Genomic DNA, 144,179 nt, shown 5'->3' on the forward strand with positions numbered 1-144,179 from the left:
ACCTTTGAATGGACTGTGATGATGGCAGCTTCAAACTTTGTTGAGCGAGGAGACTTGTGGTGTCTGACCCTGTCAGTGGGGAATGTTCCCGCCTTCATGACAGAGACCTCCTCTTCTGGCCCTTTCAGTCGGGCCCAGACCCATTGAAGTCTTCGGAACTATGGAGCAGAGGGCCTAGCGAGCAGGCCACTTGCTCTAGGCCAAGGATAATTGAACGCATAGTTTATCTGGAACCGCAACAGCTGTGGAACACAAGAGATCTGAGCGGATTAGGGACAAGCTGTGACGGGGTCTCCCCCGAGACCCCCGGGACCTTCATCTCCAAACCTATTAAGAGCGGAACACATGTTGAGCAGCCCTGCCTCTTTAAATTCACTTTCTCTCTTTAGTGCTGCGGAGATCTACAAGAATTTGAAACGGGAAATACACTGGGAGCAGTAATGGCTCCGCAGGGGCGCGCCAGTAATTCAGAGTTGTTTGTTCTCTTTTCCTTAGACTTTTTACTTCAGACACAGTGAGTTATTCTGTCTCTTACGCTGCACGGGGAAATACATATCTTTTAATATTTCGTTAGTTTATTAAGGTTTATGTTTTGCTCAGGCTGTCCTTCCTTCATTGCTTTTAGGAACTCTTTTCATCTTAAAATAAACTCCATTTTGTCACTGGGTAGAGAATATCTTTCTATTTCAAAACAAACCTAGGCGAGATGTTGCTCATTAAACATTTTGCAAAAAGGAGAGCTGTCAATATGTCACTCAAATGCATAATAATCTTGTTTAGTAGGGTTTCATTTGGGAGCGAATTTCTAGATTAAGACGATCTGCACATATTGGTTTACATACAGTTGATAAGTAAGAGTGGACTGGGGTGACCTTGAAGCCCCATGTACTACTCACAGCTCCTCGCATCCCCTTCCACGTTCTTTTGGCCTCTCCCTCCAGGTCTGGTGATACCTTGAGGCAGTCAGGCTGCACTCAAGGGGTTACCGGTCTTTGGGGCATATTATCAAGGGATTTATCTCCGCTTTTTGGCTTTAAAAGCCAAGAAAGCGGAGATAAAATTATCTCCCTATTAGCAACAGGGTGCTACCATGCAAATTCGCATGTTAGCACCCTTTTTCTCTACGCTTCCCCTTGCATCTCTAATGAGATGCAAAGGGGGCGTTCCAGAAAAAAATAATAGGAGAAATGTTGTTAAGCGACATTTCTCCTATTATCAAGGATTTCGCTAACCCTGTTAGTGATAAAAAAAAGCAGCGCTAACCGCGGTTAGCACTGCTTTTTTTACACCTGATATTTTCCTGACTTAGCCAAGATATCCTATGGAAGGTGGATATCATGGCTAAGTTTGTGAGCCCCTATCATCAAGCTAACGCCAAACTTCGAGAGATTATGGTTGATTTTCCAGCGATAATCTCTCATTTGGCAGTTAGCGCGAGGATTTTTATCACTTCTGAGATAAACCTTGCTAATAGCAAGTTATCTCTGCGATAATTTCCGGCAATGCTTAGCGTTAAAAAATTTGTTGCTAAGCATCGTTAGCGATAAATATCGCTAATCGGTGGTAATATGCCCCTCTGTTTCTCTAGCATCTGGATCAAATGTCTGGTTACTAGTTAGAAACACACGAAAGAGACAATCACGACGCAACCAACACATTGGCGAACAGGGGGTAGCTATTCATTTATGTCTGCTTGCATCTTAGCATGCACGTGGGGATTGCCAATTGTAGGAAGGCCTTGGATGAGATTGACCCCCTATCCATCGAAAGGGAAAGTTCATCCTGAAGGTCTTGGCTCTTTCTTGTATGAACTGGGAGGGGGCTGGGAGGGCAGATACAGCAGACATGCTTTACCCTTGGATGTGGGATCGGGCCTAGTAGGCAGGTGACGGGATAGGCAAGTTGGAGTTTGAGTCCATTTAGCTGTCCAGTTCAGACCCACATTGACACTTCAGGCGTCTCACAAAAGGAAGGCTTTACCTGGTTATTTGGAGTTGCCACGCTGGCAATGATCTTCAGACCTTTAGGTATAAGTTGCTTATATAGTTACTTAGTATAAGAGAACGGTCAGCTGCTTTTTTTGGTGCAGTGTCCATAATATGATGTTTTACGTGGCAATTGTGTGCCAGAGAGAGAGCGAGAGCAATAGTGAACATAAAATATAATAGTGGCACAGGGTGTTTCTTTAATACAACAATACCGACTTTAGGAGTGATATGAAGATAATAGGATAAGTATTCATAACTGCTGCACGTGCTGTCTGTCAAAAAAAAATATAGCCAGCTTAAAAATGGCGTTAGACTTGATCTGGTAAATGTGTGCTGCAGCAAAGGACTGTTCTCTCTTATTAAGCCTTGTCTCCGGCTGCAAGAGCGGCCTTCTTCCCTCGATCAGCAGGCCTTCCACGGTACCACTGCAGAGTTGCACTGCCGAAGCAAGCGATTGCAGCCCTCTTGCTTACAAGCTCCTCCCAAGCCCATCCAGCCAAGAAGCAGCCGCAGTTCAGGTGGGACATGGCAACGAGCATCCTTGACGTGTTCAGCACCTGCAGCACTAGGTTCAAGTTCAAGGTTGGGGAGCTTGGGCAAGGCATGCGTGTAACATAAGGGGCGTGTCGGAGGCAGTTGATTTATTTAACAATGAGTGCTGCAGCCCCTGCCGCAGCACAGGAGGCATGACAGGGTCCAGCTCCTTGCAGATGATGCGAGGCATCCACCCATCTGTGCTGAGTGCCCAATGCAACCTACCATCACCAGCAGAGAGGTGCCTGCTGCTGCCTCCTAGTCTGTGTGTAAAGATGCTCACAACACCAGCCAGGCACCTCCACAAATTCCCACACATTGACTTGGCAGAGCAGGTTACTGACACTGCCAAATTTCCTTAGGGGCAAGGACAGCCCTGCTCAAGGGTTCATGCTTTTTTCACAAACATAAACTAGCCAATCGCGAGCGCAGCAGTGCAAAGTGGAAGATCGCAATGCTCCCACTAAAAGTGCGGTGCGTTATATTGAGTTCATAAATTCTACCAATAAATGATCCCATTGATCACGATTACCAAAAAAGAACCCGAAACCAAAAATCTAAGAGGCAACCAGTAATGCAATGTGTCAATAGCCTCCAGGACAAAGGGACAGTGTTGAGAGTTTTAGAAAGTAAGTTATTGTAGCAAGAAAGACAAGGCCACCTCCTGGTTCATGGTTAGATGGTGTATCAGGAGGGCAGGCCAGTTCAGTTCCAGCAGAGCTTTGAAGCTTGTTTCTGGTCAGGAGAAAATAGACTGCAACAGGGTCAATGCAGGTATGGTTCCAGATAGAACTATCAAAAGCTAAAGGAATATTGTTCAAATGTCCAAGTATTTGCATTTGAACAGCATCCTAGTTCCAAGTCTTGGTTTCATTACTGCATGGAGTTGCAGTACAAATTTATTGCGCATTGTGGTTTGTGTACCACTATTTGTTTCCTCTTTGTACTGTGAATGCATTTATACATTACATTTACATTTACATTTACATTTACATTTACATTTACATTCTGTAATATTATTAGAGTGCTTTTTATTCTCTTCTTTGCACATTGCATCTTTATTTCAGGTGTAATAATTAGGTCCCAGCCTATTTCACATTCGGAAGGCTGGACTGGTGACTTAGTTCACTGAGTTGGCACACCCATACTTGTCTAGTGAGAATGAAACATCCTGGTGACATTTTTGCCCACACAAAGCTGACAGGCTAACTGGTGGACATCTTGAAACCTGGTAAACCCTTGTGTGTGGGGTTCCACCTCGCCCTGGGCAGGGTAGGAGGCTTTTCCTGCTGCTTGGCCCCCCTGGCTTTCAGGGACCAGGCCCCCAAAGGGTGATTTATGGAAGCTGTTCAGACTGCAGGAGTTCCAGACCCCTCCCCGAATTGATGTCACCCTGGCCCGGGTAGGGATGGTGGCCCTGCCGAGTGCTTGAAGTCATGTCTTCCCAGGTGAAAGTAATTTCTTCACCCGCCTCTCACAGGAGATCACATGAGCTGTTCATCACACAGGACACCTAGGCTCCTCCCCAGTCTGACACCGCCCTGGGTAGGGATGATGGCCCTGGCTGGTTCCTGGAGCCCTGGAAAAGCCATCGCTTTGCCCACCTCTCACTTGGGATTAAGGGAGCTGTTACACCTGACAGAGCCCTAAACGCCACCCAGTCTGATGCCTCTTGGTACGGGTAGAAAAAGTGGCCCTTCGAGCCATTAATAACGGCTTTGCCAGCCTCTCATAGGAGAGTACAGTAGAGCTGCTCAGCCCACAGGAGAACCAGAGTTCTTCTCTGTTCTGATGCCACCCTACCCCTGTTTCGGCCTGGGCCTTCATGTTGGGTCCGGTCTCCACTCTAGACCTTGGAAGAGCACAATAGTTCTTCCCATTCTGCAGCCTCCATGCCTTGGGTAGGGACATCCCCAGTCCATCAGCTAAGTATACCCTGAGTTGGTGCCTTCCACCTTCCTGGTGCCTGAACCTGTGGAGGTAAGGAGGGTTAAGCCCCAAACTAACCTCCTCCCCCCTTAGGCTTGCCTGGAAAGCCATTTTTCCTTGAATATGAGGCTCACACAAAGTGGGGGCTTATTGATCCTGGGGTAAGTCACAAGTCAGAGTTAGCTGCTCTGGCTGGCCCTCCTGTAAATCTGATTGGCCAGCCACCGAGCGGTCATCTGGTCAGGCAGTCACCGGCTGGTCATCTCATCGCTCCGCCTAGCAATCAGAAGGCTTGGCCCCACCTAGTGACTGGAATACCTGGGCAGCAGCCAAGGCCAGCACTCAGGAGACTCTTCTTGAGCCACTAACCAGTTTCTTGCCTCCAGGCTTCTCCTGCTTCAGCCACCTGGTCACCCTGCTGACCCGTGAAGGATTGTGCCCCCACCTCTGCATTGAGTGGTGCAGGGCGGGGAGGGGTAGGCATCTGTGCTTCACTACCAGTGGTAGAGACAGCCCCCCATGAACCCGCACCCTGTCCCTCCCAGTGGCCTGGTGGCAGAGGGACCGCTGGTGGGCACGGGCACCCACGGATGGGGACAAAAGCTTGGCTCAGACGACTTTTGGTAGATTGCAGTGAGGTAACTGCTCTGTTACTTACAAAACCCTGACCCAGAAACAGGTCTTCAACAAATCATTCAGCACCAGGTGCCCCATGAACATGCTGTGCGCTAAGGGCAATGGAAGAATATGCACTCCAGTACCTGAGCAAGGAGATCTATGCACCCGCCTAGGGGCTGGCTATCCCAGGCCAAGCGAGGCTCCATGACACTACTGTGCCATTACTGTTATGGGGGATTCTGACTAAGAGGAGTTGAGTCATAGTCCCACACATGGTAGCTTTGCCCTATTGGATCCTCAGCAAGCACACACACCAAATGACTCAACTTGTGGTTCCTCTCATACGGAGCAGGACTATTCTTGCAACAACCAGATAGGTTGCTCCCCCCCCTGCTGCAGCTCACCTGCCTTTGCCTTCTGTTCCCCTTGTGTGCCCCTTTTGCTTCTTCTGAGCCCCGCTGCCCATTTTGCCTTCTCCACCCCATGCCCCCTGTTGTCCCTGCTCGCCCCCCTCATGGTTTCGCGGTGATGAGAGCGACCCTTGACCTTGCCAGGTAGGTCGCTCCCCCCCTGCTGCAGCTCCAACTGCCTTTGCCTTCTGTTGCCCTTGTGAGCACTTTTTGCTTCTTCTGTGCCCCGCTGCCCGTTTTGCCTTCTCCACCCCGTGCCCCCTGTTGTCCCTGCTCGCCCCTCACTGCTCCCGCTCCTGCTGCATCCCCTGCGACCCGCCCCCGCCTTGCCTATCCGCTGCCCCCTGCCACCGGCCTCCCACCTCCCAGCTGCTCCTCCCTCCCACCTCCCCTCAAATGGCAGCCCCTGCGGGGCCGTGCCGCTGGTGCGCTGAAGGTGTGCCTAAGGCAAGCCTGTCTGCGCCCGTCCGCACCTTGACTGAGCCCAGTGCCAGAACCCCTTGCCCCTGCACCAGCCATGAAGACCGCCTCCGATACGACGCCAGCACCCTCAATGCTTTAACCCAGGACGGACCCTCACCTGCTGCAGGGCCGCCCAAAGCGCACCCACGGTCCCTTCACCTGCCGGAACTGCAGCTTCTCCTCCATCAAAGACGCCGAGACACCCTCCATGACAGAACACAACCAGCTCCGATGCATCCTGATCAACACCCGCTCCGCACGCAAACACGCCGTGGAGCTCTGGGACCTACTCGACACCGCATCACCAGACGTCACCTTCCTGACTCAGACCTGATGAACGAAGCCTCCTCTCCAGACATCGCCATAGCCATCCCCGACGGATACAAGATTGCCCGCAGAGACCGCACCAACGGAGTCGGAGGAGGAATCGCCATCGTCCACAAGAAGGCCTTCAGGGTCTCTACAAACACCGACGACACTCTCAGCACCGCCGAACAAATGCGCTTCCAGATCCTCACGGACCCCAAGACCTCCCTAAGAGGCACCCTCATCTACAGACCACCCGAACCCTGACCACAATTCTGCAACACCATCGCCGACTTCATTAGCACGCACGCACTGACCTCCACCGACTATATCCTCCTCGGAGACCTGAACTTCCATCTGGAGAACAAGAACAACAGCAACTCCTCCCTCCTTGATAGACAACCTCGCCAACCTCGGACTGGAACAGCTTGTCACGACGCTCGACGCCATCTTCTCCTCAAGCCCCCACGTCTCCTTCAGCCACGTCTCCGAACCCACCTGGACCGACCACCACTGCATCCACTTCACCTTCCGGAAACCCGTCGCACATCGCCGCACCATACAGACCGCTCGTCACTGCTGGGGCAAAATCACCGAAGCACAACTACAGACAAACCTTGCACTCAACCCACTGACCAACCCCTCCAACCCTGACAATGGTGGGCGCTCCCTCAGGTGATGGATGGACGACTGCACCAACACCCTAGCCCCACTGAAAAAGCAAACCCTCAAAGACACCACAAGAGAGCCAACTGGTTCACTGCGGAACTCCAAGCGTCAAAGCACACCTGCTGTAAGTTGGAGAACATATGGCACAGCGAGAAGTCACCGGGTAGCCGCGCAGCCCACAAAGACGCCATCCTCAACCACCACCACCTCATCAGGACCGCCAAGAGGAGCTCTTCACAGTCGTGAAGGAACTCTCCAACCCCAGCTCCAACGCCAATGACATCCCGCCATCGCAAACCCTGTGCGACTCCCTCGCCACCTTCTTCCACCGCAAGATCGCCGTCATCCATGACAGTTTCAACCCCCATGACGACCCTAATAGGCTCCAACACGCCGGACCCATCACACCCCACTGACCACGACCCCCTGACAACCTGGGCCAACGTGAGCATCGAAGACACAATCAAAACCATGGGCACAATCCACTCCGGCTCGCCGTCTGACCCTCTTCCACACCACATCTTCAACAAAGCCGGCAGCTCCATCGCACCCCACCTGCGCAAAATCATCAACCTCTCCTTCGAGACCGCGACCTTCCCTGAGAGCAGGAAGCACGCCGAGATCAAAGCCCTACTGAAGAAACCCAAAGCGGACCCAAGTGAACTTAAAAACTTCCGGCCCATCTCCCTACTGCCGTTCCCAGCTAAGGTCATCAAAAAGATAGTCAACATCCAGCTCACTCGCTACCTTGAAGAAAACAGCATCCTGGACCCCTCCTAGTCAGGATTCCGCAGCAATTACAGCACCGAGACCGCCCTCATCGCCGTCACAGACGACATCAGGATCCTACTGGACAATGGCGAGACAGCGGCCCTCATCCTTCTGGAACTCTCCGCCACCTTCGATACCGTCTGCCACCGCACACTACGCACACAACTCCACGACGCAGAGATCTGAGACAAGGCCCTGGACTGGAGCTCCTCCTTTCTCTCCGGCAGAACCCAGAGAGTCCGCCTCCCCCCGTTCCGATCCGAAGCCTGTGAGATCATCTGCGGCGTCCCGCAAGGATCCTCCCTCAGCCGGATGCTGTTCAACGTCTACATGGGGCCTCTCACATGCATCGCCCGACATTACGACCTCAACATAATCTCCTACTCCGACGACACGCATATGCTCCTCACCCTCACCAAGGACACCCTCACCGCCAAATCCAACCTCCACCTGGGAATGAAGGCCGTCGCCGACTGGATGGAGGATAGCCGCCTTAAGTTGAACACAGACAAGACGGAGATTATCATCCTCGGGCCCAACCCCTCAGCATGGGACGACTACTGGTGGCCCGCATCGCTGGGGACACCCCCCGCACCTACCAACCACGCCCGCAACCTGGGAGTCATCTTCGACCCGAAACTCACCATGACCAAACACGTCAATGCTGTCTGCTCCACCTGCTTCAACACCCTCCTTATGCTCCGCAAGATCTACAGATGGATCCCGACAGACACAAGGAGAACAGTCACCCAGGCCATAGTCAGCAGCAGACTCAACTACGGAAACGCCCTCTACGCCGGAGCCCTGACCAAGCTCATCAACAGACTGCCAAGAATACAGAATGCCTCTGCACGCCTGATCCTCGACCTCTCGTGCCGCAACCACATCACCCCCCACCTGAGGAACCTGCACTGGCTCCCCGTCGACAAAAGAATCTCCTTCAAGCTCCTGATCCACGCACACAAGGCACTCCACAAGTCCGGCCCAGCCTATCTCAACAGTCGACTCTCCTTCTACGTACCCAACAGAAATCTCCGCTCCGCAGACCTCTCCATGGCCACAGTCCCATGCATCGGTAGAACCACAGCAGAGGCAAATCCTTCTCCCACCGCGCCGCCAAGACCTGGAACACCTTCCCCCTCAACCTATGACAAACCGAAGACCTTCTAACCTTCAGGAGACGACTCAAGACTTGGCTGTTCGAGCAGTAGCAACAGCACCCCCCCTCTCCCAACCCTCAGCGCCTTGAAACCCTTGCTGGTAAGTAGTGCGCTTTACAAATTATTTGATTGATTGAGGGTAAAACTAACAAGTCTCACTACGGTCAATCGTCGAAATATCTTTATTTGGTTTTACATAGAAACCAGAAAAGTACACATTAAAACATACGAATATTATCTTGCGTACATTTTTTTTTACAATTTGGTACTTAAAATAAAAAATCATGTGTCTCAATGCCCTACCCTGGTGGCTAATCAGAGTTAGCTTGCGTATTGGAGCACAGGCAGTATTGTTCCATTGGTAGAGGCCTACTTTGGCCTCAATGAATGAGATACTTGTTGCTACTTTTGGTTATTCTGGACGTTTCATACCTAGGCATTTGATGATACCATGGAGGTTAAAAAGATAAAACATTAAGAACAATTCATCCTTTATATAAGTATTATAAAATTACCTTTTTTAATGGTAGTCCCTACTAGTAGTCACGATCTCACTTCTTTTAAATAAAATTCATGGTTCTGCGGGATCAGACAGCAGTGCAAAGAAAGCACATTAAAGCAGCGTATATTTAATCAGCTGAGAGACCTTGTAATACGAGAATGGCTTTGGCACTACGTCTTATATTTCTTGCTCTCATTAGTGAGGCCAGAAACATTTTAGTATATAACGTGTAAAATTCACAAAAGAAAAGAAAGTGTATCATGGACTGGATGGCCCCGTTGCTACACGGGCATCCTATTGCATCTATATTGTACTGATATTCTGTTGAAAGACAGAGTAGGTATTTTACTGTGTCTGCCCTAAACCTAAATAATCGGGAATGCTCCCAGATCCTCTTGGGTTTCTGTATGTAACTAACTAGTATAACCTCATAGTTCCAGGAGAGATATTTCTCATTTATTACTTTCCGCGGCTCCTCCGCGACCCTTTTGTTATGTAATTGTGCTAATAGCATTATTGACACTTCAAAGGTACTAATGGATGCGCATTTAGGGGCTCATTAGGATCGCGGATTTCCCGCATCCTCCGGGCCGGCGGAAGCCACCGCCGGCCCGGAGGATGCGGGAAAACCGCAGCGGATGCTTTAAAGACCCACCGCCAAATTAGGATGGCTGGTGGGTCTTTGAATCTGTCCACCGCTTTTCCGCCGCGGTCGCCTTCCGACCGCGGCAGAAAAGCATTAACATGGCTGGCGGTGTCTATCAGACACTGCCAGCCATATTATGATAGAGTAAAAAGTATGCTTTTCCACGGCGGCTTTTCCGCCGTGGAAAAGCATACGGACCTTCACTTCAGGGGCCCGTTGCGGGCCCCGAGGGTGAAGGAGGGGTGGGGGGTGCACATGGGGGGTACCTATGGTACCCCCCTGCATTTGCGTGAACAAAGCGGCAGGCACCGCGCGGTGCCTGCCGCTTTGTGCACGCAAATGCCGTGCATGCATTTTTAACATTGCGGCGGGTGCAGCTTGAAGCTGCACCTGCCGCAATGTTAAAAATAGAGGATGTGACCGCCACCCTGGTGGTCACATCCTAATCTGTATGGAGGGACCGCCGCTGCCCCTGCGGACGGTCTCTCCTACTCTATGGTGGCGGATGGGCTCAGGTACGTCCGCCATCACAATCGGCCCCATAGTGTGGTTGGAAAAAGCGTGTGGGAAAACAATCTGATCGAGGGAACCTTTCACATATGCCAGCCATGAGATTGACATGCCTTTGTCACGTTTCAGGCAATCACTAATTATGGCCCTAGTTAATGGAGCATCTTCATTCCACCAGATAGAAAGCCATAACAAAGGTGGTTTGGTTCATATGAGGTCGCTCAAGTAGGAAAGCCCAAGTTCACTGTGGCATATGAGATTTGAAGAGGATCCTGGTATGGCCAGCAGTCTCTTACAAAAGTTATTCCCTCCCTCTGTATTGGTGAACCCTAGACACCAGCCCCATAAGAAGCTGAGGGGGAGTATGGCACAGTGTACATTTGTAGTACTGGGGCCAGAGGCCAACCCCTGAGTGGCGGTGATAGGATAAGGAGTGAACCCGAAGATCTAGCTAATTTCGCCCCACTTTGCTTGGTGTTTGCTGCCCAGGATCCCGTTTTTCTAAAAGTTACCCCCATGTTCGAGAACATTTTTGTGTTTACCAGAACAGTCTGCTATTTTACAATGTGTGCATCTTTTAGTCCCACAAGCCATTATGTAAGATTTACCAAAGTTCGTTAGGAGGGCCAAATTTGACATTAACTCCACAAAAGTGTTCTTTGTGTTATTGGGGTATGGGCCACTAAAACTGCATAATCTGCATACAGAAGTGCAGGGAGTGGTATGCCATTTACCCTTGGGATGGCTAGGGTATTAGCTACTAACTTAGTGCTCAGATTGTTTATATAAAGAATAAATAGTAACGGTGCGAGCACACAGCCTTGCCGCACTCCACGATGTGTCTGGATGATGTCTCACAATGCCGCGTTTTGTCCATAATGTACCCTGGCGGAGGTATTGGCATAAAGCGTGGCAAGTATGTGGACAAGGTTCCCTTCCATTCGATACCAAGGAGATGCTACCAAAGCTTTTTTCGATTTACACAATCGAAGGCAATGGCTAAATCCATGAATCCCAGGTAAAGGTTGGACCCTTTGGCCACCATGTACTTGCTGATTAAATCAGATTTAGATTGAAGAATTGCTCCCGCGTGCCAATACTGGCCCAAAAGCCATATTAGCAAGCATCCAGAATTTTGTTTTCATGCACCCAATCTGAAATCCTATTATATATAACACAGGCACATATTTTGGACTGGTATATCGAATTAAGAGATTGGGCAATAGCAATCAGACTTAGCCCGGCACCATTTTTTTAAAATAGGAACTATGGTGGAGTCCACTCAAGAGCTTGATATGGTGGAAAATGTCATGCCACTAAAAACATTTGTCATCAGAAGAGCCCATAGTGATTTGCTACTGGCGCTCTCTGCGATTGCTGTGGTTACTTCGTCAATAGTAAAATTAAAAATGTTAAATAAAATATGGAGTCGACTGATGAAAAAAAGGATTTTCACAGGGGTATCTGAATATATTTTCATGAAGTTATCCACCCACAAGCCACTCTCTATGTGACAGCTGATGGTGGCCATCGGGTGATCAAAAGCACGCATACTTGCAACTGTTTTCCAAAATGAATTTCTTCATTAGTGTGGGTCTTGTCAGATAGAACCCTCCACTGCTGGAAGATCATCTTGTTTCTTCTACGAGAGACCACGTTTTTGTAGTTTCTCCCCATATGGTCCACCTCTTGATGATCTCTAGGGTTCCTCCACAGGGCTCTAAGTAGTGATCGGTTGGCAAGTGAGCATGCGTGATCAAACCACAGGGAACTTTGTACCATTGGCCTAAGAGGCTTGCTAAGAGTTGTTTTAATCTTATCTCACAGGTCTACAAAGGCACTGACTACCTTGCCCTGTTTATTGTGCACTGCTAAACAGGTCAATGCGAGGGCAGTGTTCTCTATGATTACCTTTTCCAGGAAATGTTTAGGGTCAGCCAATTTCCAGCATACATATTATTGGAGGATGGGCATATTTGACTACAGCCTGTTGCACATACAGTGCTTTTTCTGAGTAAAATATAAAATTCTACCACAATAGGATTGTGATCGCCGAATCGGGTCAGTATAATCCCAGTCCAAGCGAGGCTCCACTGCACTGTTGTGCCATTACTGTTTAGCTGTTTAGGGGGGATTTTGACTTAGAGGCGCTCAGTTTGTGTCCCACAGAGGGTAGCTTTGCCCGATTGGCTCCTCAGCAAAGCACATACACCAAATGTTTTGACTTGCGGGTTCTCTCGTACTGAGCAGGACTATTCTTGCAAAAACATATTATCAGTAGGGTAAAACTATCCGGTCTCACCAGGGTTTAAACCAAGCTCACATTCACTGTTAGTGGGTGAACAATCCAACACTTGGCGAATTCTACTTCACAATAATGGGAAGAGCGAACATTGAAGGATCAAAAAGCGACGTTTCTATGAACTCTTAGTTTTCACAAGCAAGTATTCCCTGTGCTAACTTTTATTACACCTCCTGCTTGAAATCCAAAAAGTCAGACGGATCATGAGGCCCTGCTTTAACGGTTTATATTTACAGCTGTTATCGGAACAGGAGGTGATGTTGGCGGTTATTAAGCATTTTAAAAGGTGTCTCACACTGGAATTAAATAATGTGTGCCTAGTTGACAAGGTTAAGCTGGGTTGCAAAGGTTAAAGATTTTAACATGACTTTTATGATTTGTGTTTATCTTCTATGATTATGATATATATATATATATATATATATGTAAAGGAGGTGTAATGTTAAGCCTTGTATGATGGATTTTACAAGGAGCAATTTATGAGAACAGTGTAATATATTGTATTCATGCAGTTATATATTTTTTCATTCCCTTTCCCCTGTCATTAAGTTTGTGGATGGTGGGTGCGGTGAAGTATTTTATTTATGTTCATGCACCATGTGACTCACTTTGGAGGTGGAGCACTGCAAAGAAAAAAATGTATTTAAATGTGTGCTGACCAGGTGTATGGTGTGTGATCAAGAGCACGTGTTGCTCGAAACGCGTTACCTGAGAGGAGAATAAAACCTACCTTACTGCAGCCTGGGGTCCGTGTCTTCTATTGCAGGAGTGTTTTGCAGTGTTTGGAGACTTGGTTTATATATATATATATATATATATATATATATATATATATATATATATATATATATATATATATATATATATATATATGTATATGTATATGTATATATATATATATTCACTGAAAAAAACATAGGTTTGACACCAGTTATAGTTAGCTGGAAATTTTACTGATATAAAACCAATGAAATTCCACGTTATAGTTAGTTGGACTCACTATAACTTGCGCGTGTAATGTACTGCTGATGACGTCACATATTACATCACTCATGACATCACTGATGATACCATCCAGTGAATGTGTGTCTTTCTGAAAAATAAATATGTGTTATATATGTATATATTATTGAATATCTTAGTGAATACATATATTACTGAGTAATGCTTAAATATTTAAATATATGTATTAGTGTTTCACTTTGTGTATAAGTGGCTGCATGGGTTGATGAGTAGGTACATGTGTATGTATATAGGTCATTAGATGTTTTTCTTAGTATCAGTATGAGTGTTTGCATGGTTTGGTGGAGGTATTACTTAGTACATAGATGCAAGAATGACTGAGTCTCTGTTTGTATGTGTTTTGAAGACAGCATATGTGAAGGACTGTATGGGTGGATTAGTGTGTATATGTCTGTGTTAGTGAGTGAATGGCTGTCTTATTAGTGTCTTTATCAGTAACTACATATGTTTTAATGTAGTATATGTGAATATTGATGTATATAAGTGACTATATGTGAGAGTGAGGGATTGTAAGAGTTCCTGTTTAAATTAGTATGTGTTTCTATAAGTGATTTTTTAAGAGAGTAAGTATGTGTAAGTTTCCTTAGAAGTAAAGTGGTAGTGTGTGTATAGCTGTTTATGCAAATAAATGGATGTTCAATAGTTTATTTGCATGTGTGAGTATGTGTGTGAATAACTTTTGGATGACTGTCGGTGTGTAACAGGATGTGTAGGTGTATCACTACATATGATTAGTGAATATATGTATGAGTGACTATATAGAACTGTTGGTGAATTAGTGCATGTGTATATAGATGGTGGAATTATTGAATTGGTTGTTGTAACTGGTATGGGTATCTCCATTTTTTTGAACATTTTTGTTTCTATTTTTGAATATGTGTTTCAAGGGTTAGATTACAGTGAAAGGAGGTCTGTCACTGTGTCACAAGGATGGTGTCATCAGTGATGTCATGAGTGATGTAATATGTGACGTCATCAGCAGTGCATTACACGCGCAAGTTATAGTGAGTCCAACTAACTATAACGTGGAATTTCATTGGTTTTATATCAGTAAAATTTCCAGCTAACTATAACTGGTGTCAAACCTATGGTTTTTTCAGTGAATTTCATAGGTTTTGTAAATGCTACTTCCTAACTATAACGTGTGTAAAACCTATGGTTTTTTCAGTGAATTTCATTGGTTTTTAAAATGCTAATTCAGAAATATCTCGTGTATACAACCTATACTTTTGTCAATAAAGTTCTGGCAATATTTTTTTCGGAAACAAGCCGTTTTCTTCACTGTTCAAGTTGCATAGAGACTCCTTGTAAAGCGATACAGAATTAGAAAGTCTGTACCTTGCCTTTTTTTCAACGCATTAAAATTTGCCTGTAAATAAAAATAGCCTTTCTAAACTTTCGTGCATGACCCGGTGTGCGCACTCTCGGCAACAGTTCTCAATAAAATGGATAGCGCATTTCCAGGCTTTCGTGCGCGACCGACTGCGCGCACCCGCCTATATATTTCGTGAAAACTTTGCAATCTGAACTTATTGAATTTCTTCATAGACCCATCAAAGAACTTATACTACGTCAAAGAGACTAAACCTAGGCTTCTTTTTTAATATTATGAAAATTTTCATTAAATGGAGCCGAATGTCTTTTTAAACTTTCGTGTGTGACCGAATGTACACACCTTGGTATTTTAAAAAAAAATATAAAAGGTTTTATACTTTAACAATTGTATGCTTGAATCGAGCTCAGAAGATATATTAAATCCGGATATGTTTGGATTTACTCCTTTTCACGTTTTGAAACTTTGCTGAATTAGACCGCTACTTCCAAATGGCGTACGTGACCAGATACTATCACCGCGTACACGTCCTGAGACGCGCATGTGAAGTCATGTGACTTGAAAACAACACTTCCAATTGGTTCTTAGTAGTTTCTATTCTGCAATTTACAAGAAGCACTCCACCCACTTCTCTCACTATCTTTTCTACTCTCAAAAGAGAACGACGTTCAACACCCTTCGGAAGACTTTGCTGAAATGGCTGCCGCCCCGCATTCATCTTCCGAATCTGAAGGAAATGAGCGACTACCTTTAAAAAGAAAAAAGGAATCTTTTATTTGGCAATTTTTCACTTATCCTGAAGAACAAAAGAAAGTGAATGCGCCAAAAGTTACCTGCACGATATGCAATTTGGTTCTCTCAAGAGGAAATCCAAGAAAAAAATATTCCTTTTCCATACATACCATGGTGCGGCATGTCAAACAAGTGCACCCTGTGGAATTCGCACAGGCATCGACAAGAGCCCTGGCCACGCTATTACCATCAGAGGTGGCCAGCACATCTTCTGATCGACGACCTGTATCTCCATCGAGTGCTGTGATGGACTTGAGACCATATCTTGCAAAGGTGCACATGAAATGCAACGAGTGTGGAGAAATTCTTCTGTACGGAGAGTAGAGCCTCATTCTTACTAAACTAAAAATTGAGAGTCATAAATGCCCCAAGAAAAGATACATTTCTTCATTTCATTTTGATCCTGTGTCACACATGAAAATGTTGTTGCAAGTTTAAAAAATCAAAAACAACATAACACTTGTTTAAAAAAAAAAAAAAAAAAGTTATTTTCAGAACTAACTCATTCTACCAAAAAGAGCTCCAGGAGCATATTATAAAGGGGGTTTATCTCCGCTTTTTTGGCTTTCGTTCGTGCGCGACCGTGTGCGCGCACCCGCCTATATATTTCGTGAAAACTTTTCAATTGCAACTTATTAAATTTCTTCATAGACCCATCAAAGAACTTATACTACGTCAAAGACACTAAACCTAGGCTTCTTTTTTATTATTATGAACATTTTCATTAAATGGAGCCGAATGTCTTTTTAAACTTTCGTGCGTGACCGAATGTACACACCTTGGTATTTTAAAAAAAAATTATAAAATGTTTTATACTTTAACAATTGTATGCTTGAATCGAGCTCAGAAGATATATTAAATCCGGATGTGTTTGGATTTACTCCTTTTCACGTTTTGAAACTTCGCTGAATTAGACCGCTACTTCCAATTGGCGTACGTGACCAGATACTATCACCGCGTACACGTCCTGAGACGCGCATGTGAAGTCATGTGACTTGAAAACAACACTTCCAATTGGTTCTTAGTAGTTTCTATTCTGCAATTTACACGGAGCACTCCACCCACTTATCTCACTATCTTTTCTACTCTCAAAAGAGAACAACGTTCAACATCTTTCGAAAGACTTTCTTTTCACGCGATAATGTGAAATACTGAGATTGTTACAGGATTTTCTATCAGATATGTGTTCCCATTTCTGTTGAAGCACTAACACCGTGGAAAATTCCACCGATAGCAGTGATATTTTTAACGCCGAGCACCGGCGATTTTTATCACTTAGAAGCCTTCCTATTATGAAGGTTTATCTCCTAAGTCTCTGATTCTCAAACTGTGCAACGCGGCTCCCCTGTGTGCCGTAATGAAGTGCTAGGGGCGCCGCCCACACTCTAGTGTGACTAACCATCTATAAATTCCACAGACATCTCTACCCTGTTATCTGCAATTGTGAGCATCAAAAGGAGCTGCGCTACGCCCCTGTGAGAGGCCTCACTCCCACTGCTGCAACGGCTTGGCAGTCCTCCAGATGCACAGGAACAGCCCCTCTGATCCATTGAAGTTCTCTGTCGTGAGAGGCCTCACTCCCACTGCTGCAACGGCTTGGCAGTCCTCCAGATGCACAGGAACAGCCCCTCCGATCCATTGAAGTTCTGTGTCGGTCTCAATACCACTTACGAAATGAAAATAAGCACTGAAGAATATTCAAGCATGTAGTACTCCTCCTGCTACAGCATACAGAATGCATTGTATTACCTATAAACAAGTGAAACACCCATGCTACAATCATATAGAATACTTCCTCTAAAGAAGCCTGTGAATAACTTTAAAACATCAGGTTAACCTTTTTTTACTCTCTCATCATTGTTAAAGATAAGTATTTACAATACTATATTAAACAATGCCATGGTTGTTGCTTTTTAATTTTAAAAATCTTGCAATCTTTCACAAACCCAATACTCATGGCTTATTTTTCGTGACAAAAATATTGCAATATTACATACCTACATAGAATAACAGAAAAAACATAAAACTACAAAGGCCAAACAGTCTACTAAACGCGGATTTGTAACCTATGGGGCAGATTTATGTTAACTACTTCATACCCAGATATGCACCAGTTAATGTGCACCACAGTATGCTAGTGCTCCGTTACCCATGGTGTGCCACATTTGAAATGTGGCGCACCATGGTACAAAAACACCATACATGCGTAACACATCTGTGCTGAAAAAGTAATACATTGCTAGAGTTGCATCGCAACTGTGATGCAGCTCCAGCAAGGCTCACCAATGCACTATATTCACAATCCTGCGTCAATACCTACGCCTGCTTCAAGCACATGCACAGTTTTGAAACAGCATGGGCCTGAAAGTCACTGAGTGAAATATCATACATTACAGTTAGCCAATTTCAAGACGCATTCCTTCAGAGGAACACTTACCGTTTATTAGAGGTAGATCGTCCGACTCCACCGGAGGACACCCCTAATAAAAAAGACATATATATAAAATGCGGACTAGCCGCTGTATCGTGCTAGCAAACTTTAACTTAAAAATCGTTAGAAAAAACAAAAGGAATCGAGCAAAATCAGTAGGCCACTGATAGGATCTCTTTTTGACCTCGCTAAAATAGAAACATTAGGAACAACCCCTCATGAGAAATATGAAACTAGTAAGAGAAACCGAGCTTGACGCCATGATGGCTGCAACATAGCTCGGCTCCGCCGCCCACCCCGCCCAAAATAACGACAAACCCTATGCAAATATTATAAATAAATACAACACACCAGCAAAGTAACAGGGTAAAACGTTTTATTAACTAACTATTTACATGGCAGCCTGCTGCAACATGAAAACAACACTTCCAATTGGTTCTTACTAGTTTCTATTCTGGAATTTACACGCAGCACTCCACCCACTTTTCTCACTATCTTTTCTACTCTCAAGAGAGAACAACGTCCTACATTTTTCGGAAGACTTTGGTGAAATGGCTACCGTATCTCATTCATCTTCCGAATCTGAACAAAATGATCGACTACCTTTAAGAAGAAAAAAAGAATCTTTCATCTGGCAATTTTTCACTTATCCTGAAGATCAAAAGAAAGTAAATGCACCAAAAGTAACCTGCACGATATGTGACTCGTTTCTCTCAAGAGGAAATCCAACAAAAAAATATTCCTTTTCCATACATACCATGGTGCGGCATGTCAAACAAGTGCACCCTGTGCAATTTGCAGAGGCATCGACAAAAGCCCTGGCCACGCTATTACCATTAGAGGTGGCCAGCACATTTTCTGATCGACGACCTGTATCTCCATCGAGTGCACAGATGGACTTGAGATATTAAACTATATATGGTCTATAACCTATGGTTTTTTCAGTGAATTTTCAAGGTTTTGTAAATGCTAATTCCTAACTATATATGGTCTATAACCTATGGTTTTTTCAGTGAATTTGCTCCGCCGCCCACCCCGCCCAAAATAACGACAAACCCTATGCAAATATTATAAATATATACAACACACCAACAAAGTAACAGGGTAAAATGTTCAATTAAATAACTATTTACATGGCAGCCTGCTGCAACATCGATCCAAATGCATGACACTGTTCCTGTCAAGGTAGCATAGCTGGCGGCCTAGGGGTAGAGGACCGTTGTGCAAATACCCCGGGGAGGACTCTGGATATGCTTGGTCCCTGAGATTCTTCGATGTCACTGCCTTCCACAAATGGCATAAGTCCTGGATGTTCGGTGCCATACTTGAGGGTTTGACCTAAAGACACGTCCTGCGGTGCCCTGGTCCAACCATCACATATACCTGCGCCAGGAGACGGCGTGGGGTGCACTGGAAGGGAGAGGCGGCGCGAACGAGCCTCCCCCACCTCCCCAGGTGAAGGTTTCTCAGCTACACCCCTAAAGACACGTCCTGCGGTGCCCTGGTCCAACCATCACATATACCTGCGCCAGGAGACGGCAACATCCACGACTTATGCCATTTGTGGAAGGCAGTGACATCGAAGAATTTCAGGGACCAAGCATATCCAGAGTCGTGGATGTTGGGTGCCATAGTTGAGCGTTTGACCTACAGACACGTCCTGCGGTGCCCTGGTCCAACCATCACATATACCTGCGCCAGGAGACGGCGTGGGGTGCACTGGAAGGGAGAGGCGGCGCGAACGAGCCTCCCCCACCTCCCCAGGTGGAGGTTTCTCAGCTACACCCCTAAAGACACGTCCTGCGGTGCCCTGGTCCAACCATCACATATACCTGCGCCAGGAGACGGCGTGGGGTGCACTGGAAGGGAGAGGCGGCGCGAACGAGCCTCCCCCACCTCCCCAGGTGGAGGTTTCTCAGCTACACCCCAGCGCTTCACTGATCTCCTTGTCCTCAGTCAAGCATCAATAGTAAGATTTTCATAGGTGAGTGTAGGTTCATAGTTTGCCATCCACAGACTAAAAGCCTGGAGTGGGAGTGAAAAAACCATAACTAGGTAAGAAGGTACGCAGAGGCTGTAGGAAGGACTCTGGATATGCTTGGTCCCTGAGATGCTTCGATGTCACTACCTTCAACAAATGGCATAAGTCCTGGATGTTGGGTGCCATAGTTGAGGGTTTCACCTAAAGACACGTCCTGCGGTGCCCTGGTCCAACCATCACATATACCTGCGCCAGGAGACGGCGTGGGGTGCACTGGAAGGGGGAGGCGGCGCGAACGAGCCTCCCCCACCTCCCCAGGTGGAGGTTTCTCAGCTGCACCCCAGCACTTCACTCGACATAGGCGGCCGGCTCCCGGGGTCCGGCGGAACTTTTAGCCTTTTGGTGACTCTTCCATTCTGGACCTTGTCCCACAATCCGTTTGACCTGAAGACACGTCCTGCGGTGCCCTGGTCCAACCATCACATATACCTGCGCCAGGAGATGGCGTGGGGTGCACTGGAAGGGAGAGGCGGCGCGAACGAGCCTCCCCCACCTCCCCAGGTGGAGGTTTCTCAGCTGCACCCCAGCACTTCACTCGACATAGGCGGCCGGCTCCCGGGGTCCGGCGGAACTTTTAGCCTTTTGGTGACTCTTCCATTCTGGACCTTGTCCCACAATCCGTTTGACCTGAAGACACGTCCTGCGGTGCCCTGGTCCAACCATCACATATACCTGCGCCAGGAGACGGCGTGGGGTGCACTGGAAGGGAGAGGCGGCGCGAACGAGCCTCCCCCACCTCCCCAGGTGGAGGTTTCTCAGCTGCACCCCAGTGCTTCACTCGACAAGATGAGTTGCGCCCGCTCCTGCGGCACATTGCCTCGCTCGGCCAGCTGAATTACGCCTGCTCTTGCTATTACAGCGTCTCACCCGCCATCCGGCTGAATTGCACCCACTCTTGCGGTACAGCGACAGGCGGCTGCCACGGAGCTCAGGAAATGGTGGTCGGCTCCACAGACTTGGGCCTGGCCTTCAAGGATGGCTCTGGACAACCCTGGAACTCGGACGCTTGACTGCTACGGCATGGGCCCCATTCCCAAAAGCGTCCCATCAGCCTTGAAGATTCTACAAGAGTCACCGGGGCCCCCGACTCCCGCAGAGTTCCGGTGGGGAGCTTCTGCCATGATTGCTCGCAGAATGGCCACGACGTAGCCACGGGGTGCTCTCATGCTGACGCCAGCTTCAGTCTGAAACTTCCAGAAACACTGTAGACTACCAATTCAATCAGTTCCGGTGGAGCCCCAACGACGTATCGCGTTGTTGCATAATGCGTCATATGACACGCCGCGTTAGCGCACCCGGAAGTGCTCCGGTGCGCGAGGCGCGAAGCGCAGCTTCCCGGAAGCAATCCGGGGCGCGGCGCGGAGCGCGTAACGTAAGCATAACAGGTCATGTGACTTGTTAATAAAACTTTTCATTGGTTTAGAAATATTTTTTGTCCCAAATGATGAAAACCCCTCCTTGTTTCCTCTTGGCTCCTGCCCCCTCCCCAAGTCTTGCTCGGCCAGCTGAGTTTCGCCCACTCTTGCGGCCTACGACATGGATACGCCGGGGCGTTATGGATCAGTATGAGCAAATATACACTTGGGGATTCACAAGCAACAACATGCCTTTGTATTTGGGGCTCTAAATCAACAACAGTGACAGAGAACAGAACCGAACTGAGCACTCAGGGGCTACGTTTAAACGTAACATCATCTCCCCAGAGTTACATCACCTTACACACACATCCACTCTGATCTCCTTGGCCTCAGTCAAGCATCAATAGTATGATTTTCATAGGTGAGTCTAGGTTCATGGATTTCCATCCACAGACTAAAAGCCTGGAGTGGGAGTGAAAAAACCATAACTAAGTAAGAAGGAAGGCAGAAACAGAATCTTCCTCTGCAACATCCGGCTCTGCATCGCTACTTACTTATAAATGCAGAAAAAACTCAATTAACACAAGGGCTCTTTTCAGAGCCACCTTATATCAAAGCACTGAAACTTCTGATTTATCTCCATTTTCACACTCTTGTAAATAGGTGTGCGCCACCGAGTGCGCGCACCCCGCAACTTTAAAAAAAAAATATATATATATTTTCGCTTTAAGGACCTTACTGCACACCCTGAGAAAACCTACGCAGCAAAACAATCTCTACCTTCTCCCCTTTCCAAGTTCCAACGCTTTGAAATGAACAATATATTTACTCGCAGTGACAAAATGGCGGTCAACACTTCCTGATTTCCTCCGAATCTAACGTTAACAGACGTCACGCAGCAAAAAAACATTCCGCTCGCGCGCAGCCGCTTGAGTGCGCGCACCCGTGCGCGCTTATAGATATATAATTGACTTTGACTTTAATTTCCTCAGCAACTACTGACCAGATTTACACCATTCCAAAAAATGCGTAATCTGCGAGCCGGACTCTACAGTTTTGCCAAATTTCTTATAAATCCATTCAGCCGTTCGACCTGTAGCCGTGTCTAAACATCCTATGGAAAATAACATGGAGAAAACACGTTTTGGGACCCCCTTTTATCTCAGCCCCCACTTCACCATTCCCCCCCCAAACTTTCAGGGAAGGAGCGCAGCGGACCGAGCCATCTTCTTTGAGAAATTCGCAAAGATTCATCCACCAGGGCCAAAGTTAATCCAAATAGAATGTTGAGGATTTCCTATGGAAACTAGGTCCTAACTATAACTACCTACTGGCGACCGCCAGTAGGTAATATATATATATATATATTCACTGAAAAAACCATAGGTTATAGACCATATATAGTTAGGAATTAGCATTTACAAAACCTTATTTTACTCACACAAAACCATTGAAATTCGCATATATAGTTAGTTGTACTAACTATATATCGCGCACCCGCAATCCACTGCTGATCATGTCACATATTACATCATTCATGACATGGTCAGTGACATCACTGATGACATCTCAAATGACATCACTGATGACATCACTGATGACATCTCAAATGACATCACTGATGACATCTCATTTGACATTACTGATCACATCACTGATGACATCATTCATGTGATAATACGATGAACCTCTTCAGACTCTAATATAACCTTAGATACACTCAGTGTAAACAGACACTCACAGACTGTCACTCATCCATGAAGTTACACACACACCTAGTCAGTCATGCAAAGAATCAATCACACCTCCATTTTCTCAACTATACAGTTATACACACCTTACTTATTCAAACATATACTAACACATATTTACTCTCTTATACAATCCCGGATACAAGTTCACAATGATCCATACAGCCACTCACACATTCACTGGCTCTTATGCACAGTTATTTATATATGTTAACTCTCACATGTACTGTGTTTTACATATGTACTTACTTTGACATGTAGCACTGAGATATCCATTCACTCACCAATAAACTCATGCACACAGTCAACCGCCCATACAGCTCTTTCCACATGCACTTTTGAACTCATACATCTAGTGAATCAACTGCTCACACATCTATGCACAGAGTCATACACCTCCCAGCCACCCACACACACACTCAGTCTCCCATACAAATACATGGGCAACCAATCAATAACCCATATAGTTACTCATATAGCTACTGATCAACACATGCAGCAGTTTACAGAACAACAGACATAATGATGCACAAATCAAGACAGTTTAGTCACTAACCCATGCACTCAGTGAGACACATTTAATCACTCACTCATACAGTCAGTCATGCACCTACTAAATCCTTCATCCAGACACTTATACATCCACTCATTCTTCAATATGTAAGACATATTTTAACTTTACAGAAATACACAGTCACTGGATGTTGTCATTTGAGATGTCATCAGTGATGTCTTTTGAGATGTCATCAGTGATGTCATCAGTGATGTCACTGACCATGTCATGAATGATGTAATATGTGACATGATCAGCAGTGGATTGCGGGTGCACGATATATAGTTAGTACAACTAACTATATATGCGAATTTCAATGGTTTTGTATGAGTAAAATAAGGTTTTGTAAATGCTACTTCCTAACTATATATGGTCTATAACCTATGGTTTTTTCAGTGAATTTTCAAGGTTTTGTAAATGCTAATTCCTAACTATATATGGTCTATAACCTATGGTTTTTTCAGTGAATTTCAATGGTTTTTTAATAGCAAATATCAAAAGCTTTAAAATGTATTCTTCTTTAATTCGAAAAATATATTTTATATGTTTTTAATACAATTTTTTTATGTATTTTTTTTAATTATTTTTTTTTGTTTCGCTCCCAGTCTGCGAACCGGGTAGCTTCCCGTTAGCTCAATTTGGTGCCGCGACCCGGTCCGCGAACCGGTAAACGTTCCGTTTGCGCAACTGCCGCGTTAGAAAACAACATCGTGACGCGTCGCGTAAGCGCGACGTATGGCGTTCTCGCGTAATGCGTCTTATGACGGGCCGCGTTAGCGCACCCGGAAGTGCTCCGGAGCGCGAACCGAGGAGCGAAGCGCAGCTCTCCGGAAGCGATCCGGGGCGCGGCGCGCAGCACGTAACGTAAGTGTAACAGGTCATGTGACTTGTTATTAAAACTTTTCATTGGTTCATTTCACTTTTGGTTTCCTAACGATGTAAGGCTAGGTCATGTCACCTAAAAATAACACTTTTCATTGGTTTAGAACTATTTTTTTTCCAAAATGATGAAAGCCCACACCTTTTTTCTCACTCTGACTTTCAACTTTGCGAGAGGAAGACCTATTTTGCTTACTAAGAAATGGCTTCAGTAGTAGCTGCAGCTGGTGCACCCCCACCACCACCACCACCTCCTAGGAAGAGAGGACCACCTCCTCAGGTTATCCTTCAGCAAGAGGAGGAAGAAGAGGAAGAAGAGGAAGAGGAGCAAGGGGAGAGGCAGTTTTTGCCTGAGGAGCCAAGAAGGTCCCATGTAAAGGAAGATTTCATCTGGCAATTTTATTCATTTACCCGGGGCCAAAAGAAAGTAAATGCCCGCTATGTAACTTGTCTCATCTGCAAAAAAGATTTGTCCAGAGGGACTGATAAGAAATACAGCTATGGCAATTTCACCATGCATCGCCACATGGAGAGGTGGCACCCTATTAATTATAGTGCTGCGCAGGTACGTCACCTGCAGGATAACCCCCCTCCTGTGGCCGGAACATCAAATGAAGAGGCAGTGACGGGCCCAGAGGCAAGGGAGACGGTCTCAAATATCCAGCTGAAGTTTGGGAATGCGAAACAAGTGTGCGTTTATTGCGGCCAATTGATTTGCTACAGGGAGAGTAGCATAAATTTAATCAACGTTGCTATTGACAATCATAATTGTCCAAAACGCCCCAGAAAATAAATTATCTTTTTTTTTGTTGCTCCTGTTGAGCCCTTTATAATGAATCATTTTCGTTTCCCCCCCAAAAAAACCAATAAAAATATAAAACCGTTAAAAAAATACAAAAAAAGTAAAAAAAATGTTCAGAAAAATAATTAAAAAATATAAAACAACAAAAACAATAAAAAAAAAGTTCTTTTCAGAACTACCTCCCCTTTATAAAAAAAATTGCTAGAATGTTTAGCACTCTGGCAACCTCTATTTCTTTTGTTTCGCTTCCCGGTTCGCGCCCCGGTACGCGAACCGGAAGCGAAACACATTTTTTTTTTTTTAAAAAGAAGAGTAAGTATAAGGGAAGGAAACAGAGAGTAATGTTAAAAGAAAGACAGCTAGAGGGAGTAACAGAGAGATACTGTTTAATAGATCTATTTACCAAAGAAAAGATGTAAAAGGGTATAATTGAGAAAAACAAAATAGATAAGGAAGTGAAAGAAAAAAAGGAGAGTAGAATAATAATAAACAAGAGTTTCTTAGAGAATGTGAGTGAATGTTCAAATTAAGAAGAAAAACAGTAAAGGATGTGGAATGAGAGGTAGGGATAGAACCGGACTAAAAGAACAATCCTGAGGGAAAGTGTTAAGAAAACAGTGAGCGAAAGTAAATAGGAATAAAACAAGATGTATGACAGGGACTAAGGTTAAAACATGTGGAATAACAGAGAAAAAAAACAGAAAGCAGAAAAGAAGAAGTGACAGAAAAGGAATGATTGAAACAGCAAAGAAATGTAAATAACATAGGGGCATATTATCAACACAGGCGATAAAATTATCGCTGCTTTTATCGGCAGAAAACTGCCGCTAAAGCCGCTTTTGCGGCAGTTTTCTGCCGATAAAAGCAGCGATAATTTTATCGCCTGTGTTGATAATATGCCCCTTAGTGTGCTTGAACTACAGGGAGAAAGCATAATGAACAATTAGTGAAAGAGTGATGAGTCAGAGATAGTGAGAGTAATAGAGACGGAGTGAGTGAACAGGAGTGAGGAACTATGAGAACAGAGGGACTGAGAAAAGGAGTGGAAGGAGTAGAGTAAGTAAGTAATAGAAAAAGGAATGAGGGAAGTAGCAAAGACAGGAAACTGAGGGTTAAAGAAATGAAGCAGTGGAACTAATAGAAGTTAAATGTGATAGAAATGTAACGAAAAGAGTACAAAACACTTACCTTATAATTGTCGTTAACTTAGTCACTTGTTATTTTTATACTTTCAATCTGTGAAAGAAAGAACAAAAATTTGAAAAATATTAAAACATGTATTTAAAAATTAGAAAAGACAAGGGAAAAGATTGAAAATCATCCAATTTTACAAAGAAATAAAGTTAGAGATAAACATGCAGAAAAAAAGAGAAAGAAACGGTGATAGACAGTCAGAGACAAAAAGAAATTGTAATTGAGTAAATTACTAAGAGAAAAAAAAGGAAGATACTTTCAGTGACAGAAAAGAAGGATAGAAGAGAAAACTAAATTGAAGTTGTGTAAGCTACTAAAAGAAAGTGAGTAAGGTAAACTATATAAGGAAAGGGTGAATAAGGAAAAGAGAGTGAGGGAGAGAGGAGACAGAGGAAGTGAAGGAAAGAGTGTCAGATACAGACTGAGTGAGGCAACAAAGAAAGATAAATGAGTGAGGGTGAGTTATACTAACTGATTGCACCAAAAAAGGAGAACCCAAAAATATTTAATTTAGAAAACAAAGGGAGGAAAGATGGAAAAGACAAGCGAAGCAGAAGGTCTAAAAGCTGGAAAATGGTGCAAGGGAGAAAAGAAAAAAGCAGAGTTGGATTAGGGAAACAAAGGTTGAAAGATAAGTGGAGTTAGAGAGCAAGGGTGAAAGAGAATAAAACAAAAGGCAATGTGAGTATGTAAGGAGGATTGATAGAAGGTAGTAAAAGATGAGTGAGCATGGGATAAGACGAGTACAAATTAAAATTAACTATACAAAGTACAGAATTAATTATACATGTTAAATGGTTTATTTTTGCTGTTCTCAGAATATATCAAATTTCACTAAAAACAGTGAGTTGAAGGTATTCATCATATAACAGCGGGGAAAAAAAAACACAATCAAAATGATTGTGTTTAAAAAACCCATATAACATAACCAATCAGAAATCAGAACTCCTTAAAAAGTAACTTACTTTCCATGACGTCGAAGGATGTCCTATGAACAGCTTATACTCTGTTGTGCTGTTATTATTTTCAGCCCGCCACTTTCTGAAAGAAAAGCTCCATCGTTTTGACAAATATGTTACATACAATAAATGACTTCTCGCTCTCTACCGCACTTCTCCTCAAGGCCAAATCGTGTAAGAGCCATTTATAACTCTTGGAATTCTTCTAAGCAAATCCCGTCATTTTCTTTTTCCGCAACTTTCATAAAGAAAACGTCCAAGATCACTTTCACAATCCTGTACTAGTAATATCTCACCCTTCTTGCTCACTCATGTTCCACATTTCCTATGACACTGATACTGCTTACTATGAGGCACACTTACACTACCTCTATGACTACTACAATTATTTATTTCTCTACATCACTTTTAATCACAAAGCAATTTAAAACAGTACATAACATTATATCAACTCCTAGAATCATTATAGGCCAGTTACCTACCCTAAATTCTCTCTTCTGAAAACAGAAAGTAAGAATATTTTTAAGTCAAAAGGCAACATTGTTTCAAAGTCAAATGTGAATCATTTCCGAAACATCAGCTTTTTTTAAATTTTCAATAAGCTGTGTAATAAGCGGATGTTGTCAAAGGACCATCATGTCATATAATAGCTGCCGTTAGAAATGTTCTTCCTAAAATCAACGACTGTGTAGCCACAACATTTGTAATTAAAGTTGAAAACTTACTTTCATCAGGTTTATATAGTTGGAATTTTAAAATGACAATATAACCAAAAGTTTGTACAAATAATGTGTACAGCATTGCAGACTTACATTACCTCTACTCCATGTTTTGATTGGCTGCTTGAATTAGCTTATTAAAAGAAACAGTTTTTCTGAACTCATTCAAAGTGCAGTTATTTTTCCATGATGTCAAGTGTTATGGTAAGAACACCGTTTGCTTTGGGAAATACTCTGTTGTCCTTTAACTAATCCGTGCCCACCACTTTCTGTAAAAAAACCTTCTTTTTTTTCAGGAACTACTTAAAACTCAAAAATAACTTTTTACTCTGTACTACACTTATCCTCAAGGGCAAATAGTGTAGGAGCCATTAGAACCTCTTGAAATTCCTCAGAGCAAATCCCGAGATTCTTTCCCTAAAGTTTTGGTTGTAAAAACACCAGGTAAGAATTTTTAAGGTCAAAAGGCAATTTTTTTTTTAAGTTAAAACAGAATCATTGCAGAATGACCAGCCGTTTCTAGACTTCAAATAAGCTGTGTAATGTCCTGATGTTGTTGAAGGACCGTCATGATATATAATTGCTGTAGTTACAAAAGTCCTTCCTGATATTGACAACTGCGAAGCCACAACATTTTTAATTAAAGTTGTCAATTTTGTTCCATCAGGCCTACATCGTTGGAACATTAAAATGACATACTGACCATATGTTCGTATAAATAATGTGGACAGCATTGCAGACTTACATTGGCTACACTCCATGTTGTGATTGGCTGCTTTTACTAGCTTATTAAAGGACACTGATTTACTGTCTGGCAAAGTTAAATATATAAATCTTTCTGAGTCTACACTAGTAGTACTTGATACCCTACAGTTCTCACAGTCATGCTGCCATTGATAGGAAAGGCCAAACAGATGATCTACATCTACACCTTCATCTTGCAATACATCAAGAATATACATTAAAAACTCCTGACAATCTTGCAGAATATTTTGAGAGAATTGCGTTTGACCTGAACATTTGTCTAACAGATTTCGAATTTCAGGCACACTTTCTATTTTTGTTCTATCAGTGCTACATTTCTCTAACACAGAGTTCAGTAAACAGCAAAAACTTTGATCCGAATTGATCACAATCTGTTCTTTTAAAGTTTCTAGAGAAAAGACAACATTAACCACTACATTAGCATAGCAGTTGACACCAGAACTATTTTCAAATTGAAAACCAACAACATCTTCAACAGAATCCATTTTCTTTCTGCCTATAATTTCGGGTTCATCGACTTTTCGTCTTTTTGCTACAACCTCCCTACTATTGGTCACATTTCTTCGTTTCCGGCCTACCACACGTTTCTCAAACAAAGGATATTGAGGCAAATGTGGCGCATACTCTCTTCTTAACCTATTGTATTCCTTAACACAATCTAGATCCGCACAAATGTTTGTGATATCACAGTCAATCAAGTATAATCCCGATAAAGTTCTGACTCGTGACAATGCCACATATGCCATTCCCTCCTTGAACACAGAACTGCCAATATTCACCAATGCACTGTCTACACTTAAACCTTGCGATTTATGGATTGTCACCGCATATGCCAAGCAAACAGGAAACTGCTTACGGCGAACATATAAGTCTTTTACAAGCAAAAATCTAGCAGAGCAACGACCAATTAACTGTACTTCCTCAATGCCATCAAATTTAATTTTAAAAAATTCAATTCCATCTCTATTTCTGTATTTCTCAAAATCAACAACATTACCCATTGATCCATTTACCAGACCTCTTTCAACATGTAAATTCCTTCTCAAAATGATACGGCAATTTAAGCACACATTCAGAGTTTTTTCAAAACCAGCAGTTTTAGATATAGTCTTCTCTAATGAATCCAATTTTGATTTCAAATTCTCAGACAAAATAATTGTTGCTCCCATATGATCTATTCTGTCAATAGCTTCCAGTTTCACAATCTCTTGGTTTTCTAAATTCAACATTTTGTTGTTGAAGATGGCACATTCTGCAAGAGTTGGCATCAAACATATTCCAGATTTCTTCTCAGTAATTTTCCGAAAAATATTCTCTGGCACAACGTCTTCTTCTGGATACAAATTTGACAGTAATCGTGCATGTAAAGCTTCTTTCCCATGCTCGGTCACTTTTCCGATTCTAACATCTTGTAGAATATTCTTATAATCTTCATCCTTCGCTTGACGCATATTTTCACGCAGTTCAGCATAATTGAAGTTTAACCATATATTAACGTTGCCAATGCTCCCTAGGCACTTCCTGGTATCTTCATGTGTAAGTAGTTTAAACACTGGTTGTCCTTTCACTGGTGTCAGCTGCAGAAGATCACCGAAAACAATGATGTGTTTGCCACCAAATAACACATCATACTCTGTTTTAAGAACTTCTTGCATTCTCAAATGCACAAAGGCAAGCATGACATTGGAAACCATGCTTACTTCGTCAATGATAAGAAGTTTCATTTTCCTCAAGACTCTTGAAACTTCACAACAAGCATCTCCAGATAACTTGTGGTATTGTAATTTGTTATCATGCTCCACTGGCAGCATCAGTAGACGATGCAAAGTAATACCTTTAATGTTATGTGCTGCCAGTCCAGTTGGAGCGGTGACAACACAAGACAGCGATGACTCAGTCCTTTTCTGCAAATAACATGAAATTGCTTTAATGAGGAAACTTTTTCCAGTTCCTGCTTCTCCACTCACGTAAAGTCGGACAGGCTTCAACGACATACATGAGCACTCTTTCTTCTCATGACTTAATCCATGATCAATTTGGTTGGTAACTTCGTCATATATTTTCCTTTGCTCAACATTGAGTTGTCTTTCCAAATCTTCTAAGTTAACCGCGTCCTCCTGAGCATGTGCCATGGCTCTTTCCACTTCAATCATGGCAGTGGCAGCTTCATTTTCGATAACTGGTCCTCCTAGTGGATCCTGACTCAATGAAACAGAACTCTGACTGTCCTGAGAACTGTCTCTAGCAATCCCGGCTGCAATCGTTGTTTTCTGCTCGATTTCCGCATTCAACATTTCTAGATATTTGGGAAAAACAGGACATTCTATGGTCTCCTTGGCGGCATTGAAAGAGTCTTCGTAATAGAGGAAATCTCCAAGCAGTTCCTCTTCTGCACGCCAAGGCTTGAAAAGTTGCAAAAGAGCTAAATAGAAAAACTCTTTTCTTTCAGGAGATTAGCCACTCAATTTTCGATGATTTACCAATTGGCATTTTCTTTGCTTGACCAGACATTCCTCACTTCCAATTACAGCATACACTCCTTTATAAATATCTTCTTTGATGTTCCTCTTGAATATGTAATTTTGTAGAACCTCATACAGACAAACATTCTCGAGGTGACTGCTTCTATTTGGATAATATGTATCCAACATGTTGGTCTTCAAAATATCTGTACTGTTTGGCTCCTTTTCCGCCAAATACTCAATTTCCCGTACAGGTTTCAGAACTCGATTACGTGTTGCAGCAAGACCAAGACTCGCCCAAATGATACTCCTAGATTTGGCATAGAGACTTGCTGAAGATAACCGGTCAGAACATTTGTAAGCTCCGATTTCTCGATGCGACAACATCTTCAGACTGAAACTGTACAACTTCTTACTGAGGCTCTTTTCATGGGAAATGTCCTCCCACATATCCTTCAATTCTGTCTTTTCTTTTTTTGTGATGTAAGATGTCACATACCGAGCCACAGCCATACAGTTATCAGCCACAAACTGTATATCCATGTTAGCATTCCACATGGACAAAATCACTGGGTTGTAGTCGTGGATGTACTTGGACTCTTCGTTTCTTTTCAAATTGTATGTATTTTTGGGTGATTTCCTCGTCACATTATGTCGCAGCGAAGACTTCAAACTGTTCACTCTTCCTTTAGAAATCACCGGTCGTGGAAAGACGAAACGACATTTTGTGTAGAACTTGTCCTTGTTTCTGAATTTACGACGACAGTACTTTCCACAACGATGGCTTTGAAAGCGTAAAACTTGTTCTCTTAGGCTTTTGTCTTCCTTTGTCTTTGGAACAGCACATGTAGAATACTGTTCTATGAAACTCATCACTAAGTCATCCAGATCTGTTCCAAATTTGGGTGCATCTTTGATCCATAGTAGCATATGTATATGAGGAGCACCTCTTGCTTGATACTCCTTTCTCCAGAAGAAATCCAACACCTCTCCAAGAGGTGGATTTTTCCTGTTCATGATGAAAGACATCATAGCTTCAAATCTATGATTGAAGTACCTGCATACATTCACTGGATCCAAAGAGCACAGTTCTACGGGTGTCTTGAATTCGATATTTTCAATGTTTCCATTTGCCTCTGGTAGAAATTCAAGTAAGTCTTCCCAGCCATACTCGGCACAGCTGAGAGTGAGGAACCATGTGGGAGTTCCTAAGTTCCTCAGCATACATTTGAAATCTCCATGTCGACGGTACCAGTACTCATTAGTACCACGCTGACATGCCATGAGATTAATCAGGTGACAATCCAAAATACTGTCTTGCACATTGACTTTATCCATAAAGTCCCTTGCTGAGATATTTTGCATCTGTATACCACTTTTCAAGATGTGGTTCACTGCATATGACAGTCCAGACAGATCGCTTTCAAACAGTAGATGAAACAAATAGGGAATGCATTGACGAAACCTAGAATCTTCTGCATACAATCGTAAAGTTCGTTATTCAGAAGCAGGAATTTGATCAGTTCGCTCATCATATCTTCCTCCTTGACCTGTTGGAAATAGTTGTGGGAAACACCGAGCTTCCAAACTTTCCTCCCAAACACTAATGGGACTCCCTTTGGCTTGTTTCATTTGAAACAACTCAATAGCATTCCCCATGACTTCCTTGGAATGCAAAGGATGAACACTATAATGTTCATATATTTCTTCATTTTTAGAAGCTTCTACTTTTTCAATTTGTCCAGTACACAAATCGCTGTCCTCTTTTTCACTTACTTCCTCTTCTGCAACATATACATTCTTGTAGTACTTATTGTTTTTCTTCAAATACAATGTTGCCTTTTTGACTTTCCTAACATCCACTAAATCTTGCCAGATTTTCTTACTCTTTGTCGGAACCCCATTAACTAAGATAACCAGAGGTTCCTCTTCCACTTTCTTTACTCCAATTGTATTAATGTTTTTCTTCAAATCTAGAGGCAAATAAACAACTCTTCCCTTTAATCCTCTCTGTAAATCTGATGGAGGCAATTTCCCTGTCTTTGGCTCCATTCGTACAATAGCCTGAAAGGGATGGACACTTTGAATCAAAATAGATTCATAAGTATTTAAATCCTTCAATTCAGAAGGAATGTCAACCAATTCCAGATTATTATGAACCGCTCTAGCAGGCATCTGGTTTTGATTTAATTTGTTACAACAATAAGTACACACACGTTGATCCGATCCCAAATCAAAACAATTTTCTACCATCAAGTATGTTGCGAAATCCTTCCATTCACTATTATTTTCCCTTTCACTTTTTGCATATAAATCCACTAACTTAGTCTGATTCTTATAATAAGTGCGTCGACAACACACACAAGTGAAATTAGGCCTCTCACTTGATTTCACCTGAAACGTGGCAATTTCCTTCTGAAAATTATCTGTACTGGAAACCTGTACACTCTCTTCCACATTACCTTCTTCTTCTGGGTCAATTTCAACATTCTTCTCTTTACTTGCAAAGTAACAAAAGTCAATTTCCTCACAAATATTTTTCACATCTACTTCAGAACCATGCAAAAGAGCAGTGCATAATTGTTTAAGCATAATTGCTGGACTCTTAGCATAATACAACATTCTAACTAATTTCCTCACTTTATTATGATGCACTGCTAGCATCCTGAAATGATGAAAAACACTCTGGCATATTCTTCTGGTTAGACAAGTCAGTGAATGACCATGCAAACCTGTCACTTCTCTCACTCTGCAAGGATCTAATTCTTGCAACAACATCATTTTCTGTTTTAAACTTTTTTTATTAAATGTCCGTAAAAAATCACAAAGCAAATTGATGGAATCCTGTCGCACACTGCAAATACTACTACACTTCCAGGTGTACACTGGTCCCTTAGGACGTCTTCCTAAAACCTCATTACCTAACACCTCTTCTGCCTCTGTTGACACAAGTTTTTCTTTTTCAACCGGACAGCCATCTTTCACCTCATATGCTCGACCACTGGTGTCAACTGCATGCACCAAATCATTATCCTGGAAATAACTCTCCTCATTAAAAAATGCCTCACAACTTGAACTATGCATCCATTCTCCTGAAAAAACTTCACAAAAATTACTACGATTAACTGTTCTCTTCCATCTACTATTTGTTTTGAAATCATAAATTAACTTGTTTAGTTTCCTAATTCTATTGATTATCAAAATAAATAACTTTCGCTTAATTTCGAATGCCTGATCAATAATTTTCTCAATGTTTCTCTTTCTCTTATAAAAAGCCACTTTCTGTTGACCTTTCTTAATATTTTTTAACAAATTGCCAATTATCCTGTTGCGGAACATTCGTCTACGAATGTCCCTAAACTGATTTTTCCTTCTACTACCATGCACAGAGTTATCTCCTGCTCTAGCAGTAACATTTTTGAGTGGCCTTTCCTTTCCGTTTCAATTGGCTCTCTTTTTCTGAACTAAAACATGTCCTGTATTGATACTTTTTTTTCTGTAAATGTTTCTTAGGAAAGATTTCGTTCTCTTACCCGGAGCTTTTTTGGTGACTTGACAAGTTTTTATTGTAGAGGACTGCTGCAAGCATGTAGTAAGCTGCTGTGTTTGACGTTTTGTAGCCTTTCTCCTTCTTTGCTTCGATGGCATTGTGTAATTTCGAAATGATCTGCAGTTGAATCTGTGGTAAAATATAATAAAAATGTTATTAACCACTATTACCAAACAGTAAATCAATAACAGTCGTCAAAAAATTAACACACTACTTGTCAATTCTACATACAATAATTTTTAGTGCATTGGCAAATTTAAAACTCACAAAAAGTAGCAAAGAAATGGAATGCTTCTACATTTGACCTGTGCTCTTTTATATGTGAATCTGAACTCATTTTATTAGCATATTTCACTATTTTATTAAAGACACTTCACACAAGCTGTTTTTGAAAGTTGTATTTAATTTTAAATAAAACGGTTAACATGGTTACTTTTCATTTCCAGTAACTTTTAAAAATAAGTCTTTATAGTTCCATAGGCTCGAGCAGGTCAGCTTCCCATCCTATGTCATACAATTCTGACAAATCGGCATCCTCATCATATTCTTCATCATCCACAGGATATAAATCATCCAAGGGATCTACTTCCACTGACGTTTCAATGACAAGTTCAATGATAAGATCGAGATCAACAGATTGCTCATTATCACTCATGCTTGATGTTGTCGTTATCTTTAAAGAAAGAGAACAACAATGAGATGTTGCAAAGTAAGAGACAAATCTCAGAGACTATAATAGAAAAATTGTTTAACAAGAGTAACATTTTGCAGATATTATTTAACCATGTCCAGCGATGCTGAGGAGGTGAGGCCTATGTCCAAGTTTTCAGTGAACAGGACTCATCTCTTCTTAACATTGGATAAGCCTCACCGACTCTGTGTCCCCTGCTCATACTTAAATGTAAAGGGGCAGATTTATGTTAACTGGCGCATCCCCAGGGATGCACCAGTCAACATGCGCCGCTGCTCTGCCACCCATGATGTGCCGCATTTACAATGCGGTGCACCATTGAGGAAAAACAGCACAGATGCGTCACGTATCTGTGCCACAAAAGCGGCGCATTGCAGGAATCACGTCGTAAGCGCGACATGTCTACTGCAATGCACAGGGGCAAGCCACACATTGCATGGCGCGTCACTCCTTATGCCTGTTTCAAACAGGCGTAAGGATTTGATTCAGCAATGCCATAAAGCTGACTCAGTGAAATCTTGTAAATTTCACTGTGTTAGTTTTACAGGGCTTTCATGCAAGTGAATGCCCACCCTGCAACAAAACGCCCACATGAAACCTGACACAGGTTTCATGTGGCACAGGACTTTACAGCGTGACACATCTGCCTAGATACATCAAGTTGTAAATATGTCGCAACATAGCGCATCTTTTGCGCCGCTGTGCGTCACAAAAGTGACGCACAGCGGCGCAAAAGAGGCGCGCGGCCATCATAAATCTGCCCCTAACATTTTAAATGATTGATTCAGGATGCCGATAAGGTGTGGCCTATCCAGAGGTTTGTTTGAGGTGAGGCCTACTCAGGGTTACAGATGAAATTTAGGCTTGTTGAAGAGTACAGAGGAGATAGTACATGTGCAGGCCTACCAATTAAGTGAGTCATGTCCACTGCACTCTTGAACAAAGGCCAGACCTCCTCTGTGTCCCTGGACAGGCCTAAACCTCATCTGCACAATGTGATTCGTAATGTTAGGAAACACAGGTGATGTAATTGAAAAACGTGCAATTTCTTTTGTTCATTTCACAATCACATCACCTGTGTTTCCTTTGCTTAGGTATCTCATTGTGCAGATGTAGTCTAGCATATGAAAGAGTACGTAGAAGGTGAGCACTGTATGCAACCACTTTGACACTGACAGAAACCTCAGCTTCTCCATGCCCCCTACACTGTCCTAAATGTATACAGTTTAAACTGACGGTATCTTGTTGCAGATGAAGTGAGGCCTATCTTGCAACATGGTGCATCTTTTCCACCACTGCTGCGTCACAAAAGTGACGCAACAGCGGCGCAAAAGAGGCACACGGCCATCATAAAGCTGCCCCTAACATTTTAAATAAATGATTCAGGATGCCGATAAGGTGTGGCCTATCCAGAGGCTTGTTTGAGGTGAGGCCTACTCAGGGTTACAGATGAAATTTAGGCTTGTTGAAGAGTACAGAGGAGATAATACATGTGCAGGCCTACAAATGAAGTAAGTCATGTCCACTGCACTCTTGAACAAAGGCCAGACCTCCTCTGTCTCCCTGGACAGGCCTAAACCTCATCTGCACAATGTGATTCGTAATGTTAGGAAACACAGGTGATATAATTGAAAAACGTGCAAATATTTTTGCTCATTTCACAATCACATCACCTGTATTTCCTCAGCTTAGGTATCTCATTGTGCAGATGTAGTCTAGCATATCCAAGAGTACGCAGAAGATGAGGACTGTATGCAACAGAGCAATGTACATTACTCACCTCCCTTGACACTTACAGAAGCTTCAGTTTCTCCATGCCTTCTACACAGTTCTAAATGTATATCATTATCATCATAGTGACTATGAAACTCTTTCAGAACATATTGTGAAACCTTAATAACTTCAAGAACCGTGTTTTTAAACCAGCAAACAAGGAAAATTATTCTCACATATTCATGGTGGGAAGTGAAATATTTATTTAAAGAAGCAGACACCAATATGACCTTGTCATAAATGTGAAAAGCATTTCTTTTTTAAAAAAAACGATTTTCTGGTCATAATTTGAAAACACAACACAGGTCCTATGTAGAAGCACACCCTGTCAGTACTTAAATTTGCCAAGCACACATGGGGGCGTATTTACAAGGACCTTGCACCACGGGGAAATGACTTAAATTAAAATGGGGAAAATAACATCAAAGTGCCTCAAAGGCCTTGTAAATATGCCCCAAGCAGCCTATGAAACTCTAGCAGTATATATCAAGAAACCTAAATGACTTCAAGAAACGTTTTTAAACACAACAAGTAAACCAATTATTCAACTACATTCATGGGGAAGTGACTTAAAATGCCCTAACACACATGAAAGCGTATTTTTAAGGCCCTTGCACCATTTTTGCGTCACTTTTAACATGGCTATGTAACTCAAAGAAACAAAATCTAAATTTGCCAAGGACACATGGGGGCGTATTTACAAGGACCTTGCACCACGGGAAAATGACTTAAATTAAAATGGGGAAAATAACGTCAAAGTGACTCAAAGGCCTTGTAAATATGCCCCAAGCAGCCTATGGAACTCTAGCAGTACATTTCAAGAAACCTAATTGACTTCAAGAAACGTTTTTAAACACATGAAGTAAACTAATTATTCACCCACATTCATGGGGAAGTGACTTAAAATGCCCTAACACACATGAAAGCGTATTTTTAAGGGCCTTGCACCATTTTTGCGTCACTTTTAACATGGCTATGTAACTCAAAGAAACAAAATCTAAATTTGCCAAGGACACATGGGGGCGTATTTACAAGGACCTTGCACCACGGGAAAATGACTTAAATTAAAATGGGGAAAATAACATCAAAGTGACTCAAACGCCTTGTAAATATGCCCCAAGCAGCCTATGAAACTCTAGAAGTACATATCAAGAAACTTAAATGACTTCAAGAAACGTTTTTAAACACATCAAGTAAACCAATTATTCAACCACATTCATGGGGAAGTGACTTAAAATGCCCTAACACACATGAAAGCGTATTTTTAAGGCCCTTGCACCATTTTTGCGTCACTTTTAACATGGCTATGTAACTCAAAGAAACAAAATCTAAATTTGCCAAGCACACATGGGGGTGTATTTACAAGGACCTTGCACCACGGGGAAATGTCTTAAATTAAAATGGGAAAAATAACATCAAAGTGACTCAAAGTCCTTCTAAATATGCCCCAGGCAGCCTATGAAACTCTAGCAGTACATATCAAGAAACCTAATTGACTTCAACAAACGTTTTTAAACACATCAAATAAACCAATTATTTTCCCACATTCATGAGGAAGTGACTTAAAAAAACCTAACACACATGAAAGCGTATTTTTAAGGCCCTTGCACCATTTTTGCGTCACTTTTAACATGGCTATGTAACTCAAAGAAACAAAGTCTAAATTTGCCAAGCACACATGGGGGCGTATTTGCAAGGACTTTGCACCACGGGGAAATGTCTTAAATTAAAATGGGGAAAATAACATCAAAGTGACTCAAAGGCCTTGTAAATATGCTTCAAGCAGCCTATGAAACTCTAGCAGTACATATCAAGAAACCTAATTGATTTCAAAAAACGTTTTTAAACACATCAAGTAAATCACTTATTTACCCACATTCATGGGGAAGTGACTTAAAATGCCCTAACACACATGAAAGTGTATTTTTAAGGCCCTTCCACCCGTTTTGCGTCACTTTTAACATGGCTATGAAACTCAAAGAAACTAAATCTATTTGTAAAACACTTGACACAAAGCAACATTTTAAATACACAACTTTCGCCATAAATTTATCCCTAAAGCATACTATTCTCTATCTAAATTAAATGAATCTTTTCTCACCTTAGCAAATACTTTTTGAGTTTCAAAACAGTCTCAGACACACACCAATTTTTCTTTAGCAGAGCAAAGGGTATGCACTCCAGAGGCTGCAACCAACAATGGCACAGAAATGCTGTAATTCATCTCACATATCTCTCATGTCACCCAATCAAAACTCTTCCCTCACTTTTTTCAAATCAACACCCTTCCCCCCTCTGCCCTTTCTGCCTTTTTTCCATAGCAACCACCTCCTGAAAGACCTCTCATGTTTACAAGTTCACACAACAATGTTTCAATTGAACTCTGAACTCTCAGTACACCTGCGTATCCAGTGCAATCTTTCATAAAATGATTTTGTCTTGACCATTCAAATTACATCTTTCAAAGAACTCATCCATGCACCCTAACTTTCTGTTTTCAGCAATCAAAATCCACCAATCACTGCTACTGATTCATTAGCACAGAAACTCCACAGTTTTTTTCATTACATACTCCTACTGTTTCAACTGCCATTTCATTACTACACTTCATCTGACTGCAGAAGAACCTCCTCTCACCATGTTTTCTGTCTGGATTGTTGGACATAGTTACATCCACTGGGCTCAAAGGTATGCTGATAACAGAAATTTACACAACCTCAATTTACAAAATGTGGAAATCAACTGGATTGGCCACAGAGGATTAAGATGTCACCAATTGATACCATTGGTGAAAACCTTTTTGCATTTGCCAAAACCTGACCTGTTAATTGTGCACTGTGGAGGAAATGACTTCGGCACTTTGACTGGGGTAGGTCTGGAAATGCTTTTAAAGGACACCTTTGAGCAATTGATGGCACTTTTTCCTCAAACTGCCTTGGTATATTCAAATATATGCCAAAGACAGAAATGGAGGTGGTCAAACGAATTTTGTCCACAAATTGAGAAATCGAGGAAGCATGTAAATAAGTCTGTTTCAGCTTACATGAGAGACCATGGAATGGGCTCCATCTACAACAATAACTTGCGTTACTACATGCAAGATATTTACAGAGAAGATGGAGTTCACTTCTCAGATGAGGGGAACAGAGTTTTCATCCTGAATTTAAGACTATGTATTGGTACCTACTTATAAGTACCTAAATCTACCACAGACCCAAAAGCTCGTCTCAGAGCTACCCTAACTATGATCACTATAAACAAATTTTAAATGTAACTTTTTTTTTACTAATTTTCACAATTTACGCTTTCCAGAGCGCTACCTGGTACGCGCACCGGACGCTAACCGCGCAAAAATTTGAAAAAAAAAATGTTTTTTTTCCGCACATATGGGCCTCCTCAGCCACCCTCAGAAAACCTATGGGGTAAAGGATACGTCTGCCGTGCCCCCTTCTACCCATTCTGAACATTATTTGCCCTCCATCTTGTATCTCAATTCTACCGAAACACAAAATGGAGGACTCCCGTAATGCTGCCGGTTCGCGTACCGGGGCGCGCACCGGGAAGCGCTCGCTTAAAAAAGGTGGGAAAGTAATTCACAGAAAAACCACTGGAGACACTTTCACCAAATATAGATTAGCTCATACTACATACCAATCCCTACCATTTTCACAAATTTGATTGGAATTCCATTTAGCCATTTAGCCTGTAGACCTCTCTAAATACCCTGAGGTAAATTACTTCACAAAACACATCTGAAGTGTTGGAATTGACAACCAATTAAAATGTTACTTTCATTTTCTACTTTTTTTACCTGACATTTGATTGGTTATGTACCTGAATATATATAAAGAAAGAGAGAGAAACACAGCCATTTTGACTACTACTTCCTGAAGTACATTGCAAGAGCATTTTCACTGACAACTTAAACTTGTTTTTAAAAGGTAAGATGTTATTTTGAAAACTGAAGTATATTGTGCACTTTAAGTTAATATGGAAAACTTTTTCTGATAGTTATATACTATCCCTCTGTAATAGTTATAGATTTAGATAGACTTCCCTGTTATAGTTATGGATGTATTTAGGCTTCTCTTGTATAATTATGAATTTACTTAGGTTTCATCACATACACTTTTTTATATTTCTACTTCCAGTCTGATACCATACACTGCCCAAAGATAAATTCACTGTTAAAAACTACCTATCTAAAACTAATCCCAACAGTGCCCTATCCCTACTGATATATATATTTTTTATGCAAATTTCAGGCAAAATGGAAGGAGAACAAAAAGTGGCATTTGAAATTGTCCTTGCAGAGACCAATCAAGAAAACATTGAACCAAATGACATTGAATTCATGGATGTATCACGGGACCATGAACTACTACAATGTGTACAATCTGTAGATTTCCTCCTTCAAAATGAGGACATTTCAGACACTCAAATGTTGCAAGTTATGTTCACTCAAAATAAGGACATTTCCGACACTCAAATGTTGGAAGTTATGTTCACTGAAAATGACAACATTTCGGACAGTCAAATGTTAGACGTTCTATTAAATTTTGAAAAACAATCACAAAAATAGATTTATATTTAATAATCAAAAATTGTTCGAGACTTTAATCATTTTTATATGTAATTCATAAACTAGTACCAAATTGATAATAATGTAAAGTCAGACTTATAGTATACTGTGCAACTTTTTTATGTTACATAGTAATTTTGCTCATAGTTACTTCCTTTCTCCAACTATATTATCTCCAATGTGTATTTAACATCTCTTTATCATCTCCTGCCTCCATATTGTTTCTGCTTTCCTGACACACTATGGTATGAATTCCATATTCCACAATAACTTCTGAAACAACATGCAAGATATATACAAAGGAGACGGTGTATATTAATTTTTTAACTCTGCATTGGTACCTACATATTGCTACTTAAATAAAAAAAAACAACAAAAAAAACAACAAAACGAACAATCAATAAACATACAATATTTGAAAAGTCTATCATTCTTTTTTCCTCATAGTACGCTCCCCGGACAGCTTCCCGGTGCGCGTACCGGGCGCTCCCCACGCAAAAAAAAGGATTTTTTTTTTTTTGCCCCGCGGGGCCCTTTTAAAGCCTCCACATCAAACCTAGGGGGTCAGGGAGGATCTACTATGCCCCCTTATGGTCATTTTCCCCTTTGTTTTGGCCTCCTCTTGTCTACCGAGAGACAAGATGGCGGTCGCTCCGGACTGTTTAGAATGTTGACAGACACCGGAGAGCCAATCAGCTTCGCTTCGCGAAGTTCCGTTACGCGTCAGGTACGCGAACCGGGGCGCTAACCGGAGCGCTGTTACAGATATATATATTTTTTTGAACGTTAATTTATCAAAATCCACTGGAGCACATATATTGAGACCAAGCAAAGGCACATCGGGCAAACAATATCTACAATGTTGCCAAGTTTCGTGGAAATCCATTCAGCCGTTCGAGCTAAAAGTGAGTCCAACCGCCCTATGGAAAAATGAATGGGAAAAACGCGTTTTGGGACCCCCCTTTTTTCTCAGCCCCCCCTTGCCGAAACCCCCCCAAATTTTTAGGGGCTGCTCAGAAACAAAATGTGCCATTTCCCTGAAAATTTCAGCCAATTCCGTCCTCAAACGCCAAAGTTATTCGACATAGAATTTTCAGAAATCCCATAGAGAAAAAATCCTAACTATATATACCTACTGGCGAGCGCCAGTAGGTAATATATATATATATATATATATATATATATATATATATATATATATATATATATATATATATATATATATATATATATATATGTATATATATGCGAATACAGAATAATTGATTGAACGGTCTATATTCATACTGAATATCGAAATCAAGCAAGCTTTTGTCTTTCTGCCCTGTAGGAGATTTCTGAGCTCACCTTAGGACACCTGCTTTATTGTTTGACAGGTGAATCACCCCAGTCAAACTCCCTACCTGCCACTATCCCTGGACTGGCGCATCCCTGCCTCACCAGGTAAGTGAAAAAACAATAAGAGTAGTAGTATTTCACCAGCGACCTGAGGGCCTCCCACATATCCTACACCTATCATGTCTCTTCACAGTATCAGAATAAAGTCAAGTTCAAATAAGTTATCTCGCCCTGTTGATTCTACCAAGCCTGTTCCCTTGGCTGTGGTTTGGCTAGATAATAAGTAGGGGCAGTGGGAATCTCTTTCATCCATTTACGCCGGTCACTAATTAGATGACAAGGCATGTGGCTATTCTTGTACCACCTCACAGTGGTTTATACTGGGTTATTGCTCTCAATCAGCATCAAATCAGGCTTGTGTCCAACAGCACAGCAATTGTTCTGGAGTACAAGTATGCTGAAGTTGTCCTCACAGGAACATGAATCACATATTGGATAGTCACAGTACACCCTCCAGTACCTCGCCAACAATTTACATTCTCTCTGTCTTACCGCACTTCTGGATCATCCGTATACAATTGTCCTGTGAAAAGTAGGAAATGATTAGCACATGATTAACAAGCATTGGTGTGAGCTGTAATACTTATGTGTATAGTAAGCATGAGAAATCTAGCCTACATTTACCCACACATCTAAGTATCAACATATGTGCATGTATATAAATATATCAACATCTACTTCAACCAAATTCACACACACAACTATTGTAATAATAAATATAAGAAATAAATATTTAACTATTGTAACTACAAAATAAATTAAGTGTCATACAACCAAAATTCTCTTAAAACAGAATTCTAATTGAGAAGAAAATGTGGTATGCAATATATTTCAGTGTTAAGCTAATTAAGTAGTCATCCATGAATGTTTGCAACATTTTTAAAGTTTCCAATAAAGTAGTCAGGGAAACATTCGTCTTGAACGGGAAAGACCAGTTAGAGCAATGTCATTACATTGAGGCTAAATACCCTGACATCCTACAATTAAACCATGAATTTTTACAGTGGAACAATTTGTGAGATTTTGGATTTCTAGTTATAAATCCTGGTATTGGTTTACTCTCCTTATGAATGCTTGTTCAAGGGAATTTTGTGAGTTTTCATATCGGATTGAGACAACAATCACTGCAGTGGCACCATCTTTGTTGAACACCACATCAGATTTTTTTAATTGACCTAGACTATTATTGATATGGTGTTCCCTAAATGTCATCCAACCACATCTTTTCACTCTATCAAGTAGAAGTTCTTGAATTTTGGTGTATTTTTATTCTTATGTCTTTTGTTTTAAGACATGTGTGCGATGCATGAGCAGTTGTTTTGCATACATCTTTGCAGTATCTGCAATGAGGAAATGTTCAATCTCTTTGTGTGGCTTTCTGGTGTATCAGTTGTTCACTCTCAGCATCAACGCGGCAATGCATTGGTTTTCCTTTAGTTTAATGCATTTACTAATCCAGATATTTTAGGTTGGATTATTTTCTAGATATTTAATATCATCTCCTTGTACAGGGAGATTTGTGAATTTCTAAAATTCTTATTTTCTCCAGTCATATGATGCTAATAATTGAAAATCACAGCTTGGGAATCTACTGCCAATACGATTAGTTTGTGCATTTTGATGATATTATCAGTTTTATCATTTATTATATCCTCTGCATACATATATGTGGCCACGCACTCCTTGCTCCATATTTACAAAGTGATGCAGTATGCATAATACATCACTTTTCTTTGTCACGTGTCATTTTTTCCTGCGCTACAATAGACTGAGTCAGGTTTTGTTAATCTTATCAAGGTAGGCATTCCCCTGTAAGATCCAACGCAGAACAAAAGCAACAAACCAGACAGGCATGCACGGTGGTGGAAGGGTGCCTGTGCTGGCGCTAGGCAACAATTTGTGATCTTGCACATGCGGAAGGATCACTAATCTGCTGTATGTCATTAATAGAGCACATTTCTGTTCTTTCTTTTTGCTGCAGGGCAGTGCAGCTAAGTGACTTCCTGTGCTGCCCTGTGACAACAACTTATAAATGAGGTCCTGTGTATGTACCAAAATGATGGAAAGAACCTCAGCAATGCACTGCTATGTAAAATGCTGTGTTGCAACACTGTTGAAGGAAAGGGCCTCCATTTCTAGTGTCTGTGTGATCACATGTAACTCCCATGGTCATGGTGCTTGCTATGTATAAAATATCGGTGAAACTGAGATATGTTACAAATAGTTTGCCTCTCCAGTGCTTGTGTACCATGGACCTTTACATTAGTTATCATATACACACTTGCCATCCTATGTGTGGTTCATTTTGTGTCACACAGACCTATTCTATCAGCACTCCAAGGGTTCAGACTACGCAGCAAGGTAGACCCTCATGCATAAGGGACATCTCATAAGACAGGCAGCCACACATTCACCAATTTACTAATGTGCCACTTTTGGTGCAATGTTGCCCATTGTCTGCCAGTGCAAGCTGTAAACCCAAGACACTACATCATGTTGAAAAATATGTCATACACTGCCCTCAATCAGCTAGGCACTGCCGTGTTGAAAGTTTACCAGTTGCACTGTATAGCATAGGAGTCCCACATATCACTCCCCTTGTTTTCTGTCAACATAATGGACACAGTGCAGTGCCATGTGTAGTCTATCATGTCCCACATTGACATGCACTCACTAATCTCTCCATGGCAGTAGCTAATGAACAATAGTGACTACTACTGTCACAGCCAAATATGTGTGAATGAAGGGGAAAACATGATCTAAATTGTGAAAAAGCTGACATGTTGTAGGTCAGAAAATACCAATAGTAGACTCAAAGCACCACAATAGAGACGTGTGAGAGAAGTGTCATCTCAATGGCTAATAGACTCTCCATACCAGTAAAGATTCATCACTTTTTCGGCATTGACACTCACAAGTATTACAAGTAGTAAGTATATCACACAGGTCAATATCCTTGTATGTGTAGTACAGTGACACCCGTACCAAAAATGAAAGTGTCTGTATCCCAAACAATGTCAGTGCATGCCCTATACTGATTGAAATATGTATTAGTCATTCCAGACATTTAACAGAATGTACTTGCTTGTGGGCCCATCAACAATCATGACCATTAACTGATTGTTCCCCTCCTTTCTTTTCAGCTGATCAAGGATATGGGCTGCAGCCATGGGTCATGACCCCATATGTATAGCCCCAGACGGAGGCCCAGCGGAGCTACAACAATGCACTTTGCAGGATCTGGTTTATAGTGGAGCTGACCTTTGGAGTCCTTAAGTTACACTTTCGCTCTCTCGAGATGTCTTGGGGAGAGTGCTCTACTCTCCCCTTATGGTATGTAAGAACATACCTTTGTTCTGCATGTTCAACAACATATGTGTGTGAACCAATGCCCCCATGAGACGAGACAGTGTCCTAAAATTCAAGTAAGCAATTTACTTTATAGTCAGTGTAAACAATAAAACACTTACATCACACATGATAGTAATTGGCCCATATTAAGTTCAAGAAATCCCTCAATACAGCAGCATATTGTGATACATGCCAATAGCAAACATGTACCTTCTTGGAATAAATCTGACATATTGGCTACCCAAGCTAGTCCTGTGATCACCCAACTATAGGCAAAGATTTGCTGCAAACACTAATGTGCATTGACACTGCACATGCCACACATATTCTTCCAGAACCGAGCCCATACAGCAGATGGTGGTTGTAGGTTATCACTCTATGGTAACTGTTGGTTTGCACATATCAACATGTGTCATATATGCCTAGTCACATCCATTACACATTCAGACAGTCAATGTGTCTCCCGAATTCCAAATACACTGTAGACTGGCTAAACCAGCCAGCGTACGTCAGTCCCTGAGTGGGTAATACATCCATAACACATCCTAGGATAGCAATGGAGCCAGATATGGGATATGTACCACAGGTTGGTTTCGCTAGTGGCACAAACCTCTCTATGATGCCTCAAAAAATCATCCTGTTTTGGCTCATTGTGGCCTCCTAGCTATGGAGTAAATCAAATCACCTCAATAAGCTGGCTTGGTGAATTCTGTGCCATGGGGCATTGAAGGGGTATTCGGGGGGAGGGTGCTGATGGGTTGCCACATGCACAGTGAAACAAGGAGCAGTTTTAAACCAGCCTCTCCGTTTCACATGTGAATATACTGCCACCAGGCCAGTGCAAGTTGGCAGCTACCCTGCTGGCAGTGCATTCAAAGTGATAGAGAGCGCATTCTCAGTTTACGTATGGCACACACTCTTGTAAGTTGTGCCGTGGCGCAAACAGAGAAAGTGCCCACTATGCGTAATAGGGCCCAGTAATGCAACTAGTCACACTTATGTGTACTATCAGCATACACATGCAACACTTCCCAAATCTCAAAGCATGTCAGCCATTAAAATATTAGCAAGAAGAGTAACCACTGGGAGTGTTTACCTGCATTGCACCAATCAATACACTCTACCACACACAAAGGCCTATTTGCATCAATGAAATAAGTACATATTGGTCCATAGCATGACAGATTGCACCCAGACCATCGTTCTTAAGCCAGCCATCAATGTCAGAGCCTCAGAAACAGTGCACTGTGCATTGCCATGTTTTGTGTGTAACTTCCGCATTGGCTAGTTCCGTAGCAATGTGTCAGCATTAATCAAATCTTTAGTAGGAAACATGAAACTTTAATCAAATCTTTAGTAGGAAACATGAAACTTTAGTAGTCAACGTGACACTGAAGTAGTCAACGTGACACCAGAGTAGCCAGTGACACTTTAGTTGTAAACATGACACAATTGTTGGATAAGTGATGCTTTTGTGGGAAAAGTCCATGTAGGAGAGAAGGGTCTGCTATCCTATGGTCACCCCAATTTTTGCTTTTTGCTTCACTGATTTTCAACTTAATGTGGCTGTGGGCCTGCTAATCAGACCCCCAGCCTTCTGTTCTCTCTCTAAATTCACAGACATGTACTATAGGTACATAACCAATTTGGTACTGGACACCTTGTCAGCCCCTATCCAGTGCACACTAGGTGCCAAGGGCATAGGTGCATCCAAGGCCTACCAGGGGCTGCAGCATATCTTTTGCCACCCCTGGCTGGTACTTAAATCGACACAACTGGCTGTTCCCACAGCTGAGGCAAGGTGGTGTACTCACCCCTTGCTTAGATGTAGTATACCTATGTCTAAACCTATATCTGGACACATCTATACCTATCAGTCACTCCTATAGCAGGCCTTTACAGTCCTGGAGGCAGAGTGCTTGGTTTTATGTGAGATGGTGCTCTAGCATGAGCTGAGCCTGACTGCAGTGTGGGGACCAATTCCTTAATGCTGTTCCAGTGATACTGCCATACCATTTACTCTTAAGTGCATTATAATCCTCGCGGTTATTGCAACTCTGGTTTGGCTTTATGAAAACATGTCGTGTTTGCTGTCATACACATTGGAATACTATCCCCTTGCCAGTCCTGGTAACGGGGATAGCATCCCACCCTTCTAGAGGGAGAAGACGTGTTACTTTACTGAAAACGCGGTTAATCCTAACCAGAGCCCCAGCATCACAAAATGGATGCTGCTGACACAGACACATGTCTGGCCTCCTGCTGCTGACCGAAACTTGGCAGAGGACGCCTGGACAAAGGGTTTCCTGTCACAGGGAGGTGTCACACCACCCCAGACAGGAGATAGTGGATTGTAGCAGGGAGGGTTGAAAGAAACTAGACACTGCCTGGGGCCCACAAGGTGTACCTGGGCAGATTCCAGTCAAACCGGTTCTGGGGCCATCCTGCCCCATCCTGGCGCGAAACTGGACAAAGGGAAAGGGGTGTAACCACCCCCTTCCCAGGTCCCACCCATTGGAGGGACCTAGCAGGTAATCCAGCCCCTTTATTTGACTTAAAAGTAGGAGCTGTGCAGATGCACATCAGATTATCCTGACTGAAACTTATGAAACGAAACTCTGGACCCTTCGACATCCCACTCGACGTGGAAGACTGAAGAATCTCCCTTGTGGTCAAGGAGTGACCACCCTCTGCAAACATATTTACAACAAGGGGTGGTGATGGACAGAGTCTCTGAATGAAGCAGAGTACTCTCACCCAGTCAAGAGATCAGGGCTAGATCCAACACCGTTTTTTAGCTCATTGCACCATCCCAGTTTCAGAACCTGGTTGTATGCAAATTAGTCTGTCCCTGGCCCAGTGCATCATGGGAACAGGGCAGACCAGACTACAAAAGCCAATTCTTACACTGGGAAGGAAACAAGCTTCCGGGGACCGGTTTCTGCCATTTCAGGCGTCTTCGGCCCGGCTTGCTTGAATCCTGATGGTGCAATGAGCAAGGGACTCACATCTGAGTATACCCTTCCACGCTTAGGGTGGACAAAATTATTTACAACAAGGGGTGGTGATGGACAGAGTCTCTGAATTAAGCAGAGTACTCTCACCCAGTCAAGAGATCAGGGCTAGATCCAACACCGTTTTTTAGCTCATTGCACCATCCCAGTTTCAGAACCTGGCTGTATGCAAATTAGTCTGTCCCTGGCCCAGTGCATCATGGGAACAGGGCAGACCAGACTACAAAAGCCAATTCTTACACTGGGAAGGAAACAAGCTTCCGGGGACCGGTTTCTGCCATTTCAGGCGTCTTCGGCCCGGCTTGCTTGAATCCTGATGGTGCAATGAGCAAGGGACTCACATCTGAGTATACCCTTCCACGCTTAGGGTGGGCAAAATTATTTACAACAAGGGGTGGTGATGGACAGAGTCTCTGAATTAAGCAGAGTACTCTCACCCAGTCAAGAGATCAGGGCTAGATCCAACACCGTTTTTTAGCTCATTGCACCATCCCAGTTTCAGAACCTGGCTGTATGCAAATTAGTCTGTCCCTGGCCCAGTGCATCATGGGAACAGGGCAGACCAGACTACAAAAGCCAATTCTTACACTGGGAAGGAAACAAGCTTCCGGGGACCGGTTTCTGCCATTTCAGGCGTCTTCGGCCCGGCTTGCTTGAATCCTGATGGTGCAATGAGCAAGGGACTCACATCTGAGTATACCCTTCCACGCTTAGGGTGGACAAAATTATTTACAACAAGGGGTGGTGATGGACAGAGTCTCTGAATTAAGCAGAGTACTCTCACCCAGTCAAGAGATCAGGGCTAGATCCAACACCGTTTTTTAGCTCATTGCACCATCCCAGTTTCAGAACCTGGCTGTATGCAAATTAGTCTGTCCCTGGCCCAGTGCATCATGGGAACAGGGCAGACCAGACTACAAAAGCCAATTCTTACACTGGGAAGGAAACAAGCTTCCGGGGACCGGTTTCTGCCATTTCAGGCGTCTTCGGCCCGGCTTGCTTGAATCCTGATGGTGCAATGAGCAAGGGACTCACATCTGAGTATACCCTTCCACGCTTAGGGTGGACAAAATTATTTACAACAAGGGGTGGTGATGGACAGAGTCTCTGAATTAAGCAGAGTACTCTCACCCAGTCAAGAGATCAGGGCTAGATCCAACACCGTTTTTTAGCTCATTGCACCATCCCAGTTTCAGAACCTGGCTGTATGCAAATTAGTCTGTCCCTGGCCCAGTGCATCATGGGAACAGGGCAGACCAGACTACAAAAGCCAATTCTTACACTGGGAAGGAAACAAGCTTCCGGGGACCGGTTTCTGCCATTTCAGGCGTCTTCGGCCCGGCTTGCTTGAATCCTGATGGTGCAATGAGCAAGGGACTCACATCTGAGTATACCCTTCCACGCTTAGGGTGGACAAAATTATTTACAACAAGGGGTGGTGATGGACAGAGTCTCTGAATTAAGCAGAGTACTCTCACCCAGTCAAGAGATCAGGGCTAGATCCAACACCGTTTTTTAGCTCATTGCACCATCCCAGTTTCAGAACCTGGCTGTATGCAAATTAGTCTGTCCCTGGCCCAGTGCATCATGGGAACAGGGCAGACCAGACTACAAAAGCCAATTCTTAAATCAGGATTCAAGCAAGCCGGGCCGAAGAGGCTGAAATGCCAGAAACCGGTCCCCGGTAGCTTGTCTCCTTTCTGGTGAAGAATTGGCTTGGTAGTTTGGTCTGCCCTGTTCCCATGATGCACTGGGCCAGGGACAGACTAATTTGCATATAGCCAGGTTCTGAGCTGGGATGGGGCAGTGAGATAAATAACGGTGATGGATCAAGCCCTGATCTTTGGACTGGGTAAGAGTGGTCTGCTTAGTTCAGACACTCTGTTCATCACCACCCCCTTTTCTGAATCGTTTTTGGCCACTATAGGTGTGGCAGGGTATACTCAGACATGAGTCCCTTTCTCACTGCTCCATCAGGATTCAAGCAAGCCGGGCCGAAGAGGCTGAAATGCCAGAAACCGGTCCCCGGTAGCTTGTCTCCTTTCTGGTGAAGAATTGGCTTGGTAGTTTGGTCTGCCCTGTTCCCATGATGCACTGGGCCAGGGACAGACTAATTTGCATATAGCCAGGTTCTGAGCTGGGATGGGGCAGTGAGATAAATAACGGTGATGGATCAAGCCCTGATCTTTGGACTGGGTAAGAGTGGTCTGCTTAATTCAGACACTCTGTTCATCACCACCCCCTTTTCTGAATCGTTTTTGGCCACTATAGGTGTGGCAGGGTATACTCAGACATGAGTCCCTTTCTCACTGCTCCATCAGGATTCAAGCAAGCCGGGCCGAAGAGGCTGAAATGCCAGAAACCGGTCCCCGGTAGCTTGTCTCCTTTCTGGTGAAGAATTGGCTTGGTAGTTTGGTCTGCCCTGTTCCCATGATGCACTGGGCCAGGGACAGACTAATTTGCATATAGCCAGGTTCTGAGCTGGGATGGGGCAGTGAGATAAATAACGGTGATGGATCAAGCCCTGATCTTTGGACTGGGTAAGAGTGGTCTGCTTAATTCAGACACTCTGTTCATCACCACCCCCTTTTCTGAATCGTTTTTGGCCACTATAGGTGTGGCAGGGTATACTCAGACATGAGTCCCTTTCTCACTGCTCCATCAGGATTCAAGCAAGCCGGGCCGAAGAGGCTGAAATGCCAGAAACCGGTCCCCGGTAGCTTGTCTCCTTTCTGGTGAAGAATTGGCTTGGTAGTTTGGTCTGCCCTGTTCCCATGATGCACTGGGCCAGGGACAGACTAATTTGCATATAGCCAGGTTCTGAGCTGGGATGGGGCAGTGAGATAAATAACGGTGATGGATCAAGCCCTGATCTTTGGACTGGGTAAGAGTGGTCTGCTTAATTCAGACACTCTGTTCATCACCACCCCCTTTTCTGAATCGTTTTTGGCCACTATAGGTGTGGCAGGGTATACTCAGACATGAGTCCCTTTCTCACTGCTCCATCAGGATTCAAGCAAGCCGGGCCGAAGAGGCTGAAATGCCAGAAACCGGTCCCCGGTAGCTTGTCTCCTTTCTGGTGAAGAATTGGCTTGGTAGTTTGGTCTGCCCTGTTCCCATGATGCACTGGGCCAGGGACAGACTAATTTGCATATAGCCAGGTTCTGAGCTGGGATGGGGCAGTGAGATAAATAACAGTGATGGATCAAGCCCTGATCTTTGGACTGGGTAAGAGTGGTCTGCTTAATTCAGACACTCTGTTCATCACCACCAGACATGAGTCCCTTTCTCACTGCTCCATCAGGATTCAAGCAAGCCGGGCCGAAGAGGCTGAAATGCCAGAAACCGGTCCCCGGTAGCTTGTCTCCTTTCTGGTGAAGAATTGGCTTGGTAGTTTGGTCTGCCCTGTTCCCATGATGCACTGGGCCAGGGACAGACTAATTTGCATATAGCCAGGTTCTGAGCTGGGATGGGGCAGTGAGATAAATAACGGTGATGGATCAAGCCCTGATCTTTGGACTGGGTAAGAGTGGTCTGCTTAATTCAGACACTCTGTTCATCACCACCCCCTTTTCTGAATCGTTTTTGGCCACTATAGGTGTGGCAGGGTATACTCAGACATGAGTCCCTTTCTCACTGCTCCATCAGGATTCAAGCAAGCCGGGCCGAAGAGGCTGAAATGCCAGAAACCGGTCCCCGGTAGCTTGTCTCCTTTCTGGTGAAGAATTGGCTTGGTAGTTTGGTCTGCCCTGTTCCCATGATGCACTGGGCCAGGGACAGACTAATTTGCATATAGCCAGGTTCTGAGCTGGGATGGGGCAGTGAGATAAATAACGGTGATGGATCAAGCCCTGATCTTTGGACTGGGTAAGAGTGGTCTGCTTAATTCAGACACTCTGTTCATCACCACCCCCTTTTCTGAATCGTTTTTGGCCACTATAGGTGTGGCAGGGTATACTCAGACATGAGTCCCTTTCTCACTGCTCCATCAGGATTCAAGCAAGCCGGGCCGAAGAGGCTGAAATGCCAGAAACCGGTCCCCGGTAGCTTGTCTCCTTTCTGGTGAAGAATTGGCTTGGTAGTTTGGTCTGCCCTGTTCCCATGATGCACTGGGCCAGGGACAGACTAATTTGCATATAGCCAGGTTCTGAGCTGGGATGGGGCAGTGAGATAAATAACGGTGATGGATCAAGCCCTGATCTTTGGACTGGGTAAGAGTGGTCTGCTTAATTCAGACACTCTGTTCATCACCACCCCCTTCTCTGAATCACCCTCTGCAAACAGGCACCATCCAGCACCTCGACGTTTGCTTTGTTGCAGTACCTGCCGGAACTCGAGCAACAGAGATCAACAAGACCCAGTGTGCCTGCCTTCTAACAGCCCGATCCACAGTCCCTGCAGAGCTGAGACCCATGGAGGCGACCTGAAGCGTGGGGCCGGCCATCTTGGAAAAACTACGAAGCGCTGACCGTGCAGCATCCAAGGCTCCCTTGAAGCTGTGCATTAGTGTCTGAGAAGCTTCAGCCCCGAGCAGCTTTTGCACCGAAGCTCACCCCTCCACACTCGCCGAGTGCTGCGTGGGGCCCTTTTGCATTTTCCTGTTAACGCGTTGGTCTGGTCGCTTGCCCGTTGGCTAGTGGCCCCAGTACCAAAGAACCTTTGAATTTGCTCAGCTAGTCTGGTTGCTTCAGACTGGCCCTCGCTCCCCTGAAAAGGAGCACCCGCTCAGACCTTGCTGGTCTGTGTATTGAGCCATCTTCGAATCCTGCGTGGGTTGCATTTGCCAAGGCCTGTTGACTCCGATCTTGAAGTCGACACCGCCGACAGCGAGAGCCTTCATGGGACAGCTCGTGATTCACTCCAGAACATCCTCGGTGCCCCAGAAACCACGTGGCAGTGTAGAGAAGCTACATGACATTGACCTGATTGCGCCCGACATTGCCTGGTTCCTTCCTGGTTCCTTCCTGGTCACTGGCTAGTGACCGAAGACTCTGTCCCCTCTGCTTTCAGGTACTCTACAACTTCGATCCACCCTTGGATCGCACCGGACACTGCTCTTCTGGACGTCTGCAGCATCTTCATCTCCACCGGGCTGAAGACGGCTGTAATCCCAGAAACCGGTCCTCGGAAGCTTGTTTCCGGTCCAGGGAAGGCATGACTTGGCAGTTCGGGCTGGACTGTTCCCATGAGGCACAGGGTCAGACTGATTTGCATATGGCCATGTCTGAACTGGGGTGGCAGAGTGGGCTAAAGAACGGTGATGGATTAAACCCAGATCTTTTGACTGGGTGTGAGTATTTGATTGGTTCAGATGCTCCGTCCATCACCACCCCCTTTTGTACCATCTTCATCTCCAGGCACCCTAGATCTTCATGACGAAACCCGACACATCATTGCACCTGTGCACCCGCTTCCTGTGGGTGAGGTAACTCTAGAACACCGGTGCTCCTGTAGTGGTTTACACCTCTAGTGTCTAACTCTAAAGTTTTGTCCTTCTAGTCCAGTCGGAAGACTCTTAAAACTGTAACTCGTTAACTTTTACGCACCATTGACTTTGCATTGGTGCATGCCTGTGCTTTCTGCACTGCACCCGAATCCCGCGGGCTACTCCCGTCTTAACTGCTGTTAGTCCAGTGTAGTCCCAGCGATTCACAAGGCCCTAGGCCTTACCCCTGATCGATTAGTGATTGTTATACCACTTTTTTGATATATGGTTTGAGTGGCCACCGGCCTCATCCATAACTGTGCAACTTGTGTATGTTATACTGTGCTTTTATTTAAACGTTTGTGCTTCATTGCTCATAAAGAGTAGTGGGGATTATTCTAAGAATAAATACATATATTTTGATAATATATAACTTGTTTGGTGTCCTTTCATTTGGTATTACAGGATTGCATATGGTAAAACAGCTGGCTTCACTCGCCCTCTGAAGTTAAAGCCTTTAGGCTGCTTAGTCCATGCTACCTCTAGGATAGCTTGTCTATAAGTTTGACTTACAACCACCACCATAAGGGATTGTTTGGACTGATACAGGGGGCCCACAGAACTGTGGACATCATACATCAGGCCAACTTCTCACAGTCCAGCTTTATCCTAAAATGTGACACTTGAGTAGGAAAGGTGACACTCTGGGTGGAAAGGTGATTCATTTGTAGGAAATGTGAAACTTTCATGGGAAAAGTCCTGCTTTATTTGAAAACGTGATACTTGAGTAGAAAAGGTGACACATTTGTAGGAAAATTTACACTTTTTGGGGGAAAAGTTCAGTTTTACCTGAAAACCTGATGCTTCAGTGGAAACAGGGTCAGACGGAAGCCAAGCATCAATGGAAAAAGTATCAAAAACACTGCTTTGGGCAGTGTCATGTGTTGTATGTAACTTGCTCTTCGGCCATTTCCCTAGTGAAGTACCATTAAAGAAATTATACTTTAGTAGGAAATGGGACCCATAGCTCGGAAACGTGACATATATACCCAGGATATGATGTAATGGCTCAGTCATGCTGCAAACCAGGAAGTTGAAGTTCGCAGGGTATATAGTCCTTCTGTCTGTGCTGGCTGGTGGAGGTGTTTGTTGTGCTCTGGACAGTTTGGTGCTGTTTCTTGTTGGTATCTGTGCTGTCCCTGTTGTGGCCCCAAACTGTCATTTTGTTTTATCATTGTAATTTGTGTTTTTTGCGTAGTGCATTGTTGGGTGTTTGTCCAATTAGGGGTTTATACTTAGGGGTAGGAGGAAGGTATGATATTTCCTTTGCTGGGTAAAGGATGGATTTTTTGGTTAGGGATATGTTGAGCAGAGGCAGGGCGAAGAACCTGACGGAGGAGTTTAGGGGCCTGCTTAGGCTGATATGCAGGTACCTGCCCAACACGAGTGGTAGTGGAGGCCGGGTTAGCCAGGGTTACCCAACTCTTGATAGGCATCAGCCTGGGAGGAAGGTTTGCTTTCATCTATCTTGCCTCTTCAATGTCCAGTGGAGCATCCACAAACTCAAGCACCGGTGGGCTAAACTTGTCAGCTGGGAGCAAGATCTCCTGGATCACCTGGGGATCGAATTTGGTGGGGCTAACGGTAAGTACCTATATACCATGAGCGTGTAGTTGTGTGGCTTTCACACAAAACTTTAGGCCTCTTTCCCAAAGAATTGGAATAGGGCCATGCTGCAAGTCATTTTGTTGCGCTGCCTTTTACGCCAACTCAAAAGGACAGGAATGCACTGTATTTACAAGATATTGTGCATTCCTGTCTTTTTACCAGCACCAGCGCACAATTTGCAGCTGAGCGCTAACATAGGTACCCTTATAGTATGGTGCAAGGGTATTTGTGTTGTTGGCATGATTGTTTTTGTACAGGAAAGGGCACCTTCCTGCACCAAAACAATCACAAGAGGCGTTTTCTTAGTTCCATGTGTGCTTCAAATGGCAGTACACGTGGAAAGTGGAACAAAACACAGACAAATATAAACATTTTTCCTCCTTACACCTGCTCTGTGGAGACATACAATTTATGGCAGAGTCCCAGGTGTACTTGATGTTGAAAATTGGGGCAGTGTCAATTTCCATGGGTGTTGAGTGGAAACACCCACATCAACACCCATGGAATGCTTCCTTGATGTAGAGTAAGGGAAGGTAGTGCTTTGCTTTGCCTTGCCTTACTCCATATGTATGAGGTGTTGCAAAGCCACGCACAGTGACTTTATGCTGCCTCATAGGTATGATTGAGAGGCCTGTGCCAACCGATTGACATAAAAGTGATGTTCGGGTGTCACAGGCTTCTTGTTAATTAGGGCCTTCAAACTATTTTTCTTTCACTAATTGTACATAGGCTATAGGCCATTGATTCCCTCTTGCATGCCAGATTACTATCCCAGGGGAGAACCTAGATGAACCATAAGTCCCATTCCATGTGTATACAACAATTCAGAAGCTGTCTTAATATGCACGAGTCAATGTTTATCGGGCCAGACACTGCTGTTTCATGGATCTAAAAGGCCAAGACCTGAGTACTTTTGTATTGTAACTTTAGGAGCAGTACATTCTTCTTGTGACATTTGATCACGATTCAATCAATTGAGGAGAAATCCCGTTTTCAAAAATGTTTGACTTTATTTGCAATGCACTGACAGTATTCTCTACATTGTTTGGTTTGTCCATTCTTGATTATTTGATGTTTATTGTATTATAGGAGATATTCCCCTAATGAAGGGCCAGTCTCAGAATGCATTGGGATACTTAAGAGTTGATGATGATGGGTAGGCATAGTGTGATGGTCAAACACCATAGATCCAATGTACTTACATTAATAAATGAAGATTGTAATTGATGAATTTGATGACGATCAGTGATTATTGACATAAGGATTATCTACCCGAGAAACATATATATGATCAAAAGTTTTCAGTGGTGTGCATAGTTGGGGCATTATTGCCTATCAGGAAAACGCATTAGCGACCATTTGAAGTTATGTCCTGGATCAGTGGGCAATACTCACCTCCCCCACTATGTCAAACGAAGTGGCATACCTACTTTGTATCTTTATTTTTAGAACACTCTTAGGAGTGCGACAGGAGTCACAAGGTAGAGGCAAGATGGAGGCCGCAGGGAAGGCTGTATGAGCAGCATGGTCCCCGCTCTAAGTTTGGAAGGAGGAAAAAAATATGAAGCATTTTACCCGCGCAGTACCGTAAAAAAGAGGAAATCGGATCCTGATGCTGGTCGTGATTTTTTTGGAATTAAAAAAGAAAAATTCCTCTGTACTCTCCTTGTATTCCAAAATCAGCGTTTGTGCTCGACTCACCGGTACTTGGGGAGGAGTCTCCTGATTTCCCGCGAGTGCCAGTAAACTTCTGCTCTCTTGCTACGCTCCAGATGGTGTCCAGGCTTTTACTTTTTCGACTGATTAGACCCCCGGTTTTGCCGTTCCCGGCTCTGTTCTCGGGATTACACCGGCAAGTGGTTCATGGGCGTGGAGGAGTGCGGGGCAGAATGTCTCCGTTGGTGAACACGCGCAGTGTGAAAACGAAGGCACAGACTACTCCGAAAGAAGGCATTGAAAACGGCAAGGATAGAGAGCCCGGAGAGACGGGTGAGAGGGGAGAAGGGGAGACGTCAGCAGCACAGACTTCCTCAGGTACAAGTCAAAAGAAAGGGGGCTAGTGTTCTGCGAAGTCTAGTGTTGCTTGGCGCTCGACGAAACAAGGGACACAAACTCTCACAGCACTATTTGAAAAACAAATCTCTAAGAATACACAATCTCAATTATTAAGCAGTGAGAGCACAGTAGTAGATACTCTTGGTGCTGTAAACAAAGAAATCTGCTGAATCTCTCCCGTTCGAGACATTGTATCAACGGTTTCTTTACCTGCTGTAATAAATGTATCACTTGTTGGCATAGAGAAAGAGAAAGGAATTTGCAACCAAGCAATCCCGGGGGAGGGCATTTTGGGAGATGGAGTCCCTGAGAATGCTCTTTTGGAAAGTATTACTGGCAACTTGGATAATCTTGCTTCGGAGATAGACTCGTTGGCATTAAATCAGGGTGCTTTTGTGCAGGACTTGACTGGGTCTCAAGATATTCTTGATAATTTCTACTCTATGTCTGATCATTCTTCAGATGAAAGTACAAGCAAAAGTAAAGATTGGGCCGATTACCAGGAAGAGGGCAGCAGTGTCGATGATGAGTTAAGATCGTATGAGGCCTCTCCAAGATCTGCAATAACCACTGTAAAAAAGTTAAAAAATAGAAAAACTCGACATGTGAACTCAAAGAATAAATCTTTAGATATGGGTGTGGCCCCTTCAGAGAATACTATATCGGGACCCCTTCTTAAAGAAGTTTCTGGGTCTGATGCAGCATTTAGGACAGGGGAGCAGAGCCCTGTTCAGGAGATCACTCTGTCAATGATTTACCACACTATGAAGGAACACAGAGCGGAAATAAAGTTAGAAAACACACATACCCAGGCAACATGTCGTAAAGTACAGAATGCGGTACGGCGAGTGATTAAAATATGTTCAGATACCTCGCTCAGAGTAACTGAAGCAGAGACAAGAATTTCAACTCTTGAAGACGACCTGGCTGCTCAGAAAGCTGAAATTAACTCTATCAGAGCCCGACATGATGATATTAGTTTTAATTTCTCTGAGTTGGAGAATCAAGCACGCAGGAACAAGTTACGAATTTTAGGTATTCCAGAGAAAAAAGAAGAATCAGATGTCCGTAAATTTGTTTGCGAACTTTTTGCTGAGGCATTTCCAGAACTGTCTCTGTGGGATTGGTCAATGGAGATACAGAAGGCGCACAGGTTTCCTTTTACCATTAAAAAAGGAAGGCAAGGGGAGGAAGATCGTCCTAGAGCTATCCTTGTTCGGTTCTGTAACTTTCTAGCACGAGAAGCGGTTTTTGGGCAAGCCAGGCCCGACAAAAAGAGACTGGCAAAAGGTTGTAATTTTTTTGTTCGTCCTGATTTTTGTCAGTCTACAGTAGCTAAACGCTGGCATTTGCGACAGCTTATCCCGGGTTTCCAAGAAAAAGGAGCGATGCTCTATCTCCAAAATCCGGCTAAGCTAAAGACTATTGTAAAGGGTCAAACTAAGGTTTTTTTCTGAAATTGAGGCCAAGGAATATCTGTTGTCTATATGATGTGGTTAGGGCTTGGTTGGACGGTGATGGAGACGAGATTGTTCTGTGCGAGCATCAAACTTAAGGAAACTTTAAGTTATGGGTAACAAAATAATGTTATTCTCCTTCCTGACCTAGTAAAAGGGGTGGCGGGAGGCACTCCATATTTTTACGGACTGATGGTCCTTGTGCCTCATATGGTGGGCTGGGTGGGTCGGGTGGGGGGTGTGAAGCAGTGGGAGGGGGGTGGGGGGAAGGGAGGGGTGAAGGTGGAGGGGGGTGGCAGATTGTGGGTAAAAAGTCAGCAGCAGTCATGATCTTTGGTGAAATTGGTTTGGTTTTTCTGAAACTATTTTGTTTAGAGAACTGTCATATATAAGTCGAAAAGAGACACGTACATATCTTGCAAAATAACTTGTGTCCCTGGATTTTTTCAGAATATGGATAGGAAACTAAAGATTTGTACGCTTAATATCAGTGGGCTCAATGACCTAAAAAAAAGAGACGTGTTGGCTAAGATTGTTCAATTATCACAAATTGATATATTATGTTTAGAAGAAACACATATTGCTTGGGCAAAGAGGGATGTCTGAAAATTTTAAGATTAGAGTTAGTGGCATGCTCAAAGCAAACTGGGATTAAGAGGGTGGTTGCTATTCTTATAAAAAGGGGTTTAGAGACATGTTCTAAGATTCTGGAAGACAAATGGGGGTGGTGGGTAATTGGAGAATTTAAGATTAATCAGAGTAGATTTACGTTGTGCACTCTATATGGCCCAAATTTGGATGATTCTGAGCTTATGAATTTTATTAACACCGAATTAGCTCAATGGCCAGTGATCATGTGCGGGGATTTGAATGTACACTTGGAGGCTAATTTCGATATTAGGAAAAATGTGGGTTATATTGGAAGAAAACATCGGACTTTTAGGGCTTTACTGGATTTATTTGTAGAACATAGGCTTAATGATGGGTGGAATCTGCTTTATGCAGAAGATCCTGGGTATACCTTTTTTCAGCCCCGCACAAAAAATGTGTTCGTTTAGATAATTTTTTCTATTTCGCAGCAATTGATAGGAAAATCTGATTTAGAGATTCTGCCTAAGCTTATATCTGATCACAACCCCTTAATACTGGAACTGATTTTGGGTCCACATACAGGTGATGGGAACCGGACATGGTCTTTTGAAAGAAATATATTATTGGATGAAGAGTACTGTCAACATATGGCTAAAGTCATACAGGAGTTTTTTAAATATAATAATAAAACTGCATCGAATAAGATAGTCTGGGATGCCTTCAAGGCGATAGTTAGGGGAGAAACCCTTAGTTATTCGAATGCACGACGCAAAAGAAGATGGGCTAAACATAAGGATGAAAGCGATATGGTAATGTGGGCAGAACGCAAATTAGCCAATGCAATTAGACTAGGCAAGGATACAGCAGCGGCGCAAAGAGACCTAACTATCAAAGGGGCGATAGTGTATTCTAATATTGCTGACCAAATTGCGCTCAAATATAATCAATATAAGGAATAATCTTATGAATTAAGCGAAAAAACTGGGAGAATTTTGGCAAAAAGGCTGCGGCAGAAAGCAGTCATTAACGATATCTCATCTGAATGGGATCCTACAAGAAACCAAAGATGGGGTTTTAGAAGCTTTCCATACATTTTATCAATCCTTATAAAGTGCACCGACAGAAGAGACGCTAGGGGGGCATATGGCCGCGGACTATTTGAAAGATCTAGAGACCAGGGAACTTACTGAAACGCAAAAAGCATTGTTTTCTGTACTCATAACTTGGCACGAAGTGGAAACAGCTTTATTGAATGTTGCTCCAGGTAAAGCTATGGGTCCAGATAGCATTCCACTTGAATTTTTTCACGCTTTTAGAAAGATACTGAAAAAAGAGCTAATAGAAGTTTGTCAACAAGCTTTTTTGGGCAATCCACCAGATTCTTGGCCTGAAGCAACTGTCGTAATCTTTAAGAAAAAGGGAAAGAAGGATACCAACATGGGGTCATATAGACCAATTTTGCTTCCTAATGCGGACAGCAAGGTCTACTCAAAGATACTGGCCACCAGACTGAATGATCTCATGCCTAGTTTAGTTTCTAAGAGACAACATGGATTTATTTCTAAGCGAGATACAACTGACCATGTTAAAAGAATTATATCTCTTCTGGATTGGTCACAAGCTACAAACTCTCCTGTCGCGGTTGCCCTGTTAGATGCTGAAAAAGCATTTGACAGGGTTTCCTGGAAGTTTTTATGGTCTACTCTAACTTGGAAGGGATTCCCGGTGGAATTCATTAAAGCAATACAGGCATTGTATATCAATCCGAAGGCTGCAATTCCTATTGCCTGGAATTCTTCGGAAAATTTAGCAAAAACACGGGGGACGAGGCAAGGATGTCCTTGTTCCCCCTTGTTAATTGCTTTATATATCGAGCCCTTTTTAAATAGACTAGGAAGTGATGTAGGAATCATTCCGGTTCAGATACATCAGACAGCGTATAAAGTGTTTGCATACGCAGACGACATTGCAATTGTTACTCCCGATATTAAGGCTGCCTTACCAAAGATAGTTGAAGCAGCCGAGAAATTTGGGGGGTATTCGGGCTACAAATTAAACATCTCTAAAACACAGCTAATTCATTCAGAGGTAGGATGCCCAAAGGATATGCGTTTTGTGTCTGAAGCCCTATACTTGGGCATCAAAATCTCAGCAAAAGTAGATGACATAGTGCGGCTGAATACAGATCCTATATTAGGTTTGGCAAATAAAACACTGGAAAGGCTGAACAATCTCCATTTATCTCTATATGGACGGAGCAACGTTTTAAAAATGTTAATTTTTTCAAAATTTTTGTATTTATTTAGCACAATCCCTCTTCTTTTTCCCACATCTTTTTTTGTAAGAACTGACAGACTGTGCTCTAGGTTTCTCTGGATTTATCGCAGATCTAGGATGGCTATGAAATGGTGTATACTACCCAGAGGTAGACGAGGTTGTGGGATCCTAATTTCCGTCTCTATTATTGGGCTGCACTTTTGAAACATATGGGTGTTTTGATCTTCCACAACAGAAGAATCGGCTAGCCCCTCAATTTACGAGATGGTATTGGGTAAGGAGGCGAAGCAATGTCTAGTGCGCATAATTGAGCCCAGCTACTACAAAAAAACGAAATTTAAAATTATATTGACTGCTTTTGAAATCTGGAGAAAAGTAAAAGACAGATTTGGTTGGAATTCAAATCTGAAATATTATACACCTTTAAATAACTGTTCTCTATTACCCGAGGTTTTTAGGGATCAGGTGATGGCTAGATGCTATGTAGCAGGAATATGCATATTAGGCAATTTATTTAAGGGGAATCAAATAGCTTCCTTTCTCTTTTTGCAGAATAAATATAATTTGGCTAGGACAGAATTTTTTAAATATATTCAACTAAGAAGTTTTCTAGATTTAAAAAATACACAAAACCAAAAAGCTATTGATAAAGTTGGTATCTTAGAAACAATAAGGGTAAAACTGAAAATAGGCCCAATTTATCAACTTCTGTTAAAAAAACTAGACGATGATTTGGGTGCCTGGGGGGATAAATGGCAAAGGAAACTGGGAATCGACATAATAGATCTGGCTAGAGCAATTGAACTATCGACAAAAGTTCTATTTAACGGCCCCCTAAAAAGTCAACATTTTATGTCATAATTTGATTTATACTATACCCCTGCGAAAGGGGCAAAATGGAAATCTATTAAAGGGGTCAAATGCAGTCGGTGTGGTGCCATTGCTGCAGATGCTGCTGATATGTTTTTTTACTGTCCAAAATTAAGTCAATTAATTTCTAATGTTGAATACTTCCTGAATGCTAGTCTGGGGATCCAGGTGAAATTATCAGCAGAAATGGTTATTATGGGTCTGCAGTCAAATCAAGCTAGCGAGAGGACGGAAGCAGATCAAGGGTTTCTATTTATTTGTATGTCAATTTTTCGGCTATGTATAACAACTCAATGGCTAGATGTAGAACCACCAGTCTTTAACAATTGGCAATCCAGATTACTCTCGACATTTTATTTAGAGACCGCAGCTTACAGATCAAAGGGAGTTAGAAGAAAGCTATTTGGTCAGAAACGTCGGTCTCCACTGTGAAATTGGATTTGAATCAATAAACTACTGAACTGCTGCTGTAAAATGAAATTGTGCTGTAATATATTGTGTTAATTAGGTTTTATTTTGTGTATAACCTGACTGTGAAGATGTACTTGGTTGCTTGCTGACATAAATGACAATAAAAAACACTTTAAAAAAAAAAGGAGTGCGACAGTCTTCTTATTTGTAAAGTTTATTGAATAGATGTATCATATTTGGCTGGACATGCCACTTGTACAGCTAATTCTACTTCATGTAAGTAATTGATGGAAACCTGGACAATTTCAGCTTGGTCTGATTATTACCTCCTTCTTCCCCAACAGACAACATAACCCCTGAGCAGGAACGCCAGTACTGCATCAAAAAGGAGAAGTACTGTCACATCAGGAAAATGGCAAAGGGCTTCGAGAGGATGGGGAAGCAGTATGGGAAGGAAAGGTAGAGCAGGGGTCTGGAAGTCACCACACGGGCTCAGACAGCACAGAACAATGCAAGCACCAGGTCTGAAGTGGCCCTCTCACATGTGCCTGATCCCAGTCACATTGCAGGACTCTCTAAAGCAGAGCCAGCAGTGGCGTGACAGGCAAAACCCCTACTCCTGCTCAGCATTCGGACTTTGAGAGGCTAGCCCTAAAGGACAATGTCAACATGTAATTAAGACTGGCAGGGCTTGAACTTCAGATGGCAACACTGTTGCAGATAGTGAAAACACTGTAGCAATCAGTGGGCAAAATTGCTGTGCAAATTTAGGACCTCTCTCCAACGTCCTGCCACTCCCAAGTTTTATTTTGTTGTATATTTCATAGTGTATATAGTTTTAACATAGTGATAGGGTAGGTAAGTTTTAGTGTTTTTATAGATTTTTATATGTATGCGTTGTTAGGTGCGGGTATGGGTGGGTAGGTTGCAGGAGTGGCTCGTGTCAGGGCGGGTGGTCAGGGGGTGGGTAGATGGGGAACAACAGAGACAAATAACAGAATTCAAATAAAAAAGAACTTACCTACCACCCTCCAGCATCACGCCCTTCTGCTCCTCTCCACTACAGGTGCAGGCACCAAGACAGCCCTTGGGCCAATCCTGAAGCTGCTCTCATGCATGAAGATTGGCCTGAGTGCCGTGAATTTGTGCACCAAGACAGACTGGGAGCCTGTGCCTGCTGTCTCCAACGGTGTACAACCTTTACAACGCAACTTTTACCACGCAGTGCCTTTACGACGCAACTTTTACAACGCAAACCATTACAACGCATTGCGCTGGGGGGCGCTCTAGGATAGGGAATATATTTAATTTACTATCCAACACCTTCCCTACTATCCACGGGGACTGGAGTTGGAATAGTAAATTAAATAAATCACTATCCAGCGCCTAAAAGCACTATGCGTTGTAATGGTATTCGTAGTAAATACCGCGTTGTAAAGGCATGCGATGTAAAAGTATGCGTTGTAACGTCATACATCCGTCTCCAACTGGGCGATGCAGCTCGGGTTGAAGAGAGCTTCAGTGCATGTGATGGTTGGCGGTCTAAGACTGCTGGCCAAACTGTTGTGCACATTGATAACAGTGCCCAACACTCCCACTCTAGTGCTGTCTCTACTGACTTCCTCTAAGGTGCCGGCCGGGGTCTCCAACCCCATCCACACCACATCTACCATTTCTCACTGGACTCCTACTGCATGACATTGGAATTCAACTTGTGGGCCCATGGAGTCCGGGCCTGGGGTGGGCTGGCGGTTGGTAATTGTTGTATGAGCGGTAGATGCTCTGGAGACCCCGCAACACTGTAAGTCTTCCCACACAGGAGATGGTGTTTCAAAGGAGGCCAGGATTTGCTTTTGGTCACGGTTTGGCAGGCTGTCAACCTCAGCCAGATCATCACCCCAGTGAGGCATAAGGTCAGAAGGTGTAGGTACATCTTTATCAATGAGATAAAGAAATGTTAATGGTGATCTATATTAGATGTTTACATGAGTGATCTGAATCACAATCTGACTTGCTAATGTTTGACTTTCAGAACAACATTGATGCGTAGGATGCCTGTTGCACAAAGGTATAGAGTCAGCTTTGCACTGTAGTTGTCTTTCAGATGGCAGTATCTCTTCATTTTTCATACAACTACTGTGAGATAAGGCTGGCTTTTTTCTCATGACACATATTGCAACACAGTTACACAGGTCAGTGGGCCTACCATTCCTAGAGGTATAACAAAAGGTCAGGTCCACATCTGCCAAGGTGATTTGCAGTCTTTTTCATGATACCTATGCTGATTGTGTTTTAACATATTGACACCACTACTGGTCACATTCCACCTAATCCCCAGGGTGTCGGCATTCCCTGTGGCCAGTATTCTGCCCCCTGCTCCTCTGCAGGTGATGATGGTCTGTTCCTGATTAGTTATGATTATGTCATCTACCTTTCAAACTGTACACTATGGCACTCTTTCTTGTGCTTTCTTGCATGCACATTGTGTATTCATGTGCACAAGGGTTGATTTTGTAACACATATTCTGCACAACTCTACACACCAATCAACCTTGATACACTACAGGAATGTGTGAGGACATGTAGTTACCATGTATTTCATATGTATGGATACTCATTTGCTTTACTTGGTTACACATTTGGCTTAATCTTTGTGGACAGTTAGGCACAGTGTACCAAATCTGAGGGGATGGGCTCTGTCCCACAAGGTAGGTTGCTAGCACTAACACTCACCACAGTTGCTAATTGCCAAAGTTAGGTATCTGCATAGTATGACACATCTTATGACTCAGGCATGCTCTCTTTTACATGTAAATGGCTCCTATTCCATTCTTCATTTTGTGCCAGTGGCTCAACTTAATGCTACACAGTGATGTAACACAGATCATACATTGCCTCTCATGTGACTACAATACCATCAATGTGTGTGATCGTATGGAATGGACAGACATGGCTGGCAAAATTAAGGGCTAAGGGTCAAGCTATACTCCACATTATAGCAGTGCTGGAATTGATGACATGTTTCTAACAAGGTTTGCAACATAATTTAGCCCATCCACCTCAGTCTCCAACCAATGCTGACTACTGAACTTTGTGGTGGCAGACTCGTTTTTCATGTCCATTGAGAGATCCTTATTTCACATCTGCCTACTGAGACATATGTGGCATAGTGAGACACTTTCCCTCAGAAACCCTCTGGGACATGCTACATCTTCACTTAGGACCACATCACGTGTATTATTTTGTACCCCAATTGACTCTTCTCTGTCAGCCCTTCCCAACTGCAATACATATGTGATACTGTCAGTCACAGCAGTGCATGTGTGTTAGTTAGGCTACCTTGCAGAACACATATCCAGTTTGACCTTCTTGCTATGGAGTGTCACCCTATTCAGATACAGTGGCCGTTCAGTCTACTAAGCCAGCCATTACAATCCACTGCACAACTAGGGGCCCACCAGGCCCACACATTATCTTTTGTTTCAACACACAAATTCCTCTGGTGTGCATTACTTGCGATTAACCCTGGTCTAGTCAGATTTGGTACGTGGCTTGAGTTCTGGTGGTCCCTAGCATGGCAGCTGATACTTGTATGTTATCTCCCTGATTGTCAGCACAGCTGTTTGCTGTGAAGGCGCTAGAGGGAAACAGGCAATCCAAAGGAGTGACACAACCTCAAAATATCTGCAGGATCCCCCTTTTAAGAACTGCTCAAAAACACACAAATAAGACAAAAATAGTTTTTGAGGTCATCGGGTTATTGAAAACTCAGTTGCTGAATCATAAAGAAAATTCAAATATTTTTTAATTTTCCTTTAAAAATGAAATCCAAGCAAAAAGAGCCTGAACATGTTTCACGACACACAGGTCACTTCATCAAGGCTAATCGATACTTACTGATGATAACATTGTTAGCAGACCAACAGACCCATAGTCTCCACTAATAATTCATTATGTGAAAGACTCTCGGAGTTCAATGACATCTTTATATCCCCTTTGGTGAGGACACTATCATCCTACTTTATAAACACTACTGATTTTCTTACTAGAATAGACAATATCCCATGGTAAGACAATTTAATTGTAGCAGCCATGGGCGTTAATTCCCATTCCATATGCACATTACACGTAGACGGACTTAAAAGTATTCTTTGAAAAGCAGGAAAGCAAATTTGTTTTTGCATTGCTTGATGATGTTAGAAATGGCCAATTTTGGATTGAGGAATGATTTTTTCTTCTATGAAAATACAGTTTATCATTAGACGTGTGGAACCGTGATGGGGCCTTTGTTCGTGCCATCATACTCATCACTTTTCATGGGGCATTTTGAGCATGAGATTAGCAATAGTCTGAAGCACTTTTTTGAAAATAATGTTCTCAGATTCATTGATCCTGTTTTTATAATATGGAAAGTTAATATTACTACCTTTCTATTGTTTCATTCAGAGTTGAACCAAAATGATTTCAATATTGAGTTTACTTTAGAATACTGTAAAACAACGATTCACTTTTGGACCGTACTCTGTATATACAAGAATACAAAATATTCCGCAAAATTTATAGGATGCCCCTTCGGTGAATAGTATTTTGCACTCATCAGCTGTGCATCCGATACATCAGATACAGAACATTCCATATGGGGAACTACTTTGAGCCCATGGGATATGTAGAAAGGACGCAGACATTGAAGAGAAAGTTGTGAATATACAGGCACGTTTCATCCAGAGCGGGTACACCCATCAGGTTATTAAAAGTACCCTCTCTAAAGTTAGAGGAAGTAAGAGAAACGATTTACTGTACAAACACCGAATGGTGGTTAACTCATTGCACTCAAGATGTACGACTGACAGCACTATGGGATTCATCACTAGATTCAGTCAAGAGAGTATGCAGATCCACAAAATACTCAACAAACACTGGCACCTTCTAAGATTAGATGGCAACCTTAGTAAACATCTATGTAATAAAGCCCAAGTGACCATTCAGAAAGGCAAATCTCTCAAAGATAGATTATGTCCTAGTGATACTGTAGTTTACTCAAAGCAGGCCCTTAGTAAATCCACCATTTTAGATTTACTGTTTTTTTTTAAACGTATCATTAACTTTAACAAAATTTTGTGTGTATGTGATCACCTGTGCCTGTTCTAAACAGTTTGTGGGATCAACGATTTATCCGGTTAAAGAGAGGTGGAAGGAACACCTTAGAGCCTTTAAGAATCCGAATGAAAGGTATCCCATGTCCGTACTTTTACAAGACTCAGTTTGTGGATTGTTGTTGAAAGATATTCATTTTGCTGCGATTGAGAACATTAAAGCTCATAGGAGAGGGGGTGACAGAGTACAACGATTACGGGAGACCGAGAGTATCTGGATTTTCAAAATTAAACCTTTTACTCTGAGATTGAACAAAGAGGAAGAATCACAACATTTACTGTAGGAGGTAGAACCATTATATCATCCATTGATTTTTATTGATGTCAGAAATTCGAAACATAGAGTTCTGATTTTAATGCCGGACCTGAAGCTTAGCGTTCATATCTCGTGATCAACCTATAAAAATGCCTAGTAGTACTAACTCTGTTGGAGCACAATTTTAGCAGTTTAGAGGAGCATCCTTGGCTATGGAATCAGTACTATAATCTGAATATATTGCAACTTACCTTACTATTCTAGTGCGGTACATTATTTTTAAATGGGTTTATTGTGATTCAGTATTAATATTAGCTCTGGAAAGTAGCTACTCTATTGTATATCAGCTGTATGAATATTAAAGTATGGCCATTTAAACTCTTCAGCAGATGGCACTTTTTTTGGTAAATTTACAGACATTATTTATTATAGGTGTTTAAACTTTACATATGAGTGGCTAGCCCTTTATTATCCCCTCCGTTTTAAAAGGGTTAATTTTTCTCATAGTGACAATACTTATCTCACTTGTTTTGAACGGCAGCTCAATGACCACCATAACACTTTACTACTTGCGGATGGTTGGCGTTTCAGTTAATGGGGCCGCTCGTACCATGTGACTGCTCTTGTGATCAATGTGGTAGCCTGTAAAAGGATAGCAAAACCAGTACATGACATGACATTGAAGTATCCTGAAATGCTGGCACTCTTCCTTGTGGTTTCCATGCCTGTAAACCCTGCGAATGTTTGTTGCGAGTGCACATAATGATGCAATACAGCATTTTAAGCTTAAAGTGCTTTTGTTACCGGCACAGTCTGGTGTTGACTTTCATGCTTAAACAGCTTGTACTTACACAACGTGTAAACGTGTGCTCACAAATACACAAATACACAAAGAGGCTGGATTTAATTAAATGTGTGCTCCCAACGCATGCCAACTAATGCCAACGCCAATACCAGTTATAGATTCAACACGACTTGTCAATAGAAAACAGATTGTCGAATCTTTGATAAATATCCCTTACAAATGCTCAAGTGTTTAAGTCTGTTTTGAATTACCCGGTTCCTTAGATGGCGGGTCCCACAACAAGGTTGTTTCCTATTTGATGCCATGTAATGGTCTATAACAGTCTCACAAACGATCTTGCAACTGGACTTCCAAGGCAGTAACACAGTGCAGGTAAGGGCGGAGGCATACAAGTTTTCGCAGAATCCACATAATACACAGATGGTACTTTGCTAAATGAGCATGAATTTGCACTGTATGCCCTGCATGCCCGGCATGGTCTGTATGTCCCACACATCCTGATTTAACTGTTCACAGGCTCAAGCAAAAGCAAAATCAAGTAAGATCTATTCGCTTGGATGAGCAGGAATTGCTCTGAGCAAGTCAGGAAATAGAGGACAGTGATCAAATCAAGCATTTCCTCATACCGAATCATAGGGAACAATACGAGAATGAGAAACGTGATCTAATCAAGCGTCAAACTCTTCCTTGCAATATTGCAATCTTGTACAATCTTGTGCCCACGACCTACGACCAACGAGCAATCTCACTGCAATCTCACAGCAGCATGCCTAGCGCTCATTATCCCAGTAGCCGGCACTAAGTACAAAGCAAAGCAAAGCATCAATGTACTTAGCTATACACGAATCAGTAAGTCACTCACAGTGTATATAGTGTTCCATAGTGTGCCATGCAGCACCAAACGTACCTTGTACACGCTACTGACCATAGTATAACCTTCTACTACCGCCCACCTACTGCTTACCAAACAATACCAAAAATGGCGGAAAAAGACAAAAAGCAGTCGCTCAAAGAGAGTGATAGTGGATCACCCGAGCCCAGACTCTCCAGTCTAAGCAAGACATCAATGCTACAATGGAAATGATCCTCAAAAAATTGGCTGATGTCGACGACTTAGCAAAGTCAACCAAGGTCGATACAGACATCATGCAGAGTGATATCTCAGCCATTCGCCATGAGCTCAGAGAAGCCAATAGTAGAATCACAGAGGCTGAGAGCAGGATCAGTAGTCTAGAAGACAACAAAAACATTGTTAAAAAATCCATCCAAACACTCTCTAAATCCTTCAAATCATTCATAGAGAACTCTCGGAGATGGAGGACAGAAACAGACTGAGGAACCTACGTATCTTTAGAATACCCGAAGGGGAAGAAGCTTTGTCTGACTCTTGTATCCTCTCTTTAGAACAATGGTTCTCACAAGCAACTAACATAACATTCGAGAAACCACTTGAATTTGACAGGGGTCACAGAGTCCCTACAAGGATACTCCAACATCAAAAGATGCCAAGACCCATTGTGTGCAAACCTTAGAGGTCCCAGCACGTCGAGCAAATACACAAGGAAGCATAACCATATCTTATGGAAGGACAATAAAATCTATATCTCCCAGGATTATTCCAAGACAACGGAGAAAACTCGCAAAGGCTTTCTTGCCCTCCGCACAAAGATGAAAAACATGAACATTCAACGATCATTCTCTGGCCCAGCAAAATACCAAATCTCTGCTCAAGGTAGTAAGCATGTCTTCAATGACCCTAACACTCTAAAAGAAATTCTAGAAAAATTAAGAAGACTCCCAGATGGAAACGTCTTCCTCCAGCGCAAAAAGATTTGATACCAACCAACTACCCTAGCTCGGAGAATCTAGGGAAAATCTACGGGAGACCATCTTTCTAAATCATCAAATGTAAATCCTTGTGTGATATTCTCAATGTCCTATCTCTCCTATTTCTCAATCTGAATACAGGTACCTACTAGCGCCTGCTTGTGACTTCAAGTGACTTCAAATGACTACATTCAACCGCCTTCATAATCATCTGAGGAAAATGGCCTGATGATCTAACAAGGACCTTGACCTGATGAGCTCACAAGGGGCCTCATAACCCAGACACTTAGAAGTTAAGGTTAAATTTATAATTTTCATTATAAATGATAAGTGTTTGTTATAATGATGAATGATAAATGTTCATTATAAATACCAATTTAGCTAATAGCCACATGCTTATTCCCTGCTGAAGGATACTTACCAGTTGTAATCAGTCTAGGTATATACTAGTTACTAATTATATGCTAGTTGTACGCAATGATAACATATCTAGCTAACAGCTATATGCACACTTCTTATCCGAAGATACATACCAGTTATAAAAATTCCAGTTATGCACTAGTCACATGCTAGTGCTACGCTAGCAAATGTGGTGCCTTCACAGTGTTAAAGTTCTAACAGTTCTAATAGTCTGTACCCCGGTGGAGCAGCTCTTCTTCCTATCGCTATATCCATAAGCTATGTTTGGGGGAGGGGGGAGGGAGAGGGGTTTTGTAAGGGTTGGGGTTCATTGGGATTGCAGTACATCTTTCTTATGCACTCTTGCACTTTACTCTTTACACTCAATTTATTATTTCTGATTGCCTTATCCAGAGAAAAGAAACACATTTTATGGCTTGATGCATTAATAACAATATTGACCCTGGGTGATCTATTTTGGTGCTATTCATCAAGAAGATGAAGTCAAAAGGAACACTCATCAACATCAATCACAGTACACCCCCATGACTGGAACAAACCAATCAATTAAAATAGTATCCCTGAATGTGAAAGACATCAATCATCCAGTTAAGAGAAAGAAAATCCATGATTACCTCAACAAAAAAAGGGGTGATATTATCCTCTTACAAGAATCTAAACTTGACGAAACAAAATCCCTAAAACTCAAAAGTTACCAATTACCAGATCTTGCTTGTTCTGCAGTGATTGGCAAAAAGAGAGGAGTCATAACCTTAATCAGACCCCCCAGGATATAGCGGCATGGATTAGCAAATTTAGCTGCACAAATATGGAAATTTAGCGGCACAAATATGGAAATTTAGCGGCATTTTTGCTGCACTTTATTTTATTCATAATTAATTTTCAGCTTTAAAACAATGGAAACTGTTTTAGCAGAGTATTCCACTTTGAAATAGGCCCTGATGTGATGTAATTTCCTTTGATGTCCCTTCCACTACCCCTAGCATTTTAGTGAATTGACGCCCATGCTCTAGTTGGCCATGTTACCCCCTAACCTTCCATGTCCAATGTGCCTGTATTTAAAATATATCTTGATGCGTTGAGACAACCCATACTTTCATATATTAAAGCAACTTCTGAATTAGAAAGGTTTATTCTGTCCTACACGGAGAAACGGGCGGCTAATCTTAGGGTCGCCTTACTGGATGTGGCCGAAATGGGATTACTGAAATTACAGTACAACCCTGTATCTTGTTTTTAATTACACAACAAACAGCCGCCTTTTGACTCGGGTTGGGCGGATTTCCCACCCCCCATGCTGGCAGACTTACTCCCTCTGACAAGGCAGCTGTTGAAAATTCACCTTATGAAGGATTAACAAGCAGGGCACAGGAGGGTTGTCCACCAAAGTTGCAGCATCCGCCATGGGAATAAATACTTTGGTGGGTTTCGGCCCTAATGTTTTATCACCAAAGTGGCTCCTCCCATGGGGGGTGCAGATACTCTGTTGAGTGAGATCCAACGCTGAGGAGATTCCACCAGAAATATAGCATAAGTATTTGTAAAGCAAACATTCACCCAAGCGCACCTTGACCCTGAATAACAGATGTTTGTTACCAACTCCGTGGTTTAATTTTATTGACCTCAGAAAGATGAAAGGCTGAGTGGACCCACCGGGATTTGAAACTGTGACCCGGCTTAACCATGGCCACTGGGAAGGTCATGCAAAGTGGAAATAAAAGATATGCACCATATATAAGCCTGGATTTGGCACAGATTTTGTTTGTGCCATTTTTCATTTTTATTGGGTTTCTGCAGAGTTTGTACTACCTGTGCAAATAGATGCACATATAAATAATCTACATTCAATTTTAACAATGAAACACTCAGTGGATGACCTCTTGAAGCAAAACTTGTAATGCCAACTACTGTACATTGTGGTATTCAAAAGCATACTACATTATTTCAGAAACGCTGAAATAGAAAATCAATCCCGATGACAGTCATTATTTAGATTTTTTCATATTTATATCATAGGTCTTAGATGTTCTGTTTTTTAAAATTTATTTTTATTTGTCTATTGAAAGATTTTCCGTCAAAAATACAGACAAGCATTTGCAATAACCATAAGGGAGACAAAGCATATACAATTCGGATCACAAATCAGAGACATACCTGGACATATACAAGTGGGAGGTCACATGAAGCATCTTGAGTCCATACACACCACAGATGAAGTAAGGGCAGTCGAAAAAACAAAGCAATACATTATACATTTGCTGTCACCATTTGCACTAAGACTAGAATGCCGGGGCTTATGACAATGCAGTAGGGTGCAATGTTGGATTGGTAGGAAGTGATAAAGTAATAATGACTGGATTTGGCACAGATATGGGGCGCCATTACTCCCTTTCCATGAAGGCCCACCACTTACTCCCTGCTGTTCTTGCACAGAACTAACTCCACTGGCCCAATACTGGACCAGCCACAGCACACTGGCCAGGGGTTCTGCACCTATGTGGTTAGTGACAACTAGACATTAGTGGCCCCAAAGGCAGTGCGGGAGGCGTCTACTCCGGCTTGCTGCCCCCTTGAATGCACTACTCAGGGTGGTATCATGGGTGAGCTATCCCTTGCCACCATCCTCATCAGACTGTTAACCTGAAAGATGTGGCCATCTAAGCATTTTTCTATGCAGGCCAAAGTTTTTTAAAGTTGACTTTGGCTTTCTGTTGGAACAATAATGTACTCTTAAAAATAACACACAGCCGTGTACCCTATATGTTAATCCATTCTGTCAAATATATCATTATTTGATTATGTCTAAGATCAGTCACATAGCTTGCTTTCTCATGGAAGCCATTAAACATACACATTCATAGTGTGACATGCGGGATGATGTAAAGAGCTTTATGTCCTGTGAGTATCCAGATCAGGGCCCTCCTGCTAGTAATGGTGTTAACTGAGGTGCTGTGTATACTTTAACTTTTTTATGCCAAGAAAAGTATTGGTCTTGGTATTATTACATTCAGTTACCAGGCACCCAGAGCTCACTGCCAGGCTCATGAGGGTGATGGAGGAAATATGTCATCCCTGCACAAATAGGAACCAACATTTATCAGAGGATAATGTGCAAGAAAAACCTGGTACATGCGAAGTTCAATGTCCCATCACTAACCCATAATAGGAGCTATTTATCACATCCATTTAATATCTCGCCCAGGAGTGACATTATTTACTGGGTGTAGTAAATTCTTCAGTATTTCCTGCCCACTTCATATTCAGAGTCCAGGAAGAAAGCGTTACTTCTAAAAGTTATTTAATATGATGCCCAAACAGTTGTGGTTTTTAGAAAGTATTAATTTAAATTATTGAAACTTTTACCTTGGATTGCTATCACTGTTTAGAATCTCCCCTTCCAACCTTTAGCAAGTATAGTTTTTCGCATGAATGTTCTTTTAAAATTGGCTGTTGGGAATCTACTGATGTGTACAGATTCACACTGACCCGTATGTAAATAGCATACACTATCCTATAAGATGGAGAAACAGCAGGGGATTGCCACATGAGTCACGTCGCCAAAATTCCAGAGTGTGTACAGCATGGCAGAGTTCCTCATCACTGCAGGCCATGAGACCTGATTAGTTGTAAAATACACTCTACTAGGATGCATTACAAATGCAGGTACAGGAAGATATATCTGATCTCTGTTGTCACCACACACAATGTCATGCAATCACATTACATTGAACACCCTCTGCATCATCTGGAAGGTAACTCAAAGATCCCCCAAAATACCTCATAGCTTTAGTTACTCAACCCAAGTCTGGATGAAAGCTACACTCTGACGAAGACGCTAAGCTTTTCATCCCCAAATGGAGGAGGTAAATACTTGGAGGAAAAAGAAACTTGCAACGGAGTGTACTGAACTCTGGAACTGTCTCTCACATGAAAAAAAACGACCCATCTCAGTGGACTTTCAAAACCAACCTGAAAAAACTTCAGATAACCCGACTATCTCTTGCCTGCTTAATGACCTCCTGATCTGCATATATTGTCCCCTCTTGCAATTCGAATCTCTCCTCACATGACATTCCCTCCTCCCTCCCCATCTCCTCTCCCCAAACATTACTCCCCATCTCCTTCATTTTCGCGGGCACTTATGTAAAAATCACTGCATTTTTACAAAATTGCCAATTTCGCGGCAAACCGCGAAATCGTGAAATCCTGGAGGGTCTGCTTACTACCCAAATACTCCAGAATTACTTTAAGTACGTTCATTTTAGACTCACAGGGAAGATGGTGCATCACAAAATTAGTGAAGAATAACAATGAGTTCTATGTTGTTAATGTATATGCAATTTGTGAAGATATTTATACCCAGCAATTCTGCCTTTCGGGAAGATATTTATACCTAGCTAGGAAAAATCCCAGATACAGCCACTATCATACTAGCTGGGGATTTCAACCTACCTCTAGATCGACACTTAGATAAATGCTCGCAGTTCCCATTCCCCTGTCACAAGTCCAATAACTTACTGCGGACTCAGTTGCCCTTCGATACTGACGAGCCTCTCATACCCGTCGTCTCACCCTTTATACAGAAGGGGCAGGAGCCCTTTAAGAACATCTCTGAGGCAGAATCCCAGAGGTTGTGGCCCACAACATCATCCGCAATCGGCCTATCAGAGGAGCAGCTGGCAAAAACAAGAGGGCCGCCCTTCTCCCACGGAGCGGAAGCAGAATTCCCAGGAACAAGAGAGATCGTGGCGTGGACAGTGAGAGCAGGCAGAGGCGGAATATCGTCGGGAACGAGTGTAGGCGTAACAGAAGAGAAGATCAAGGCAAGAGCTACTGCGGCATACAAACGCGTAAAGCCCGGAGGCCAACAGGACCAAGTTTCGCCCAGCCACCCCCCTGGAGGACGGTGGCTTGCCAAGGTATGGGCGACACTACAGGGGCTCACGGTACACGGGAGGGGGAAGGACGCTGGGTAGAGGGAGGATTGAGGTCACGTCGGGGCTCACTTGGTGCCGGTGGAGGTGACTTCTCTCCTCACTCCCACTCACTGAGAAAAAAACGCCGGTTTCCCCCTGCGACTCACTACAATATTTCTCTTGTTGTTCCTTCCCACCCACGCCATTACAATCAACTCTGGGGAGGTGAAGTACTGGATGCCCAACCCCAAAACCAGGGGAAGACCGGGTGAAGGCAGGGCCATTCCAACCAGGAGTTCGGCCCTGAAGTTTACAGACAGTGACTTTTTTTGTTCTTTCTGATTTTTGTGAAAATGAAACAAAAATGCTGACCCTCAACCATCTCTCCCAAAAGTTTTCATTCGTTTGGCCACCCTCCCTCTGGGACTGACACCGGATTGCGACAAAGTGGTGGAGAATGCGTGCATAGCTCTATCGCTACAAGATGGAGAACATTATCTACCAGCTGAAGGAGGGCCAAACCAAACTATATTGGGCCATCGAGCAGAGTACAAGTCAAGCAGAAAGGGACCAGTCAGCATTTACCACTGCCATACAAGTCAAGCGAACTACTGCACCACCTGTCACGGTTATCCCCCTTCGAAATTACGTGTCTGGGGAGGATCCCATAGCATTTTTTCTTAATTCTGAACTGGCTACTAGCGCCAGTGGATGGTCCAGCAACAAATTACCCTTTTATCTGGCTCCTTTACTCACAGCAGAAGCACAGGCAGCACACCAGACCATCATTCAGGATGGAACTGCTGAGTATGGGGTTGTGAAACAATACATCCTGAATCGCCTTGGAGTTGATGACGAGGCCCCGCGCCTTATATTCAGGCAAGAACGTAGAATGCCCGGCGACACTCCTAAGACACTTTTATTAAAGATGAAAGCTGCTGCCGACCCTTGGTTAAAACCACAAGAGGGCAATCTCGACAATGTAATGAACAAGATATACCTTGAGCAATATTTGGAAGTCCTCCCTTATGGCACCCAAAAGTGGCTAGGACAACACTCAAACCTGACCATAGAGCAAGCCATCGAAATGGCCACTTCGTTCACCTGTGCCCAGAGCCGAGGACCTTTTAAAGAACCCGGAAAACCACAAAAAGGTCCTCTCCCACCAAAGTCAGAAAGAAGGCCCGCCAAAACGTAACCTCAACCCCCTAGAGTCAAACCTGTGAGATATGACACTCCAGTCACCTCCAGCCCTCTGTGCTTCGAATGTGGCGAGTGGGGCCATATAGCTCGTTTCCGTAGAAAAAAAAAAGACAAGCCGGATGAAGAGCCCATGGATGTCAGCTAAACCCCCAGATCGATTCTGTTCGCACAGGAGATGGGACACATGTATTACGTGAGTCTCCTTGTAAACGAGCGGGAAATAAAAGCCCTCCTTGATTCTGGGTGCAAGCATTCAGTGGCCCGGAGTGATGTGGTCCTTTGTGCAGAAATAGTCGAAGGGAGGAACGTTGGTATACGATGTGTGCATGGGAACACCCTGACCTGTCCTATAGCTCAATTGCCAGTAAGCACCAAGGCAGGACCCCAGACCACCATCACTGTAGGGGTTCTTCCCGCCCTTCCTGAGCCACTTATTTTAAGGGGTAGACAATCTTCCCTTTCCCCTCCTCCTTGCTAGTGCCCTGAAACCAGAGACAGTCTTAAACAGTTCACACAACGCCCTCCTGACCTTAGAACCATGGGCAATGGACAAAAAGTTCAGGGTGACCCAGTTAAACAACGCATCCCTTAGGCATGCCTGGCAGAGAGCGCAAGAAATGAAGAATGCCCAAAACAAAACCTATCCTTGCTTTCTCGAACAGCACAGGCTTCTGTACCGCATCACTAAGGAGGGGGCCCACCTCGGCTTTTAGTGCCAACGATCTTCAGGGACCAAGTCCTGTACTTCGGCCACTCCCACTTGTTAGCAGGTCATGTGGGGGTGGAAAAGACCAGCCAGGCAATCCTGGACAACTTCTACTTGCCTCGCATACACATCCAAATTAAAAAGTATTGCCAGGAGTGTGAAGTATGTCAGAAACGCAACCCCTATACCCCTCCGAAGGTACTACTACAACCCCTGCCTATTATTGTGCGGCCCTTTGAGCATATAGGGATGGACGTGATAGGACCCCTTCCTAAGTCCAGCAAAGGCCATCAGTATGTCCTTATGATCGTGGACTATGCCACCCGCTATCCTGAAGAGTTCCCCTAGTCGAGCTATTTTCAAGAATGGGGTTTCCGAAGGAAATACTTACAGACCGCAGCACCCCTTTCGTGTCCCATCTCATGAGGGGGATCTGTAAACAGCTAGACATTCAGCACATAAGAACGTCCGTATACCACCCCCAGACAGATGACCTCATAGAACAATACAATGCAAACCTGAAACTTACATTAAAGAAGCTCCTGTCAGGGGATGGAAGAAACTGAGATCAGCTTCTTCTGTTAGAGCTGTTTGTCATCCAGAGTAATGTGCAGTCAAGTCTGGGTGTGTCCCCTTTTGAACTCCTATTCAGGAGGCGCCCTCGTACCCTCCTTGAAATCACAAAAGAGACATGGGAAGTACATGGGGTTGCTGAGGCACACGCTCTACTGGTCTATGCAAACCAAGTGAAGGTAAGACTTCAAAAGTTAAGAATCCTAGCACACGATCAATTAGATAAGGCCCAGACATAACACAAGATACAATACGACAAGGGGACGAAGTGGAGGGAGTTCAGAGTAGGTGACTGGGTATTGATTCTTCTCCCCTCTTCCTCTCACAAGCTACGAAAAGAATGTCAGGGTCCCTATGAGGTTGTAAGGAAGTTCGGGAGGACTACCTATGTGCTCCGTCTTTCTGCCAACAAAACCCAAATGTATCACGTAAACCTCCTTAAATAGCGGTTGGGTCCGCCTCCCTGGAAACCGTGCGGTGTTTCTTTTGCCGCACTGGCAGAAACCACAGTCGGGGATACCATTCTTGGCCCTGAACTCAGTATGAAAGAGAAAGAAGAGTTACAAGCCCTACTCCTCTCATTCTCTGATATCTTTTCCAACCGGCCTGGCAAAACGTCTTTAGCAACTCATTCGATTCCCACCCTTGAGGGTGTGTTGGTTAAACAAAAACCCTATCGAGTCCCCAAAGCACGTCGCACTGCCTTGAAAAAAGAGGTGGCTGACATGTTAGCTCTAGGAGTAGTGGTACCCTCCCAGAGCAATTGGTGTTCACCAATAGTTCTCGTTCCAAAGCCAGATGGAAGCACCCACCTCTGTATTGACTCTGGAGCGGTGAACTGCATTTCAAAACAATATGGGTATCCCCTTCCTCGGGTGGATGAGCTCATTGAGCGCTGGGTGAGGCTTGCTACATATCCACCATCGACCTCACCAAAGGCTACTGGCAGATCCTCTCCACCCGAAGGACCAAGAAAAGTTTGCATTCTCTACGCCGGATGGGCTCTTTCACTTTACTGTACTACCTTTCGGCCTTCATGGCACCCCGGCTTGCTTTCAAAGGCTCATGAACACCCTCCTGAAAAACCACCTAGGGTATTCTTCGGCCTATTAAGACGATGTTGTGTTTAGTAGAACATGGGGAGAACACCAAACCCACATTTCCGCCATTCTAACAGAGTTAAGGAAAGCTAACCTTCACATAAATGCAAAAAAATCCAAATTCACCTGTCAAAAAGTCAAATACCTGGGTTACAAATTAGGGGAAGGGATGATTGAACCCCAATCGGAAAAAGTAAGAGCCATCCAAGACACCCCCTTTCCCAGCACCACGAAAGAGATAGGGGCTTTTTTAGGTTTGGTCGGCTATTATAGGCGATACATTCCCCATTTTTCGCAAACAGCAGCCCCCCTCACTGACTTGCTAAAAAAATCCTTTACGGCTACTGGTATCAAAAACCCCACAGAACAGGAACTCCAGGCTTTCATGGTCCTGAAAACGGCACTGACCACTTCTCCTGTACTTCTCACTCCAAACTTCCATAAACCATTCATACTCCAAACAGACGCTTCTGGGGTGGGGATAGGGGCCGTACTTTCTCAATTAGATAGCGAGGGTTTGGAACGCCCCATTCTGTATATTAGCAGGAAGCTTTTTCTGAGGGAAATGGCCTATCCCACAATAGAGAAGGAGTGTTTGGCCGTGAAATGGAGTGTATAAAAACTCTATTATTATTTGGAGAGGCGCTCCTTTTTGTTATATACCAACCATGCCCCTCTCACTTGGCTCCAAAGAAACAAAGGGAACAACGACAGAGTCCTTCGGTGGTTTCTGGCCCTTCAACCTTTCCGCTTTGAGGTGTTACACCGCAAGGGCAAGGACTAAGGCAATGCTAACTACCTGTCCCGGTTTCCTCTTTCCCCTGATCAGGGAATCCCAGGGGGGCGTGTGTCACAAGTCCGATAACGAACTTCAGACTCTGTTGCCCTTCGATACCAAGAAGCCTCTCATACCCATCATCTCGCCCTTTATACAGGAAAGGCAGGAGCCCTTTAAGAACAGCTCTCAGACGGAATCCCAGGGGGTGTGGCCCACAACATCATATGCAAGTGGCCCATCAGAGGAGCAGCTGGCAAAAACAAGAGGGCCTCCCTTCTCCCAAGGGGTGGAAGAGGAATTCTCAGGAGCAGAAGAGATGGTGGTGTGGACAGCGAGAACAGGCAGAGGCAGAATATCGGCGGGAACGAGTGGAGGCGTAACAGAAGAGAAGATCGAGGCAAGAGCTACTGCGGCATACAAACGCTTCAAGCCGGGAGGCCAACAGGACCATGTTCGCCCAGCCACCCCCCTGGAGGAGGGTGGCTTACCAAGGCGTGGGCGACACTACAGGGGCTCACGGGACACGGGAGGGTGAAGGACGCTGGGTAGAGGGAGGTGACGTCGGGGCTCACTTGGTGCCGGTTGGAGGTGACTTCTCCCCTCACTCCCACTCCCTGAGAAAAAAACGCTGTTTTCCCCCCCGCAACTCACTCCAATATTTCTTTTGTTGTTCCTTCCCACCCACGCCATTAAAATCAACTCTGGGGAGGTGAAGTACCGGATGCCCAACCCCAAGTCCAGGGGAAGACCTGGCGAAGACGAGACCATTCCAACGAGGAGTTCGGCCCTGAAGTCTACAGACAGTGACTTTATTTTGTTCTTTCTGATTTTTGTGAAAATAAAATAAAATTCCTGACCCTCAACCATCTCTTCCACAAAGTTTTCATTCCTTTGGCCACCCTCCCTCTGGGACCAATACCGGGTTGCGACATTCCCTGAACAAATCACACAAAATACTTTAAAAAATCTGTGTACGATTCAACCTTATAGATGCTTGGAGAATTCAGAACCCCTTGGAAAGGAATTATACATTTTACTCTTTTCCCCATAAATATTACTCCCGTGTAGACTACATCTTGATCACAGGTAATGCGATGAGTAAAGTAAAGTAGACCAATCCACTATAGAGCCTAAAGTAATATCGGGTCACTCTTGCATCACACTTTCCATCACTGACCACACATCAAGCAAAAAGCAACCATTATGGAGGTTCAATGATGAAATAATTTCCTCACAGAATAACATTAAAATATTTACAGAATCTATTCATAACTTTCTCGTAGAGAATAAGGAAGGTGAAACTTCAGATCTATCACCAAAAAGAGGGGAACCGAGGGGGGCTATTTTTAACGGGGTCCAGTGTATAAGCCCAAATGAGTTAAACCAAAGAGATACACAGTTTCCAGGGGAGAATGGGGTGGAGGTTTAAGCAGACCAAGCAAAAGAGGAAAGAGGGGAAATTCCCCTTTCGGAACTAAAACGCTCACACACCCAGCAAGCTAGGTGTCATGCTTCATCATCTGGGTTTTGCTATTCGTCAGACTGGTGCTGCAATGTCTGATGGGCACCCATGAAGGGGCTCTTTATCGGAGATCTTTTGTTCCTGCCATTTGGTGCATGTGGGTATGAGGGCTAAAAGAGGTTAGGTAATCCACAAGGCATTTTAATGGTGTCGTTAACTACCTCAGTAAAAACAGGGAGGGTAAAGATTACACACTGGTGCAATGATCCAGCAGTGTATTTTCCGCAATTCGTCAGGGGTGCCGCTCGTAGGCTTGGACTGTGTGTGCTGTGCTGCCTGGCGACTAAGCGCCTCTTGCCACTGCTTGTCACTGCCTCTAACTGGGGAACAGGAAGCTCGTCCGTCAGGAGAAGGAGACCACGGACTCGGGACTGCGAGGTCCAGCGGGCCTTGCATCAACACTGTTGGCCGCAGCTGGGGTCTCTTCCCGAGCCCGCCCACTGACCGCACATTACGCCTCGCGGCCCCCGCTCTGCGGGAGCCGCTCGTAGGCTTGGACTGTGTATGCTGTGCTGCCTGGCGTCTAAGCGCCTCTTGCCACTGCTTGTCACTGCCTCTAACTGGGGAACAGGAAGCTCGCCCGTCAGGAGAAGGAGACCACGGACTCGGGACTGCGAGGTCCAGCGGGCCTTGCATCAACACTATTGGCCGCAGCTGGGGCCTCTTCCCGAGCCCGCCCACTGATCGCACATTATGCCTCGGGCCCCCGCTCCGCGGGTGCCGCTCGTAGGCTTGGACTGTGTGTGCTGTGCTGCCTGGCGTCTAAGCGCCTCTTGCCACTGCTTGTCACTGCCTCTAACTGGGGAACAGGAAGCTCGTCCGTCAGGAGAAGGAGACCACGGACTCGGGACTGCGAGGTCCCGCGGGCCTTACATCAACACTATTGGCCGCAGCTGGGGCCTCTTCCTGAGCCCTCCTATCAACTATTTAAGATACGCCCATTCACGCGCACGCGGGACACGCGCAGGACGAAGACCGGGGCGAAGCCCGGGCCAAGGGCGGGCCCGTTTGTGCCCGTTAGAGACCGTGTAAGGCCGGGCTGGGCCACCCCCCCAACTCTTGATTTTGAGATTGGACTAAACCCCGGTGCACGTTTTATATCCCATCTATTTATTTATCTATATTTTTAGCCTGTTAAGTGGGCGTACATTAGAGATTACTGTTATTTATTGTCACTTGGTAACTATGTGCACTGGAGCGCCTAGAAGTAAAACGGCAGCGGGGGGGCTACTACAAACAGGCACTTTGGATAATTTTATCATCAGGGCCAATTCCTTTATTGAACAAGAAATCTCATCGATGGAACGCAGAGTATCTCAAGATCTCGCTCTTGCTAAAAGATCCTCTATGGGCCACTTTGCTACAGCCAAAACCCCCGATCAATCGAAGGGTTCGGCCCCTCCAGAAACCTCTGTAACAACCAATGTGGAGGTACACGCCCACAGACAGAGTCTGCCTGGCACGGTAGACCTATCAGTGTCCCACCTCTCATTAGATTCACAACTAAGTGCCGACCTGGAAAAAAACCCGGACTTGGCTCTCATTATTACACCCGCTTCCCTAAGTGCTAGCCAGCTGAAGGGAAAAAGGGAGGGAGCCATTCCTAAAAAAACACATCCAAAAGTAGTAAGAGAGGGGGCAAATGTTTGAGAAAGGCTAGTGGGGCCTCCGTTCCAAACCAGATTACAACCCTTCCTCCTCCTAGTAACGACCCTATAAATGAGGCATTATGTAGTGCGAATGTAGAGGTCCCGGACACTTTAGACAGGATTAGTGTTAGGTACGATGAGGTTAACATTTCCCGCCTACCTAGGATTGCTGAACTCTTTAAACTCTACCTTACCCCAATGGAGTCAAGATTAGCCCACATTGAAAAACAGATAGCTGATCTGTCTGCTGTGCCTAAAAAACTAAACACGCAGGGGACTCATAAAATAGGGGGACCCAACCTGACCTTAGCCAAATCTAACGCCCCAGCTATTAAAAAACCATCAGCAGTACTGACCAACGCAAAACCTAAGGCCACTCTGGTCCCTGCGAAGCCACTAGTTCCAAAGAATAAAACCTGCGCTACTCTCCCCGAAGGGGAATATTCCAACTAGGGAACACATGTCGCAGCTAAATAAGAACTATAATGACGGAGGACCACATAGGAGACGAGCAGTAAACTTGCCCCCTGAGGTAAGTCCCTATGTGGTCATCATGACAGGGGTTCCTGAATTGGGTGAGGCCGATGAGGAAGCTAATTGGTCTTTAAAAAACAAGGTACAGCATTGGCTTAACGTAAATTGCCCTCTACCATCTAACCAAACAAGTAAGATCCTGACGGTACGCAGGGTATCATGGGTGGGCTATGAGATTAAATCAGTCCAGGGTGATTCTATCCTGGTCAATTTTGTGGATCCCCATACAGCTGATTATGTATGTACTTGGAATGTACAGGAGAGATACGAGAGGATCGCAACTAGACGCCTCTCTTTTTTCTATCCCCCCAGGAGTGGATCGATACGTGATTGGAACAATGATAACGACTGGCACACAGTAGGGCGCCGAGGAAGGATTGGAGACTGGGGGACATGGGGGGGACCGGCCTTCAGAGACCATGCACATAGGGACAATTGGGGAGGCTTCCCGATTACTAATAGATTTGGCTGCCTAGAGATGGTTGACTGACAGCCAAATTCCACTAGCCGATTGGAGGAGGAGAGGATGGAACCTGTAGCCCCAAGGGTGGAAGTAAACGGGCATTGTGAGCGGCCATTAAATGCCGGTCCGATCCCCACTCCCGGGTTAGGTAAGACAGCCTCCCCACAAACTAGGGAGAGGACTCCCTGTACCCGTGTTCGGCATTGTCTGCAGGCTACGAGGGATTTAGCGGTCCCAGTGGCAAATGGGCAAAATAATTGCCCTAATGCAGATCTGCGGAACAGGGGTTACATCTCCATAGTTTCCTGGAACCTGGCGGGTCTAGCTAATACACTTGACTCCCCGGACTGGGGGGCATTCATTGATCTACAAGATGTCTGCGTTTTCCAGGAGACCTGGTGTCAAGATGCCAGTAATCCACAGGAGCCGATGCTGATCCCAACGCCCCTCCACCTCAGTGACCGCCCATCAATAAATGCTGAGGCAATCCCAGAAGCAGAAGGGAAAGGGGTAGTGGAGAAAATAACAAAAGAGAGAGAGAGACAGCCTTTGTTTTTTGGATGTGGTACTTCTGCTGGTTCCGTCAGGCTTGTGGTAGCGCCCTGTAGGAAAAAACATATGTACTACACCACAACCAGAATTTTATACACTTACTCAACCTTGCATTTTAAATTTAAAATCTTACCCCAAGAACCAAAGGCTAACGCTGCTCTCCCAATATTGCTGTGGTTATTCAGAATCTGTGGTACTGTAATATATAACACAATTAGCATTAACATATATCTATACTTTTCCAAACTGTATTTTACATAAGGATTAACTTCCTAAAATACCTGTCACAGATTCTGGTGGCGTTTATAATTTCCATCAACTGAATAAAGTCTTTCAAAACGACTCTATTTAATTAGTTCCTTGTCATGAAGAGCGAGTGGGAGTCTACCTGAAAATAGCTTGTTAAGGTTGCAGGAGATAAACCACTCGCTAAGGATGAAATGGGTATTTATATTTGCTATGACATAAGCTGGAAACTTCAGTTAAATAAGAACAGGTGGCTTGAAAACTGAGGGCGAAAATATTGCAGGGAAAGTTCACCAAGAAATGTCACGGTAACTTTGAATATTCCACAAGAAAATGCTTGTCAACTAAACTCCTGGTTAGGAGTACTCTTACTTTGAATCCCACGTTGCGCATGCGATTATTGATACACTTATCTTGGATATTTTGAAGAGAAAACAACGACGACAGGAAAACACTGCTGCTGCTGTCAGGCTTCAGTTGAAGTGCGCAGTTGAAATTTCGAGCGCGCGCCTTACCGCTGAAGCAGTGATGCCTCAGACACTAGAGCGGTAACCTCTGACTCCACCGCGGCGCAGAGCGCCCACCATTTTCTGATCAAGGGCGCCTATGCTGGACAAGCATTGCTTAAGAAAAGAAACGGACACCACATGTTGTCGTTTCCAACGTCTGTGCCTTAAAGGTGCCTTTCTTTGGAGGGTTTTCATGCATTTTGTCATGTCCATCTTTACTATAGCCAGAGCGGTCTTGACAGTACCTCCCTCCAAAATGGGTTCCCCCAACTTGGGTTTCTTTGGATATGCCTTGTGGTAACTGTTGATCAATCTCTGAGCATGTACATTTGTGGATGGTTCCCAAGTTCTTTCTTCAGGGCCGAAACCTTTCCATTCCACCAAATAATACAGTCTCTTTCTGACTATTTTTGAATCCAGAATTCTGCTGACTTCAAATTCATCTCCTGACTCCAACCTAACAGGTGATGGGGTGTTTCTGAGCCTGGCATTTTCTGGGTTCTTTTTTAATAGTGAAACATGAAAAGTTGAGTGGATTTTTAAGGTTTTAGGAAGCTTTAGTTTCACAGCCACTGAATTGATGATTTTGGAGACTTTAAACGGACCTATGAATCTTGGTTGAAACTTCCTATTCCCCTTTAACTTTAAATGTTTAGTAGATAGCCATACCTGATCTCCCACTGCAAAAGCTGGCCCTGCTCTTCTTCTCTTGTCTGCCTGTTTCTTATATGACTGTTTAGCCTTACTCAAGTTCTCCTGAGCCTGATTGTAAGACTCTCTCAATTCTGACATGACTTTAGTGATTTCTGGGACCTTATCATCTGTTCTACCTACAACCATATTTGGGTGCCTGCCTGAATTTAGGTAGAATGGAGAATAACCAGTGGAATCGTGCACCGCATTGTTGTATGCAAATTCCGCTGTCCACAACAGATCTGACCAGTTTCCCTCCTGTTCCAGCAGATAGAGCCTAAGATATTGCTCCAATTCCTGATTTACTCTCTCTGTTTGACCATCTGTTTCAGGATGGAAACTGGTCGAATATCGTGTGTCCACTCCTAAGCTATGCATACATTTTTTCCAAAATTTTGATACAAACTGCGACCCTCTGTCAGAGATAATGACCTTTGGAATTCCATGCACACGTACTATATGTTGATTAAATATCTGCACTAACTGCGGGGCTGTGGGCACAGATTTTAATGGAATGAAATGTCCCATTTTGGAAAATGAGTCAATCAGCACAAGAATGACAGTATTACCCAAACTAGCTGGAAGATCAACTATCAAATCCAATGTCACAGTATGCCAAGGATGTGGGGGATTAGGCAATGGTTGCAACAAACCTTGAGGGGCTCTACGACTTGGTTTACCCTTTATACACAGTTCACAGGTCGACACATACCGTCCTATCTGAGCCGCCATGCCTTGCCACCAGAAATGCCTCTTGACCAACTCCAGGGTTTTCCTGACTCCTCGATGACCTGCTAGGCGATCGTCATGACAACTTCTTATGGCCTTTTCTTGCATCTCCTTAGTAGGCAAGAACAATTTGTTTTCATAGAATGGCAGACCATCTTTCACCGTTTTCTTTTCATCAGAATCCGCCCAATCCTTCAGATCATCGGCGTGATTTTTCAGGATATCTTCCGTGAACTCTTGTAGATGGATTGCTCCGATTATTTTGCTCAAAGGAATAATAGGTTCTGGAATTGGAGGCCTAGTTTCTATAGAAGCATTCATTCTAGATAAAGCATCAGCTTTGCCATTTTGTGCTCCGGGTTTATAGGTGATCACGAAGTCAAATTCTGAAAAATATAAAGACCACCTTAATTGTCTAGGCGTGAGCGTTCTTGCTGATTTCAAAAATTGGAGATTTCTATGGTCGGTAAACACAGTCACACAATGTTTTGCTCCCAACAAATAGTGACGCCAATCCTGAAAGGCCTCTTTGACTGCTAGCAATTCCTTGTCGGCAATTGAATAATTACACTCTGGTTCTGATAATTTCCTTGAACGATAAGCCACAGGATGAAGTTGCCCACTAAGTTTGTCTCTTTGTGACAATATTCCACCTGTAGCAAAGTCTGAAGCATCAGTCTCAACAACAAATTCGTGCTCCGGGTCTGGATGCATTAAGACCGGAGCAGTCACAAAAGCCTTCTTTAGAGTTTGAAACGCCTTTTCCGCTTCCGGAGACCAATCAAACTTCTTCCCCTTTTTTAACAGTTGAGTGATAGGCGAAACCTTATCTGAAAAATTGGGTATGAACCGTCGATAGAAGTTGGCGAAGCCGATGAAGCTTTGTATCTCTTTTACATTTTTCGGCGAGGTCCAATCTTGAATGGCCTGGACCTTGGAATCATCCATCTCCACACCATCTGCTGACAGAACAAACCCCAAAAATTCCACTCGTTCAGCATGAAATGAGCACTTTTCTAGCTTTACATACAGTTGATTCTCAAGCAACCGTTTCAGAACAGCTCTAACATGTACGACATGTTCCTCTATGCAATTGGAGAAGATCAAAATGTCGTCTATGTATACTACTGCCACCCGATCCAAGAATTCTCGTAAGACATCATTTACAAAGTGTTGAAAGGCTGCTGGGGCATTACTCAGTCCATAAGGCATCACCTGATATTCGAACAGCCCATACTTAGTTCTGAATGCTGTCTTCCATTCGTCTCCCTCTGCAACTCTCACCAGATGGTACGCTCCACGAAGGTCGAGTTTGGTATAGATTTTGGCCCCCTTTACTTGATCTAAAAGTTGTGAAATTAAGGGCAGTGGATATCTGTTCTTCACCGTGACCTGATTCAAGGCTCTATAATCAATACATGTTCGAAGAGTTCCATCCTTCTTTGGCCGGAAAAAAAGTGGCGAGGACACTGGTGATTGGGATGGCCTTATGAACCCAATTTTTTGATATTCTTCCAAATATTCTTTTAGATATAGGTTTTCATTTTCAGTCAATGCGTAGATACAACTGCAAGGCAAAGTCGCTCCGGGTTCCAGTTCTATTTTGCAGTCATATTCTCTGTGAGGGGGTAGTCTTTCTGCATTCCTTTTATCGAATACCTCAACCAGATCATGATACTCTTTAGGAATGGATTGTGTTTCAACTACGCAGATGTTAGTGCTAAACTGAGTAAGGGTTGCAACTGGGGATTCTGCCATCTTAGGTTTAACTCCAGAAAACCAGTTTGACTGGCAATATTCCGAGCTCATGGTCACAGTACGCCGTTCCCAATCAATAGTGGGATTGTGTTCAGTCAACCATGGTAATCCCAAAATCAACTGAAATTGCGGGGCATCTATCAGATTGAACCTTATGAATTCCCGATGCCCGTGTAATCCCATCAACTCCAAAGTCTCAGTTTCTTCAACAATCGGGCCAGAGGTGAGATTTGTACCATCAACCGCCTTCACAACTTCAGGATTTCTCTTCTTAATAAAGTTAATGCCCATTTCTTTGGCATAACCCAAATCGCAGAAGTTCCCAGTAGCCCCCGAGTCAATCATTACTGAAACTCCTTTAATCTCATGTGAACTAAATTTCACTGTAAAGGAAACAGTGAGATGGGGAGCCGATGACTACAAGGTGTTGATCAATTGTTGCTGTTCTCGAGTTGACTCTTTGTTACATCCCGCCAGGGCAACTCCCTCTACTGGTGGGATCGATCTTTTAAACCTGCACTGAATTTTGGTTTTTTGGGACACTCTTTCACAAAATGTCCTGATGCACCACAGTACATACACAGCTGATTATTTCGTCGCTTCTCCTTCTCCTCTTTGGACAGTGGCCCTCTTATGGATCCTATTTGCATTGGTTCGTCAGCTACACCTGCATCAGGTTTGGTACTTTCGGTTTTCATCCGATCTAAACGAGGAATGTATGTTTTGAAATCTTTTCTCTTCTCTGATCGTCTTTCATACAATCGATGATCCATTTGTAGAACCAGATCAATTAATTCTGATATCTCTTGGGGTCTTTTAGGAATCTGCGCCAAGGCGTCTTTGAGTTCATCCTTGAGGCCTCGATAGAATATTGCAGAGCGTTTCTCATTAGGCCAGTCGGTCTCTACAATCAAACGATTAAAATGAGCTATATAAGCAATGAGGTCGCGATTCCCTTGCTTAATATCCAAGAGTTCATTATCCGTGGCTTGATTGGCCGTTCTTCGATCAAAGATTCTCAGAAACTCCTTTTTAAATAACTCAAAGTTGTATAATGCAGGGTCATTTCGAGTGATCAAGGGCATAGACCAGGCAGCGGCATCACCACTCATATACGACAGCATGAAAGCGACCCGAACGTGCTCTTCTTTGAACACCACTGACCTACATAAGAAATGTAACGAACATTGGGTAAGAAAGATTTGAGCCTTATTAGGATCCCCACTAAACCTTTCCGGATTAGCCAGGGGAACCACTGGAGCCACTGAATGTATGACCTGAGTAGCAGCTTCAGTAGCTGAGCTGCTAATAGAACTAAACCTGGGCAGAGGGGTAGACTCCGCCATGAATCTTTCCATCTGTAATTTGACTTGATGAGTTTCATGCTGGGAGCGTTTTATTTCATCCCTAAGGGCTCTATTCTCCTCCGCGGACTGTGATAACTGATTTTGTAATCCCTCTAATACCCCTGCTAACGACTTCAGGTCCAACCCTTCAGCCATGTCGACTCAGGTGGAACAACGGCACTTCAATCTGTCAAGATGCCAGTAATCCACAGGAGCCGATGCTGATCCCAACGCCCTTCCACCTCAGTGACCGCCCATCAATAAATGCTGAGGCAATCCCAGAAGCAGAAGGGAAAGGGGTAGTGGAGAAAATAACAAAAGAGAGAGAGAGACAGCCTTTGTTTTTTGGATGTGGTACTTCTGCTGGTTCCGTCAGGCTTGTGGTAGCGCCCTGTAGGAAAAAACATATGTACTACACCACAACCAGAATTTTATACACTTACTCAACCTTGCATTTTAAATTTAAAATCTTACCCCAAGAACCAAAGGCTAACGCTGCTCTCCCAATATTGCTGTGGTTATTCAGAATCTGTGGTACTGTAATATATAACACAATTAGCATTAACATATATCTATACTTTTCCAAACTGTATTTTACATAAGGATTAACTTCCTAAAATACCTGTCACAGATTCTGGTGGCGTTTATAATTTCCATCAACTGAATAAAGTCTTTCAAAACGACTCTATTTAATTAGTTCCTTGTCATGAAGAGCGAGTGGGAGTCTACCTGAAAATAGCTTGTTAAGGTTGCAGGAGATAAACCACTCGCTAAGGATGAAATGGGTATTTATATTTGCTATGACATAAGCTGGAAACTTCAGTTAAATAAGAACAGGTGGCTTGAAAACTGAGGGCGAAAATATTGCAGGGAAAGTTCACCAAGAAATGTCACGGTAACTTTGAATATTCCACAAGAAAATGCTTGTCAACTAAACTCCTGGTTAGGAGTACTCTTACTTTGAATCCCACGTTGCGCATGCGATTATTGATACACTTATCTTGGATATTTTGAAGAGAAAACAACGACGACAGGAAAACACTGCTGCTGCTGTCAGGCTTCAGTTGAAGTGCGCAGTTGAAATTTCGAGCGCGCGCCTTACCGCTGAAGCAGTGATGCCTCAGACACTAGAGCGGTAACCTCTGACTCCACCGCGGCGCAGAGCGCCCACCATTTTCTGATCAAGGGCGCCTATGCTGGACAAGCATTGCTTAAGAAAAGAAACGGACACCACATGTTGTCGTTTCCAACGTCTGTGCCTTAAAGGTGCCTTTCTTTGGAGGGTTTTCATGCATTTTGTCATGTCCATCTTTACTATAGCCAGAGCGGTCTTGACACCTGGCTAGAGAAGACCACCGACGCCCAGGTTTCGACACATTCTCAATTTGGGCGAACTGGAAGGGGAAGGGTCGCCCGTCTGGTGGTCTTCTTATTTGGGTGGCCTCCCATCTGGGTTGCAAAGCGAGGGTTCTCGCAACCAATTTCCCAGACGTCCAATGTGTACTCTTGGAATGGCCTAACGCTGTAAAACTGGCCCTGATAAATGTATACTCAAGACCCGTGGGCATAGCAAAGGTCTCTAATACTATCGAGGAATTAGCACTGTTTCTGAGTACCATTCCTCAAGGTACCCCGTATATAGTGGGGGGAGATTTTAACTGCCAATTTGAGCCTCTTCCACTATTCCTAGAAGGTGCGACCAGCGAGGAGGATGATCAATGGGGAATCCCTAAACCGGCTGGCCCGCCAGTGAAGTCTTGGTTACCACTAGCAACACACATTATGTGTTTGACCGTAGCAAATTCTCCAAGGGCCTGTAATGGCCGGCTAAGTGGAGATATCCCTCCCAAAGCAACCTTTAATAAACCAGGGCATAATTCTCGCTTGGATTATATGCTTGTGGAACTGTCTCAATGGTCCAGAGTTGTTGACTTTAATGTAAGTCCACGAGGCGACAGCGATCATAATGCGCTGACTTTAAAGATTTCGGTTCCTGGCGTCACCTTGTCTATGCAGGGGGGCGCAGCTCTTTCGGTTCCTAGTATGATTTTAACTAGCAACTGGCGCAGAGTTCGATGGCCCAAAATTATAGGGAATCCAACGGATATCCAGAGGTTGTATGAAAAGACTGTCCCAGTTCTGGAAAAAGTCGATAATCTCCTATATCAATCCCCTTCTGAGGAGAGCCACAGAGAACTTGGGGATATCCACTTGGAGTTGTGTGACACACTAGCAGAGGTTTTGAACCCTGTGCGGAGGGCAAAAAATGGGCAAAGCAATGGGATGCGTGCTTCGTGGTACAACTCTGCCTGCATGAAGGCCAAAACCGACTTACTGGAGGCCATGAAGCAACAAGATAATATCTCTTTGGTTATAGCCAAGAGGCTGGAGTATAAATACATTATTAGTAATGCTAAGATTGAATGGGATAGAGACAACTGGAAGGATATGACGGGCGCGCTCAAGCTCCGAGACGCCCGGAAATTCTGGCAAATTGTCAAAAACGGCTCAGCCGATCCCACTCCGGCAGTAGAGGCTAATATTGCTTCTACTGTCTGGGAGGATCATTTCAGATCCTTGTATGCCCAAGCCAATGTTGATTTCACCGGGGACCAAAAAGAGCTGGCTTCAGGGCTGACCCCGGCGTCATTTCTGGAGATGGAAAAGTTTACCGTGGCTGAAGTCGGGGCAGCCATTGCCAGACTTGCTCCAGAGAAGGCCCCAGGGTTGGACAAACTCCCGGGTGACTTATTTAAAAATGAGCCCACGGTTTGGGCTCCCTACCTACAGGCCCTATTTAACGCAATTCTTGGAGGGATGTCGGTGCCTAGTACTTGGCTGGTGGCGGAGATTGTTCCCATCTTCAAGAAGGGTTCGTCTCTGCTCCCAGCCAACTATAGGCCCAATAGTCTAATCGACGTCCCGCAAAAGATTTTTGCTAGGTTGATCTTGGACCGCCTACAAGAATGGATGCTAGATAATTCAGTCCTGAGCCCATATCAAGCGGGGTTCAGGAACAAAGTGTCCACTATAGACCAAGTCTTTCGCCTTGCCATCATATTCTGGAAAACGGTACAGTTGGAGGGTGGCAGCCTCTATACTATATTCGTTGACCTACGAGCGGCTTTTGATCTTGTACCTCGTAGGAAACTTTGGTCCGTCCTCTCCGGCGTGGAGTCCCACAACATCTCCTGGACATGGTTGTCAGACTACATACTGATAACTACGTTCAGGTTAGATGTGGTAGGGAGGGAGCATTGTCCAATAAGTTTCCCGTTGGCAAGGGGGTAAGACAGCGTTGTGTGCTTGCACCGACCCTGTTTTGCCTCTATGTCAACGGGGTAATTGCCCACTTGAACGGGGTAGAAAACAGCGATGTCCCTAAACTTGGAGGCAGCAGGGTGGGGAGATTATGTTCGCTGACGACAGCCTGCTGCTGTCCAAGTCACCGATGGGGATCCAGCGAGTTCTTAACGGTTTCGAGGCATTCTGTAAAAATCATGGCCTCGAAATGAATGCATTGAAGACTAAATATATGATCTTCAATCCACCAGCTAAAGCCCACTCTAAACCGTATATTGGTGCTAATAGGCTAGAGAGGGTTCGAACTTTTGAGTACTTGGGAATCACCCTAAATGAAAAAATGTCGTGGGGACACCAACGGGAGGAATCCCAAGCAAAACTGGCCCAAATAGCAGGTGGAATTATTAAGCTTGTTTCCAAAAATAAATCTTCTATCAAGCCGGTCGGTCCCCCACTAGAGATATACAGAGCACAGGCAAGGGGTGCGGTTATGTATGGAAGTGAGCTCTGGGGCTACATGTGCAATCATGATTTAGTAGCAACAGAAAATAAATTTATTAGACAACTTCTATCACTTCCTCCTAGCACTCCCCTGATGCCAATGAGACTCGACTTGGGCTTGAGACCCCTCGATGAAGATATGGGACTACGGCCTTTAACATTCTGGCGTAGAATATGGTCTGTACTAGAGTTAGTTAACTACAGGCTAGAACTGCAGGAAATCCTTACCCTACCAAACGTTGGGAAAATTCCCTGGTTCAATTACATAAAGAAAGAACTAGGGAAACTAGGGCTATCCACACTACGGTCTGACCCACTGTCATCATGCCCTAAGCTCACACGGAGGCAGCTTATCACTCAGTATCAGGATAGCAAACTCGCCACATACTCACAGGGAACAGGCTTAGGCACTCTAACGGCATCCTTTCTTCTTATAACTAAGGACTGCTATAGGTTTGAAACTGTATTAGATGTCATATTCCCAACAAATATTAGGAAGCTGTATCTCCAATGGAGGTATGGCAGCTTGCCGGTACGGGCATACACTAGTAAATGGGCCGAACTTTCCCCGACCCATTGCCCAGGGTGTAAATCCGAAAATGAAACCGAATTGCACCTACTGTTTTTTTGCAAAGCCTATGTACAGGCCAGGAGGAAATGGATTGTCCCAGTATGTAAAAACCTGGGATTCTCCCATTGCTCACACGCATATAGGGTCTTTAAGACTGACCTTTCTGGCTATATAGTTTTTGCACTAGCTAAATATTTGGGGTCAGTTTGGCACAAGAGAAGATATTTTTTAGCTAAAGATGTATGCTAAATGTTACTTTTAACTTTAAGACATCGCTAAAATGCAGTATGTTCAATGGCTGGTTCCTATAGTTCGAATATTGGTTTTACATGTTTTAATTTTTTTTATTTTTTATTCTATTACCTGTTGTTTCATATGTAATGTATTTTGTATCTTTTATGGCATAAATTGCCGAAATAAAGATTATGAAACGAAGATCACCTTCCTTAGAGATGCTTCTAATGTGACACTACAACTCTCCCCCTGGCGCTCCCCTCATAGACCAGTTTGGGACTCATTGGATACCAAACTTCTTAGCTACAAGCCACAGTAAACAATTAAGACAGGAGAGTGCTATTATAGCCTTATAGCCAGCCGTAGCGGGCTATACCTGCTATTAACGGCCCGCTGCAGCGTTAAAGGCCCGAGCCAAAGACGAGGGACTTTAACAAGGCAGCGGGACTTCATTAGCCGGTATAGCCCTGCTACGAAGGGCTATAAGGCTATTAGAACATTCTGCCACTAGAGGGAAGAATGTTCTAACAAATAAAACAAAGCCTTCAGGGAGCACGAGGGGATTCAAATCCCTCAGGCTCCCTGAAGTCTTTGTTCGCAGCTGTGAACAAGGGAACATTGGAATGTTGGTTCTCCGGGCTTATACCAGTCATTATAAGCCCAGAGCACTCCATTGTTTTCAATGGAGCTACCAACATTCCAATGTTCTAATATAGGTAATGCATATCATGAGATTCATGTTGTACTAGGTCGTAGTAACAGTACATCACACTAATCATGAATACATATTGACAACGCTATGGTACCCACTGTCTACATATTTATTATGTTGAGGAGGTAATAAGAGCACCAATAGCGGAGGTGATATATAGGTTCTCAACTGCTATGAGTTGGATATAAATCCTACACATTAGAATAAAAAGTACAAGGGCCCTGTGTGGGAGGAGAGGAGATCGAGATAGAGAATGTGTTATAAGGTAAATTGGCTGTGAACGAAAATGTCTTAAGAGAGCTTAGAACATTGGCGTGTTGGGAGCTCGATTGTAGACAATGGAGTGCTCCATGCTTTTACGGGCCGGTAAAGGCCAGCAGAGCAACATTCCAATGTTTTACAAAGGCCTCTTCGAGAGGGCTTTGTATCATTTGTTTGAACATTCTGCCCTCTAGTGGCAGATTGTTCTAATAGCCTTATAGCCCTTCGTAGCAGGGCTATACCGACTATTAAATACCCGTCCCTTGTTAAAGTCCCTCGCCTTCGGCTCTGGCCTTAACGCGGGAGCGGGCCTTTAATAGCCAGTATTGCCAGCTACAAGGCTAAAGTAGACAATTGTTGTTTGTAAACTCCAAAAGTCAACATGGCATCTGTGCGCTCAATTCAAATCCTAATGGTCTTCTGCCTCCCCCTCTCTGTATCCCTACTCCAAGAGCGCTGATGCGTTCTATCTGTGTATTTCTTTTATTTTACCACTGTACTTCTATGCATATGTACTATTTATGCTGTGTTTCAGAAAATTCAATAAAAAGATTTGAATAAAAAAACCTGCATATAGATAATCAGTGACGCGGTACGTAAGTATGAGCAGATGCCCTTGAACCTATGTAACATGTGCACTGCTTTTATATGGGTGAGCGGGGCAGTGAGGAATCAATTTTACATCTTAACAGTGATTCAGCATACATATAGGAGCTGGTTTTGTGGCGTTGATGATATATATAGATTTAGAATGTTCATAGAATTTTCGTTTTAATAGTAACCACAGAAATCATTCACATAAATGTGCATAATTGCTGGAGTGTGGTCTAAAACATCGATTTAAAGCAAGGGGCTACCCTGCAGAATGTATTGATGGGGCAATAGTGAAGGCTAACAAACAGTCTAGAGAACAATTGTTGTTCAATAAAAATACAAAAAAAGGCAAATGGACTATGAAAGAGCAAGCCAATGCTGTACACTTTAGGCTGATTACATCATACAGCAAACAACAAGCAAATATAAGAGGAATTTTAGGCAAATATTGGTACCTATACAGAAACATACAAATATCGTCTGTCAAGCAGAATGCAAAAGATAAAAGGAAAATTCAACTGTAAAAGTGAATATGCCATTTATGTGCTGCAATGCCCATGTAGTTTAAAATACTTGGGCAGTACTATTCTTGAAGTACATAAACGCATCTTACATCTACGCGCCATTAAGAATGGGGATAAAGCGTATCCCGGGGCACAGAACTTTGAAACATTTTACAACAAAGATACAAAGGGTCTGAGCTACTTTGTTATTGATTCAATATGTCCGAGTGTCAGGAGAGGGAACAGAGAAAAAAGCTAAGAAAGAATTTTGCTATATTATAGGGCTCAATAGTAAGAACCCATGAGGCCTTAATATTGAGGAAGCCCTGCTTACTCACATGTAACTCTGAAATTAAAAATCTAATAATTTTGTGAAAAATAGGAATTATAAACTGATGAATCTCCTGTCTGCTTAAAAATTTATTTTAATCATGTTACATATCACATAGCACGAACACAGAGCACTTTTTTCTTATGACTGGAGTAACACAAAGATGGGCATACAGTATAAATTAGCCCACTTGGGCCTAATCACAAAATCATGGTATCTATAAAACAGTATATTGGACCTGCATATAGATCACATATATATGCCACATGAGTCATGACACTATAATAGGATGTATTTTGAATTAATTTGTATATAAAACATTATAATGCAAAGTAATGCATTGTCCAAAAAGATCAAATATGTTGGGTCGAAATAATGTGAGACCTCGGTAAGTATGCGCAATGACACGGTATTTAAATTGTGTATTTATTTGCAGGTCGCAATTTGTCCCAGCAACAGTACTGCTGTCCGACATGTGAATGATTTTATACTAACAATTTTGTTTTAACTTTGCATATACAAACAAATTCATTGTTGTTAAGTATAAAATTACCAGCTTTTCTTCACTGTTATTTATCACATAGTATTGCACATGGTATGGGAAATAGACAAAAGACTGTTTGTGCTGCCACCTCGGCATTGGTGAGCTAGGCTGTGTAAAGCCGAAATGCGTGCAATGGTAGCCACACAATAAAATACGGAGTATCCACACACGGGGTCATCATCCTTGTTTCAAGGGATAAGATATATGTATATTCTAGGAAAGTAGGATCTGCTTCTCATGGTTACCCCCACTTTTTGCTTGATGTTTCACTGTTTTTGACTAGTTTGACTGGGATCCTGCTGATCAGGACCCCAGTCAATCTGCTTTCTCCCTTAAATTGGTACACTCAATCAATCAAAAATACTTTATTCGGCTTTGAAAATAAAAAACATAAAAGTTACAGAACTCCATGTAGCATTTAAAACATACAATTCATAACAATAAAATAGAGGGAGTTAATCCCTTATGGGAACCCCCCCCCAAAAAAATAATAATAATAACATCTAATACAACGAAAAATAGCAGGGAAAAGAACACACAACCAATGGCCTTGAATTCATCTTCATAGGTGGTGATAGGGGGTGCCTAACAATGTTAAGGGTTTACTAGCTCTCCATACAGATCCTAGATCTCAATGAGGATTTCAGAAAACCTACTATAAAAGTTAAACATTCTGGTTTCAACAATTGTAAACAGAAATGAGCTGGGCGGACCTGGATAAAGTTCAACTTTTTTAAAAGAGGTGTTAAAAAATATCTGCGAGGTACTTCATAAAATTTACAAAAAAACATAAAGTGTAGCAAATCCTGAGGAGACACTCCGTTGCAGCCACAGGAAGCTAACACCTGGCCTCTACAGCTTCCTTTTGGGACCGCAAGTAACAAATGAAAATAGTCCAATCGAAACCTTATCAATAAAAACCTCTCATGATATGTCAATGGCCACAAAAGATATGGCTCTATGGAAGAGGTTGTTTTAAGCATCACATGTTTACGGACGCTAGATTTCCCAATTTCTAGATCATCCATACCAAGCTTTTTTAGGGTGATAAAGTTTTCTTTACAAATTCCACATTCTTCAAAGTAATAGAATCAGGCTTTAAAAAAAGGTCCGGCCGCCCCAGCTCTTCAAAACAACCCTTAATATATTTTAACCATGGAATGTGTAACATGTAATCGAGACACATAATTTCTCTTAATATCTGGTGGTTAAGAACTAAATCTTTGTTTAGCCATCAATTAAGCCAGAACAGCAGTGGGCGCCTAGCCAAAGTGTCACATATAAACGCCAACCCCAGTTCTTCATGTACCACCAAATTTGATGTTGCACTTGGCACTCCTAGGAGACTTTTTAAAAAGGTGTTCTCTGCCACCTGCAAAGCATCAGTTGCTGCATAGCCCCAGATTTTGCTCCCATAGGTAAGCATAGCAACACTTTTTGCCTGATATATTTTCACCATTGCCGCAATTGGGCACTTACCCATCTTCGCAGCAAAGCTGAATATTGCAGCATTTGCCCTTATGACCTCCCCCTTTTTCCTCTGGATCAAGGCCCCGCAATTCAAGCCGTCATCTACTAAAACACCCAGGTAAAAGAATATCCAGATCATTGGTACTTTCTCATTACCCACTTTAAAAGGGTACTGTTTCTTCTGTCGAGTCCCAGCCTGCATAATAAAAGATTTAGAATTATTGATTGCTAGGTCGCGGACTTCCATAAAGCTCTGGAAAGTGTCAAGCAGGGTCGGAAGTCCCTTTGCTGTCCTAGCAATGAGGACTGCGTCGTCCGCATATAGCAGGACGGGCAGACTTCGTCGCCCCACAAATGGGAAATCGACCCCTGGTTTTACCAGCATTTTATCCAAGTCGTTAATGTATAAATTAAATAGAAAAGGGGCAAGAATACACCCCTGCCGAACCCCCCTCTCAATTTTAAAATCCCTAGATACACGGAGATCCTGGGCATATCTAATGTTACACATGTTTCAAAATGTGGGGCGCTTGTAGCCCCACCCCCAGCCGCACTGCTGACATGCGCTACTAGTTTACGCACTTATGTGTTCCAACTTTCTTCTATTAATCCGTGTGTTCAAATGTCATAAAGTTTCACTTTTTAATCACTTTTAGTTCAATCCGCACGTAGGAATTTTATGCCATTTCCCAAGCTTCTTATGTTACTGTAGTGCCCAACCAGACCTCATACTGAAACACAACTAGTGCATGATTCGTTCCAGGCAGTATTTATTAAAAACCCAATGCATTTCAGGCGAAAAGCCCTTCTTCAGGGGTAACTATGAATAACAACAAAAATATTTACCATTAGCATATAATGCATATTACATGAACAGTACATGAATTTTGTATCTTGCTTATTGGCTATTAACTGTGCATTGTGGAATTAATCCCATTATGTAAATATCATGTGGCACAATCTATTACACCACTAATCACCACTAATCAACCTTTCTGAATGATGCCTCCAAAAATACTCTGCCGCTTTTAAATGACAAATACCTGGTTTCCCTCTCTTTTCCTTGCATTTCGATCGTTGTTCTCATTTACATCCAACATTTTTAAATTTACAACCGCATTTGGTCCTTCCATAATTCTACTCTGTTCACCACCCCATTCTTCTCTCAAACAAACTTGTTCGTTATTATTTCACTTTTAACTTCTGTGAATTTAACCTGAAGGTTCATCCTACATTACATACCAATTTTAAATCCCTAATGGGAGATAACTCATACCTGCCAAGATGTTTAAAACCAGTTCCTCTTTCGCACATCCTCGAAAATTCATTCGCCCCACCCGTACCTCCGTCCCTTTTAACGCCAATCATGTCCTGTCCCTCCCTTCAATTAACCAGTCCTCTGTTTTTGCTGATTTCCACCTCACTTCAAGTTGGAACACTACATGTCCCATGGTGCAATGAGTTTATCCGATCTTCCAAACAGGAATCTATCTTTACGTATAGTTAATGTAACATGAATTTAGCAACATGAAAAACGGTAAAAACAATGTTTGGCGTGATATGCACTGATTTTAATCTCATAGTAGTTTCTTCGTCCTCCGGTTCCCTTATTTTTAAACAACACCGACTGGCTTAATGAACCCAGTTGTTTCGTCTTACATGTGGATGGTTCCGTTCCTGTGAATATTTGTCCTTTTCATAGATTTTCTTTGTTTGGGTGCAATCCATGTTAGGGCAACATTCATGATAATGATCAAAGGGGTTTAGGATGCACACCTGTTTTATCCGAAGTATTCTCATCTTTTCATCACAAGAATGCATGCGTAGCTGGAGTTAAGTGCCTTGCCCAATCAACACTGCAACTTTAAACGCATGTTTTAAAATGTGGGGCACCTGTCGCCCCACCCCCAGCCGCACTGCTGACATGCGCTACTATTTTACGCGCTTATGTGTTCCAACTTTCTTCTATTAATCTGTGTGTTCAAATTTCATAAAGGTTCACTTTTTAATCACTTTTAGTTCAATCCGAACATAGGAATTTTATGCCGTTTCCCAAGCTTCTTATGTTACTGTAGTGCCCAACTGGACCTCATACTGCAACACGACTAGTGCATGATTCGTTCCAGGCATTATTTATTAAAAACCCAATGCATTTCAGGCAAAAAGCCCTTCTTCAGGGGTAACTATGAATAACGACAAAAATATTTACCATTAGTATATAATGCATATTACATGAACAGTACATGAATTTTGTATGTTGCTTATTGGCTATTAACTGTGCGTTGTTGAATTAATCCCATAATGTAAATATCATGTGGCACAATCTATTACACCACTAATCACCACTAATCAACGTTTCTGAATGATGCCTCCAAAAATACTCTGCCGCTTTTAAATGACAAATACCTGGTTTCCCTCTCTTTTCCTTGCATTTCGATCGTTGTTCTCATTTACATCCAACATTTTTAAATTTACAACCGCATTTGGTCCTTCCATAATTCTACTCTGTTCACCACCCCATTCTTCTCTCAAACAAACTCGTTCGTTATTATTTCACTTTTAACTTCTGTGAATTTAACCTGAAGGTTCATCCAACATTACATACCAATTTTAAATCCCTAATGGGAGATAACTCATACCTGCCAAGATGTTTAAAACCAGTTCCTCTTTCTCACATCCTCGAAAATTCATTCGCCCCACCCGTACCTCCGTCCCTTTTAACGCCAATCATGTCCTGTCCCTCCCTTCAATTAACCAGTCCTCTGTTTTTGCTGATTTCCACCTCACTTCAAGTTGGAACACTACATGTCCCATGGTGCAATGAGTTTATCCGATCTTCCAAACAGGAATCTATCTTTACGTATAGTTAATGTAACATGAATTTAGCAACATGAAAAACTGTAAAAACAATGTTTGGCGTGATATGCACTGATTTTAATCTCATAGTAGTTTCTTCGTCCTCCGGTTCCCTTATTTTTAAACAACACCGACTGGCTTAATGAACCCAGTTGTTTCGTCTTACATGTGGATGGTTCCGTTCCTGTGAATATTTGTCCTTTTCATAGATTTTCTTTGTTTGGGTGCAATCCATGTTAGGGCAACATTCATGATAATGATCCAAGGGGTTTAGGATGCACACCTGTTTTATCCGAAGTATTCTCATCTTTTCATCACAAGAATGCATGCGTAGCTGGAGTTAAGTGCCTTGCCCAATCAACACTGCAACTTTAAACGCATGTTTTAAAATGTGGGGCACCTGTCGCCCCACCCCCAGCCGCACTGCTGACATGCGCTACTATTTTACTCGCTTATGTGTTCCAACTTTCTTCTATTAATCTGTGTGTTCAAATTTCATAAAGGTTCACTTTTTAATCACTTTTAGTTCAATCCGAACATAGGAATTTTATGCCGTTTCCCAAGCTTCTTATGTTACTGTAGTGCCCAACTGGACCTCATACTGCAACACGACTAGTGCATGATTCGTTCCAGGCATTATTTATTAAAAACCCAATGCATTTCAGGCAAAAAGCCCTTCTTCAGGGGTAACTATGAATAACGACAAAAATATTTACCATTAGTATATAATGCATATTACATGAACAGTACATGAATTTTGTATGTTGCTTATTGGCTATTAACTGTGCGTTGTTGAATTAATCCCATTATGTAAATATCATGTGGCACAATCTATTACACCACTAATCACCACTAATCAACGTTTCTGAATGATGCCTCCAAAAATACTCTGCCGCTTTTAAATGACAAATACCTGGTTTCCCTCTCTTTTCCTTGCATTTCGATCGTTGTTCTCATTTACATCCAACATTTTTAAATTTACAACCGCATTTGGTCCTTCCATAATTCTACTCTGTTCACCACCCCATTCTTCTCTCAAACAAACTCGTTCGTTATTATTTCACTTTTAACTTCTGTGAATTTAACCTGAAGGTTCATCCAACATTACATACCAATTTTAAATCCCTAATGGGAGATAACTCATACCTGCCAAGATGTTTAAAACCAGTTCCTCTTTCTCACATCCTCGAAAATTCATTCGCCCCACCCGTACCTCCGTCCCTTTTAACGCCAATCATGTCCTGTCCCTCCCTTCAATTAACCAGTCCTCTGTTTTTGCTGATTTCCACCTCACTTCAAGTTGGAACACTACATGTCCCATGGTGCAATGAGTTTATCCGATCTTCCAAACAGGAATCTATCTTTACGTATAGTTAATGTAACATGAATTTAGCAACATGAAAAACTGTAAAAACAATGTTTGGCGTGATATGCACTGATTTTAATCTCATAGTAGTTTCTTCGTCCTCCGGTTCCCTTATTTTTAAACAACACCGACTGGCTTAATGAACCCAGTTGTTTCGTCTTACATGTGGATGGTTCGGTTCCTGTGAATATTTGTCCTTTTCATAGATTTTCTTTGTTTGGGTGCAATCCATGTTAGGGCAACATTCATGATAATGATCCAAGGGGTTTAGGATGCACACCAGTTTTATCCGAAGTATTCTCATCTTTTCATCACAAGAATGCATGCGTAGCTGGAGTTAAGTGCCTTGCCCAATCAACACTGCAACTTTAAGCGCATGTTTTAAAATGTGGGGCACCTGTCGCCCCACCCCCAGCCGCACTGCTGACATGCGCTACTATTTTACGCGCTTATGTGTTCCAACTTTCTTCTATTAATCTGTGTGTTCAAATTTCATAAAGGTTCACTTTTTAATCACTTTTAGTTCAATCCGAACATAGGAATTTTCTGCCGTTTCCCAAGCTTCTTATGTTACTGTAGTGCCCAACCGGACCTCATACTGCAACACGACTAGTGCATGATTCGTTCCAGGCATTATTTATTAAAAACCCAATGCATTTCAGGCAAAAAGCCCTTCTTCAGGGGTAACTATGAATAACGACAAAAATATTTACCATTAGTATATAATGCATATTACATGAACAGTACATGAATTTTGTATGTTGCTTATTGGCTATTAACTGTGCGTTGTTGAATTAATCCCATTATGTAAATATCATGTGGCACAATCTATTACACCACTAATCACCACTAATCAACGTTTCTGAATGATGCCTCCAAAAATACTCTGCCGCTTTTAAATGACAAATACCTGGTTTCCCTCTCTTTTCCTTGCATTTCGATCGTTGTTCTCATTTACATCCAACATTTTTAAATTTACAACCGCATTTGGTCCTTCCATAATTCTACTCTGTTCACCACCCCATTCTTCTCTCAAACAAACTCGTTTGTTATTATTTCACTTTTAACTTCTGTGAATTTAACCTGAAGGTTCATCCAACATTACATACCAATTTTAAATCCCTAATGGGAGATAACTCATACCTGCCAAGATGTTTAAAACCAGTTCCTCTTTCTCACATCCTCGAAAATTCATTCGCCCAAACCGTACCTCCGTCCCTTTTAACGCCAATCATGTCCTGTCCCTCCCTTCAATTAACCAGTCCTCTGTTTTTGCTGATTTCCACCTCACTTCAAGTTGGAACACTACATGTCCCATGGTGCAATGAGTTTATCCGATCTTCCAAACAGGAATCTATCTTTACGTATAGTTAATGTAACATGAATTTAGCAACATGAAAAACGGTAAAAACAATGTTTGGCGTGATATGCACTGATTTTAATCTCATAGTAGTTTCTTCGTCCTCCGGTTCCCTTATTTTTAAACAACACCGACTGGCTTAATGAACCCAGTTGTTTCGTCTTACATGTGGATGGTTCCGTTCCTGTGAATATTTGTCCTTTTCATAGATTTTCTTTGTTTGGGTGCAATCCATGTTAGGGCAACATTCATGATAATGATCCAAGGGGTTTAGGATGCACACCTGTTTTATCCGAAGCATTCTCATCTTTTCATCACAAGAATGCATGCGTAGCTGGAGTTAAGTGCCTTGCCCAATCAACACTGCAACTTTAAACGCATGTTTTAAAATGTGGGGCACCTGTCGCCTCACCCCCAGCCGCACTGCTGACATGCGCTACTATTTTACGCGCTTATGTGTTCCAACTTTCTTCTATTAATCTGTGTGTTCAAATTTCATAAAGGTTCACTTTTTAATCACTTTTAGTTCAATCCGAACATAGGAATTTTATGCCGTTTCCCAAGCTTCTTATGTTACTGTAGTGCCCAACCGGACCTCATACTGCAACACGACTAGTGCATGATTCGTTCCAGGCATTATTTATTTAAAACCCAATGCATTTCAGGCAAAAAGCCCTTCTTCAGGGGTAACTATGAATAACGACAAAAATATTTACCATTAGTATATAATGCATATTACATGAACAGTACATGAATTTTGTATGTTGCTTATTGGCTATTAACTGTGCGTTGTTGAATTAATCCCATTATGTAAATATCATGTGGCACAATCTATTACACCACTAATCACCACTAATCAACGTTTCTGAATGATGCCTCCAAAAATACTCCACCCCTTTTAAATGACATAAACCTGGTTTCCCTCTCTTTTCCTTGCATTTCGATCGTTGTTCTCATTTACATCCATCATTTTGAAATTTACAACCGCATTCTGTCCTTCCATAATTCTACTCTGTTCACCACCCCTTTCTACTCTCAAACAAACTTGTTCGTTATTATTTCACTTTTAACTTCTCAGAATTTAACCTGCAGGTTCATCCAACATTACATACCAATTTAAAATCCCCAATGGGAGATAATTCATACCTGCCAAGATGTTTAAAACCAGTTCCTCTTTCTCACATCCTCGAAAATTCATTCGCCCCACCCGTACTTCCGTCCCTTTTAACCCCAATCATATCCTGTCCCTCCCCTCAATTAACCAGTCCTCTGTTTTTGCCGATTTCCACCTCCCTTTGAGTTGGAACACTACATGTCCCATGGTGCAATGAGTTTATCCAATCTTCCAAACAGGAATCTATCTTTACGTAAAGTTAATGTAACATGAATTTAGCAACATGAAAAACAGTAAAAACAATGTGTGGCGTGATATGCACTGATTTTAATCTAATAGTAGTCTCATCGTCTGCATCCGGTTCCCTTATTTTTAAACAACACCGACTGGCTTAACGAACCCAGTTGTTTCGCCTTGCGTGTAGATGGTTCCGTTCTTGTGAATATCTGCCCTTTTCATTGATTTTCTTTGTTTGGGTGCAATCCATGTTAGGGCAACATTCATGATAATGATCGAAGGGGTTCTAGGATGCACACCTGTTTTATCCGAAGTATTCTCATCTTTTCATCACAAGAATGCTATTAGATTAAAATCAGTGCATATCACGCCAAACATTGTTTTTACTATTTTTCATGTTGCTAAATTAACTATACGTAAAGATAGATTCCTGTTTGGAAGATCGGATAAACTCATTGCACCATGGGACATGTAGTGTTCCAACTCAAAGGGAGGCGGAAATCATCAAAAACAGAGGACTGGTTAATTGAGGAGAGGGACAGGATATGATCGGGGTTAAAAAAGACGGAAGTACGGGTGGGGCGAATGAATTTTCGAGGATGTGAGAAAGAGGAACTGGTTTTAAACATCTTGGCAGGTAAGAGTTATCTCCCATTGGGGATTTAAAATTGATATGTAATGTTGGATGAACCTGCAGGTTAAATTCACAGAAGTTAAAAGTGAAATAATAACAAACAAGTTTGTTTGAGAGAAGAAAGGGGTGGTGAACAGAGTAGAATTATGGAAGGACAGAATGCGGTTGTAAATTTAATCATTCAGAAAGGTTGATTAGTTGTGATTAGTGGTGTAATAGATTGTGCCACATGATATTTACATAATGGGATTAATTCAACAACTCACAGTTAATAGCCAATAAGCAACATACAAAATTCATGTACTGTTCATGTAATATGCATTATATGCTAATGGTAAATATTTTTGTCGTTATTCATAGTTACCCTTGAAGAAGGGCTTTTTGTCTGAAATGCATTGGGTTTTTAATAAATACTGCCTGGAACGAATCATGCACTAGTCGTGTTTCAGTATGAGGCCCGGTTGGGCACTACAGTATCATAAGAAGCTTGGGAAATGGCATATAATTCCTACGTGCGGATTGAACTAAAAGTGATTAAAAAGTGAAACTTTATGAAATTTGAACACATGGATTAATAGAAGAAAGTTGGAACACATAAGCGCGTAAAATAGTAGCGCATGTCAGCAGTGCGGCTGGGGGTGGGGCGACAGGCGCCACACATTTTGAAACATGCATTTCAAGTTGCAGTGTCAATTGGGCAAGGCACTTAACTCCAGCTACGCACGCATTCTTGCGATGAAAAGATGAGAATACTTCGGATAAAACAGGTGGATATCCTAGAACCCCTTCCATCATATCTAATGTTAGCCTTGGTGCCCCTGTGCAGATCCTCCAGGAAGTCAACCAAGTTATCCTCCACCCCCATGGCCCTCATGGATTGCCAATGTTTCCCCCGATTGACACAGTCAAAAGCAGATGAAAGATCCATGAAGGCCATGTAGATCGTACTTTGGCGGGCGATTGTATACTTCCCCAGGATCATATATAAGTTAAGACATTGTGCCACGGTGGAGCGTCCTGGGCGGGACCTGTATTGTATATCAGAGATGATCTCATTCTCTGCCGCCCAGGAGGATAATCTTTCCAGTAACACCCCGCCCACAACCTTGACCACGGAGTCAAGAAGGGAGATTGGTCTATAGCACGAAGTGCTATTACGATCGCCCTTCTTGAAAACCGGCACAATAGTTGAGGTTCCCTAGGAATTTGGGCAGACAAGCCTGGCTGCCGCATTAAGCAGAGCCATCAGTACCGGAGCCCAAAGACGTGGGTTTGATTTAAAAAGATCTGGAGGGTTGCCATCCGGGCCTGGGGCCTTATTACATGTCATCCCTAAAATCCTCTTCTCCACCTATTTCTACTTGAACATTACTGGAGCGTTGGTGTTAACCCTGCCTTGGTGTTGTTGTTGATCCGTGGGGCATCTGAAAATACATTTAAAATGAGAAACCCATTCATCCTCGGTTATTTTTTATTTATTTATTTATTGTCCTCATTTGCCTTACCCTCAATTTGGGAGATACCAACCACCTTGCATGTCCTTCACTTAGAGCCGGAGCAAAATAAATTTACCCGTCTCCTGTGCCAGAACGCGAGTATAATATAATGGTGGCAGAGAGGTCCCAGGGGGAAGAGGGGCTTTTGGGAGCTTGCGCTGACTCCATCAAGGTATGTTTCAACCTGTAGGACCAATATTATAACGAGGCTAGACCCGGTCCAAAGAGTGTTGATGGCATAATCATAGGACCCGGGGAAAAAAACAAAAAACCCTGAATACTATCTCCACTTGGTCAACCAGTCCCAAAGAGCCAGGTTACGCTTACTGCATGATCTAGTCAAGTCAGCCTTCGATGTTTCATATAGGGACGTGAGCCAGCCAGAGTGTGATGGGGCAGTTATCTCCACCCAATGTATACAAATTTGCCTTCTGGCCAACAAAATGGCATAAAACAGGAGGGACCTAGCCTTGCCGGTAATACTGTCCTCCAAGCCAAAGATGATAAGTGGCAAATTAATTGACAGTGATGTATTTAAGATGGAGTTTAAAGTAGACTTCACTTCCTCCCAGAAACGGCCGATGTGAGGGCATTCCATAAACATGTGGATGTCTGATGCTCCCATAAGGTTGCATTTATTACATTTCTTATCAGGGAAAAATTTAGAAAGTCTCAGCGGTGTGAGGTATGCGCGATGAACTGTGAAGAGATGGTTCCGTCTTAACCATGATGGTTTCACAATTTTATAGAGGAGGGCAAAATAATTTAACCATACCTCCTCACACTGAAAGCCAGTCGCCTCCCCCCACAGCTCATCTGGGAGGGCAAACTCCCCATCAATTTCCTCCAACAGCTGCCAATACCATAAGGCTACCTCCTTTCCTCCCCTAGATCGTTCCACTAACAGCCGCTCCAAGTTGCTGGCCTTCCCAAGTTGTACACCTTTATGACACCGGGCTCTCACCCAGCTGTCCAATTGGATGAACTTAAATCTGGAGAGTCCCGGACCGATGTGGTCACGTAACTCATCCCAGGCTATTATCAATCCTTCCACCAATAGCTCACCCCATCTTATAATCCAGCCGTCCTCTAATGAGGAAGACAGGCTGTCCCTTAAACATAATGGTAGACCCGGGGAGTCCCATATTCGGGCGAGATTAGAATAGTAAGACAGCCCCAATCTTTTTCTGATGGTTAACCAAACATTAGCCCATGACTGTAAAATTTTAAGCTTAATTTTTTAAAAAAATTTCTGGCTCCCGAACTTAAACAAAAACCCATCCGCTGGTAAATTTGCTCCAATTAACATGGCTCTATAAATCAACCCACTCGGAAGGTTATATGGTGTTTTTAGAATCATCCTAGAGTGAGACAGCTGAAAAGCCCATGAATAGTATAATAAATAAGGCAGGGCAAGACCTCCCTTTTCTCTCCTCCTCCTTAACTTCTTCCAAGCGAGTCTGGTAGATTTATAATTCCAGATGAAGGAGTTGATTTCTCGCTGACACTTATCTATCATTTTGGCATCTAACGCCAGGGGAATGGCATTGAAGATGAACGTAAACTTGGGCAGAATACACATTTTTATCAGATTCACCCTACCCATTATAGAAAGTGGCAGGTGAGTCGAAGATTTCAGAAGCCTTTTACTCTCTTTAAATATTCGATCCAGTTTGGTTTGTCTTATACTACCCACTTCTTGAGTGATTCGTATCCCGAGGTAGCGCATAGAAGTGGAGATATTTACACCCACCCGTATATCAGGTATGTTCCATACCATAATTTCAGTTTTACTTGAATTGACTTGAATTGATGTTGTACCCCAAGATACGCCCAAACTCCTCTGGATGACAATGGGAAATGACAGTACTGGGTCAGATGTAAAAACCAAAATGTTGTCGGCATAAAGTGCTGCCCGCCTTTCCCACTCCTCAAACTTGAAAGATGGAATATTGGCCTCCGCCGCAAAACCTGGGCAAATGGTTCGATATACAAATTGAAAAGGAGGGGAGAAAGCGGGCACCCCTGCCTTGTACCTCTAGTGATCTTAAAGGCTTCTGTCAAGACCCCATTAATTAGCAACTTAGCCGAAGGAGCCCCATACAGCAGGGCGATGGTTCTACAGAAGCCCTCGCCAAAGTTAAACTTTTTTAGTACGTCATTCAGATAGGGCCAATTAACCCTATCAAAGGCCTTTGTTGCGTAAAAGGTGAGAGTGGCCAGTGGAAGGGAAAAGGCCGAGGCTATGTCTTTTGCTCCTACCAAGTCGTGTGTTAGGTCTGATAGTTGTCGCCCTTTAATAAAACCTTTCTGGTCTTGGTGGACTATGGTGCCAATTACACTACCAAATCTTGCCGAAATGATAGTAGTGAAGATTTTGTAGTCACTATTCAGCAACAATATCGGTTGATAGGACCCACAATCCGAGAGAGGTTTCTCTGGTTTAGGGATAAGAACAATTGTGGCCTCACCCCATGATTTTGGCGGTAAATCTCCTTCTCTTAGAATGCCATTGAAAAGGGCCGTCAACACCGGGACGATAGCATCCTCCAATGTTCTATAAATCTCTCCCGGAAGACCATCTGGGCCTGACGCTTTTCCTTTTTTTATTTGGCCAATTGCTTTCCTCACCTCGACCTCCGTTATTTCCATCTCTAGGCTATTGCTCTGTACTGTTGAGAGGGTTGGAAGCGTAATTCCCTCCAACCATCTATCCCTTGCCACCTGGTCTTTAGAAAAATCTTCCCTGTAGATCGCCTCAAAAAATTAAAAAAAGGCATTGCCGATCTCTAAATTAGAAGATCTTAACGTAGCCTCCCCGTCTACCCTAATTTCTCTAATGTATTTGAGGGCTTGGTCGGACTTTATTTTCCAAGCCAATACCCTACCTGCGGCTTCCCCAAATTTGAACTGGGAAATCTTGCTCGCCTCCCACCTTTTATTTACCCACTCTTGCAGAATGTTCTCCAATTGTAGTTTTAACTCAGCCAGTTTCGTCTGCTTCTCTGATGATCCTAGGAACGGGCCGATTTTTAACTCTATTAGTTTCATATCCTGCTCCAAGCTGGCTATCATTTGCCTGTATTTTGTCCGCCGATAGGAGGCTCTACTAGTGATACGACCTCTTAAAAAGGCCTTGAATGCCTCCCAGACTACAGCTAGGGCTGAGGATTCAAGATTTAATTAAAAAAATAAGATGGTCTCTGCTACCAAAAAGTTAACTTCTTCGTCCTCAAGCAAGAGTGTCCGGTTAAACGACCAAGATGGAAAATTAATCTTACTGTCAGATCTGAAAGTAAATACCAGAGCGGAATTGTCCGACAGATGGGAGGGGAGATAATCTATTGCTGTCAGACTGTCCTTCAAGCAATAGCTAAAGAGAGCATAATCAATTGTAGATTTATGCTTAAATCGGTTGTTCCGGAAGGACACCCCCATTTTGTTACCTTCTCTTTCTTTCCATAGATCTGCCAAGCCAAGCTGGGTCATAATCGCAATGAGGGTTTGCCTAGACTTAGCAGAGCTACAGGCTCTAGAGTTTACCGATTTGTCTAGCCTGGGATTAAGCACGATATTAAAATCCCCCATCCAGATGACCGGATCCTGGGATGTTACAGATGATTCCTAACGGCATCCAAATGTGATGGGTCATCTGAGTTAGGGCCATAGTAGACCACAAAGATACAAATCCGACCGTCCAGCGAGACTCCCAGTATCAACCATCTCCCTGTGTGGTCTTCTTTGTGATCCAGAATTTGGGCTTTTACTGATTTAAAAAAAAAATAATACCCCCCTGATGTTAGCATTGTGGTCTGTGCAGCAGAATTTGTCAATCTATCTCTGTTTTTTAAGTATAGCGGTGGCCTCTGCTTTAAGAAGATGTGACTCCTGGAGGACTATGATCTGCGCGGGGGAGTCTCTCAAGTATTGTAGAATATGATCCCGCCTACTTCTCACGCGCTGACCATTGACGGTCCAGGACATATATTGAACGGAGGTCATAATGTTGCGCCTAGCCATTGCTCCTTCACAATTTTTAGCTCCCCCTGGCAAAATCCTAGTCCTAACATTCTGGTGTTGCACAAGTATCAAAAAAGGACAGGCCAAGAAAAAGAAGGGCAGACTCATGAGGAATTTGTAATGTTTTTAGTCTCCCTCCCCTACCCCTCCCCCCCCCTGGAAAACCCACCCCTACTTACTCTGGCCTGATGTCTAGCCAGATTTACGTCCACCTACAGCCTTGCACCTCAACCCCACACTGCTGCTATATTCAAAAAGAACAAGCTACAATTACCTGCCGAAATAGACGCAGAGGAAAATCTTAGGTTATATCCCAGGGATACCCTTACAGTGTAGTGCAGAACATTTTTCTTCTTTTTTTCTTTAATATGTATGTATGTTTCTTTTTTTTGTATTGATTTTTAGATCTTTGCTACACCTCTTAGTGAATTTTGTGTTTTTTTAATTAACCCCTTTTATTTATTCATTATATCCTCTCTTTTTTTTTATTTATTTATTTCTATCTTGATCCTTACTTATCCCTTATACCCTTTTGGGCTTAGTGGTTTTCATTTGATTATTTCGAAAATTTGGACATCTTACACGTAGGAATAACTGTGGTATTCCAACTGGACCTAAGTTAAGTTCCACTCTAAGCCTGGGGATGATCTCTGATGGTCTCTAATAGTTCGTCAGCATCCAGTGGGGAACGAATGTTGTGCATTTTGTTATTGTACATAATGCGCAAGAAAGCCGGAAATCTCATCTGAACTGTGGCGCCCAATGACCTAAACTTATCCATACCCTGCCCCAACTCCCACTGTCTATCCAGAGTAGTTTTGGATAAATCTGACCGTACCTCAAAAGAGAAGTCCGGGCCCTGTAATGTTCTGGCTTTCAGTGCGAGGTTCAAGATCTTATCTTTGAGTGAGTATGTCAGGAAGTTTATTAAAACCTTTCTAGGTTTCTTTCTTGCTGGATTCAGGCGGAAAGGATGCCGGTGTATTCGCTGGATGTCCTTATCCAGGTCCTCGACCGTTTCCTCGAGGTTAAGGGAGTCCTTTAATAACTTAGTTATGAAGCTTTTGAGATTTGCGCCTTCCTTTCCTTCCGGCATCTTTAGGAGTCGAATGTTATTCCGTCTGGAATAATTCTCCAATACTTCAATCCGCTCCTGCATACTCTCCCCGTCTCTTTGCAGTGTTTGTATTTTAGATCTGGCAGTTTCTAAGTTCGATGTCAGAAGACCCACAGAGCTTTCCAATATCTCAGTCCTTTCACACAGGCCGTCTACCTTTTGTTCGAGCACCTCGCAGGATGCTCTTATATCATTCTGATTGGCCTTAGAGACCGCGAAATCACATCTAATCTCCTCCCTCATTGCAGTTATTGATCTGACCAGAGCCTCAAGTGTATTGCCTACTCCTAGGTCACCTTGACTCCGCTCTGCACCGTCGCCCATTGTCTCCTTTCCTAATGATTTTGCCACTTGTCCCCTTTCGTCTACCTGCTCATCTTGTAAGGTAAGTGCATCCCCCACAGTAGTAAGCTCTGAGAACGCCGGTAGGCCAGATGGAGCATCAGGTAAAAAAACAAGTGAAGGATTAACTGTGGGAATGGAGGCCACTAAAGGAACTAAGGGCGCTACCGGTTCAGGAGACAGGCTAAAAGTGGAGACAGAAACAGAGACATGGATAGACAAGTCCGCCTGCAAGGCCTCTACCCTGGAGGCTGCCATACCTTTTGAAATATCTAACACTTGGGGCAGGACTTTGAAAAAGGAACGCAGAGATGGTGTTATGCCACCAGAAATCTTCGGGTTTTTATTTTTTGTCTTTCTTTGCTTAGAACCTTTACCTTTACTTTCCTCCTTTGTGACTGCTCCCTTAGCCTCGCTTAACTTTGACTTTAATTCGTGCTCCTGGCCTCCTTCCACACTTCTACCTACACTTTACACCAGCCCTGTGGTGCACCCTGGGACCTGTAGTTTTTTTCCATCCGACCTGTGTCCCTTGCCTCGCTTCCTAGTTTTACTCCTTGTATTGCTTGCGAACAGTTCTTTGCCCTTGCCGCCCGTATTTATTCCACCCTTAGCCAGCCCAGTCACCTTACTTCTGGGAGAGAAGGAGTCCTCCGAGTCACCCGAGTCAGCCGCCTCTTCGTCCCCTCCAGGGGCAGCCTGCACCGACGTTGCACCGGCCTGGGGAGAAGAAAGAGATCCTGGCAGGACAGTGCCCTTCGTTCTTGGCCCTCCTCCCCTCCCACCACCAGCAATCGCGCCGAGGAGCCCACGAGCAGCGGCCGCGCGGCCGCGCCTAAGCTCCACGGCTGCTCGCCTCCAGCACGGCAGAAAGGCGGAGGTGGGGAGGGGAGGTACAGCAGGCAGGCACATCGACTGAACACGTCGAGGTTCGGTCTGGGGAAAGTCACAGCTGCGCGATCCCCTTTTTTGGTATAAAATAAAGCCCGAAGGTCAAGGTAATCCAGAGACTGCGTCCTACGGCATAGTCCCGTTACCAGCAGCGCAGGGTCTCGGAGAGCTGCTCGGAGCGTGCGGACCACTCTAGCCGACGGCCGCCATGTTTCCCAGCCCTTCATCCTCGGTTATATTAGTGCCTACTTCTCCATCCCTAGCCTTCTCAAATAGAAGTCGGTTAATAATGCCCCAAAACCTTGAGCTGTTCCCTAAGGTACTTGCCTCCAATAAATCTCTCCACATTTCCTCCTTCAATTCACCCTTGCGAGTGACCAACACCTGTTTATATTCAGAACGGCGGGTGGAAATCAAGGATTGATTCCTTGGAGAAGCTTTTAAAGCTTCTTTTAATTGTTTCCCAGCCTTATAACATAATGGGCCAAACCATCTAGGCCCAGATAACACCATCCTGTTTGAGGGAGCACTAAAGAGTGCCCCTAACTTGGTGATAATGACATCAAAAGCCTTGAGAACACCCCCCGAGTAAGAACTTGGTGACACGGAAGCTAATTCGATTGAAGCTTGTACCTCGCCATAAAATGAGTCTGGAGATATCTGCAACCATTTTAGGTGACGTCTTCCATCCGTAGGTCTTAACATGCCTGGTTCTATCACCCTGACTTGTGTTGACAGCAACCTACCTCCCAGGTGCACACAAATCGGATTGTGGTAGCTAAAACACTATCCACGATTTCAAATCCACACAAGTTGGCCTGGAGGCCAGTTGAGATCAGGATGTGATCTATAAAGGAACCATCACTTCGTCTTTTAAAAGAAGGTACAAATTGTATGCTAATGGGGGTAGAAAGAGACATTGATGGTAACAAGTCAAATTTGTTGAGGAAGTTGTTCAGTGCATCACCCTGGACAGAATGCTCGAAGTGGAATCCCCACATCCCAGCTCAACCATACATGTGGTTTTTGGATCTTCACAGGGGTGAATATTAAAATACCCCACCACCATAAGATTATGTGCAACAGAGCCGCAGGACTGCCTTCTAAGGCTGCCCAGCTGGGCGATCTTGCACCCCCGGCGCTTCTTGCATTATAGAAATTAATGATGCCCACGCTATCATTTCCTCTTCTTGGGGTGATGACTTGAAAGTCCTTATTACCAGTTGGAAGTTGCTGGATCCTACAGGTCACAGCCAACGATATAAAAATCACCAAACCGCCCCTAGATCTGCTACAAGCTGACGGGGAAGCAGGGATAAAGAAAGCTTTATATCCCTCCAAGAATAGGTTACAGTTTACCAGCCAAGTCTCCTGGAGAAAAATCACAGAGAATTGTCTGATGATCTGTATCCATAAGGGGTCCTGAAATTTGCCCACCAGACTTGCAATGTTCCATGACAGGACATTATAACTATCTATACTAGAGATCATTCCTTGGTATGCGGCCGGTGAAGACACCCGCTGCTGGGGGCTAGTCTTCAAAGTCAACTCCATAGCTCAGGGCACAGCACTTCGTGTGGAGAGGCATGGGGACCCCTGTTGATGGGGCTCTAAGTTCTTATGCAGTCAATCGCACTCATCCAACCTTGATAAAACTGAAAATCTGTTGGATAGCTCTAGACGTGGAACAGGCTGATACCCAACTGTTCGGGACATGACCCCTTGGGATTGAGGATAACTAGCACTTATAACCTCACACGGTCTTCAAAACCACCTATCACATGCACTGCTTGTGTTTGAGCGCTTTATGTGGTCAGCCTTGTAGAAAAAACCCAAAGGGAGAACCTGGATACCAGATTCACAATGTATAGGATCAAAATCAAAATAGGCATCCCGTAAAATTCTATCCACAAGGAAGGATCTATGAAAGTTCACAACAATGCAAGCACCCCATCCGGGTTTCCTCGAACTCCCTATCTAACCCACACGACACACTAAGAAGATAATATTGCGTTCCACCATTGGACCCACAGAGGTGTTATTCGACAGCCACTGAGTAACCTTATTTTTAAGTTGAGTAAAATCCTCTTGGGACCCTGGTGAAAGGTGTGGGACGTTCCCCAAGATTATTACAAGGGGTGTTGATTGGGGTGGGAGATTGATTACCACTGAATTCTGTGCGGCATTTATTGGGTGTCCCTTTGCCTCTACCATTGGTATTCCTAATCTTTGGGAAGCCAAACTCGGGGGATGAGTAGATGAAACTTCATTAGGTACCTGTCTTTCTCTTGTATCATCAGCCAACACCCCTAGATCTTTGGAAGCCATATTTTTACAACAAGGCTTAGCTCCACTAGGAAGCCAAGGTTCTGGGGCTGACCCAAGAATGGGTATAATACCTGGAGCTATGTTATCCCTAGCCAAGTCCAAAACCACAGGTTGAGTAAGTTGGATAGGTTGTGCAGACCTATTTTGTTCTGCTAGAAATTTCTCTATTAAGTTTAGCCTATCCAAGATGGGGCTCAACTTAGTATCCAGCATACAACTCATAGTTGATTTAAAGGCTTCCATCATAGCTGGATGGACTGTATTTACTGCTGGTGCTGCAGGTACCGTGTCTTTAGAAACAAACTTGTTGGATACATTAGGCTTCGTTTTTTTGGCTTGACTCCCAATTGACTTCGTTTTTCTTTTTATGCTCCCACAGGACCTCTGACCCACCCTTGGATGTTGTAAGGGGCCGGCGTTGCTGGGTGCTTCTAAGGGCTTATAATTATTATTACCACCATTTCCAGTTTTGGCGTAGAGACACCATTCTCCCTGTTCACAATAATAACAACGGGAGACAGTAGCCTATGTGGCACCTTACGTGAAATTCCTTGCAAAAGAGATAAAACTTCATTGGGCTGTAAATCGGTACCCAACACAGGGGATAAGAGAATGCTTGATGCTTGCGTGACAGTTTCCCTTGAAGGGTTAATAGGACCTGCCAGGAGAGAGAATAGGCCGTTAGAAGGAGATCTAGAGAGACGCCTATTCACTAATTCAATCTCCTTGTCTATAACCGAGGCAGCTCTCAATAAGAAAGCATCCATGGTTGTGACATTAGGCCTAGCTAGAGCTTTTGATCCTTCTTGACTCACTTGAGTCTTCTTCGTCACTTGTCACAATGACAGAATAAACCCACAAGCCTTACACAGAGATGACAGCACAGCACCTAGAACCCTGATTAGGGTGAAAGAGACAATATTATCACAACAAACCATAACAAACCCCTGTCAAACAACAGCAAAAGCATAAAAAAGGTCCAGTTTGAGTGATACTTCACCCACAAAATGGTGCTACACCTTCACACTTCTCCAAATGGTCAGACAAAAAAGAGGACAAAGTCCCAGTCCGGAAATACTATGTTTCCCCACAGATGCAGATGAAAACCAAGAAGGGGGGCCCATCCCGGCCTCTTCTGGCCCCTGACGGGCGCAGACGGGCCTGCCCTTGGCCCGGGCAATGCCCGGGCACGACCCGCGCAGCAGGGGTCGAGGCATCGCTTTATAGCGCGATCACACGCCTCCCACAGCGGCAGCTGTTTCCAATACTGGCGCTGTGGTGCACCCTGGGACAGCGAGTCCTATCAGGGCATGGCATCAGAGGCCAAGTCTCAAAGGTCTCCCCGGAGGCAGAAAGGGACGTAAACAGCAGCCCGGGACCCAGCAGGCAAAGGTAGGTGATGGCAGGAGTAAAATGCGGGCAGAAATCCTCTAAAGCGTCCACATTGGATACTGAGGTACCCTTATAAGTCCCTAGTATGTTGTAGTCATGTACCCAGGGATAGGTACCCCAGGGACCTCCCGGGTTGAAGCATGTATTGTGCCACCCATGAGAGGTCAAGCAAAATGGAACTACAGGTCTGCTACTGCAACCTGTGTAAGATGGTGCTTGCACCACTTACATTAAATATATGTTCACTATATCTATAAGTCACTACACCTAAAACTTATGTCACCCCTATAGCAGACCGTATCAATCCTGAAGGCAGGGTGCTGGGTTTTCAGTGAGAGGATGCTACTGCATGAGCAGAGCCCCTCTGCAGCCTTCGGAGACCATTCTCCTGGGTTGTCTGTGACTCAGCCGGACATATACGTAGAGGTGCATTATAACCTTGCGGTAAATGCTATCTTGAAAACGGCTGCATAGAAACATATTGTGTTTGGTATTAAACACCTCGGAATCATACCATCAAAATGGTAACCGGTGTGGGAGGTATGATTCTACCCTTTGGAAGCAAGCTTCATGGGGTCACTGGTCTATCCGGTGCCAGCCTTCTCGACCCGGACAGCACAAAATGGATGCTGACGACCAGAGACAGATTTCTGCCCTCCTGCTGCTGAGCCAAGCTTTAGCAGAGGAAGGCAGCATGATAGGCATCCTATCACAGGGAGGTGTGACCACCTCCTAGACAGGATTTAGTGTATTGGGGCTGGGTGGGTGCACTCTGAGAGTGCCTGAAAGTCTGCACGGCAGCACATTTGGTGTCGCTATGTATAGTCCAGCTCAAACTAGTTCTGGGAGCCATTGGCTCCTGCTCTGGCTCGAAACTGGACAAAGGACATGGGTTTAACCACCCCTCTGTCTTGACCCTCCCCTAGGAGGGCCCACCATATCACCCCAACCCTCTCCCGTGGGTACAAACAGGCTTACCTGGCTGTAAGACTTTAGATTTTACCTGGACAAGATTCTACAAGAAGAAACCCCTGACTTTCAACTGTCTGGGCACTCTAGACTTTGCTGGACTTTGACTGGGCCCGACTACGTTTCCCTCTCTGCCAAAATCTTTGTCTGTTATATACAGGGAGTTAGGTCCTGGGACGTACGGGCAGCTGGACCATATATAAATTTTTGAAAAAATGCGGTGCTGGCCGTACATATAATTTACAACATCTCCTTAATTGGAGTAACAAATCACCTTTTGATTGAAGATTTGTATGGTATTATTTATTTATACCTTGTGAATTCTTTATTTTTAGTTAGAAAGATAGTTTTTACGAAAAGACATACCATGTACAAACAATTATTCAGACAATGACTATTCAAAATTACAACACTACTACATAAAACACAAATCAAAGCATTTCATATGTACATTTGCACGATATCCACATTTGTTCAATATCATATATACATTACCACAGTATACAAATTAAGGAGATGTTGTAAATTATATGTACGGCCAGCACCGCATTTTTTCAAAAATCTTTGTCTGTGCCATTGCTCCATACAGGCTCCGTGCAGGACCTGTGGTGAACTAAGGACAACTGAAAAATCCACCTTGGAGTGAAGGAGTCACTCCCCTGCGTTTGCAGGCACCGTAACGCAACTGACCGGTTTGCTGCTTCTGAGCTCCTGCAGTATGCAAAGATTTCAACAACACAGGAGGGGGATTTCCGAAGGTCCCTGAGGTTGATCAGCCCTCTCAGCAAGTTTGAAGCCAGTATCCCTCGTGGAGACCGCATAGCCCAAACCTCTATGCACACTGTCCATTTGCAGTTGCATATGCTTGTTGGTGATTCCTAAGCATGTGCATTAGACTCCATATAATATTAACCCAGAGCAGTATTTGCACCAAAGAACTCTAGCCTCCTCACACCAAGTGCTCAGTGGGGTGGTACTTTGCAATTTTGCTCGAGGTCCCCTCACGACTCCTGGCATGTGGGTCCCCCTAAGGGTCATATTGATTTCTCTTGGGATTTCCTGGTTGTTTCAAATGTGCCCTGACTTGACTTCCCATTGCTTGGTGAGTTCCCCCGGACCTTGCTGTTCCACACCTTAACCTGTTTGACTTTCCTGCATGGGTTGCTTTTGCCAAGGCTTGTTGGTGCTCCAGCCAGACACCGACCCATCAGCACTTGACATTCTTCATGGTACAGCTCACCTCCAGCTCCTGGTTGTCTTCAAAGTCTCCTGGTCCTTGTGGCTGCAGAGTCAAGCATCCTTTCTTCGCACCTGAAGCAACTGACATCTGTGGGCATTTGTCTACTGAGCCCTTGGTCACTCTGAAGGGACCCAGACTCTGTCCCCTCTGCATTTAGGTTCCTTACTTTCAGAATCCAGGCTTGGATTCCTCCAGACCCTCTTCACCTTCATGGCAGCAGTACTTCTTCACAGCCCTCGTGGAGACTGATGGCAGTTTCTGACACCCCTCCAGACCTATGCACCCGGCTCCTCTGGGATAGGCAACTTGGGTACTATTGTATCTACGGGTGGGGTGGCTCTCAACCTCTTAAGTTCCAAATGGTTTGCTCAAAGTTCTCCTAGAAGTGTCCTTAAACTTTAAAACTGTAACGGTAACTTTCCCATAGAATTGTACGGAGCCCGCGGTTGTGTTAGCACACTGTACCCGTCCTCCGTGGGGTCCCTCTCTACTAACCTTAGGTGGTTCCTTGGGGTCCTAGTGATTCTACGTGCTCTAGATTGTGTCTTGACTCAAGTCGTGATTGTTATACCAGTATTTTTGTATATGGTTTGGTATCCCCCTGGAGCCCACTGTGTATTGTGCTACTTACAACTGTTATATTGATCTCTTATTGTGTACTTTGTGTTCTATCCTCATGTAGAGGATACGAGAGAGTGTTATATTAATAAATACATACTTTTATATAACTACTGTGTGGTTCTCCCTTCATTTAGTCAATATAGGAGGTGATATTCGGGTACAACAAGCTACTTTACATTCGTTCAAGATTAAGCCGGAAGTCTGCTCTCCACAGCTACCACTGGGATAGCTTCCTAAAGGTTATCTTTGACCTCGTACATCATGAGGGTCATTTGGACTGGTGCAAGGTGCCCAGTTTAATTCGTGGACAGCATATACCAGGTCAACTTCTCACATTGGTGTGCAGCGGTTGGGATTCAAGCCTGCATTGTTTTACCAGAAAAATCTCTTTGTATTGATTAACTGAAAGCCACTGAAGTATTCAGGCTCATATGATACTTAAATATTAGAATAAGCAAGTTCTACTGAACTTGGGGTTGGGTGGCTAAGGGTCTAGCACACCCTTTTTCCAACCTAAGAGAGTTTTAGTTCCAACTAGGTTACATAGGTGCATACATCACACCACACTAGTTATGTCTTCTAAAGGAGAAGCCGGTGGCTCTCTGCCTTCTAGGAACAATGGTCTTACATTACAAGATTTGAAAGCCATGTGTGCTTCTAGGAAGCTGAAGACAGGGAGAAATGCCAACACCCAACGTCTCATTGAGGTGTTACTCGTGGATGACCTTAGAAAGACCCCAAGGTCAGATGAGGTAGAAAGAGTGGGTGGGGCATGGAATGAAGACGGGTCAGAAGGTGACACCTTTAATGACCTAGTCTCAAACCCTGGTCAGGAGGATCAAAATGATTCCAACCTAGACAACTTAGATCCTCTGGAAAAGAGTGGAGAAGGCCCCAGTGCCCTCTCTTTACTCCTCCTGGCAGAGTACAGAGCTTACCCAGGAGATCTAGATCTCCCTCTGCAGAATCTGACCATTCAGGACATTCTGTAGGGACCTCCATATCTCATAAGGGAGAACACTCTTATGAGAGACAGTGCCAATTTCTAGAGCTTGAGAAAGTCAAGCTTATGCTCAGGCAAGATCAATTGCCCTAGATAAGGAATCCTTAGTACTCCACACTAGGAGGAAATTGGGACTAGAGTCCTATGGTGGCAGCAACAGTGTCCCCAGGGTTAAGAAGAATACTTATGACCATAGGAACCTGAGCAAGACAGACCCTCCCTACCATGGTGGGAATGACATCCACAAATGGATAACTGCTGTAGAGAGGACCTGTAAAGTGCAGAGTGTCCCTCAAGAGCAATGTGCAGCTATCTTGTCGCTCTCCTTTGCTGACAAAGGTAGAGATAAGCCCCTCACTGTTAGAGAAGAGGATGCTGACAACTATTCAGTCCAAAAGAGAGCTCTCATTGATGGGGTTGGCTTAACCACTGAACAATACAGGATTACATTCAGAGACACCCAGAAAACACAGACTCAGGACTGGGTAGACTTTGTGGATTGTGTTACTAAGGCTCTGGAAGGCTGGTTACTTAGCAACAAAGTGAATGATTTGAAGGGATTGTACAATTTGATTATGAGGGAGAAGATCCTTAATAATCGCCAAAACCAGTTGTTGCATTGGTACTTGGTTGACTCTGATCTGACCTTTCCCACCAAGAAGTGGGAAAGAAGGCAGATAGATCTGTCAGAGCGAAGCAGAAAAGCCAGGCCACAGGTGGTGACCAGAGGAAGCAAGATGCTAAACCTGCAATAAGGGTAGGGAGAAGGGTAAGGGCCAGAACTCTTCACCAGGGCCCCAAAAACCTGCATCTGGGGGGAGTCACAGTCTAACAAAGGTAAATACAAAAATAAACCTTGGTGCTTCCTGTGTAAGGAGAAAACCCTTTGTAAAAGAGATGCCAATTGTTCAAGGGCCTTCAACAAAAGAGGGGGGGACCAAGGAGCTTTTTAAGGTCCAGTGTCCATGCTCCTTAATTATAAATGTATACCAAAAAGGGAACACTGTTCCTAATGCAAGGTGCAAAAGTCACCCATGCAAAAGGGTGCAAAAAGTCACCCGTTTAAAAACAGGGGAAGAAAAGAGAAAGAACAGGGATCCTAGGTAACAGTCCCCACTAGTGATAGGAAAACCATATTGTAGTCCTCTGTTGCCCTCACACACCCCGAAGGGTGTCATGCTTCATCATTGGGCAGTTGCTCCTCATAGGGCCGGCGCTGCAATTCCCTACGGGTCCCCCGAAGGGTCTCTTTATCGGAGATCTTTTTATAGGACTGCCGGTTGATGCATGTGGGTGTGTGGGGTGTGGGGAATGGGTTTTCCATGTTCAATTGAGGGTAATAGATTGACGTGCAAGTGTGATATAAAAATAGGGTCACCATGCAGCGAAGGTAAATTGGTGTACCCAGAGTAGACTCAACTACTAATTAAAATCTAGCCCCACTGGCATACTATGCCCGGGCATAGAACAACATAGGTCAACATGTTTCGCGCCTGTATTGCCATAAGGATCGTTGGCGCTTCTTCAGGACCAGAGCTATAGTGTGTAAGGTGCACGTGAAAGAAAACTAAAAAATAAAAAATACCCTCACATAAATCAGGGCGGCGCAGTAACCTGTAAGCCCAGCTTCTGGCTACAACTGCATGGTGGAACCGCTCCTGATCAATACCTAGGAAAGAAAAACAGTACAGCGTAGGTCACATGTATTAACATCAGGAACACCTTGACGCTACATAGTGTGCCACCATTGTGTGCACATCCAATACATTAAAACAAAAAGAACTACAGATACATGAGAACCAAATACAGCTGCCTACCAAACAGTATCCGTGCCCCGACATAACATAGTTAATTACAAGTGTATAGGCCCCCTAAGAAAGGAGAGTAACTCCTTTTATATCAAGATGCAGAGTCACCCAGGGACATGCTTGCACCTCTGCTTGATCTGTAATCAGGCCTAAAAAGCGCTCATAAACTTGAAACACAAATGGTTCCAGCAATGGTGGGTGCCCTTAAGGTATAATCTCATGATGCGCGCTTACCTCGTCATGTCGAGGAAACCAACGCTGGCACAAGCATTGTACACCACCAATATGCCGGGCTGTAAAAATAACAGAAGTCAGCGGGAATTTAGCTGTGGGGACCGGGACAAGTCTTGTGAAGCTTTCAGTGCGGGCGTATAGCCCGTTTCCATTTAGCGAAAGCTACTCACGTATTCCCCGCGTGCTGATGCCTCCGCACCTACCCCTCCAATGCGTCTGCCTAGAGAGTGAGATGGAGAGTCACGGCAACTAGTTAAAAAGCGATCACTGAGGTCAGGTGTGCTGGGCGTTACCCCTTTCCGGAGTTCCCGTCTGAACATGAATATAACCGCGCATGCTCAGGAGAACAGGCTTGCTAATCATGCGCTATGTTAGAGATGGTGCTCCCCAACACATGCGCGTTAGAGGCGCTTATAATACAAGCGTGTTAAAGTCAAGAACGCTGTTAAACCATAATTATGGTAGGCCTGGAATACTCAAAGGATATGGTGTACTGTTTATCAATCTAGTTAGAACAGAGGGGTCACATTTATTGAGGCCTACACATGAAGATATTGGAAATAACAGGTTGTTCATACTGTTACGGTGGTAGGATATAGAAGGGCTAGGGCATGCTGTATTTTTACAGAATATGAAGTAGATGTCATATCAGAACTTAAACTGTAGTGGAGTTGAAGCAATCTCCACTCGCAAAAGAATCTAGTCCCATGTGTCTGTTAGGAAAGTAGAAAAGGGGGGGAGACAGTACGGTCCCACGGCTGGTCCGCCGTGCTTAAACTGCTTCAACAAAAGAGGGGGGGACCAAGGAGCTTTTTAAGGTCCAGTGTCCATGCTCCTTAATTATAAATGTATACCAAAAAGGGAACACTGTTCCTAATGCAAGGTGCAAAAGTCACCCATGCAAAAGGGTGCAAAAAGTCACCCGTTTAAAAACAGGGGAAGAAAAGAGAAAGAACAGGGATCCTAGGTAACAGTCCCCACTAGTGATAGGAAAACCATATTGTAGTCCTCTGTTGCCCTCACACACCCGAAAGGTGTCGTACTTCATCATTGGGCAGTTGCTCCTCGTAGGGCCGGCGCTGCAATTCCCTACGGGTCCCCCGAAGGGTCTCTTTATCGGAGATCTTTTTATAGGACTGCCGGTTGATGCATGTGGGTGTGTGGGGTGTGGGGAATGGGTTTTCCATGTTCAATTGAGGGTAATAGATTGACGTGCAAGTGTGATATAAAAATAGGGTCACCATGCAGCGAAGGTAAATTGGTGTACCCAGAGTAGACTCAACTACTAATTAAAATCTAGCCCCACTGGCATTCTGTGCCCGGGCATAGAACAACATAGGTCAACATGTTTCGCACCTGTATTGCCATAAGGATCGTTGGCGCTTCTTCAGGACCAGAGCTATAGTGTGTAAGGTGCACATGAAAGAAAACGAAAAAATAAAAAATACCCTCACATAAATCAGGGCGGCGCAGTAACCTGTATGCCCAGGTCTGGCTACAACTGCATGGTGGAACCGCTCCTGATCAATACCTAGGAAAGAAAAACAGTACAGGGTAGGTCACATGTATTAACATCAGGAACACCTTGACGCTACATAGTGTGCCACCATTGTGTGCACATCCAATACATTAAAATAAAAAGAACTACAGATACATGAGAACCAAATACAGCTGCCTACCAAACAGTATCCGTGCCCCAACATAACATAGTTAATTACAAGTGTATAGGCCCCCTAAGAAAGGAGAGTAACTCCTTTTATATCAAGGTGCAGAGTCACCCAGGGACATGCTTGCACCTCTGCTTGATCTGTAATCAGGCCTAAAAAGCGCTCATAAACTTGAAACACAAATGGTTCCAGCAATGGTGGGTGCCCTTAAGGTATAATCTCATGATGCGCGCTTACCTCGTCATGTCGAGGAAACCAACGCTGGCACAAGCATTGTACACCACCAATATGCCGGGCTGTAAAAATAACAGAAGTCAGCGGGAATTTAGCTGCGGGGACCGGGACAACTCTTGTGAAGCTTTCAGTGCGGGCGTATAGCCCGTTTCCATTTAGCGAAAGCTACTCACGTATTCCCAGTGTGCTGATGCCTCCGCACCTACCCCTCCAATGCGTCTGCCGAGAGAGTGAGATGGAGAGTCACGGCAACTAGTTAAAAAGTGATCACTGAGGTCAGGTGTGCTGGACGTTACCCCTTTCCGGAGTTCCCGTCTGAACATGAATATAACCGCGCATGCTCAGGAGAACAGGCTTGCTAATCAAGCGCAATGTTAGAGATGGTGCTCCCCAACACATGCGCGTTAGAGGCGCTTATAATACAAGCGTGTTAAAGTCAAGAACGCTGTTAAACCATAATTATGGTAGGTCTGGAATACTCAAAGAGTATGGTGTACTGTTTATCAATCTAGTTAGAACAGAGGGGTCACATTTAGTGAGGCCTACACATGAAGATATTGGAAATAACAGGTTGTTCATACTGTTACGGTGGTAGGATATAGAAGGGCTAGGGCATGCTGTATTTTTACAGAATATGAAGTAGATGTCTTATCAGAACTTAAACTGTAGTGGAGTTGAAGCAATCTCCACTCGCAAAAGAATCTAGTCCCATGTGTCTGTTAGGAAAGTAGAAAAGGGGGGGAGACAGTACGGTCCCACGGCTGGTCCGCCGTGCTTAAACTGCTTCAACAAAAGAGGGGGGGACCAAGGAGCTTTTTAAGGTCCAGTGTCCATGCTCCTTAATTATAAATGTATACCAAAAAGGGAACACTGTTCCTAATGAAAGGTGCAAAAGTCACCCATGCAAAAGGGTGCAAAAAGTCACCCGTTTAAAAACAGGGGAAGAAAAGAGAAAGAACAGGGATCCTAGATAACAGTCCCCACTAGTGATAGGAAAACCATATTGTAGTCCTCTGTTGCCCTCACACACCCCGAAAGGTGTCATGCTTCATCATTGGGCAGTTGCTCCTCGTAGGGCCGGCGCTGCAATTCCCTACGGGTCCCCCGAAGGGTCTCTTTATCGGAGATCTTTTTATAGGACTGCCGGTTGATGCATGTGGGTGTGTGGGGAATTAGTTTTCCATGTTCAATTGAGGGTAATAGATTGACGTGCAAGTGTGATATAAAAATAGGGTCACCATGCAGCGAAGGTAAATTGGTGTACCCAGAGTAGACTCAACTACTAATTAAAATCTAGCCCCACTGGCTTACTATGCCCGGGCATAGAACAACATAGGTCAACATGTTTCGCGCCTGTATTGCCATAAGGATCGTTGGTCCTTCTTCAGGACCAGAGCTATAGTGTGTAAGGTGCACGTGAAAGAAAACTAAAAAATATAAAATACCCTCACATAAATCAGGGCGGCGCAGTAACCTGTATGCCCAGCTTCTGGCTACAACTGCATGGTGGAACCGCTCCTGATCAATACCTAGGAAAGAAAAACAGTACAGGGTAGGTCACATGTATTAACATCAGGAACACCTTGACGCTACATAGTGTGCCACCATTGTGTGCACATCCAATACATTAAAACAAAAAGAACTACAGATACATGAGAACCAAATACAGCTGCCTACCAAACAGTATCCGTGCCCCGACATAACATAGTTAATTACAAGTGTATAGGCCCCCTAAGAAAGGAGAGTAACTCCTTTTATATCAAGGTGCAGAGTCACCCAGGGACATGCTTGCACCTCTGCTTGATCTGTAATCAGGCCTAAAAAGCGCTCATAAACTTGAAACACAAATGGTTCCAGCAATGGTGGGTGCCCTTAAGGTATAATCTCATGATGCGCGCTTACCTCGTCATGTCGAGGAAACCAACGCTGGCACAAGCATTGTACACCACCAATATGCCGGGCTGTAAAAATAACAGAAGTCAGCGGGAATTTAGCTGTGGGGACCGGGACAAGTCTTGTGAAGCTTTCAGTGCGGGCGTATAGCCCGTTTCCATTTAGAGAAAGCTACTCACGTATTCCCCGCGTGCTGATGCCTCCGCACCTACCCCTCCAATGCGTCTGCCGAGAGAGTGAGATGGAGAGTCAAGGGCCGTCAAGGATTCTCCAACTACCACCACCGCCCTGAAGGCAACTGTTCCCCCTATCTCAGCTCAAAGTGGTGGTACAGGGAACAAGGGTATAGTAGGGTTAACCCTGGGTTCTGAGATGGGTTCTGGCCTAGTCAGAACTCCAGCTCAGGCTGTTTTAGTCTGTGATAGAGGCATTGATATTGCCTCCCTATTTGGAAGTACCAGTAATCTGGGCAAATACTGACAACAATCTTAAATCAATATTAAGGAGGCCATGGCATTTAGGGACACAGGAGCAAGTGCCACAATGGTGACAAAAGATCCTGTGGACCCTAACCAGATCACACTTGGTGTGATGCACCAAGTGACCAATGCTAGCAATGTCAGGACAGACCTTTCCTTGGCAGTTGTTAATTTCAGCTGGGGAGGGGTAACTGGCCGTAAGAAGGTTGTGGTTAGCTCAGATCTCCCTGTGAAATGCTTGTTGGGCAATGATTCGGAAACTACAGCCTGGGCTGAAGTGGAACTCAGGACACATGCAGCAATGTTAGGCATCTCTGCAGATGTGTTTGATGTGACTAGGTCACAGGCAAAACTGCCTTCCACTGAACAGACCCTGTTCCTGAAAAAATGGACCAGGTGCCTTGCAAGAGAAGGAGCAGTAGGGGTAAGGCAGTGTCTTCCCCCAGACTCAGAGTGACGATCAGTCTCCGGAGGAAGATGATCCCAGTCCCTGTAAAGGAACTGTCTCAGTGGAACTTGAACCTGATCAGGTTGAGTTCTTGGGGACAGGGGGCCCTTCCAGGGCAGATCTGTGTCAGGAGCAGCACAGATGCCCCTCTCTTCAATCAATCGATCAAGAAGTTGTAGAGCGCACTACTTACCTGTGATGGTTTCAAGGCGCTGGGGGAAAAACTGGCCAACAGCCAGGTCTTGAGTAGCCTCCTGAAGATCAGCAGGTCATTGGTCTGTCGTAGGCTCAGTGGGAGGGTGTTCCAGGTCTTGGCAGCGAGGTTGGAGAAGGATCTGCCACCAGTGGTTGTTTTTCGGATGCGAGGGGCTGTGGCGAGGGCGAGGTCAGCGGAGCGGAGCTGGCGGTTGGGGATGTAGAAAAAAGTTGTCTGTTGTGGTAGACTGGGCCGTTCTTGTGGAGTGCCTTGTGTGCGTGGAGGAGGAGCTTGAAGGAAATCCTCTTGTTGACGGGGAGCCAGTGCAGCTTTCTCATGTGGGGGTGATGTGGTTTGGTACGTCGAGGATCAGGTGTGCCAAGGCGTTTTGAATGCATTGCAGTCATTTGATGTGACTGACCGGGGCTCCAGGGTAGAGGGTGTTTCCATAGTCGAGTCTGCTACTGACGAGGGCCAGGATGACTGTTCTTCTTGTATCTGTCGGGATCCACCTGTAGATTTTGCGGAGCATGCAGAGGGTGTTGAAGCAGGAGGAGGAGACCGCGTTGACTTGCTTGATCATGGAGAGTGTTGAGTCGAGGATGACTCCCAGGTTGCGTGCGTGGTCGGTGGGTGTCGGGCTGCCCCCAGCGCCTTGGGCCACCAGGAGTTGTCTCAGGCTGAAGGGTTGGAGCCGAAAATGAGGACCTCCATCTTGTCCGTGTTCCGCTCCAGTCGGCTGATCTTCATCCAGTTGGCGACGGCCATCATTCCTTCGTGGAGGTTGGATTTGGCGGTGAGGGGCTCCTTGGTGAGGAAGAGGATCAGTTGGGTGTTGGGGTAGGAGATTATGTTGAGGTTGTGCTGTCGGGCGACTTGTGCGAGCGGGGCCATGTAGATGTTGAACAGTGTCGGGCTGAGGGATGATCCCTGGGGTACGCCGCAGAGAATCTTGGAGGTTTCGTTTCGGAATGGGGAAGGCGGACCCTCTGGGTTCTGCCAGAGAGGAAGGAGGTGGTCCATTCCAGGGCCTTATCTCGTATCCCTGCGTCGTGGAGGTGTGTGTGTAGTGTGCGGTGGCAGACAGTGTAGAAGGCGGCAGAGAGGTCCAGGAGGATGAGGGCCGGGGTCTCACCGTTGTCCAGCAGGGTCCTGATGTCGTCGGTTGCGGCAATGAGGGCAGTCTCGGTGCTGGGGTTGGTGCAGAACCCTGACTGGGATGGGTACAGAATGCTGTTTTCCTCGAGGTATCGGGTTAGCTGTCTGTTGACGATCTTCTTGATGACCTTGGCTGGGAAAGGAAGTAGGGAGATGGGCCGGAAGTTCTTGAGGTCTCTCGGGTCCGCCTTGTTTTTTTTTAGTAGGACGTTGATCTCAGCGTGTTTCCAGCTCTCTGGGAAGGTCGCGGTCTCGAAGGAGAGATTGATGATGTTGTAGAGGTGGGGTGCGATGGAGCTGCTGGCTTTGTTGAAGATGTGGTGCGGGAATGAGTCTGACGGGGAGTCGGAGTGGATTGTGCTCATGGTCTTGATGGTGTCATCGATGTTCACGTTGGCCCAGGCTGGCAGGGAGGCATGGTCGATGGTGTGCGGAGAGTCTGGAGTGTCGATGTCTGTTGGGGCTGTCTGGGTGTTGAAGCTGTCGTGGATGCAGTGATCTTGCGGTGGAAGAAGGTGTCAAGGGAAACGCACAGGGCTTGTGACGGCGGGATGTCGTTGGTGTTGGAGCTGGGGTTGGAGAGTTCTTTTACGATGCTGAAGAGCTCCTTGCTGTTGTGTGCATTGTTGTTGAGGCGGTCTTTGAAGGAGGTCCTCTTGGCAGACCTGATGAGGTGTTTGCGGATGGCGTCTCTGTGGGCTGCGAGGCTGTCCGGTGTCTTTTCATTGTGCCGTTTCTTCTCTAGTTTCCGGCATGTTCTTGAACCCATCAGACAGCAAGCTGCTGCTGAGGCTGCTGGGAGTGCCAGTGGGTCCCACAGGATCTACTGGGATAAAGGACTCTTTTAATCAGAGAGTAGAGACCCCAAGCCTGGTGCTACCAGGAGGTTGGTCATACCTCTGAAGTTTAGGGGCTTCCTACTGTGGCACATGATATCCCTTTAGAAGGATACCCAGGCCAAAGTAAGACTTGGGACAGGCTTGTCCTTCACTTTCACTGGCCTCACATGCCAGAGGACACAAAGGAGTTTTGTCACTCCTGTACCACCCGTCAAACCAGTGGTGAGGCAGGTGGTACCAGGAAGGCCCCACTGATACCCTACCTATTGTAGGGATTCCCTTTGAGAGGGTTGGGATTGACATAATTGGCCCCATGGATCCTCCAACTGCATCTGGGCACAGATATATTCTAGTGGTGGTGGACCGTGCACTAGGTATCCAGAATAAATCCCCCTTTGAACCACTAAAGCTCCTGTGGTGGTCAGCTCCCTCCTGGGAATGTTTTCCAGGGTGGGTTTCCCTAAGAAGGTCTTAACTGACAGAGATGCAAACTTCATGTCCAGTTATATCACTGCTACGTGGAAGGAGTGTAGAGTACATTTTCCATACCCTATCACCCACAATGCAATGGGTTAGTTGAAAGGTTCAACAAACCCCTGAAGGCCATGATCATGGGCCTCCCCTGCCCTGCCTTCTCTTCGCCTACAGAAAGGGTACTCAGAAGGGGGTTGGCTGCAGCTCTTTTGAACTTCTGTTTGGTCATCCAGTTAGGGGTCACTTGTGTTTAGTGAAGGAGAGATGGCAGTTACCTCTCAAACCACCTAAGCAAGACATAGTGGACTATGTACTTGATCTCCACTCCAGGATGGCTGAGTATATGAAGAAGGCAAGTAAAAACCTTGACGCTAGCCAAGAATTATAGAAAGCTTGGCATGACCAAAAGGCTGTGCTGACTGTCTACCAGCCAAGACAGAAGGTATGGGTGTAGGAGCCTGTGGCCCCAGCAGCTCTCCAGGACAAGTGGAGTGGACCTCATACCATTCTTGAGCAAAATAGAGAGGTTACCTACCTGGTGGACCTTGGAACTCCCAGGAGCCCCCACAGGGTGCTCCATGTGAACAGGCTCAAGCCATATGGTGACAGGACCAACATGGGCTTGTTCATGGCTACTGATGAGGGACAGGAGGAAGAGAGTGACCCACTCCCTGACCTCCTCTCACAGAACCCTGCCGATGGCTCAGTTGATGGTTTAGCCTTGGCAGGCAGCCTCACTGAACAGCAACAGACTGATTGTAGGAAGGTCCTCGATCAGTACAGACATATGTTTTTCCTAACTCCTAGTCAGACCCCTTGGTGTTCCCATGAAGTGGACACAGGTGAAAGTCTGCCTTGTAAAAACAAGATTTACAGGCAACCTGACCATGCCAGGCACTGCTCAGGACCGAGGTCCAATAGATGCTGGAATTGGGAGTCGTTGAGCCCTCAGATAGCCCTTGGGCTAGCCCAGTAGTCCTGGTACCCAAACCTCATATCCAGGGTGGTAAAAGAGAAATTAGGTTTTGTGTAGACTGTAGGGGACTCAATGCAGCCACTAGGACTGATGACCACCCTATTCCTAGGGCAGAAGAACATATTGATACCTTGGCCTCAGCCAAGTTCTTGAGTAAATTTGACTTCACTGCTGGATATTAGCAAATCAGTCTAGCTGAGGATGCCAAACCAAAAACAGGATGTTCAACTCCTAGAGGGTATTATCAATTTATTGTGATGCCCTTTGGCTTGAAGAATGCACCTGCCACATTTCAAAGGTTGGTGAATAAAGTTCTCACAGGCCTGGAATACTATAGTGCAACTTATCTTGATGATATTGCTCTCTTTAGTTCCACCTTGGAGTAGCAGCTGGACCACCTGAGAAATGTTCTGGAGGACCTGCAAAAAGCAGGCCTCACTATCAAGGCCACCAAGTGCCAGATAGGGCAGAGTAGAATTGTGTACCTAGGACACCTTGTGGGTGGATGCCAGGTTGAACCATTGCAGAGCAAAATCCACACCATCATGGACTAGGTTGCTCCAACTACCCAGATTCAGGACAGAGCTTTTTTGGGTCTGACTGGGTACTACAGGAGGTTTGTCAAGGGATATGGATCCATAGTGACCCCCTTGCATGATCTGACCTCCAAAAGAATGCCTAAGAAAGTTCAGTAGACATGTAGCTGTCAAAAGGCCTTTGATGACCTGAAGCAGGCCGTGTGCACTGCTCCCATTCTGCACAGGCCTGACTATTCCAAACAATTCACTGTTCAAACTGATGCATCTGAGTTGGGGGTAGGGACTCTGTTATCACAATTGAATGAAGAGGGTCAGGATAAGCCAGAAGATTTTATAAGCAGAAGGCTGACCCCCAGAGAGAAACGGTGGTCAGCTATTGAGAGGGAACCCTTTGCTGTGGTTTGGGCTCTGAAGAAGCTGAGGCCATACTTGTTTGGCACTCACTTCATTGTTCAGACAGACCATAAGTCCCTTATACGACTAAAACAGATGAAGGGTGAAAACCCCAAACTTTTGAGGTGGTCTATTTCCCAACAGGGGATGGACTATACAGTGGAATATATACCTGGGAGTAACCATGCCAATGCAGATGGACTCTCCAGCTATTTCCACTTAGAAAATGAAGACTCATCTGGTCAAGGTTAGTCTCATGTCCTTTCGTTTGGGGGTGGTTGTGTAGGAAAGTAGGATCTGCTTCTTATGGTTACCTCCACTTTTTGCTTCATGTTTCACTGTTTTTGACTAGTCTGGCTGGGATCCTGCTAATCAGGACCACAGTCTATCTGTTTACTCCCTTAAATTGGTACACTCCAGATTGGATACTGAGGTCCTCTTATAAGTTCTTAGTATATGGTACCCATTTACCCAAGGAATAGGTTCCCCGGAGCCCTCCCCTGGGCTGAAGCATGTATTATGCCACCCACGAGAGGCCATGCAAAATGGAACTAAAGGTGAGTTACTGCAACCTGTGTAAGATGGTACTTACACCACTTACATTAGATATAGGTTCAATATATCTATAGGTCACTACCCTTAAAACTTATAAGTCACCCCTATAGCAGGCCGTATCAATTTTGAACTGCCACCACACACTTATCTTAGTCAGGATTCCTTCAAATGTCCATACAATTACTGTAAAAAACACACATCTGTCTAAACATGTCTTGGTTGTAAAGCACAAACAAATTGTTTTGATTTAAAAATATCTAAACTTCTTTATGAAGAAATCACGTATAGTATGAGTACAGGACATATACACAAGGTCAAAGTGATATAGGGGAAGTGGGGTGTGAGATACATATATCACAACAAATTGTAATTAGGTACATGCAAAATGGAACTAAAGGTGAGTTACTGCAACCTGTGTAAGATGGTACTTACACCACTTACATTAGATATAGGTTCAATATATCTATAGGTCACTACCCTTAAAACTTATAAGTCACCCCTATAGCAGGCCGTATCAATTTTGAACTGCCACCACACACTTATCTTAGTCAGGATTCCTTCAAATGTCCATACAATTACTGTAAAAAACACACATCTGTCTAAACATGTCTTGGTTGTAAAGCACAAACAAATTGTTTTGATTTAAAAATATCTAAACTTCTTTATGAAGAAATCACGTATAGTATGAGTACAGGACATATACACAAGGTCAAAGTGATATAGGGGAAGTGGGGTGTGAGATACATATATCACAACAAATTGTAATTAGGTACATGCAAAATGGAACTAAAGGTGAGCTACTGCAACCTGTGTAAGATGGTGCTTACACCCATTACATTAGATATAGGTTCACTATATCTATAGGTCACTACCCTTAAAACTTATAAGTCACTCCTATAGCAGGCCGTAACAATTTTGAACTGCCACAACACACTTATCTTAGTCAGGATTCCTTCAAATGTCCATACAATTAATGTAAAAAAAACACACACATCTGTCTAAACATGTCTTGGTTGTAAAGCAAGCACAAACAAATCACGTATAGTTTGAGTACAGGACATATACACAAGGTCAAAGTGATATAGGGGAAGTGGGGTGTGAGATACATATATCACAACAAATTGCAATTAGGTACAAAATAATATTTACAACAATACATTCAAAGATAGAGTGCAAACATATATTAAATCTCAATGTGACCTATAATTGCATTCTTTTTGTTTTTGTCATATTGGATTGTGATGCTTCTAGTTATGCGTTGACGTTTCGACCCTAGTATAAGTGCTAATTAAGACACTGGTCTTCCTCAGGACAAAGAGAGAAGGGTATCTTGTGTGTAGCCTATTGAACGTTAGATTCCAATAGCTGTACAGGATGCTTATTAATTGCTAACTCCTGTTGCTTGTGAAAATCTTCTTGGGCGGGCACTCAAACCCTCTGTGGTCATAAAAGCATTGGCAGACAAAGGTTGTCAAGGCGATAGGGGCACTCAGCCTCCTACTCAATAAATCCTAATTTGAAAGAATCAGCACCGGGTCTATTAGGTGTCAACCTTCTTGACCCGGACAACACAAATGGATGCTGCCGATCAGAGACAGATTTCTGCCCTCCTGCTGCTGACCCATGCTCGAGCAGAGGAAGGCAGCACAATAGGCATCCTGTCACAGGCAGGATTTAGTGTATTGGGGCTGGGTGGGTGCACTTTGAGAGTGCCTGTAAGTCTGCACTGGGGGCACCTTTGGTGTCCCTGTGCATATTCCAGCTCAAACCAGTTCTGGGAGCCATTGGCTCCTGCTCTGGCGCGAAACTGGACGAAGGACATGGGTGTAATCACCCCTCTGTCCTGACCCTCCCCTAGGAGGGTCCCCCAAATCTGTCCAGCCCTCTCCTGTGGCTACAAAAGGGCTTACCTGGCTGTAAGACTTTAGATTTTACATGGACAAGATTCTACAAGAAGAAACCACTGACCTTCAACAGTCTGGGCACTCTGGACTTCGCTGGACTTTGACTGGGCCCAACTATGTCTCCTTTGCCATCTAAAGCTTTGTATGTGCCCTTGCTCCATAGAGGCTCCGTGCAGAACCTGTGGTGTACTCAGGACAGCTGAAGAATCTCCCTTGGAGTGAAGGAGTCACTCCCCTGCGTTTGCAGACACTGTAATGCAACCCATCAGTCTGCTGCTCCTGCAGGCACCAAAGATTTCAGCAACACAGAAGGTGGGTTTCTGAAGGTCCCTGAGGTTTATCTGCCCTCTCAGCAAGTTTGAGGCCAGTATCCCTCGTGGGGACTGTATAACCCGAACCCCTGTGCATCACATCCATTTGCAGTTGCATATGCTAGTTGGCAATACCCAAGCTTGTGCATTGGACTCCATACAGTCCTGACCCAGAGCACTATTTGCTCCAAAGAACTCCAGCCTCCTTGCACCGAGTACTCCGTGGGCTGGTACTTCACAATCTTGCTTGAGGTCCCCTTGCGGATCCTGGTCCGTTGTCCTGTGGGTCCCCCTGAGGGTCATCGTGATTTCTGTAGGGCTTTTCTGGTTTCTCCAGACGTGCCCTGACTCCCCATTGCTTGGTGAGTCTCCTGGACCTTGCTGGTCCACACTGTAACCTTCTTGACCTTCGTGCATGGGTTGCTTTTTCCAAGGCTTGTTGGTGCTCCAGCCAGACAGCGACCCCTCAGCACTCGACATCCTTTGTGGGGCAGCTCACCTCCAGCTCCTGGTCATCCTCAACATCTCCTGGTCCTCGTGGCTGCAGAGTCACCTGAAGCACCCGACATCAGTGGTCATCCGTCTACAGAGCCCCTGATCACTCTGAAGTGACACAGACTCTGTCCCCTCTGCTTTCAGGTTCCTTCCTTCCAGAACCCAGGCTTGGATTCCTCCGGACTTTCTTCACCTTCACGGCAGCAGTACTTCTTCACAGCCCTCTATTGAGAATGACAGCGATTTCCGACACCCCTCCAGACCTATGCACCCGGCTCCTCTGGGATAGGTAACTCTGGTTCTACAGTATAAAAGGGTGGGGTGGCTCACCAACCTCATAAGATACAAATAGTTTGATTGAAGTCCTCCTAGAAGGATCCTTAAACTTTAAACCTGTAATCGCAACTTTCCTATAGAATTGATCATAGCCCGCGGTCGTATTAACACACTGCACCTGTCCTCCAAAGGGTCCCCATCTACTCACCTTAGGTGGTTCCTTGGAGTCCCAGCAATTCTATGTGCTCTAGACTGTGTCTTGACTCAAGTTGTGATTGGTATACCACTATTTTAGTATATAGTTTGGTTTCCCCCTGGAGCCCACTGTGTATCATGCTACTTACAACTGTTAGATTGATCTTGTATTGTGTACTTTGTATTCTATCCTCATGTAGAGGATACTAGAGAGTGTTATATTAATAAATCCATAATTTTATATAACTGCTGTGTGGTTCTCCTTTCATTTAGTCAATATAGGAGATGATATTCTGGTAAAACAAGCTGCTTTACATTCCTTCAAGATTAAGCCTGAAGAACGTTCTCCTGTCAACATCCCCCCTCCCGGCTCTTCCTGAACCCTGTATCACCTCAAGACGAGTCGAACGCTGTCCAGGTGTCCTCAAAGACGTCCCGTCACTATTGCGGGACAAAACTACAATTCCTGTGATGCCTTGCTGTGGGCGCGCTGCCGTCAGGGAGAGCGGAAGGAATTTTAAGCACGTCCGCCTCCCTGCAGCGCTGCCGATTATTCTGGAGCTTACACGGAGGAAGCATTGGACATTTTTGTGAACCGCTCCTTCCATTATCATTGTGGTCGTCCGTAAGGGTGTTGTAACACCACCTATTCTGTTTCTTGAGACTTGGTTAGGCAAGTAAGCGTAACTTTGCCATGCTACCAAAGGAACCCTGCTCTGTAGAGGCATTGTGCCTCATTTAAGTATGAAGGTGTCCCTCCCTGTTGGTGAGACACACGTTTCTCGTCTCGTGCAGGTGGTAGGGATACCCGCATTTCATCCGCATTGTTTGCTTCATTTTTCAGTGTGGTGTTCCTCCCTGTTGGTGAGAGACACATATGTCATCTTGTACAGGTGGTAGGGATACCGGCATTTCATGGAGCACTTAACTTATCTCATTGACCCTTCATGTTTGTTTTGTTTGTTGCCGCGCTGACCTCGCTAGCTTGTGCTTGACTTAATGAAAAGCTCACGATTGTACTTGCACTAAATTGAATTGTATCTCTGTTTTAGAAATTGGTTTTAAAAATTATCTCACTTACTCGAATCACGGAGAAAGCACTTGCCTGGGAATTGCACTGTTGTCCCTGACGCACTCCTAGCTCTCCTCCCATAGGCCTCAGCCCGTCGGCCGGTACGGGGTGGAGCGTGGAGGCGGGGCCAGGCAGTCATAACCAGCCTCTATGCGGGAAGCGGGCAATTGTTTTGTTTGTTGCCGCGCTGACCTCGCTAGCTTGCGCTTGACTGAATGAAAAGCTTGCGCTTGTACTTGCACTAAATTAAATTGTATCTCTGTTTTAGAAATTGGTTTTAAAAATGATCTCACTTACTTGAATCGCGGAGAAAGCACTCGCCTGGGAATTGCACTATTGTCGCTGACGCACTCCTAGCTCCCCTCCCATAGGCCTCAGCCAATCGGCCGGTACAGGGTGGAGCGTGGAGGCGCGGCCAGGCAGTCATAACCAGCCTCAACGCGGGAAGCTGGCAATTGTTTTGTTTGTTGCCGCGCTGACCTCGCTAGCTTGCACTTGACTGAATGACAAGCTCGCGCTTGTACTTGCACTAAATTGAATTGTATCTCTGTTTTAGAAATTGGTTTTAAAAATTACCTCACTTACTCGATTAGCGGAGAAAGCACTCGCCTGGGAATTGCACTGTTGTCTCTGACGCACTCCTAGCTCCCTTCCCATAGGCCTCAGCCAATTGGGCGGTCCGGGGTGGAGCGTGTAGGCGGGCCCTGGGCTTATATGCACACCACCACGTGGGAGCGCAGCGGACGCGCCGGCGGCACGCCGGAGGCGCGCCAAAGGCAAGCCCGTCTGCGCCCGTCCGCGCGCGTTCGGGCCAAGGGACCATGAGCCCTGGCCAAACCATTATATATTCCTCTAAGGCACTCAGATCACTAGAACAACCTCTATTCTTGCTAGCGCCTGATGTTCTTGGTCGAGTTTCAGCTTTTGGTATTCTGCGAGACCAAGTGGGCCATCCTACACATCCCTCTGCCACTCCATTCCCCCCCTTACTATCAGCCCCACCACAGCTAATTTGACCACTCTTCAGGTTCTGTACCTCAATCCGCGCTCCCTGGTGAAGCACCAATTAGACATATTTATGTTATTAACATCGGAGAAACCGGATGTGCTACTGATCACGGAGACCTGGCTTACCCAGGACTCTTCACCTGATATTTTAGCGGCTCTCCCCTCAGATTATTACATTCTGAATGTCAACCGGCCGGCGGGGAAGGTAGGCGGGGGGGGGTAGCTGCCATTATACACAAAAACCACAAGTTCATCACCAAGACCTCTCTAGTTCTACCTGAAGTCGAAAATATTGTCATCAATCTTGAAACTATCACGGGGTCTTTGGCATTGGTGCTCATCTACCGCCCCCTCAGTCCATGCCCTCCTTTCCTCTTTCCCTTAGTGAACAGATGGCGAATCTCATCATCAACCACGCCAGAGTCCTACTTATCGGAGACGTAAACTACTGGTTCAATGATGCATGCGGTAGGCCACATGCGGCAGAACTCTCTGAACTGCTCTCTAACTTAAACATGACCCAGCATTTATCTGCCCCTACTCACATCAAGGGTCACACCCTTGATCAAATTTGGTTCCACAATGTCACACTGTCAACACCATTAATTTCCCCCTGCATTTGGTCTGACCACTACCTGGTCGACTTCACAGTCACCGTCAATGGCAGGGCTAAGCCTCCCAAGGTAGCAGGAGGTCTGACTCGCAAGTGGAGACCACTTGACTCTCAGGGATTTATTAACTCCTTAGCCAGAACCCTTCCCACCATCGATCCCAACTCCAACGCCGACTCTATGGAAAAAGACACCGCAAACTGGCTATTGGTGGCCAGTGACAAGCACGCCCCTCTCATTTAATTCTTCTGTGCCAGACACTCCGATGCCCACAAATGGTTCACCAATGAACTAAAAGACCATAGACTCAAACTCCGTTAACTAGAGAAGAAATGGAGGCTTGGTTACTCCAGGGAAGACAGACTGTTGTATTTGTCAGCTCGTAAGGATTACAAGGTATTCATTCCAACCGCCAAAGCTGCGTACTTTTCAGAGAGAATACTTATTGCTCACAACAAATCGAGGGACATTTTCAAGATTGTGAATGATCTCAGTATGACAGAATTCTACCTAGGCAGGCACCCACTCAAGAGCTGTGCAACTCCTTGAACAACTTTTTTGTGGAAAAAATCACGATTATTAGGGCCAGCATCCCCACTTCTGCTCACACAGAATCTCTAGATGACATCTCCAGTAACTCATCTACTTTGAATCACTTTACAGTTATATGCCCCAACACACTTTCAGAACTTATGACCCGTGTCAAGTCGGGCTCTCCGAAAGATTGCTGTCCTCCCTTTGTTCTCAGGGACATTTTCTCGGTCTTACCCTAAAGTATCCTCCCTTTTCTCAATGAATCCATCGGCAAGGGCGTAGTACCTAGCGCCCTCAAGGATGCAACGCTAGTTCCTCTCTTAAAGAAACCTGGGGTAGATCCCTCGAACACCTCCAACTACTGCCCTATCTCCCTCCTCCCCTATCTGGCTAAAATCTTGGAGGCCCACGTGGCAAGGTGCCTATCCAACTTCATCGAAAAATCTGGTTTTTTAGAGCCTAACCAAGCTGGCTTTCGTCCAGCTCACTCGACGGAGTCAGTTATTCTGGCAGTACTGGATGCACTGAGAGCAAACGCGGACATGGGGGTCCCCCATGCCCTCGTGCTCCTGGACTTGTCGGCGGCGTTTGACACAGTCAATCACAACATCTTACTGCGCCGTGTCGAACAAGCAGGCATACATGGTTCCGCCTCTAAATGGATAAAGTAATTTCTCACAGGCGGAACCCAAGCAGTATGTCTCGGTACCTTCACTGCCCCTAAACTATCTACCTCATGCGGGGTCCCGCAGGGCTCGTCCCTCTCCCCACTGCTGTTAAATCTTTATATCCAGCCACTGATTCACTCACTTAAAGCCAGGAGAATAGTGGTCTTTAATTACGCTGATGATCTTCAGATTGTTTTCCCCCTGGACTTCCCCAACGCCGCCGCAGAATTCCAATCTGTGATGCTTCATATCCAGCATTGGATGGATCTCAATCAGCTGAAACTCAACCCGGGCAAGACTGAACTGGGGCTGCCTGGGAACAGTGTAGCTTATTGGGGACCACACTTTTGGCCGAGCGAATTAGGACCCCCTCCCACCCCTTCCCTCTCAGTGAAAAGTTTAGGGGTGGTCATCGACTCTGATCTCTCACTTAGAAGATATGTGGGGGCCGTGATATCTACCAGCCTCTTCCAATTGTGCAA

Source organism: Lissotriton helveticus, chromosome 3_1 (assembly GCF_964261635.1).
Source record: "Lissotriton helveticus chromosome 3_1, aLisHel1.1, whole genome shotgun sequence".
Classification (NCBI taxonomy): domain Eukaryota; kingdom Metazoa; phylum Chordata; class Amphibia; order Caudata; family Salamandridae; genus Lissotriton; species Lissotriton helveticus.